Raw genomic sequence first — 144,179 nt, forward strand, 5'->3', positions numbered from 1 at the left:
TGACAGCAAAGGAGTTACACTGGGGTGTACACTGAGTTACATTTGGCCCAATGACTTTACCGAGCCACTACCTTGCCACTCTTTGGTCAGGTGCAGCCATTAAGTTTCCCTCTTCACTGGGATGTGGGTTTAGTTTAACCCCTGGCCCAAACCAACAAAAACTCTCCCCTTCTGGTGGAAACAAAGGGGAGTGAAACAAAGTTCAACAAAAGCAAAAAGCAAAAATCAAAACAAAACACCACTACCCTTTCACCCCTTTGGTGCAGGGCTCACCCCTCTTGGTCCAAGGCTTCCAAGCAATCTTTTACCAAAGAAACCCCACCTGTCCTCTGTCTTTTCTCCAATCTGCTTCTTGGCCTCTTCCCTGGTCACTTCAGACTGCTTTCCACGGTCCTTTCAGGCCCCATCTCCAGATCCTACTGCCAGTCTTGTCTATTCCTGGTCTGCCAGTTGCTCGCAGAAGTGACACATGAGAACACTCACAACCAAACTTGAGTTGGACAGAGTGGCATGCCACTTTGAAGCCTATCAGTAGGTCTTCAGTTTTCACTTTACATCTTCAAAGTCAATACCAGATGATAGAACACCTCTTACTCTGCAGGAATTCAACAACGTTGACTACTCAGCATTGGTTTTGCCTCAAAGCAAAGGTATTTGGGACTAAGTCACTAAGTGCTGCACTAAAGTAATAGAACAACAAATCAAACTGTCCACCCGACTTGCTCCCTTAGGGATCAATACAAATGTAAGCTAGGGAAAAAAAAAACAATCAAACCTATTGTTTATAACATCTAATGCTGACTGTTAGAAATGCCAATGCAGCAGAATGGTGAAGCCCCAATACACCATCACTAGGAAAACAGATTGCAAATTTTCAGGAACTCTTCACTGTGAAAAAAATGGCTAACTCAAAGATGAAAATCTTGTAGTGGTGATCTAAGCATGTAACTACTTTTCATTAATTACACCCCCAAGAAATCAATGCTTAAGAGGCCGACATGTCTTTACACCGGGGTGGGCAAACTTTTTGGTCCGAGGGCCACACTAGGGTTGCGAAACTGTATGGAGGGCCAGGTAGGGAAGGCTGTGCCTCCCCAAACAGCCTGGCCCTCGCCCCCTATCCGCCCCTGCCCACATCCCGCCCCCTGACTGACCCCCTCAGAACTCCCAACCCATCCACCCCACCCCCTCTCCTTGTCCCCTGACCGCCCCACACTCTATCCACACCCCCACCCCCTGACAGACCCCCTGGGACTCCCATGCCTATCCAACCCCCCCTGCTCCCTGACCCCTGACCACCCCCTCCAGAACCTGTGCCCCTGCTCTCTGCCCCTGACTGCCCCCCAGGACCTCCTGCCCCTTATCCAACACCCCCCCCCAGCTCCCTTACCATGCCGCTCAGAGCAGCAGGAGCTCACAGCCCCCTGCGCCCGGCCAGAGCTAGACACACTGCCGCACTGCCGGGCAGGAGCGGCAGGCCAAAGTGCTGGAGGCACAGGGAGCTGAGGCTGCGGGGGAGGGGGACAGTAGGGGAGGGGGCTAGCCTCCGTGGCCGGGAACTCAATGGCTGGGCAGGATGGTCCCGCGGGCCGGATGTGGCCTGTGGGCCATAGTTTGCCACCTGTGCTCAACACCCTTACTTTCCTACTAATAATTTTTGGTGTATTAACAAAGCATCATTAAAGTTCACAACTAATCAGTAAGGGATCCATGTAATAATGTCTTCTCTAATCACAATCTCTTTTTAACCTTCCATCCAATTGTTCCTCTACTCTTCCTGTTTTTTTCTGCAAAAATATATTGAGAGCAACAATAAATTTATCATTAAAAAATATAAGTAAATGCCTTGCTCAAGAGGTCACACAGTCTCAGAGTGAGGAATTCAGGAATCCTGATGCCCAGTCTCCAGATCTAACTACTAGATTGAACTCTTTCAATTTGACATAATATGAGAGTTCCCTCCCAGGGCTGTTAAACTGAGCCTGTCACTCAATTAGCTTTGTTTATATATTTTAAAAAGACCATTAGTGCATGATCCTCAACTACTGAAATCAATGGGAGCTTTACAGGCCCTACCTAGAGGCATACGTCTTCAGAGTGGACACCAGGGATGAAATCCTGGCCCTACTGAGTTCAATAGCAAAACTCCCATTGTCTTCAGTGGGGCTATGATTTCACCCGTAATGTTCACACTTTTCCAGGAAGATTTCATGTTACACCCCAAAATGCAAACACAAAAGCTTCCATCTCTGTTTCCCAGGACGCTGATCTATTTGGTCAGACATATAGGTCAAAATATGCAGTCCTGAAGACAGAACACATACCCACTGGGTACACTGCCTCTGTATAGTTAAAAGATCCACTTAAATGAGCCTGTCAAAAGGTTGTCCCCTCCTGTGGAACTTGCAGTCTTCTACTGAACCTTTTGGCAACTTGTCCACGAGAAGATGGGGTAGCTGGCAAAGCACAGTCATGAGACAAACTGTCAGATGAGGTGCAGTGTAAAGAAATTAAAGGACCAACATCTGTTTTTGCCACAAATATTTTATGACCCTTTTTATTACACAACAAATAAATCATAAAAGCAACTTTCAGAGACTTTTAATCAATATGTGAATAATTAATAGTAACTTGGCATTTATGTAGCACCTTCTATCTGAAGACCTCAAAGCAATTTAAAGATTAAGACAACAAGTCCCAACATGAGAGCTGGTTGGGAATTTTTTCTAAAAAATGGGTGGTCTGAAAATGACAAATCAAATTGATAATCAAAACTGCTAGAGGCTGACCTCTGTTAAACCTAATGACCCAGTTTCTGCATGCCATTTCCTATCCAAACATAGAAAGTGAAAGCATTTTGAGATACCCAGCATTAATATTGCATGCATATTATTTCTCATGCTTTGTAGAAGCCAGATTTCACACAGCATCAGAGCTGAAAAGCAAGGGATCTAAACAGAATGTATGTAACCCACTCACTGTCTGTATTTAACTCACCCACAATCTGTATCTCCCACGCATGGGAACATTATCAGCCATTAAGTCTTAACAACAAGTTAGTCAACCAAGTAGCACAGACATGAGTTTTGGTCACAAATGAGATGAATTTATTCTCCTTTATCAAGTGCCCATGGGGCATTTATCCAAATCACCACGCAATTGGGTATTAACACCACCCTGTATTTTAGAGAAGCATAGCACTGGAATAACAGGAGGTACTGGACATAAGGACCAAGGTACATTGGCAAAAGCTCTGGACAGACCAAGGACTCAAACAACTGACGGTGCTGCAGATCAGGATTGAGCTGTACAAGCACACTTGCAAGAGAAAACTTGACCAACTCTTGTTGTCATTAAGCTTAATTACCAAGGTTTTATTTTGTGTGCACTAACATTCATCAACTGAAAAATAAAGTCAAAAGCTAGCTGTGATCACTGTAGCTATGCATTTTGCCAGCTGCATTCCTGTATCTAGGTAATTCCTCGTGTTGAGGGCTGCCACAATGCTACCTTGAATGAGACTGACCTGTTACTGGGGATTGCAGTGCTGTTCCATCTACCTGCTATTACTATTTGTTTTTTTATTTGTGATCTCCACAGCAATATCATGAAAACCTTTTAATATTATTTAGAAATGGATATAAATGAAATCACTGTAACCGGCACAGGCCAAAAGTGTTGCTATGATAGGTTATTAAATATAGCCCGGAGAAACCGCCACCTATAAAGGTCACACTTGTGTAAATATGCTAGTGTAGAAATAACCCAGCCACTTGGAAACTAAACTAATTTGGGGCATTTTATATGCCCTGTATATGGCATAACCCAGCATCGTTTATCTCAATATAGAGTAAATATTAGCATTGGTAGAATAATGGGAGGAAAAAGCACATTCTCCAACATATTTGCAAATTACATAAATTTGATTTGCTACTATTCTTGGGGACATAATACTGATTACTTGAGAATATTGGAACAAGCTCTAGAACTCACAAAAGTGTTTGTGAAGCTCAAAAGTTCTATGTATATGTAGTGGAAGACGTGCATTTTAGGGAGCAGGAGAAAGAAATACCATGCAACCAACCAAATGCCATGATTAGTAAATTATCATTTTGCAAACAACCTATAATTTGAAAATTATTTGCCCACTCCATTATGTATTCAAAGCCTACATTTACACTAAATTTACTTGGCCCTGCCTCAGCACAGGGGGCTAGACTTGATGACTCCTCAAGGTTCCTTCCAGCCCTACATTTGCATAATTCTATGATTAGCAGAAGTTAGGAATGATTCATAGATGAATCATGAGCCAAAAAAATGCCTGCATTTGCTAAATTTTTGCTTCAACAAATAACATTACCATCATTAATAAAAATGCCCTCAAACTAGTTCCATGGAAGTTATTTCATGGGATAATTTCCATTCAAAAGTCTGACTGGTGCTAGGAAGAGGGGAAGTGCAAAGTATTTCCTGATCCAGTCATATGGTCACATTCTAGCTTTTGGAAAAAAACAAAATGAAAAAAAACATAGCAGGCTTAGTACAAATAAGACTCTGCTAACAAGATTAAACAAGGGGAAGCAACCAGAAAGGGAGGGTCTTAGGACAAATTAAAAGCAAAATAATCAGAAAGAGTCAACATGTGAACATTCAACTTTAGTGTGAAACTGACATTAACGTGGGGACATGGGGGCAGTGGAATGGACAGTGTAAAGATTTTGCCCTCTGGACAGACAGACAGACATATGCACACATACATATATATGAGAAATTTCAAATACTTCGGGCATCAGGCAACTTAGGGTTGAAAAAATTAGAAATGCAGAATTTCCATGTGTGTCCATGTGTGTGAGTACATTGTGTGTGTGTGTGTAAGTATAATGTATACACACACATGGAAATTCTGTATTTCTAATTTTATCAACTTTAAGTTGCCTGATGCCTGAAGTATTTAAAATATCCTGTAGTAACATCAGTAGCAATCTTACTGACAGGAAATCATTAAAATACATTTCTCTGGAATTACCTAAGGAACCCCTCCCCCCCGCAACAATTGCATAGAGTAGCTGAGAAGGAGGTGGATGGGAGCAACTTCCACATATCGTTATAAGTGACTCATTAACCCTTCCCTCCACACTGTACAATAAACCCCTGGTGTTTATACAAAAGAGATAACATACTCTATATTACTGTAAGATAAGAGCTCAATTGGTAGCTCAAGGGTTGCTAGCTTGCATGTGAATAACAATCATCCTGTATAGGTACCAAAAGGGTATAAGAGGTTGAGGAATGGTTAAAAAGAGTATAGCTAGGAGTGATGGCATGAAATTGAGCCAGGGAAATTTAGGCTGGATATAGGGAAAAAACTTAGGTCTATTAGACTGTGAGGAGTCTCCAAGGGAAGCTGTGGCAGCCCTGTCATTTGAGTCACACACAATGAATGAAACGCTGGAGGGAGCAGTCTTGCCCTGGACTCAGGAGGATGACTGGATGATTTTAAAAGATCTCTCTCATCTTTAATTTCTAGGATTCCTTTACATGTCTCCACTCCAACATGACTGTAAATCTGATCCCTGCTCTCTCCCCCGCCTCTTGCCCATCAAGCGACTTTAAAAGAATGAGGTGTAATATCTGCTCTTTGTTTAGGGGGGAGAAGTCTCCACCCTTTTTACATTTTTTCCCCATAGAGTCAAGCGTATTCCCTGGACAATTTGCTAGGCTAGGACAACATGCAGTGCATTCTATACTAAAATATATTAACAAACGCACCTTGCTAGGCTATAAAAATGATCCGTGTGTGTGTGTGTGCGTGTGTGTATTGTAAAGAGCTACTGTGTGTGTATTGGAAAGAGCTATTCTGTGTGTGTGTGTGTGTGTGTGTGTGTGTTGTAAAGGCTTGCTCTGTGTGTGTGTGTGTGTGTGTGTGTGTTGTAAAGGCTTGCTCTGTGTGTGTGTGTGTGTGTGTGTGTGTGTGTTGTAAAGGCTGCTCTGTGTGTGTGTGTGTGTGTGTGTGTGTTGTAAAGGCTGCTGTGTGTGTGTGTTGTAAAGGCTGCTGTGTGTGTGTGTGTGTGTGTGTGTGTGTGTTGTAAAGGCTTGCTCTGTGTGTGTGTGTGTGTGTGTGTTGTAAAGGCTTGCTCTGTGTGTGTGTGTGTGTGTGTGTGGTAAAGGCTGCTCTGTGTGTGTGTGTGTGTGTGTTGTAAAGGCTGCTGTGTGTGTGTGTGTGTGTGTGTGTTGTAAAGGCTGCTCTGTGTGTGTGTGTGGTAAATGATACCCTTCCGAGAATGCTAGGAGGTCAGTAGTGAACAGTGGTTTCGGAGGAGGGCTCGGAGGAGTAGCGACTGTCCAGGGAGACGCCTTTCCACTCACCCCCTTCCCAGTCTCCACCTGCCCCGCCTGCTCTAGGACACTTTCTGTGAATAAAGCCAGAGACACACTAGGGGGAGGAGAGGTCACATTACCTTGGAAACCTCCTAGAGAGTCCTCAGCCACCGCAAACAGAGCAAGGGAATGGGCGAATCAAAGCGCCAGCAGCAGCAGCAGCGGGAGGAAAGTTGAGCATCAGGCTCTCAGGTCAGCAGCAGCAAGAACCCAGAGAGGGAGGCACAGAACCGCGGCCCCTGAGCGGTCCCCTAGTGAGGACTCCAGCTCTCCCCTCCCCTTTAGAGGAAGGGAGCTTTGCAAGAGCACAGCCTGATTGGGCAGCATCCTGAGCCTGAGAAGGAGAGGCAGGAAAAATGGGGATTGGTTGGAGGGGGGAGGTCAGAGGGGGGGTGTCCCCTCCCCTCTCTCACCCAGCACTGTGGTGCTGCTGGGCAGGCTCTAGTGCCCAGGTTCTCATCTCTGGGGTTCGCTGCTCCTCCCCTTACAGTCGGTGAGCTCCTGGATTTGCACTGAGCAGGTCTCAGATCTCACTCTGTTTATCAAGTTTCTTCTAATGCAGGCATGGAATGTACAGGCCCTTACCTGGAGAAGTCCGGGTGGGGGGAGAAGGGGAACAGGTAGTAAATTCACAGGTAAATGGCAAAGCCTTTCTATAGATTGTAAAATAATATCATAGCATTTAAACCAAGTCCAGATTCCTTGTTCACATCCCTCCCCCATCACTATTTGAGTTTTCAATATAAAAAGAAGTTACATGTGTTAGTAAAATATTGTAGCTAAAAATATCACTTAACATTATGGTTGGGACACAAACAGGTGGTTAAAAGCGAGTGAGTCAGTGTTTAAATGACACTGTCAAGAGATCTGGAATCAGATTTTTACTCCCTTGCTCATAATATTATTAACCTGGGTTGTTTTTTTTTTTTTTTTTTAAACCCTACACATTGGATTCAAAAGCTGTTTTCCTACAAACCCTCACCATATGGGCTCAGATTCACTCACATACACACTGATTACTGCAAGATTGCTCCTGAATGTTTGATTGTCTGGCCCAGTGGTGTGCAACCAATGGCCCATCAGGGTAATCTGACTGCAGACTGCGAGACATTTTGCTGACATTGACCATCTGCAGGCACAGCCCCCGCAGCTTCCAGTGGTCGTGGTTCGCCATTCCTGGCCAATGGGAGCTGCAGGAAGCAGTGGGACCACTGGTCTGGCCTATTGCACTTAAAGGTCCAATTCTACACCATGGAAATCAATGGGACTTTTAATATTAACTTCAATGAGAGCAGGATCAGACTCATAAAGCCATCTTCCAACAGATGATCCCATAGAACTTTATGACTACGCAACCTTCTCGATGTAAGCTTTTTGGGGCAAGGGCTGTGCCTCCTTTTGCATTTGTACAGTGCCTTGTACTATCATAAACAAGTAATCAGAACAACCAAATGCCTGGGATGGAAGCAATATTCTCATATTTTATAGCTGGGAAACTGAGGCACAAAGGTTACATGACTTACCCAAGACCATGCAAAGCAGTGGCAGAGCCAGGAAGAGAACCCAGAAGCACTGAGTCCTGGTGCTGTCCTGTATCCATGAGTCCATCTCTATCTCAGAAGAGATATAAAACATGAGAGCAAAAGGAGACATTGATGGAACAGTGCGATTGTGTATGTTTGGATCATTTGCTAATGCCACAGCTGATCTCTGATCTCTTTCCTGAATCTCACCAATTCTTTGTCCCTTTCCAAATATGGTCCCAAACCAACATCAGCTATATTTCCTTTTGGCCTGTCCCCTCACATTCACTCATGCTGTTTCTTCCTAATAGTGACCTTTCACTCTTCTTATCAGATTTTCTCACCAAATCTCAACTCTTCTAACATTTCCCTCACTATCATGCAAATGAAAAGCACAACATAAGTGTACCATTATTATTACTAAAGCCAGGTGAGACAACTTCAGTACTTCTGGCTTCTCCTGCCTTGCCTCTGTGTCCTTCACAGAGATTGTCAAAGCTGCTTGGGGCTTTCTGTGTCTACACTATTGACAGATACTACCATTCCCCACTAATTACATATATATAAAAAATGTCCTTTGCATGAAAAAATGGCACATGGGTGCCAACTAGTGGCAATGAGGTGTTGTTACACTGCTCAGTTGCATAACTCAGTTTAAGGGTGTGTGAGGGCTCCAGCAATATACATCTGTGCTTTCGGAGAGGAAGAGGAATACTAGTTGACAAAACTAATGTCAGGTTTATACATTGCCCAAAGGTCATGAAAGATGTAGGGTACTAGTTTAACACTATAGATGGATATAAGGTCTTCTTTGCAGACATTCCTACAGCATTTATTGATCATTCAGTTTGACAGCTGGGATCACATTTCCAGAGGAGCCTCCTAAATTTGTGCCTGCAAAATCTGTGCAAACACTTAAGCACAGTTACTTATTCTGCATGTGTAAATGCTTATTTTCAAATGCAGAATTAGGGTCCAAACCGACAAGGTGCGGTGAACCTCTTACAAGGTGCTGAATTCCCTCAATTCCCATTGGCTTCCCAAGGAGATGTGTGCTCAGCACGGTGCATGATCAGGCACTTAGGAGACCCACTCCTTTCATTTATACATGACACGCGAGAGTCAGATTTTCCATGTAAGCTTAATTTTCAGCATCCTTGCCCCTTTCAGCATCCTTGTCATAAGACGTAGCCCTCTTGCTCTTGTTGGGCAATCCAGCTCAGGTCACAGAACAGCAAATAACTGATGAATCTTAAATGTTTATCCACACATGAACAGCAATTCCCATGTGTGTTCCAATCAGCACAAGATCTGCAAGAATAAAACAAGGGACTCCAATTGTAGAGTGACATTTAAAAAATTGAGAGGACAAGGCCTGAATCAATGAAGGGACTTAGGTATTGCAACACTGAGCATTGCAGTACTTAACTTTTAGGCCCCTTGAAAAATCATTGGAATCCACAAGTCTGGGTTAGGCATGTAGGTTCCCTGTACAATGCATGGGGAGAGAAACACACCCAAGAATGGGATCTACAAAAGCCAGCAAGGAGCCTCCTAAATTAGACAACAGGAGATACTGATGAGAGGGAGGTGTCATAATCCCCGCTCCCTCAGAGAAGTAGGCACCTCAGTCTGAGTTGAAGGAAAGTATCTACCTCTGCTTGCAAGCCACAGCTGGGAACCCCTCTCCTGAACTCAGGTGCAGATGGGGTGTAAGCTGTCTCTTGCAAGAATGGTTTAGGCACTTGCCTAACTCCACACAGTGTGGTAGGGGGGAGGACAATGGGAGAGAGCCAGAGGGAGAGACTGACTCCCTTACAACCTTTAGCCCAATGGTTAGGGTACTCATCCAGGGTGTGGAGACCCCAGGGAGAAAGAATTTGAACAGGAATCTCCCTGCTGTCAGTTCCCTAACCACTGCACTATACTGTCACTCTCTCTCTCTGGCACGATTAACATTTAATTATTTTATACAAAGTGGAATGTCTTGAACAAGAGAGATTGAGGGAGCCCCACATCAGACTATCCCATAGTCCAGTTGTTATAGAGCACTCACTTAAGAGATGGAAAACTCCTGTTCAAATCCCTTCCCATCAGGCAGTGAGGGAATTAAATCAGGGTCTCTGACATTCCAGGCGAGTATCCTAACTACCAGGCTAAAGGTTATAAGGGAGTCAGTCTCTCCCTCTGGCTGTTTTGTGTGCAGTTAGGCATGTTCTGGACACAGCTGCTGGATCAGGCCCCATCTGTGAGCTGGCCAGGGCAACACCCATCTTCAGCTGGTTTGAGGATTGTGTGGGGGCTTAGACATCAGATACATGTCCAGACTCCTAGAGCGAGGCATGGTGCAAGTGCAGAGGCAGAAATTTAGGTGCCTAGAAAACTTGTACATAGAAAGTTTAGGTGCCTACAGGGTTAGGCAGCAGCTGAGTGGGGTTTTGTGGATCATGATAGTACCTAAATCTAGGACATAAGCACCTAAATCTGGGGTCTAGGTGCCTAAATGCTTTTGTGGATTTGGACCCAAACGTTTTTGTTTTTATTCAGACTACAGCTTGATTCCTTGATTCCTCAGTCTTGCCTGTACCTTATGTGGCACTCCATTGAGCAGTGCATGAAGCATTTCTTTGATCTCAGCGTGTGCACATCATCCCATAATTAAGGAAACCCAATTACCACACCACTTCCAGATTGGAATAAAATTCAAAATCCTGGGTAACTCCCCCACATAGCACCCCATATTCCAATACTTAACTAGTACATTCATTTCTAGCTACAAATACACAGACATCTTAAAGGCTGGGTGCCAGATCCTTAGGTGGTGCATATGCTCCTAACTCCATTGAAATCAGTAAGCTACAATGATTTACACCAGGTGAGCATCCAGCCCTGGGTTTCTCAATGGCTTAGAATAAATTAATCACCTTGCAGGCAATGCTCAATGATCTCCTTCTCACCTTTAAAACAAAAATTCTAGGGAAAAGAATAACTCATTTTATGTTCCTTCAGCTCTAACTCTTTGGGTAAAGGGTGGCCCCAGTGATGTCAATGATAGCATTGTCATTGATTTCAATGTGGGCTGTATTTCACTCTTTCTCTGTAAGACTAAGGGCTTGCCTTCACTGCAAAGTTATAACTTCAGTGCTGCACCTCACTGGGGTACCATTCACACACAAAACCTTTTAATTTAAGCCTGTGGTGCTTTTAACCTGAATTGGCTGGCCCATCAGAGGGTATTGGCTAAGCTTAAATTAGAAACATAGAATCATAGAATATTAGAGTTGGAAGAGACCTCAGGAGGTCATCTAGTCCAACCCCCTGCTCAAAGCAGGACAAACCACAACTAAATCATCTCAGCCAGGGCTTTGTCAAGCTGGGCCTTAAAAACCTCTAAGGATGGAGATTCCACCACCTCCCTAGGTAACCCATTCCAGTGCTTCACCACCCTCCCAGTAAAATAGTGTTTCCTAATAGCCAACCTAGACCTCTCCCACTACAAGTTGAGACCATTGCTTCTTATTCTGTCATCAGCCACTACTGAGAATAGCTGAGCTTGATCCTCTTTGGAGCCCCCCTTCAGGTAGTTGAAGGGTGCTATCAAATCCCCCCTCACTTTTCTCTTCTGCAGACTAAATAAGACCAGTTCCCTCAGCCTCTCCTCATAAGTCATGTACCCCAGCCCCCTGATCATTTTCATTGCTCTCCACATCCCTTCTGTAGTGGGGGGTCCAAAACTGGACACAATACTCCAGGTGTGGCCTCACCAGTGCCGAATAAAGGGAATAATCACTTCCGTCGATCTGCTGGCAATGCTTCTACTAATACAGCCCAATGCCGTTGGCCTTCTTGTCAACAAGGGCACACTGCTGACTCTCATCCAGCTTCTCGTCTACTGTAATCCCCAGGTCCTTTTCTGCAGAACTGCTGCTTAGCCAGTTGGTCCCCAGCCTGTAGCAGTGAATGGAATTCTTCCTTCCTAAGTGCAGGCTCTGCGCTTTTCCTTGTTGAACCTCATCAGATTTCTTTCGGCCCAATATTCCCATTTGTCTAGGTCGCTCTGGACCCTATCACTACCCTCCATTGTATTTACCTCTCCCCCCAGCTTAGTGTCATCTGCGAACTTGCTGAGGGTGCAATCCATCCCATCATCCAGAACATTAATGAAGATGTTGAACAAAACCAGCCCCGGGACCAACCCCTGGGGCACTCCGCTTGATGCTGGCTGCCAACTAGACATTGAGCCGTTGATCACTACCCGTTGAGCCCAACAATCTAGTCAGATTTCTATCCATCTTATAGTCCATTAATCCAATCCATACTTCTTTAACTTGCTGGCAAGAATACTGTGGGAGACCATATCAAAAGCTTTGCTAAAGTCAAGATATATCACATCCACCACTTTCCCCATATCCACAGAGCCACTTATGTCATCATAGAAGGCAATCAGGTTCGTCAGGCATGAGTTGCCCTTGGTGAATCCATGTTGACTGTTCCAGATCACCTTCCTCTCCTCCAAGTGCTTCAAAATGGTTTCCCTGAGGACCTGCTCCATGATTTTGCCGGGGACTGAAGTGAGGCTGACTGGTCTGTAGTTCCTCAGATCCTCCTTCCTTTTTTAAAGATGAACACTATATTTGCCTTTTTCCAATTCTCCGGGACTGCCCCTGATGGCCACGAATTTTCAAAGATAATGGCCAATGGCTCTGCAATCACATCAGCCAACTCCTTCAGCACCCTTGGATGCATTAGATCTGGACCCATGGACTTGTGCATGTCCAGCTTTTCTAAATAGCTTGCATTAGCACAACTCACCAGCTGCTCACACAACTACTCTGCAGTGTGGAAGCAGGCTAGCTCCACTTGAGTGCTTATTAGTTCTCAAATGCCTTCCCACAGTTCCCGCTGTGCGCGCAAGTGAGACAGACAAGTTCTCCCCCCATGCACTGGGAAAGAATTCAGAATGGCTCAGCTGACTGCCTCACAAATAATCCCCCCGGAAGTCTTGGTTCTGCACCCTAGGGAATGCAGTACCAGCATGGCGTCATTTCGCAGTGTGGCCATTCTTACTCAAGCTAGGCTAACTCAAGAGAGGTGACACTCGAGTGTCACTAATGCCAGTTTACTCTGCAGTGGAGACATGCCCAAGTAGGATTCCCTTCCATCCTTCCAAGCCACAGATATTGGGGGGTGGGAAAAGTCATGCTGACTAGAAAATCCAGAGAATTCAGTTTCAAAATTGTTTCTTCTTGTGTGCAACACTAGATGAAGAGGTACGTCAAGTTGTCAGAGGCACTGAAAAGGGGTTTAGGAAACTAAAATCTGAAGGAAATTATACCAACAATGTCAAGATACATAAATCTGCCACCTGCAATAAATATGTACAAATGGGATACTTTAATGACACTTAGACTTTCCTATTTGTGGCTAACTGGGAACATAATTTGGTTAGAACTAATCTTTGTAGTGCCCCTACTACCACACACCAAAAGAGATCCTTTTTCATTGTCTATCAGACTACTTCACTATTGGAAAGTTGTGTTCCCAACTACTATTCTCCTGTTCAGACTTAAGAGATACTCAGACTATTTATTCCTGCTCTTGTCCTGCTGGGTTGTGACAATGGCTGGAATGGCATATAGCTAACTTTTTAGAAAGGATAAAAATTAGCAGTCAACCTTAGGATTTTTAAACCCATCTTTTCACAGAGAACTTGTATCCAAAATTACCTTAAATTACTGAAAAAAGAAAAGGAGGACTTGTGGCACCTTAGAGACTAACAAAGTTATTTATTTAAAGTCTCTAAGGTGCCACAAGCCCTCCTTTTCTTTTTGCAGATACAGACTGACACGGCTGCTACTCTGAAACCTTAAATTACTGAAACATTCAATAAAATTCTGACTGAGGAAAGTGTAAAAGTGAAGCTTAAAGTTAACCACGTGTTTAAATGTTGGCCTGAATAGGACTAACTTCAGTATGTGGGAATGAGCGTCCCTGAACTAAGGACTAAGTAAATAAACTAATTATGGTATATGAAATATGGTTTCCCCACTCTGAATATTTGTGATTGAAGAATAAAGATGATTTTCACCCTGCTATTTTCTGAACTAGGACAACAAAGAAGCGTGCGAGCTAACATTGCATTCTGACCATGGCACATTGTTCTGTTCCTGTGATATTTCCAATTGATGTGCATTCTAAGTTTTATTTAATACATGATTAGAGTATCTCAGCTGATTCTGTGAGTGGGTATTGGCTGCACTATTCAACAAGACCAAAAGATCTAAATATCTCCTTCTGTAATCTAGTCTGAAAATACATAAACACTGCTTTTGTTCATCTAATTTGTTTGTTTAAATTGATTATGTTTTTTTATATGAAATCTTCATTACAAAGGTTTTACTAATAATTCAAGCTATTTTGGGAGGCCCTGAGACTTCCTGTTTCATTCCAATCTCAAATGTGGGTGGCTCTCAAACAAATCCCATTGTATGCTTAATTGAATTAGATTAGTTAGCACAGTGGAATGTTTCACCATACTGAACAAAGTAAGGTGTTGTGGTGGCAGTGGGGTGTCTGCCTCCCAGGAGAATGATAATTTAACCCTTTGGAGACTACACATTAAGGTTGTGATTCAGCAAAGCACATGCATAACTTTAAGTGTGTGAGCAGTCCCATGGAAGTGAATGTGCTTAAGTACCTTGCTGAATTGGGGCCAGAATTATCTATACCAGGGATCGGCAACCTTTGGCAAGTGGCCTGCCAGGGTAAGCCTCCTGGTGGGCCGGGCTGGTTTGTTTACCTGTCGCATCTGCAGGTTTGGCCGATTGCAGCTCCCATGGGCCACGGTTCGCCGCTCCATATGGAGCTCACAGAACTACATACTCCATGGCATTTTCACACCCCCACCCCCAATAGAGAGGGCTGTCCCAAGGCTCTCAGCACCATTTAAGACCTACAGAGAGACCATGGAAGAGGAGTCTGGTTGCTTAGAAGCTATATTGGGGTGCCTGCTCATCCTATATGCGTGGGGGAATGGTCTCTGCTCCAGTGCATGCAGGCTAGTATGGAAGACCACTCAGTCTCTCTCGGTACTTGTGTGTCCCCCAATACTAAATTATCCAAATGCCTAACACTCATTACTTGGGGACAGGCCAGATATGGTCTAGGGAAAGCCACTGAGTTGTGTTTACGTGCATCCAGTGGTCTTGGTACAGCGCACAGCCATCTCTGGGTTTGTCGACAAGGCAATCACAGGCTGCAACTACAGCTTGCATAGACATACCCCACCTAGCTTTGGTCTAACTAGCTCGGATACTAAAGCAGTGAAACTGTGGCAGAACAGGTTTCCGCATAATAAATACCCTGAGTTCTAGGCTGGCTTGTACAGCCCATACTTAACTGCGCTGCTGCAACTTCACTGCTCGGGTATGTACATGTGAGCTACAGTCACACCCTGAGACTGCCGTGTAGATATACTCTTTAAGGGGTCGCAGCGACTATTTCAGCCCGTAGACTGGAATGGCAGAGGGAGGGAGGGCGGGGTGTGGGTTGGAATTCACATTCCCAGCCACCCTGCATCATACCCACCTGGAATCCAGTTACTCAGGTTTTATGCAGCAGAGGAAATTTCACCTCTAGTGTGCAGTGCCCAGCACCCATTACTTCAGTGGGAATTGAGGACATCAACAAGTCGTAGGCTTGAGCCATTAGTTATCTGCCAGTTTGTACAATGCCAGTGTTGCAAGTGTTAATTTCATTGAAAAAGGGAGGGAGACTTAAAGGCTTGGCAAATATGCTTGACTATATCATTGGAAATCCATCTCTTCTACAGCTGCCAGAAATACAATATTCACTTGTACTGTTTTCTGCATTGAAACATGGAACAAGAACATTTCAAAGGAGCAAGAAAGACTGATGTAGAACCCAAGTATTTATCTAGCACCTTTCACAGTTCCTGTGTGCCAAGGGGCTTTATAGAAGAGCTAAGATACTGGAAGTGTAATGAGTAGAACTGTTATGAAGGGAACTCTGTTTTCTGTTTGTGAAATAATCATGTTTTCTCCAACTGTATTCATTATTCAGCAGTATTTGCTGAATGGTTTGTTTGTACAATTTTCACCAAATGGATAATTTACAAAATGTTTGCTTTGACTATAAAACTATAAGGCAGTCACAGTCCATGGGGATGAGCATAAATACACAGATAGATCAAATTTATCTTTAAATACTTGCTACTCATGGTGTGTGGTGGGTCACCTAAATTACACATGTGATCTGTGATGGGATTATAGTAACTTTTGGAGCAGAAAAATTGTGAAATGACAATTAGTGAACAACAAATAGGAAGCTTCTGCTACAAGTGTCTAAGTGAATCACTGAATTTTTAGGGTCCCAACTCTAGCACAACAAATAATAATAAAACAGAGAGAATTCACCGTGTTTATCTGAAAAACAATGTAACTGCTTTTTGTGTCACTGCACCCGCTCTTGCACTGAATGTGTAAGGCAAACACAGCTGGCAGTAGTAGTTTACACACAGACTGAGCCAGCAGAATCTGTTTTTAATTGAGAGAAGGGTGATTGACCAAGACACTGGAATTTATCTCATGTTTTTTTGTTTTTTTTTTTAAAGTTCCATGAGTTCTTTAAACTTCCACCCGGATGCACTCCTCCACCACCCTGAATTTGACAGACAATTAGGCAGCCCATAGGAACCCCACCACGCCTGCCTGGTCAGCAGAGTGGCAGAAAAATCCAACACAGCTGTATATAGTGAGATCACATTTATGTCACTATTTGGATTCTCCCTTTTTAGCCACCTCCCTCCTGCGCAACCTTTCCCCTAACTATCAGAGTTAAAGGGACAAAAATCAGTTTCGGCCCAAAAATTATTTTAAGAAACTTTGAAAGAAAAGGGACCAAAAACCCACCCGACTATGGACAAATGATTTTTCGAAATTCACTACCAGTGGCCACTGGAACACTTTTTACAGTGGGGGTGCTGAAAGCCAGGGGTCCCCAAACTTTTTACTTCATACCCCCCTTACCCGTGTCCATGCCCCCTCTCCCCAGAGCTGTGGCCAGGACCGTGCTGTGACTCCGGGGGTAGGGGGGAACGCAGACAGAGCTAAGGGGGCTGAGGCTGGAATCACAGTGGGGCCAGGAGCAGAGTCCCAGGCGTGGCTCCTGCAGCCAGGACCCTGGGCGTGGGTCTGGGTGCCAGTGGTGGCTGGGACCCTGGGCGTGGGGCTGGGAGCAGAGCCCTGGGCACAGGGCCGGCAACACTGGGACCCTGGGCGTGGGGCTGGGAGCAGAGCCCTGGGCACAGGGCCGGCAACACTGGGACCCTGGGCGTGGGGCTGGGAGCAGAGCCCTGGGCACAGGGCCGGCAGCACTGGGACCCTGGGTGTGGGGTTGGTGGCCGGGACCCCGCACAAAACCTGGGGGTGCTGCAGCACCCCCTGCACTCCTAGCTCCCGCATTTATGTTCACTACAAAATAGTGTTTTTGTGGATGTAATCCTTCCCATGCAGTGTTGGGAGCTTCGGTCTAACAGACTTGGCTGATGAGATCCAAAGTGAGAACCAGAGAATGAAACTAAAGTACAAACTGAAAATGAACCTAACCAAACTAATCTCAATGGCCTGCTCTGAGGGCAAAGGAAAAAAGTAAACAAACAGCATCAATAGTGAGGGTAATTAACTATTGGAACCATTTACCCAGGATTATTGTGGATTTTCCGTGGCTTGAAATCTTTAAATCAAGTTTGTATGTCTTTCCCAGAATATGCTTTCACTTAACCAGAAGCTACGGGCTTGAAGCAAGAATCATTTGGTGAAATCCTCTGGCCTGATTTATACAGGAGGTCAGATTAGATGATGGTAATAATCCCATATAATCTTAAAATCTAGGACTATGAAATGTTAATTAGTTTTTTTAAATGTTAAGTTTCAGAGTAACAGCCGTGTTAGTCTGTATTCGCAAATAGAAAAGGAGTACTTGTGGCACCTTAGAGACTAACCAATTTATTTGAGCATAAGCTTTCGTGAGCTACAGTTTAGAGTTTCCACAGTATGCATCCGATGAAGTGAGCTGTAGCTCACGAAGGCTTATGCTCAAATAAATTGGTTAGTCTCTAAGGTGCCACAAGTACTCCTTTTTTTTAAATGTTAATTTTCAATAATCTAAAGGTGCTTTTAGCAATATGGGTAAGATTTTTATTTAAAATAGATTGACAGAGACTCTGGGGGTTTTCGACCTTCCTCTGCAGTGTGGAGCATGGGTCACATGCTAGTTTGAACTAAAGTAAATGGTGGATTCTCTGTAACTTTAAGTCTTTAACTCAAGATTTGAGGACTTCAGTAACTCAGACACCACTTACAGGCCTACCACAGTACTGGGTGGGTGAGGTTCTGTGGTCTGCAATGTATAGGAGGTCAGACTAGATCAGTGATTCTCAACCTGTTTACCATTGCAGGCCACATATGCAGCTCTCTATGTGTTATGTGGGCTGCATACTCACAATATATATATACTACCTGTATGGCCCTGAGGATGTCACATGGACCATGGCTGTGTGCTGATTGGGTATCAGGTTGAGAACCACTAGTCTAGGTGATCACAATGGTCACTTCTGGTCTTACAGTCCATGAGTCTATATGTGATTTTAATCTTAAAAGGATCCTTTCAAAACCAGAGTGGTAAAGACATACTTAAAAAAACCCACCTAGAATGCATAATTAACTTATGGAATTTATTACCAGTAGATAGCAAGGCTAAGAGCAAAGCAGGCTTCAAACCAGGATTGGGCAATTATGTGAAGTGAGAACACCTGTAGTATGAGGGTTTATACACCAACTCAAATGTAACTATGTTCTCATTGTCTGTATAACTGAGTGATTTTTTTCTGAATCCCCATTCTAGTTTAATGAGTCTGACAAGAGGCATTTTGTGGCATTTTGACCTATTTTAATGAGAAGCAGCATCCACACTCAGAAAATTTGTACTGAGGTAGGAATTGCCACACAGGATCAGGCCAGTGGTCCATCTAGTCCATGATCCTGTCTCTGACAATGGCTAGTGTCAAATACTCCAAAGGCAGGTGCAAGAAACCCAGTAGTGGACAGTTATGGAAAAATCTGTAGGAAAAGCGGCTTCCTAGCACTAATCAGTTAGAGTCCAGTATAAGATTTTCAGGTTTCAGAGTAGCAGCCGTGTTAGTCTGTATTCGCAAAAAGAAAAGGAGTACTAGTGGCACCTTAGAGACTAACCAATTTATCTGAGCATAAGCTTTCATGAGCTACAGCTCACTTCATCGGGTGCTCCACTGAATGCATCCGATGAAGTGAGCTGTAGCTCACAAAGGCTTATGCTCAAATAAATTTGTTAGTCTCTAAGGTGCCACAAGTACTCCTTTTCTTTATAAGATTTTCAGTAACCCATTATTATCCTCTTAGCTGCAGGTCCTCTACTTCACCGGCTGTGTTTCCCATAGGTCTGACATTCCACTGAAGTCAATGAGAAAACAGTGTTGCAACAGCCTTCTGATTGGAGTATTTAGCAGGATGTAGAGATGTTTTACCTGAAATGTTTGGGAGCGTGGCAGGGGCATTATGTGTGGATGTTGAAACAGCTGTGAGAACAGAGAGGTTGCAAGAACACAGTGAAGGAGCATTTCACTGTAGACACCAATATTGAGAGAGGCAGAGAAAAGAGACAAAGAGTGAAGATCAGTTTAGGCAGAGGCAGGGTTCATTAGAAAGGATGGAAGAGGAAGCACAGGGTCTGCAGGAAGTAAACAAAGCTTATTTCAGGGCATAAAAAGGGAAGGGGTTTTAAATGATTGTTTGAATTAAATTTGGTTAAAGGGACATCCTCAACTTGAAAACTACTTATTTTCAAATATAGGTTAACAATAGCATCAGGTACTGTGTCTGTCCTGGAGTCCCCTGCCCCTTTTTGTAAATTTATAATCATTTAAAGAAACTCTCCCACAGTTGTGTGTGAAAGATCCCCACACAGACAAACAAGGGACAGTCTTCAGAGTAGCAGCTGTGTTAGTCTATATTCGCAAAAAGAAAAGGAGTACTAGTGGCACCTTAGAGACTAACCAATTTATTTGAGCATAAACTTTCGTGAGCTACAGCTCACTTCATCGGATGCATTCAGTGGAAAATACAGAGAGGAGATTTATATACACACAGAGCATGAAAAAATGGGTTTATCATACACACTGTAAGGAGAGTGATCACTTAAGATGAGCTATTACCAGCAGGAGAGCGGGGGAGGGGGGGAGAAAACCTTTTGTAGTGATAATCAAGGTGGGCCATTTCCAGGAGTTAACAGGAACCTCCGAGGAGCAGTGGGGGGGGGGGGGGGGGAATAAACATGGGGAAATAGTTTTACTTTTTGTAATGACACATCCACTCCCAGTCTCTACTCAAGCCTAAGTTAATTGTATCCAGTTTGCAAATTAATTCCAATTCAGCAGTCTCTCGTTGGAGTCTGTTTTTGAAGTCTCTTTGTTTTAATATTGCGACCTTTAGGTCTGAAATCGAGTGACTAGAGAGATTGAAGTGTTCTCCGACTGGTTTATGAATGTTATAATTCTTGACATCTGATTTGTGTCCATTTATTCTTTTACGTAGAGACTGTCCAGTTTGACCAAAGTACATGGCAGAGGGGCATTGCTGGCACATGATGGCATATATCACATTGGAGCCTCTGATAGGGTGGCTAATGTGATTAGGCTCTATGATGGTGTCCCTGAATAGATATGTGGACACAGTTGGCAATGGGCTTTGTTGCAAGGATAGGTTCCTGGGTAGTGGTTCTGTTGTGTGGTTGCTGGTGAGTATTTGCTTCAGGTTGGGGGCCTGTCTGTAAGCAAGGACTGGCCTGTCTCCCAAGATTTGTGAGAGTGATGGGTCGTCCTTCAGGATAGGTTGTAGATCCTTGATGATGCGTTGGAGAGGTTTTAGTTGGGGGCTGAAGGTGATGGGTAGTGGCGTTCTGTTATTATCTTTGTTGGGCCTGTCCTGTAGTAGGTGACTTCTGGGTACTCTTCTGGCTCTGTCAATTCATTTCTTCACTTCAGCAGGTGGGTACTGTAGTTGTAAGAATGCTTGATAGAGATCTTGTAGGTGTTTGTCTCTGTCTGAGGGGTTGGAGCAAATGTGGTTGTATCGTAGAGCTTGGCTATAGATGATAGATCCTGTGGTGTGGTCTGGGTGAAAGCTGGAGGCATGTAGGTAGGAATAGCGGTCAGTAGGTTTCTGGTATAGGGTGGTGTTTATGTGACCATCACTATTAGCACCGTAGTGTCCAGGAAGTGGATCTGTTGTGTGGACTGGTCCAGGCTGAGGTTGATGGTGGGATGGAAATTGTTGAAATCATGGTGGAATTCCTCAAGGGCTTCTTTTCCATGGGTCCAAATGATGATGATGTCATCAATGTAGTGCAAGTAGAGTAGGGGCATTAGGGGACGAGAGCTGAGGAAGCGTTGTTCTAAGTCAGCCATAAAAATGTTGGCATACTGTGGGGCCATGCGGGTACCCATAGCAGTGCCGCTGATTTGACGGTATACGTTGTCCCCAAATGTGAAATAGTTATGGGTGAGGACAAAGTCACAAAGTTCAGCCACCAGGTTTCCTGTGACATCATCGGGGAAACTGTTCCTGACGGCTTGTAGTCCATCTTTGTGTGGAATGTTGGTGTAGAGGGCTTCTACATCCATAGTGGCCAGGATGGTATTTTCAGGAAGATCACCGATGGACTGTAGTTTCCTCAGGAAGTCAGTGGTGTCTTGAAGATAGCTGGGAGTGCTGGTAGCATAGGGCCTGAGGAGGGAGTCTACATAGCCAGACAATCCTGCTGTCAGGGTGCCAATGCCTGAGATGATGGGGCGTCCAGGATTTCCAGGTTTATGGATTTTGGGTAGCAGATAGAATGCCCCAGATCGGGGTTCCAGGGGTGTGTCTGTGCGGATTTGTTCTTGTGCTTTTTCAGGGAGTTTCAAAAGAAATCTGATGAGGTTCAATAAGGATAAGTGCAGGGTCCTGCACTTAGGACGGAAGAACCCAATGCACAGCTACAGACTAGGGACCGAATGGCTAGGCAGCAGTTCTGCGGAAAAGGACCTAGGGGTGACAGTGGACGAGAAGCTGGATATGAGTCAGCAGTGTGCCCTTGTTGCCAAGAAGGCCAATGGCATTTTGGGATGTATAAGTAGGGGCATAGCGAGCAGATCAAGGGACGTGATCGTCCCCCTCTATTCGACATTGGTGAGGCCTCATCTGGAGTACTCTGTCCAGTTTTGGGCCCCACACTACAAGAAGGATGTGGATAAATTGGAGAGAGTCCAGCGAAGGGCAACAAAAATGATTAGGGGTCTGGAACACATGACTTATGAGGAGAGGCTGAGGGAACTGGGATTGTTTAGTCTGCGGAAGAGAAGAATGAGGGGGGATTTGATAGCTGCTTTCAACTACCTGAGAGGTAGTTCCAGAGAGGATGATTCTAGACTATTCTCAGTGGTGGAAGAGGACAGGACAAGGAGTAATGGTCTCAAGTTGCAGTGGGGGAGGTTTAGGTTGGATATTAGGAAAAACTTTTTCACTAGGAGGGTGGTGAAACACTGGAATGCGTTGCCTAGGGAGGTGGTGGAATCTCCTTCCTTAGAAGTTTTTAAGGTCAGGCTTGACAAAGCCCTGGCTGGGATGATTTAATTGGGGTTGGGTCCTGCTTTTGAGCAGGGGATTGGACTAGATGACCTCCTGAGGTCCCTTCCAACCCTGATATTCTATGATCCTATGATTCTTGAGCAAATGCTGTAGTTTCTTTTGGCAACCCTCGGTGGGATCAGAGGGTAATGGCTTGTAGAAAGTGATGTTGGAGAGCTGCCTAGCAGCCTCTTGTTCATATTCCGACCTATTCATGATGACGACAGCACCTCCTTTGTCAGCCTTTTTGATTATGATGTCAGAGCTGTTTCTGAGGCTGTGGATGGCATTGTGTTCTGCACAGCTGAGGTTATGGGGCAAGTGATGTTGCTTTTCCACAATTTCAGCCCGTGCACGTCGGCAGAAGCACTATATATAGAAGCCCAGTCTGTTGTTTCAACCTTCAGGAGGAATCCACCTAGAATTCTTCTTTTTGTAGTGTTGGTAGGAAGGTCTCTGTAGGTTAGTATGTTGTTCAGAAGTGTGTTGGAAATATTCCTTGAGTCGGAGACGTCGAAAATAGGATTCTAGGTCACCACAGAACTGTATCATGTTCGTGGGCGTGCAGGGGCAGAAGGAGAGGCCCCGAGATAGGACTGATTCTTTTGCTGGGCTAAGAGCATAGTTGGATAGATTGACAATATTGCTGGTGGGTTAAGGGAACCATTGCTGTGGCCTCTTGTGGCACGTAGTAGTTTAGATAGTTTAGTGTCCTTTTTCTTTTGTGGAGAAGCAAAGTGTGTGTTGTAAATGGCTTGTCTAGTTTTTGTAAAGGGACGGTCTGTTTATTTATAGCTTGTGTATAGATACTTTCACTCTCTCTCTTAGTGCTATGAAATGCACAAATTAAACCAATTGAAAAAGAGGGAAAATCTATCATGCAGATTTTCTTAAAAACTATGTGGGCTCAAGTCTTTTGAGCCTCACTAACAGACCTAAAATATGTCTTAAAGTTAGGTATCTCGGGCCCTCTACTGGTTGAATACACAAGCAAATCTTGGATACATCCCACTTTCATAGCCAGAGGCATTAAAAGTTACAAGAGCTGGGGAAAATGGATGCACACCTTGCTCCTGCCCCAGCATCTGACTCCAATATAAGACTGCTATAAACACACAATATTTTCTGAGAATTTTCAGAAAATGAAGCTAGTGCAGAACGCACCCAGCTACTTATTAAGTGATGTGTCACACAGTCAACCCATGACATATAGTTTGGGATCTGTCAGTGACTGCCCATAAGTCTCTAGCTGGAGTTCAAGATGTTGGTTTTAATTAACCTATAAAGCACTAAGCAGCTGGAGGCCTAATTACAGAACTACCACTCACTGCCCAAAGAATACTGTTTATGTGCAGAAAATAGACTTCATGCATAGAAATGCTATGTCTGGTTCTGTATGCAATGAAAACAATTTAGTATAGGCATATACAAGTTTAATATGCTTAAATGCTGGGCACTGAAATGATTGCCATGGATTCCTGATAGGCTTGCAAGGTCAGCATAAAATGCCCATGAAAGCTTAAAAATTCCTTTTGGGCTCCTGAAGAACTTAAAGTTAATTTACATGCATTTCAGCACATGAAATGTTGTGCAGGAGGCTCCTGGTCCTCCTTTCCCCTGATAAAACTAAATAAAACTAAGTTTGGGGTCTCTGAAGAAGCTGGAAGCTCCCACGGGGATGGAGTTTGGAAAACTAAACAAACCTAGGCCAGAGGAGGATATTTCAAACGGCAGAATTTGTTAAATAGACACAAATTGGCAAGGGGAAGGACTGCAGCTATTCAACTCAAAATCTTTTTCTTAAGTATATTTCTATGTATAAATCTTTGTCTTTTGGTCACCAAGTATTGATGGGCATAAACTTGTATTTTCAACATCTGATTTACGTACATGACAGTGAATGTTATGAAAGACATCTGCGTCTAGTAAGCTGTGTGCCAAGAACATCCTAAAAGTCTCTGTCCTCCAGATTTCACAGCCCTTCCCTAAGTGTACATCACTCTTGAGTTACTGTAGCACTAACTGAAAAGTTCATTAGTTTTATTCTGCCTCCTCAGATGGTGGAACCATCCTTCTCAGAGCTTGGGTGCCTTTTAGGCTAAAATTGTTTTCTCTGAAGATCCCTTCCAAAGCCCATTTGAGGCTCCTAATCAAGTTTGAGATTCAAAATTCCCATAAGGGTTTGAATTCCAGAAGTACTGCCGTTCTCTTCCCTGACAATGGCCCAGGTGCTGGAAAAATGGTTTAATATTAAGAAGCCAGCCTTAGCCAAATAAGAGGGCAGGCAGCTGGCTGCCACAGACTTCTCTGAGCGCTACTCCACAAATAGCCAGTTGCAATGACCTCCCCAAAGCAGCCTTCCACTCCCACAAAGGTGCACATGATTGCTTTTAAAAAAGTGGTTATGTCTGTGTCAGCTGCTAATGCCATTCTCTCCCACTCAGGCTGGCCTAAAATGTGAGCTGAGTCACTTGGGGAACTACTGGTTCCTCTGTTCCGCTTGAGGGTAAGGAGCAACTCCAGGAAATGGTAGTCAGGGAAAAGCTCCTGTAACTTCTACCAAGAGGCTCTCCTAAGTTAAATTTCCCTTCCAGAGTCTTGTAATTCCTCCAAGAAAAATCCTCTGGATTCTAACGGCCCTCATGGTTTCTTGGTTTTTGGGAGGCGGGGGAGGGGGGGGTGTTTCAAGGAGAAAATAAAATCAGATCACTTTCTTAGGAAGGAAATAAAAAGGGGAAGATTGGAAACTGGTTGATAACTGGGCAAATTGTCAAGATCAGTAAATCTCTTGAGCAAGTGATACATTCAAGTCTCCTTCAAACCTGCTGCTATGCTGAAGGCATTATCAGTCTCCACCAGTAATAAACCCTACAGTTCCTTATGGGCTGTTAGGATATATATATTCAGACCTGTCTGTAAAGGCCTATACTCTAAGAATTTAGGTGTATTCTTATCACTTACCTAGTTATAGAGGTATAAAAGAGAGAATCAAAATCACTGTCTGCCGGTGTAAGGTCCTTCTCTTACTGTGACAGTCTGAGGCCCTGTGCTTAGGCTAAGACCTTTGGCTAAGAAGCAGAGGCAGCCATAAGCTGGGAAGGGAACGGTCACATCCTCACATTCCAAACTAGTCACATTGAAAGAAGGTGCTATTGGGCTGTTAGGAATACAATCCTGTCCTGATAATGCCTATCGCCTCCAGAGAAAGGGAAGTGCCTAGAAAATATAAAAGGAAACTTAGTTTGATAGCATCCTGTCTGGCAAGAACCCACTTATCAATAGCTGGGATGTGAAATCCTCATTTCTTTGTTGTTCTATCCCTGTAGTCCCCATTTCCCTATTGTTTGTCTGTATAATCTCTGTCTGGTTCTGTGATTGTTTCTGTCTGCTGCATAATTAATTTTGCTGGGTGTAAACTAATTAAGGTGGTGGGATATAATTGGTTAAATAATCACGTTACAATATGTTAGGATTGGTGAGTTAAATTTCAGTAAAATGATTGGTTAAGGTATAGCTAAGCAGAACTCAAGTTTTACTATATAGTCTGCAGTCAATCACGAAGTGAGGGGGGGAAATGGGAACAGGGAATGGTGCTGGAGAAATTGAAATCATGTTTAGCTAAGGGCAGGAATGGGAATAGGGACACAGGTAAGGCTCTGTGGTGTCACAGCTGGGAAGGGGGACGCTAAGGAAGGAAACTGGCATCATGCTTGCTGGAAGTTCACCCCAATAAACATCGAATTGTTTGCACCTTTGGACTTTGGGTTTTGTTGCTCTCTGTTCATGCGAGAAGGACCAGGGAAGTAAGTGAGTGAAGGAATAAGCCCCCTAACATGGGCCTTAACTAACTAGGAGGGACATGGGTTAGATGCAAAGCTGATAGCTCAAAATACTAACACCTTGGTGAGCAACACAGGATGAAACTCAAGCAGAAAAGGCCTGTGTTTGTCTGTCTTCCCTCCCCTCCCCTCACCCCTCAGAACGTTGCTGTGCTTCTACAGAGCTGGAGAATTCAGCCCGCATCCGACCAGTAATAGGAAGGATTTTAATTGGCAAGTATGCCCAGAACCCAAGACAAACCAGTTGACTAAGATTTTCCAGATATTATGGTGGAGGCTTGGCCTCTTGTGTAACCATGGCATAGCACGGAAAGAGATCCTTGTGGAACAATTGATCAGATTTACCCTGAGACATCCAGCAGTAGCTCTTTAGCTAACTTTCCACTTGGTTTGTTTAGCACAGATCTATACACCACGGTGGCCTGTGAACATGAAGCCATAGAAGATGACACCTATCTATATGCCAAAAATATCCCACAGCAGTGAGTCTCAGAGCCTGGGTCTACAGACTAAGGTTTGTGCTACAATGCGAAAACTAAGTGTGTAGATGTTCAGGCTCACGCTCTGAAACCCACACTCTTCCCTGGGCTTCAGAGCCTGAGTATGAACATCTATGCTACTATTTTTAGCACCATAGCGCAAGCCTGAGTCTGTAGACCTGGGCTCTGAGACTCTCTGCTGCATTTTTTTATTTTTACGTTTTTTGCTGTGTAGACCTATCCCTAGGGGCCAAAACATCAATGGTAGAGAACAAGACTGCTCTAGAGTCCAGTTTTCAGGGAGATTATGAACAGTCACAGCTCCAGCTACATTCAGCTGAAGTTGCAAGTGCTTGCACTTCTGAAAGTCAGGCCCATGCAGTCTAAGGGTATGTCTACACTACCCGCGGGATTGGTGAGCAGCGATCGATCCAGCAGGGATCGATTTATCGCGTCTAGTCTAGATGCGATAAATCAACCCCCGAGCACTCTCCCGTTGACTCCTGTACTCCACTGCCGCGAGAGGCACAGGCAGAGTCAACAGGGGAGCAGCAGCAGTCGACTCACTGTAGCGAAGACACTGTGGTGAGTAGGTCTAAGTACGTCAACTTCAGCTATGTTATTCACATAGCTGAAGTTGCGTAACTTAGATCGATCCGCCCCCCCCGTGTAGACCTGGGCCTAGTAAGTGACTATCAGAGTGAAATGCTGAAGGAACAAGACCACACCAGAGATCTGTCCCAGCCTCCCAATAGCTGTTTCCATTGCTCAGGAGTGGGTAGCTCCAGGGGACTCCACTCCTGCTTTTCCCCAACCTGTATCTGCTCCTGCTTCCAGGAGGTGAGGGTAGGATCTGATCTTGATTATCTTAGTGGGGAGGTCTCATGAATTCATGCTTAAGTCCAGGGTGCTTCATTTTTTATATATGGGGAGGGGGAAACATTCTGTTTTCTGCTAAAGTCCATCTGGGAGAGGTTTACTTCAAGGTACATTTCACTATGGAGCCCAAATTACAGCCGTGAAAGTAATGCCATTCTTCTTTTCTATCCACAGGGGGAAAAAACCCCACTTGTGATTATTTCAGTTGGGTCACTCTTTGGTTCTTGTTTCACCCACATAATAGGACAGAAACCCCTTCCTTGACACGCCCCCCCCCAAAAAAATTTCCAAGCAAAAACCTTCAGAAGATTAAGAATTATGGATTTGATTTTCAGGTTTTTTCCTTCTCCATCATTAATCTCATTGCTAATGCTCCAATACCCTTGATTAAGTCCTTAGCAGGGCTGGTGTTAGACTCGCTGGGGCCCAGGGCAGAAACTAAGGCATGGGCCCCCACCTTGCCTCCCAAGACTGAACCCTGAGCTCTGGGGGCAGAAGCCTGAGCCACCTGGCATCACCTCTTGCCCCCCACAAATGTTCCTCCAAACCCCCATAGGCATACCTTACAGTTTGAAAACTGCTGCTTTAGTGTGATTTATTTCCACTTTTAGAGATTAAATTACTGTAATGGTCATGTTACATTTACCGACAGTGACGCTATATATATGATGCAGTGCCCTGCTTGCTACCCCCCTAAAGACCGCTCTGATCCTTAGTAAATATTATTTCCACGATTTTTGTTCTCTGGGGTTACATCTGTTCCCTATGTTATAAATATATTAAGTATTCTTTATTCAAATTCATGATTAAATATCACCTTCTGAATATTTATGGCCATTTTATACCCCTGACTTGTATTAAAGCTATTGGGTTGGAGGTGGACAGAAATTATGAAAGGAACTTGCGGTCACTTGATATAAAGAATACTTAATTTCCTATTGCTTTAGAGATCCGACAGAGGATGTGCACGTTTCAGTCTGTTGTGAATTTGAAGCTTATGTTTTCAAACAGAACTCTGGTCTCATACTAAAGTAGTTAAAGCAACTGACAACAAGGGAGGATGGTAGGATTAAGAGCCAAGGGACAGCATCAGTGACACTTGCCTTTCACCAGCAAGGTTTAGTAGTCATTTTATAGCATTGTAATCTGCATACTTGAGGCTCTCTTCTCCCATGACAGAATATGATAACTTCCCCCTTGATCACAATGTGAGCAATTCAATAGCCTGTGTGCACAAACAATGGAAAAAGCAAGGAACCAGTTTGATCATGCATCTGTTCTACAGCAAGATGTTCCCTTACTTGTTAGTCAAAACCAGAGGAGATTGGAATTTAAAAGAGAGTTTGCATTTTTGGCAAATCCAAAACTATATGATTCATTCACTGACCCAACAGGTCTGTATGAGGGATACTCCACTGTGGGTGGTTTTGTTTTCAAAGGAACATAAAGGATATAGTTTACTGCACTAGAAATTAGTACTAATATCTTTTGAGAGTAGTGCTGTAGCATTTTGTACACTTTAGATTGCACTTTACACTGGTTTAATCAATTTGATTAAGAAATGTTTCATTTTTGTTTTAGTCTGGATAGAAATACTACAGAAAATATGTGGCCCAATTCATCTTGTATCAGCTATTTAAAAGTAGCATTTGACTTGAGAACATCTGTTTCAGTTTCCATTTTACTTACAAAATGTCTATTTAAGAAAGACCAACAATTTAATACCAGAGGGTGAAATGTAGTCCTACCATAACAAACGCAGAGCATGAACAGTGCTTTTCAGAGACATCTCAGGGCTCTTAGAAAGGTAGGTAAGCTTTGCCACAGTTCCTGGGCTCTCTGCCCCTGTGATTGCTCCTGGTCTTCTCTATGCCCCACTCAAATCTCAGGCCTTGATCAGTCACCGGGGCAAGGTGAAATGTTATGATTTTCCTACTTTGACTGGGCCTCAGGCTGCAGTCCCCAGGTACTAACCACAATTACCTCAGCAGACCATGTTACATTCAGTACCTACAGTTCTGATCCCTCCAGGAGCTATGACAAGAGGTAATCCAGTCACTGTGCTTTACCAAGGTTACCTGATGGTTTATTTAGAATCAAAATATTTTAGAGAAAAAAAGATCTTAAAAACTACTGTCTACATGCATGCCTATCTTTCCCTAAGACTTTCCATTTTCTGGAAGCTGGGGAAGGCCCCAACTGTGTCAAACACTCTCATAGGACCTGTGTCTATCTTCCAAGTTAGTCCATTTTCCACACAGAGAGCTCTTCCCCTTCTCCCTTCCTTAATAGCATAGTGTCTCCAGGCTCTCAGCCTTGACAAAACACCTGTGTAATTTTGGGATGGAGCCTGGAAGTCACCTTCACCAGTAACCATAGGTGACACGTGTGTGTGGAGCATACAGGGTCAAGTGCTCCCCCAAATCGGCTTGCTGGGGGGGCAGGGGAGGGGTGGCTCTGTCCTCCTGCTGTGCCTCCCCCCCACGCCCCCGGCCGGCATGCTTGGCCCCTGTTCCTGGCAGCTGGGCCTGGGAGGGGAATGGAGGGGGTAGGACCAGCTGCTTCTCACACTAGCCACTCTGGGTCGCTGTTTCATGCACTGTGGTGGCTGCATATGAGATCCAGGCTGGGGAGACAGCAGAGGTGAGCCGACCCCTGCTGGGGCCCAGCTGCCAGGGACAGGGGCCAAGTGAGCCAGAACCCTGCCTCCCCTGAAGCATGTTTCCTGCTTGCTCAGACCCTGTCTCCAGCAGCCAGGCTTGGAGGGCGGATGGCCCACTGCCGCCGTCTCCCCAGCCTGGCTCTTGCAGGCAGCCGCTGCATGAGAAGTGGCTCTGTCCTGCTCCCCACCTGGGCCCAGCTGCTAGGGAGAGCAGCCGAACATGGCCAGGGGGCAGGTACAGCAGGAGAAAGAGAGAGCCTCCTCCCCCACACAGGTAACAGGGCTGAGCATGGGGTTGGGGGGTCGCTGGGTAAAGGAGACCTGTGAGGGGGGTCACATGTCCTCCCCTTTAGATTGCCTCCCCCCACCCTCAGTATGGGGAGGCACAAGTCATCTATGCTGGTAACAGCTTGGCCATTGTCTTAACTGTCTCCTGACCCCCAAGTGCTTGTTAGAGGCTGCTTATCTATGACCATGGTGTGGGTTTACTTGCTTGTTTTTCCAACAGCCCCTACTAAGCTAGCCCAATACATTCATACAGTAATAATAGAATCATAGCAGTGTAGGACTGAAAGGTATGTCAATAGGTCATCTAGTCCAGTCCCCTACACTCCAAGCAGGACTATATAATAACTAGACCATTCTTGACGGGATCCGTCTAACCTGTTCTTAAAAACCTCCAATGATGGAGATTCCACAACCTCCACAGATAATTTGTTCCAATGCTTAACCACCCTGATCATTAGGAAGTTGTTCCTAACGTCTAACCTGAACTTCCCTTGCTGCAATTTAAGCCCATTGCTTCTTGTCCTATCCACTGAGGTTAACGAGAACAATTCTTCTCCCTCCTCCTTGTAACACCCTTTTATGTACTTGCAAACTATCACGTCCCCCCTCAGTCTTTTCTTCTCCACACTAAACAAACCAACTTCTTTTTCATTCTTTCCAAATAGGTCATGTTTTCTAGACCTTTAATCATTTTTGTTCCTCTAATAACCCAAAATAGCTATAAAGTAAGAAACAGTGACTGTATCTGTGGTTCTTCGAGATGTGATTAGGGTTGCCGGATTACCGAACACCCTTGCCCTGCCCCTTCTCCGAGGCCCCGCCCCTGCCCCATCCTTTCTAAACCCCCCTCCCTCCATCCCTCCTCCCTCCATTGCTCACTCTTCCCCCACCCCTTGCTCATTTTCACCAGGCAGGGGCAAGGGGTTGGGGTGCAGGAGGGGATGAGGGCTCTGGCTGGGGGTGCAGGCTCTGGTGTGGGGCCAGGGATGAAGGGTTTGGGGTGCAGGAGGGGGTTCAGGGTGCAGGCTCCCGGTGGTGCTTACCTCAGGTGGCTCCTGGAAGCAGCCAGTATTTCCCTCCAGCTCCTAGGTGGAGGCGCAGCCAGGCAGGTCTGTGCACTGCCCATCTGCAGGCGCTGCCCCAGCAGTTCCAATTAGCCGCGGCACTCAGGGCCTCACCTCCACCTAGGAGCTGGAGGGAAACGCTGGGTGCTTCCAGGAGCCACGCCAAGACAGGGAACGTGCCTTGGCCCCACTGCGCCGCTGACTGGACTTTTAACAGCCTGGTCAGTGGTGCTGACAGGAGCCGCAAGGATCCCTTTTCAGCTGGGTTTTCTGGTCAAAAAATGGATGCCTGGCAACCCTAGATGTGATGCAGATGTGTATTCCACTTAGGTCTGTGTGCACCCAGTACACTGGCATGGAAGCATTTACCTAGCAGTACCTGTAGAGGGGTGATGCTTGCACTTCGTGGCCATATACCCAGGGGAGGGGCTATGAGGTGGTGCTACCCCAACCCCTCTTGGTTCCTTTGCACCAAAAGCCCGGAGATGAGACTCTGATGCAAAGAGACAGAGGGTGGGTCATGGAACACTCGTCTTCATCTCAAAGAACCAGTTACAGTAACTAACCGTTTCTTCCTCTTCAAGCAGATGCAGCCATGTATTCCACTTAGATGACTCACAAGCAATACTCCTCCCAGGAGGCAGGGCTCAGAGTCTGCCTAAACGAGGCCTGCAGCATCACCCTTCCCAAGATTGTATCCACCCAGGAAGATGCAGTAATGGCATAATTGTTCATAAACGCATGCATGGAAGACCACGTAGCAGCCCTGCAAACATCCCAGATGGAAACGTCATCGAGGAATGCTATTGACATTACTTGTATTCTCATTGAATGAGTTCACACCCTCTGAGGGGTAGTAACCAAAGCTATTTCATCCACAGTCTTGATACAGTGCAGGTAAGCCCATGTTAAGGTCCCACAGAGAAACCAGCTCTCGGACTGGAGAATGTAGACGAAGAAGCCCTTTTAAAAATCTTGATACTCTAGGATTGGAGAAGATTGCTCTACCCTGAATGAGGGGCAGAAATGTCAATATCGCTGAAGATGCACTTGCAATAAATTAAATTCAAGTCCCAATGACTGAAAGTGCAGCAGGTACTCCAAGATCTCTTGGATGGACAGCAGCAGTGGTTGACTTCTGCAGGTCAATGACCAAATGGAAAACAATATCCATTTTGCTGAATAGGCCATCCGGGTAGAGGGTTTTCTACTGTTGAGTGGAACCTGCTGAATAGCTGCCAAACACTACTCTTCCTCTTCAGTCAGCCATGCAGCAGCCAGGCCATGAGATACAGGGAGCTGAGCACAGGGTACAAGGTGCAGCCATGATGGAGAGGAAGCAATATGGGAGACTGAATTGACAGTACAAGAAGGTTGGAGAACCAGCACTGCCTTGGCCATGCCAACTGTGGGATGATTGGGATTGGGGGAAAGGCATAGAAGAGAGCCATTTGCCACCTGAGATGGAAAGTGTTGGACAGGGAGTTTGGACTGAGCCCCCTTGAGAGCAGAACAGATGACATTTCCTGTTATCCCTGTGGCACAGAGGTCAATTGTCAGAATGCCTCAAATTGTGAAGATAGTTTGAAGGATGCTTTTCTTCATGGAAACCACTTGTGACTCAGTGAAAAATTCCTGCTGAGATGGTCCGCAAGGTGGTTCTGAATCCTGGGCAAGTGGTTGGCTATCAGAGTGATACTTTCCTTGATGTGAAACTGCCACAACCTGACTGCCTCTTAGCAAAGGATTCTGGAATGTGCTTCTCCTTGCTTGTTCACATAGTACATTGCCGTGGTATTGCTGGTAGATATGTGAATCACTGAGTCCCTGATACAGATCTGAAAAGCGTGACACATTGTAAATGGCCCAAAGTTCCAGCACTTTAATATGCAGAGAGGACTTTGACTACAGACCCTGGACTTTCAGCAACCCCAGATGTGCTCCCCAGCCCATCAAGGTGTTGGTGACAACAATCCTGGTTGGTAAGGGCTAGACGAAAGGAACACACTGACAAACATTCTTGAGAAGAGGCCACCACTGTAAGGAGTCCAGGACTACTGGAGAAAGACAGACCAATCTGTCCAGGGAGTGAAGAGGCAGACAGTAATTTGTCCTGAGCTACACTTGGATGGGGCAAAGATGCAGCCTTGTAAACTGGACCACCCGAGTGCAAGCAGACAGATGGCCCAAGAGCCTCAGGCACATCCGAACTCTTGCAGAAGGTTGGGATTGCAGACTGAGGCAGAGGTGGCAAATTGCTTGAAAATGGTCGGTCAGTAGAAATGCTTTGAACTCATAGAGTCTATTAGGGCCTCAATTAACTCTATTTTCCAAGTGAGAATCAAAGTTGACTTCCTAGTGTGTAGGATGAGAACCAGATTGTCAAGCAAGCACAGTGTAGTGTTGACATCAGAATGGACTTCCTCTCTGCATCTGCTTCTCAGTAACCAGTTGTCCAGATACAGGAAAATGGGGTTCCGTGTCTATTTGAGATATGCTGTGACAACAGCCATACATTTTGTAAAAACTCAAGGGGCAGAAGAGAGGCCAAAGTGAAGCACCCCACACTGGAAAGGGTGCTCTACTATGATGAATCAAAGGAATTTTCTGTGGCTCGGTAAAATCACCACATGAAAGTACGCCTCCTGAAGGTCTAGGGCAGCAAACCAGTCATTCTGAGACAATGCAGGGAGGATAATTGACAGTGACCATTTGGAACCTCATGTACCAGATATATTTGTTGAGGCTGCGAAGGTCAAGAATGGGTCTTAGCCCTCCCTTGGATTTGGGCACCAGAATGTACTGGGAATAGAAACCCGGACCCTGGTGATTTGGTGGAACCTCTTTCACCGCCCCCTACACAAACAGAGAGTGAACCTACTCAAGGAGCAGTAACTCATGAAAAGGGTTGCTGATGAGGGATGGGGAGGTAGGGAGAATAGGAAGGATGGAGAGGAACTGGATGGCATAGCCTGACCTGACAGAGCTTAGGACCCAGCTGTCAGTGGTGATTACGCCCCAAGCATTATGAAAGTGTTCCAGCCTGTCCGCAAATGGAGGGGATACGGCAGGGGGGAATGTAAGAATGGCCATACTGGATCAGATCAATGGTCCATCTAGCCCAGTATCCTGCCTTCAAACAATGGCCAATGCCATGTGCTTCAGAGCGAATGAACAGAACAGGCAATCATCGAGTGATCCATCCCCTGTTGTCCACTCCCAGCTTCTGGCAGAGGCTAGGGATACTCCGATCATGGTGTTGCAACCCTGCCCACTCTGGCTAATAGTCATTGATGGACCTATCCTCCACAAAGTTACCTAGTTGGTTTTTTTGTGAACCCTGTTATAGTTTTGACCTTCACAATATTCCCTTGCAGAGTTTTACAGATTGACCATACATTGTGTGAAGAAGTATTTCCTTTTGTTTGAAACCTGCTGCCTATTAATTTCATTGGGTGACCCTTAGTTCTCGTGTTATGTCAAGAAGTAAATAACATTTCCTTATTCACATTCTCCATACCAGTCTAGATTTTATAGACCATTTCCCCTCATATGGAAGCTGTTCAAGACCCCTAATCAGTTTTGTTGCCCTTCTCTGTACCTTTTCCAGTTCCAATGTATCTTTTATGTGATGGGGCAACCAGATCTGCATGTAGTATTCAAGATGTGGGCATACTATGGATTTCTATTAAGGCATTATGATATTTTCTGTCTTATTATCTATCCCTTTCCTAATGGTTCCTAACATTGTTAGCTTTTTTTTTTTATTGCTGCTGCACATTGAGCAGTAGTTTTCAGAGAACTATCAACAATGAGACCGAGGTCTCTTTCTTGAGTGGTAACAGCTAATTTAGACCCCATAATTTTGTATGTATAGTTGGGATTATGTTTTGCAACATGCATTACTTTGCATATATCAGCATTGAATTACATCTGCCATTTTGTTGCCCAGTCACCCAGTTTTGAGAGATCCTTTTGTAATATTTTGTAGCCTGCTTTGGACTTAACGGTCTTGAGTAATTTTGTATCATCTGCAAATTTTGCCAGTTCACTGTTTATCCCTTTTTCCAGACCATTTATGAATATGTTTAAACAGCACTGGTCCCAGTACAGGCCCCTGGGGGATAGCACTGTTTACCTGTCTCCATTGTGAAAACTAACCATTTATTCTTATCCTTTGTTTCCTATCTTTTAACCAGTTACTGATCCATGAGAGGACATTCCCTCTTATTCCATGACTGCTTGCTTTGCTTAAGAGCCTATAGTGAGGGATCTTGTCAAAGGCTTTGGAAAGTCTAAGTACACTATATCAACTGGATCATCCTTATCCACATATTTGTTGACCTCCTCAAAGAATTCTAATAGTTTGGTGAGGCATGATTTCTCTTAACAAAAGCCATGTTGACTCTTCCCCAACAAATAGTGTTCATCTATGTGTCTGATAATTCTATTCTTTACTATAGTTTCAACCAGTTTGCCTGGTACTGAAGTTAGGCTTACCAGCTTGTAATTGCCAGGATCACCTCTGGAGTCTTAAAAAAATTGGCACCCCATTAGCTATATTCCAATCATCTGGTAAGGAAGCCAATTTAAATGACCGGTTACATACCACAGTTAGTAGTTCTGCAATTTCATACCTGAGTTCCTTCAGAACTCTTGTGTAAATACCATCTGGTCCTGGTGACTCACTACTGTTTATCACTTTGTTCCAAAACCTTCTCTAATGACACCTCAGTCTGGGGCATTTCCTCAGATTTGTCATTACAAAGAATGGCTCAGGGGTGGAAATCTTCCTCACGTGCTCTGCAGTGAAGACTGATGCAAAGAATTCATTTAGTTTCTCCACAATGGCCTTATCTTCCTTGAGTGAGGACTGGAACACTGCTCTGGATGAAAGAGTCGAAACTGATGTTTGAGTTGCTGGAAGAGGGTGCATGGCCTGCCTGAACCCCGAACCCATCTGTTTCTTTCTGTAGGATCTGTGCCCCTTTCTGTGGTAGTACCGCTGTTTTGGGGAAGAGAAAGGCTGCCCAAACGTGCACTACAGACGCTACTGCAGTTGTTGCTGTTGAATGTCATACTGGTGCATCTGCAGTGCCAGTGTTTACACCCCCAAAGGACCTAACAGTAGCCCTAGTGTCCTTTAAGGAGTGCAGTCTTCTCTGTTTTATCTGAGAAAAGTGGCTGGCAAATCCTCAGTGGCCTGCTGGCACTGGGAGCGATGCTCAAGTTCTGCACAGAAAGACCTCCTCATGGTCACCGCAGAGGCCATCACTCTGGCTGAAGTATCCGTGACATCCAGCATGGACTGCCAAGAAGTCTAAGTCTCCAAGCTGCTCTTGGTGACAAATGTTTGAAATTTCTTCCTCAGGGAATTCGCTGGTCTACAAATTTAGATATAGCTGTCCAGTTGACAGTCACATTTGGACAGGAGGGCCTGCTGATTAGCAATTTGCATCTGCAAGGAAGAAGAGGTGTAAATCCTTCTGCCCATCAGGTCCATTCACTTAGTCCTTGTCCTTGGGAGTGGACTTAATAGTGCTCTGTTGGGCTCTATCGTTCACCATAGTTACTACCAAGGAATTTGGGGCCAGATAGGAATAAACCCCCTCAAATCCCTATGTGGGAACGAAGTAGCACTTTTCCATGCGCTTAGCTGCGGGCAGAACCAAACCTGGTGTGCTCCAGAGGACTTTAGCGGCGCAAGGAGCACATTGTTAATAGGGAGGGCAACTCTCCAAGGGGCTGATGGCTGCAGGATATCCACTAACTTGTGAGTGTTCTCCTGCTGGGACTCCGCTTGAATACCTAAGAAAGTGGCCTTGCCCAGCAACTGGTCCTGGTATGCCTTGAAATCCTCTGGTACTGAAGGGGAGGTAGAGCCCTGCATCACAGAATTGTCCAGGGATGGGGATGAAGCAGTTAACTGTGCAGTGCTGGATCCTGCTCCAGGGCTGACAGGCCTGATTTTTGGATGATTTTGGAGGCTTCAAGGGGAAATTTCACCGGTACCTGGACCTGTGGTGGATCAACTGTTACCACCACAGACCTGGTTGGTGACCTCAGCTTCGAGTGGGACAAGAAGTGGGACCTCTGTGATCCAGGAGTGCCCCACAGAATCCACAGAGGCCAGTGGTATGGATAGGGCATTGGTGGCCAGTAGGCATTGGCCAGGGGACCCAGTCCTAAGCACAAGATGAGCATCAATCCTGGTACCCTTGACGCTCCATGCATGGCCCTCACTCAGGCAATGGAGAGCAGGAGCAGTAAGATCCTGACTTAGACACCGAGGAGTCCCCAGGCTTTGTGATATAGCGATGGGATGAGGGTGCAGCCCGTCTGACTTATCCATAGCCCAGAATGAGGAGGGGGCTGGTGCTCACAGTGGAAATGGTACTGCTGGCACCAAGTATGCTTCCATTATTTCCAGTGCTGAGAGTGGTGTTGGTCCCAAAGTAAGGATCGGTACCAAAAGTAAGTAATGGTGCTGAAGCGGAGACTGGTGACTGCTGCCACGGCAACACTGGGGGCGCCAGTCATGGGGGTACCGGAGAAGTTCCTAGTACCAAGGAAGTCCTCTGTGCCGACTCTGGTACTGGCCCCATTTCCACTGAGTATGGGGTGGAGTGCTGACAGACCCATAGGTTCAGCCAAAGGGGCTATAAAAGATACAGCCCTGGCAAAGTCCTGGACCGAGGGAGAGGTTGGGACAGAAAGGCAGTGGAGGTCTGCTGCTGCATGATACACCACTGGGGTGGTAGCAGTTGGTGCTGGCATTGGTCTTGTCGGTACCAGACTCAATGGATACCCCCAGGCTGGAACCGATGTCAACAGCACAGCTCCCTGCGTGGTGGGAAGAGGTTGACGGGACCTCTGGCATTCACGCGGTGCTAATCTACTCTCCCCTTCTGGAGGAGAGAGACGAGTCCCCAGAGGACCTGGAGTGGCCTCGGTTGGCCTTATGTGAAATTTTCCTCAGAGCACTCGATGGGGAATGACTCCTCCATCTCTTCAGAGAGGTGCCAACTCCAGGACGCAAAGCGGGAGCACTCTTCGAACCCAAGGGCTACCTACTAAGGCCTCAATGCTGAAGTAGGCTGCATGGCCTGTTTGAGCAGGTACTGCTTCAGACAAAGATTTCTAGCCACTTGAGTCTGTTTAGTGAACGATCTACAAATTGAACACTGCTCTTGACATGGGCTTTGCCTAGTTACACCACGCACCGCATGTGGGGATCGTTACTGGTAATCCACCCCCCGCCCCGTCCCCGACAACGTTTTAACTACAACTAACACAAAGTCTAACACACACTATACTGGGGTACTAATGAACTATATACAACTAGAAAAAAAAAAGTCACTGAATAGAGGATTGTGAAGTTGAAAACTACAGAGTTCCGACTCCAGCTATGGGCAATAAGAAGGAACTGAGAGATGCTGGGGTTGCATATAGTCAGGGGTGGGGCTACAGCCATGAAATAGGAGCGTCCCCCTCCCCCTGCCCCGGTACTGCTAGGCACATTCTCTGACTCCAGCATGCACATACCTAAGTGGAATACATGGCTGCATCCACTCAAAGAAGAATCTAATTCACTGACCAGGTCAAACACAGTTACATACTATTACAGATCAGTGTTACATAGCAGCTCCATGTCTGCAACAAGCATTATTGCCATTTTAAATATTGGAAAATGGAGGTACAGAAATTAAGCAATATGCCATAGACTTGGTATATGGTACTTGTGCAGATCTGGCATTACAACCCTGGTTTCCCAATTCCCAGTGCCTTACCAACTCTGCCTCCCTGAATTAGCAGATGCAATGCTTTTGTGTGTTCAGGACAGCATTTGGAATTAAAATAAAAAGAAGCAGGACTTTATATATAGTTTTAGCCTATGGTTAGAACAGTTTGTTATCAGAACCAAAGTATCTTACAGCATACAGAGGTGGTAACTTTATTTCACAGGATTAAAGACACAGTACAAAATGAATCTGTACATCTTTCTATTAACATAATTTGTTTACACAATTATATTACACTTTACCAGCCTTTATACTGCGTTTCCTTAAATACAAAATAAATTTTAAAAATCCCTACAATACCCTCTTAACAGCTGCAGCTGATAAAGACAAAAAGGACTTTTGCCAGTAGCCCTTGCCTGCCCTTATGCACTTGTAGTAATTCTCAAGTCATACTAAGCCTTTTCCTTGTTGTATATTTGTGAATATTTTCTGGAACCCAAACATAAATATCATCTTATGGTTGCTTATTTAAAAAGGAAAGAGTTGGTAAAGTTGAGCTTTCCCCTGTAATAACAATGTGCCAAACTTAATTGGTATATTGATGGCAACAGGATCGGTACATAATATTTTTGAACACTATAAATGCTCTGACAATACATTTAACCTTCTTGAAAAGTCACACGGAAAGACAGGTTGATGAGTTTTACTTCAGCAAGTTTATCACAACAACCAAAGTCTCATGGAAAAATTTTCACTTTTATGTTTTGAAAAAATGATTAAGGACATTTGTATTAACACAAGCTCCTTTCTTCCGCTACTTATTCCTCATTTGAAATTATTAGTCATAGGGTGAAATATTTCCAAACAAATGAATAATGACAACTGATGTAAGCAGACCCTTGGACAAACATCACCAAGGAAAAGGTACATGACAGAATCCTAAATTCTCAACTTGGCAGTTAAATCAACTATTTAAGAGTTTTGTTTTCAAATTACAAGCAACATTTTTAAGTTGATAGGTACATAAGGTTAGTGATTTGAGGTCACTGGAATAAAATTGTCTCCTCAGATCTTCATCTTCCTAATTTCTTTCCACATGTAGAACTCCCACTGATGGCATTTGGGTACTCTACTGTTCAGTACAGTAAGCACTGGGAAGATTACATAGGTAAAGTTTGCACTTAAAACACTGCCGGGTGTGTGTGTGTGTGTGGGGGGGCTATAAAATTATTTAACCCTCAAAACACACTATGGTTCACATTCAGAAACCCTGTTCTCATTCAAGCTTCCAGAATAAAGAATGAGAGAAAAGAAATATAGGGGAAAATAAACCAAGCAGAATTTAGGGTCAGTAGATTTTTAACCAAGTACAATCTCAAATTATCACTTATTTCTGACTGAAGTTATCTAACTTCCCAGTGGTGAAGTAGTCAGAACTTGCATATTAGCCTTCAGAGTTAGGCAGGTGCATACGCAACTTTAGCAACATAACTTCACTGAATTAGAAACAGAATTTGAATGAACTGTCACACCAAGTGATTAACTGAATTTTATTTTAAACCCAATCCCCCTTCAAATTGCTCTTGCACACAACTAGAAAGACAAGGTGTGCCACTAAAAATGAAAAGATGCTCTATAAAAACAAATACCAGCAAGATAATTAAAAACCCACTCCTACTTACTTAGGAAATTGAAAGAACTGATTGATAAACTGTGTGCACAACCTGAAATAATTCAATATTACTAAGTCTTATTTTTGTAAGAAGCAAAAATAGGCTGCAAAGTTTGGAGCAGAACAGTAAGGGATTGTCAGAAAAACTGAACCACCTTGTAGGCAGCAGACTTACAAAATTTACTCATATTTCTTTAATCCCTGAGTTAGTTTGATGTTATTCATATTAACTAGTTTCTGCTATCATCACTTTATTCAAATGGATGCCATTTGACAAGATTAAGCAATGGTCAACAGTAGGGGAAAACTTCCTTATTGCTTATGTTGTACTCCTCAAAAGGCAATTCTATAAAATGAAAAAATGTTTTGATGATATATTTCCTTCTGTTGATTTCTTTAATGTAAAATGTGTCAGCTATGTGCAAAGCCAGCTACGAAAGACTGCTGTTATAAACCACATAGCTAGGATTAAGCCATTAGAATTTAGCTCTATTAGATTATGGATACACAATGCATTCAGTGGTGGTGAATTGGAAAATGTTTTCCATCCAGCCTTTAACTAGCTCATGCTGAGCTAGAGAGATCTACAAAATCAAGGGAAGAGATAAAATACTGCAGAGGGAAAAGGTCTGGAAGTTCACTGAATTTTTTTTTTTAAATAATGCAGGTACTGGACTGCTATACATTTTAATCAGATCATGTAGAAATTCAATACTGTTCCCTCTCAAACAGAATTGAAACATCCTCCTGCCCCAGAATGCAACTTCCATGAAGACCTAGTGAGATTGTGACTCCACGCTCTTGGAGTATCTAAAAGTTTTTTCTGCATTCATAATACTGCAGTCAGCCACAAAACATTAGCTTCCAGAAACGAATATTTAGCCCTTCTCCCAAAATGCAACGAGTTAACTGCAAAGAGACCTTGCCCATTCAACTCTTTATAATACATTATGTACAAAACGATCTCACAGTTTCGAAGCCTTTTCATACAGGTTGGTTCTTTCTTAAATGCTGATCTACTGAACAAAAGCCTTTAAAAAGGAAGCAGTTAACTCTTTAAATGCACAATGTACGATCTAGAGGAAGCATCAGAGTCTTGAATATTGAAATTTCATTTTGCTTTAAAATAGTGTATCCACAGGGTATAGCGTTAATATGGAAACAAATATCCATATCTGCTACTGAGAAAAAGGAGTACAGATTTCTGCCTTCTTCCCCCCGAAAGCTATTCTCCTATATTTACTTCGTGCATTTAGCTTCCAAATGGTTATGATCAGTTAAAACAACTATCAAGAATTTTACAAAACAAGAACCTTGAGTTTATAGGTCAGATTCTCTACCCCAGGGTGGAACCTTTCCACTGCTCTGGTGACATGAAGGAGCCATAATCCATTAGAACCACCTCCACTCTAGATGCTCCTGTGTTCCAGTGAGGGGTTGTTACCAGCTAGCACATTTCCGAGCAGTTCTTAGGCTGCTCTGAAGTGCAGCAATGCTGATGAAAATCCAGCTCCAATAGTAGGGAGCTGGAATTCACCCCTTTGTACCCCCTTCATTTAGATGTGCTCAGCAGATAGAGGCAGATTCTCTGCTGCACCCACTATGTATGTAGCAAGATATGTAGATTTTAGCTGCATAAAGACCTTGTGATACAGGTCATTTCCATTGTAATTACTGACTGGATTGCTGAAGTTGTAAGACTAGCTCGAGAAACATGAGAGTCCCACCTTTTAATAAAAGAAACACTAGAAAAATAGTCTACCTATAACTGAGCTGAGAAGGCTTCTGGCTATGTCCACCCCATCAGAGTCTTTTCTTAACACTAATTCTTGCTGCATTCTATGGTTAACCACTCTCTCCTTACTAGAGAGACAAGAATAAAAAAATAAAGCAGGAAGACTAACAAATTGCCTTTTTGCTCTTGTGCTAAGAAATCCCACAAGTTGCACAGAGGCTACAAGAAAATATTCACCACTTTTCCAAATGTTTGTGGAGGACATTCTGTGGAGGATTTTTTAAATCATTCTTTTATTTTACAAATGCAATCTATCCCTATTTGCCTTCTGGAATAGAGATTGGCCATTAGCAAAATGTATGCTGCAAGGAAAAAACAAAACCCCGAAAGTGCAAATCACAAAGAACAAGAAATTTGCTCACTAGTTACAGATTTTGCTTTTGTTTTTGCTTCTTCTGAATGGAAACATTCAGGTCAAAACATCAAAGGCAAATAATGAGACTACGTGAACGGTGAATAATTAAAATAATTAAAGAATAATTAAAATAAGGTCTGTAGGAATACTTGGGATGCAGACAAGAAAAAAAATTCTCACAGTTCTAGAGGATCTCTTTTTTACTCAGAAAAGCAGAGTTCAGGTTTTCAGCCTTTCAACATTTTTTTCTTTCTACATGGGTCAGCTCATGTTAGCCAATGTTTTCCACACACTTTAAGAGATGATGAAAAAGGACTTTGAATAAAGAGAAATTGGATATAGCAGGCATCACTTTTGTAGTAGCACATTTGTGTTTCACGAAAAAAGCCATTGTGTTATTCCATTGGCACTGAAATAACATTCAAATCAGTCTAGAAAAAGTTACTTATCCCTGAAAAAAGGCATCATTTTAAGCAGCTTTCAGAATTTTATGCTTCTTTGAGCCTCTTTTGAAGGGAAAGGACCACTGATCTGTTCTAAATCACAATGAAAATAGTTTCTGCTGGAGAATACAGTTCTTTTCATTGAGATTCCGGTTGCTGCTATTGTGGAGGCTGATGTTCTGGTGGAGGTTCTTGTTGCTGCACAGCTGGCCGCAGCCCTGCCGGTCTGGGGATAGCTTGATGTTGCCTCTGTCTGTAAGCTATAACTGTTCCTAGGAGCAAAGCGATGATCGTCATAAGGTAAAGGTCCCACTCAGGTCCCAACAGCTGGTCCATGTCAAGATGTGACAATATCTCTCTGACCTAAAAACCAAAACAAACAACTCACCATTATGTTCTTCTGGCTGCATGAGTCAGAAATGTCATAGTAGTTTCAGACATCTTTAATTCTGGGGAAAGCCACCTGCATGTTTTATTTTTAGCAGTTTTCTTTTAATACACCAGTACTAATATTTGTCATTGCAGATTAACCAAAATCAAGCTCCCGTTTCAACAGCTACAACAGGAAATGCTATGCACTATAAAATGAACACCTGCAACTTCTTATGTGGTTACATATCTTTCATGTGCGCGAAGCCTTTAACCCACCAGTCTTAAGCCTGAGGCAAGAATAACCCATGCTGCCACATTAACAAGTAGAAACTGTTCTGCTCCTCCTTCAGACTGAAGTTTTTTTTCTATCGCATTTTCTTCCTTGGAGCTCAAGACTTAACATCTGCATGAAAACTACAGGAAAAGAATTTTGCAGTAGTTCAGGTATCATTTGCTTATTTTCTGATGAATGCTGAAGTTTTATTATTTTTTTTCTTTTCATTTGCTGGAGCCTGCCAAATGTCCTGAACAAAAGTGCAGAAGTAGAAACCAGAAGTGGAGAAACAGAGAGAAGGGATGATGGTCTTATGCTTATGGCACTGAACCAGGTCTAAGGGAACTGAATCTAGGCCTCCTACTCTGCCCAGACTTCCTGTTTGACCATCAGCAAATCAATTAATCTCTCTGTGCCTCAGCTCCCTTTCTGCAAAATGGGTATTATCATTGCTCTCACTCTTTGAGTGTCCTGACCTTAGGGGTGTTGAGGGAATACATTAAATTAATGAACATCTGAGGCAGTCAGATAATATGGTGATGGGGGCCATATAAGTACCCAAACAAACATTTCTTTAATGCCCATCACTAAGCACTATGTGGAGACCCTGTTGAGAGAACAGCACCATAATCGTGTTGATAATAGTTTCTGACTGGGGTGGGGTGGAATTGTTATGGTTGCATATAAGGGAGTGCAAATACAGTATGATCAAGCCACAAGGAAGGAAAGCAAATAAACACTGGCATGCTGTTCCTGGGATGGTAAGCTTAATTCTGGGGAAACCTGCCCACATAAGTTACCAAGTTTTGGGTGAGGAAAGTTCTCTTGAAGGGAGTATTAGCACAGCGTCTAGAACACTGATTGGGGGATTAATTATTAGGATAAAATGAGTATATCCCACACAATTTCCTGCAACTGCAGAGGTAGGAAAGGCATTGTTTTCCATTTTTTTGGAGACATAGAAGAAAACAAGACAGTGCAGAAAAGCTTATCCTAAAAGGTACGGAGTTTGGGGTGGAGATGTGATGCTTTGCTTCCACTTCTAAGGAGGTTCCAGAGTTAGGAATAAAGATTCCTTGCCATCACTCTTAAGTGTCTGCATTACTTACATTGGTTTCTCGTACATACTGCAAGGAGTAGACAATCCCGAGTTTACAGAGTGCTAGGAAGACAGGAACTTGAGCATCTGGGCTGGCTTCAGCTGCCATGTCATAGAAGCGTTTTGCAAGGTGAATATCCTGTAATTAATACATAATACACTGAAATCTATTTCCAAAGAAATCCAAACAAAATTAAGGTATTTAAGCTGGCAGTTACTTCAGGGCCAAGAGCTTCCGATACCGAAAGGAATTTTTATACTTTGCCTGTTTGCCAGATAAGAGCCAATAATGCCCATTCATTTAAAAAAAAAAAAAAAAAAAAAAAAGCCTTTTCAAAGGAAGAATTGTTTTGTGGCCAACTTTATTTCATTAAGATCTGTTCTACCCCACCTCCTTCTGTTTCAGGCCATGTATTTGCATCCACATCCATACTCACATGCTGTGTGAGTAAAACTGTCGAAATTGATGTAAGAGTGGCTGTTCAATCAATATATTTTAATACACACACAGAACTTTGCAAAGCAGTAGGGGAGCCTTCATCCTAAAACACCCTTCCGCAGATACTCCTTATAGCAGACTGGCCACATACATTAGAGAATATCAACCAACCAAGCACCAGTATTTTAGGCTTCATTGAATGCATTTTAGAATGCAACCCTAACTATGCAGATGATACCAAGTGACTCCGTAATCTTTCTGCTTGCTGCTACATGACAAAGCCTTAATTTATATTGGAATTTTAAGAAATACAGAAAACCATCTTATATACACCTTGTGCTGATGGGTTATATTAGCTATATTACTGTTGGTTGTTTTATTTCAATAAAAGATAGAAAGGTTGAGAGAATTCCTTAGAAATCTCCCCTAGCAAGCTTTTTGTTCAAGCTGATAGAGAACACTGCCCTTTTCACACTTGTGCTATACTAGCAGTAATAAGGGAAATGAAGCTAGCCATAAAGTTTGTTAGTGCTTTTAGTTAGAATCATAGCTGTTGTGTTCAGTTTATACACTATTTTATACACACTTTGTATTTCCATTTCTTTCTGCTATTTTATGAAGGAGAATGTTTAGTGAGTTTGTTCCTTACACAAAATATTTGCTATAAATTTGTTAAGTGCAAACTCAATTTTGAACATTAACGATACCCAGTACTTGTTAAAAGCAGCCCCCCCCCCCATCAAGAGTCTTTTTTAGAAAGAAGCTAATACAACATGGTAAACTCATTTTTCTCAAATATTAAACCAATGCAATAAAAATAGTTCTTCTCAATCCATTCTCCATCCCTTGAAAAACTTCTGTTTTTAAATCCATAATCAAGCATCTCATTTGGGACAAATTCTAGAAATATTGATGTTAACACCATTTATTTATTTATTTTTACAAACACTTCAAAAATTGAGAACTATTGAAGTCTGGAAGCACTTGTTTAAATTAAAAAGCATGAGTTGACTAACTAGTGAAAGTGAAAACAGGGTATGTTCATATCCTTACTTACTGTAAACACAAACTTGGGCTTTCCTTTAAACTTTGTAAATTGCTGTGTTTTCTTAATTGAAAGAGTCTTATTTCTAATTTCCTATTATAATTCTTTAATGTGAGTAACGATCTGTATTTTCTTTAATACTTAAGAAGCTGCCTGAAATTCCCTCTCCCCCCACACACACTCTCCTCCTCCTGCCCCCCCAGGGGCAAATAAAGATTGTTAAAAGAACACTAAGGTTGCAAAGCCAAGCAATCAAATTTTAGGTAATGCCAGAATTAAGGCTGCCTATGCAATTTTTGGAAATTTAGATGGTAAAATTTAATAACTCTACAGAGCACATAGTAATGATTTTTGAAAGGCTTATAATATTGCCAAATTTGAATAGATTTTCATGGAGATGGCAAAAGGTACATTTCTAATTTCAAGTCCCTGTTCCAAAGCATGGGGACATGAAAGCTTTTCAAAGAAAAAAGGTTGTGTGATTTTTTTAAATGAGCAAAAACATTTTTCTAGACTCATTCTTGCTGACCCATTTGGCTGAAATCTTCCACAAAGTATTCAGCCTGAGGTAGACACCCAGCATGCAAAATTTTTTCCCAAACAGTTACAGTTTAGCAAAAAGTTACAAGCAACTGAAAACAGGGTCTTCTAATGGGAAATGTTGGGCCACTTTCAGAAGAGTGTTGCTACCTGCTCTGCCTATTATTATTATAACATACACCCTCCACACACATTAAGAGAATATTAACGTTTCAAACACAAATACTCTAAAATTATGAAGTGAGAGATTTACGGTTGCCTACTGCAACCATAATTCTGCCTCCTTGTGAAACCAACCTATGCAATGAATAAGGAAGAGGTTCTGTGGAAAATCAGTATATTACTGTGCAATTAAAGATACATAATACATACACATAAGGTGGCAAAATGAAGATAGCATAGCAATCGCAAATCTGGCATTTCGTAACTTTCAGTGGCTTGACTTGCCAAGCTAAATAAGTTTTTTACATGCAATTTCCTGGCTTTTTGTGTGTACGTTAAGGAAAGATAAAAATTTTTTGTATATCTGGAACAATCTGCACTCCACCCCCTCTCCCATCATCACAATTTGAACCCCGAATCTTCGGCATTGCATCAAAGACTTCTATTGTTTGAGTTATAGGACTAATCACACTAGCTCACAACAGGAGAAAGCTGCCATCAAAGGGGGGGGGAGATTTTTTGGAGAGAGGGTTACGGGGTCTATGGAGCCATGTGCTAGTTCCAAGAAGTGGATGAGGGGGAGCTCTGGCTTGGCTCCTTTCTTTCCCCCCTACCCCATGTAATGTTCCCACAGTGGGAGACAGGACTGTTAAGGACATGTGCTGGGTCCATGGCCTGGCTCCTTGCCATCCAGGTGTTCTGCTGCTGTTTTGGCAACAGCAGGGGTCCAGCATTTTCATGATGAATTATCTTGGCATGCTGCCAAAAGTTTTCTGAGGAACCCAAGAGAAGAGAAGAGAAATAGAGATTTTTTTTTTAAAAAGTTTTCTTCCTGAGAAAATTTGAATGAATTTAATTGGGGGTACAAAACAAAAGAAAACCAAAAAACCAAAGCACATTTGCCTGCGTGTATGCTGGATTTCAAAGACCTGCTGCAAAGGAGGTGAGAGATAAATAAATAAATAAAATAAAAGATCTCAAGAATCCTTTCTAGATGGAAAGTAATAGGCAACACAGAGACAGGTTGCTACTAAATGTCCCTATAATAATGTATGAGAGTTCTGAGCAGTTCTTATATGTACATATATTCTTCTTTGGAAACGTTAGCCCAGGAGATTTGGGTTCAATTCCTGTCTCTGCCACAGACATCTTGCAACTTTGGGGAAAGTCACTCTTCTCTGTGCCTCAGTTCCCCCAACTCCAAAACAGAGATGATAATATTTCCTGCTGTCCACCCTTTGTCAGTCTATTTACATCCTATTCAGGTTGTATATAGTGCCTACCACAGCAGGGACCAATCTCAGTTGGGGCTTCTAGGGATTACTACAATACAAATATATTTATTAATAAATAATACTTTGAATAAAACTAATAACTTATATCAAGCTGTGCTCACCTGTTTGATGCCCAGTCCTTTCTCATGCATGTATCCCAGGTTAAACATGGCTTGGGCACTATGCTGTTGCTCTGATGCCAATCGGTAGTGAATAAATGCAGTTTCATAATCAACATCGGTACCAAAGCCATAGAAATGGTAATCTCCAAGCTTAATTCTAGCAACAGTGTAACCTAATTAGAGGAAAGGCAGTATAAGAGACGAGTGAGATGTGCAAGGTGTTCTTCTAATTTCATTTTAAGATGCACTGATGATTTCTAGAAAAGCATTTTGTTTCAATATGTCTTGTACATCGTATCATTTGCTTTATTTTTCTTCTTGCACAGTGAAAACAGAATCTTATTCCCAAGGTGTTCATAAGAGCATCACCAGCTGAGCTGTCCTGCTTTCATGTAAGTGTTCAAAGTAATAAAATAATGAAGGGTTCCATATTCACAGCAGTATTAGCAAAATAACTGCAGTTTAAGATTGACTGAAGCCTCTGGGAAATCTATAAAATATGTTTGGGCGTCCTGCATAATGGTTTGGCTACTATTTTATTTGCTAATTTTTTACCTTACAATGTCCTTATATTGGCTAATTTAAAAATATACTCCCACCCCCACCGGCTCAGAAAAGAGACACTTACAGTTTTAGCTTTTTCAAAAAATACTTGTCAAATGGGTTGGTGTGTTAGTCCTTTTCATACATCAATTTTTCCATGTTTCCAATGTTTTGTTGGAGCCAACACTGCAGATCTGTGCCACATGCCCAAAGACTTTTGGTATGTCTACAATATAAACGCTATGGCAGCACAGGTGCAGCTACACTGCTGTACCACTGTAGCGTAGACACTTCCTACAGCAACACAAGGGCTTTTTCCATTGCTGCAACAAATGCACCTCTCCCAGAGCTGCTACCCAAGTCAATGGAATTCTTTCATCAACCTAGCTGCATCTACTGTGGCCTAGATGCCTTGTGCACTGCAAACTAAGATATCACCATCTGCAGTGTAATTGTAGCTGTGTCAGTCCCAGGATATTGGAGAGACACAGTGGGTGAGGTAATATCTTTTACTGGAGATCGAAAGCTGGTCTCTCTCACCAACAGCAGTCGGTTCAATAAAAGATATTTACCTCACCCACCTTGTCTCTCTGATACCACTGAAATATACCTATCTCTGGGTTGAAGGGCACCAGGTAAGCACTACAGAGCATACCTGATGTGGTGAGGAAAGTTTCCTAACCACACACAGGTAAACCTCTACTTTTATGAAAGGAGCCATGGGACATTCAGTGGCTACAGTGTGCAGAGCCTCAGTTTATAAGGACCCATTCCAGAGATCATCATCACAGTTAACTGCATGGCACTCTAGCTTAGAAGGATGAAAGGCTGAATCAAGCCTGAAGGGATTTAAATCTGGAATTCCAGCGAGCCTACGTAGTTCAGTGTCAGCGCTTAGATCATTAAATTATGTCTTTCAAGGATCAGTTCAGAGATAGTTAAACCAACATATGCTTGGAAGGATGTGCCATCTGAAAGAATCTTAAATATCTGACTTTTTCCTTCTTACCCAGTCTCTTTGTAAACAGCACCAGGACTTACTTTAATCTTGGCCAGTGGCCAGCAAAACAGCTTTCTGAAAAACAGATCTGTTCTTTGAGTCATAGGAAAACACGACCCCCAAGAGATGTGCTCCAAACCAGTGAGCTATTGTTTGCACTCACATCAAGGACTATCAAACAGATTTGAGACAGACTACAAAAACTGTCTGATTATTGTCGTAGTAATTATAAATCCTTCAAAGTAGTGATTTAGAAGGGAAATCACTAGGAGCAGTAGCCATGCTAGTAGGAAAGCCTATAAGGTAGGCAGCAAGTGTAAGATTGCAGAGCTGAAAGTCACTGAATCTTGTCTAATCCCCAGAAGACTCAAGTAGTATGTGAGCCAATTCTCATATTGAAAACTGGATAAAGAGTAAGTCCTAGACAGACAGCAGAATATTTCAGTCAAGGAATGACCCAGAAAGTAACGGTCTGTCGATACTACACTTGTTTTATTTGAAAGGAGAGAGTAACCTACTTAGTAAAGTTAATATCCTGTAGATAAGAAACTAGACCAGGTGCTCAAAGTGAAATTGTCATCATTGAACTGTGACTTACCTTGGGAGGCTGCTCTATTCCAATGCAGCAAGGCTTGGGGATAAGTCTCATTCTCTCCTACTATGCTGGCCTCTTCTGCAGGAAAAAAAGGAAGTAATTAAGTCAAGCAGGAACAGGGCACAGAACCTCCATACTGTCTTCCTGATTATGTGCACGTCAGTGTCCATGTTCACCATTTACAAAAACCTTTGCTGAGCTGGATTAAACGGCTGTGCCTCAGAGATCATGGGTCAGATTCTGACCTTTGGTTCTTTATTCTCTGTGCTCCACTTATGGTGCAAAGGGGACAGAATTTTGGGTGGTGTAAAGCTGGTGTAGCTACCTTTATGCCTCCCACTCTATACCCTTTTCTAGGTTCCCAAGTGGACCAAAAGTACAAAGGGGCAATCCACATATGGCACAACATTACTCCAGCTAGAGAAATCTAGGGAATTTAGAGCAGCCTGCTCTAAGTTACACGCATGGCCAGTTCAGTCCTTGGGGAACTTGGGCAGCGGCTAGCACATCCCTCAGCCCGCGCCGCTTCCCGCAGCCTCCATTGGCCTGGAACGGCAAACCGCAGCCAGGGGGAGCTGCAATCAGCCAAACCTGTGGACGCGGCAGGTAAACAAACAGGCCCGGCCCGCCAGAGGGTTTATTCTGGCGGGCCGTGTGCTAAAGGTTGCCGATCCCTGCAATAGTAGCACTATACCATTCCTTTGCAGAATGGATTACAAGTTAGAAAACATATACGACATGGTACAATATAAAGTTTATTTCTCTTGTAGACAATTTGTGCTGCAGATAACAGCTACTGTTACTCTAACGGGAGCTGGAATAGTTTGTGATACAGCCCAAAATTTTTAGTAGCCAGATTTTCCAGCGTACTTAACACCTTTAATGAGGCCAGATTATCACAATTTTAGCTCCCATGTAGGCATCTAATACAGTGAACAGGTTTTCCCCCCCCCAAGAGCTCAGCACTCGACAACTCCCACTGTTTTCAATGAAAGCTGGGCAGATTTGAAAATCCGGCCTTAAAAAGCACAGTTTTTGAACACAGGAGTTGAACAATTTTAGTTATTTTAACTCTGAATACAAGTTTCAAAAGCGTGTAACCTCCAAGCATGGTTGAAGGGATAGGATCTAAGTAGTTAAGAAAAATTACCCACTGTGTGCAGTGCTAGAATCCATTTCAGAAACGTGTGGAAGTTTTAGGCTTTTATTGACACAGTGTCACACATAAAGGGATGGCTGTGGAAGTGCCGCATGGGTCAAGAGATTAATATTCCATTTAAAATTCTTTCAATTCTAAAGTATTGGTTTCAAATTTGAAATATTATATGGCAGCAATTGATACCCTATGTAAAATGCATTTGTGTCAGTCTAGTCCCCAATGGACATATGATCACTTCTTAAGAGTGACACCACAAATGGCAGTCTCAGAGTCCATGGAAACTTGTCCTCTTACTCTTATAGGTGATGTCTTCAGGATCAAGACTGAGACATACTGACAGAACAAGCTTCCAAAATACCCTGCCACTGTTGTATCCCTTTTGGCTATCGAAGCCATCACGGTGCTCAGCGTGGCACCTTTTAGCATCATTCAAAACAAAACTATGAAATCTACTAGCAGTCAATAGGTTGACTTGGTAAGGTAATCACACAAAGCTCATAGCAGTTGTATTTTTGAGATCCGCACAAAACTTTGTGCAGGAACCCAGCATTTTTCTGATAAATGTCCAGATTTTTTTTTAAAAACCATGTATCACTCTACTTCTAGTATGTTCTGATAACTCTGCTGTATTGCCACAGACTTTACTTTGGTCACCCATTTTTAGTGAAGCTTGATTTAATTACTAAACAGTTCTTTCAAGTCTAACGAAAGAGCTCACCTGCCCAGCTAACTATTTGTCATGCTTTCTAGTCAAGAATAAGAGGGTAATAACTCTTCACTAAGAAGTAAAGCTCTAGGCCTCACTCTCCCAACCTCTCCTTCTGTAACACAGGTATGTCCGACTTCAAAATGTTCATTAACACTCAGACCAGAAAAATATCCTTACAGGGCAAGAGAAACAGAATCAATAACTTCTGAATATAGGAGGCAGTCAGGATGGGGGAGAATTCTTGCTGTCCAAGAAACCTTATTAGTTCAGACCAGCTATTTAATCCTAGGTATGCCTTGCTTGATGATGCATTGCATGTTAAATGTACAGTTACTACTAATCCACAGTGACCTACTTTTTGACACAAGCTAGCATAGCCTCTTACTCTGATCAAGTATGAAGGCAGCATTGCTCTGTGCCACTTCGTAGCCTTGTTCTGCCAACAGGAGATATTGAACTACAGCAGCATTTGAATCACCATCTTTATAGCTATTGTAGGCAGTCATGAGTCTCTCAGACCAGCGCCCTCGTTCACATACATTCTTAAATAACTGTAGGAAAAAAAAGAACACACAGTTATCAGAAGCTTCTTCAAAAGTTTACTGTTTAAAGGATACAAAGAGGTACGTCTTAGATAGCCTTTGAAACAGTTTATTTAAATGGACAATAAGGGTTCTGGAAACAGGAAGAAACACAAGCCACTTAAGTGGCTTAATAGTCTAATAGAACATCCTTAACAATGGAAGTACAGCAGGAATACAACAGCCTCAAAACAAACCACTAAAACACTAGGTTTCTTCGAGTATAACTCTAGATCCAAAGGGCAGTCTCTGTTGTAGGAGGTCCATACCTCAGCCAGTGTGAAGAATAAGTGGCTAACCCAAGAAAAGTGAATACGTATCCCAGACAAGACAGCACAAGGAAAAATGAGGTTACCAGTTTTCTTGTTTCTTTTATGAAAGAGCTGTTTAGTATTCAAAATTGTCTGTATTGCATATGTTTGTGCACAAGGCCCACACATTCCACAAAATCTGTGGCAGAATCCACATTACTTCAGAACCTCAGCTTAAAAAAAAAAAAGTTTCTAGCTCTCCATTACAAAGATAATATTGAAGCCCTCCCCAGCTGGAGAACTCAAGTTTCAAAATAAATAGGGACTACCGTCTTGGTTGTATCGTTTGCCTTCATATTAAAAATCCTCCCCCCTGCTTTTTTTTTTTTTTTTTCTTTCTTTCTAATTTAAGTGAAGCTATTGCAACACTTCCAGATGCCACTGCAGAGTGCCACAGAATCTAGGAACCTTGCCATGGAATATATAGGTGCTTGTTCATTTATCAAGTTATACTGTGAAACAGGGTCTAAACTCAACAGGAAATATTCAACACCAGTGGGGACTGGGGGAAGTGTACAATTCCACTGATTTCAACTGAGTTGCAGCCTACTTACATAGTCAGTAACTTTCACTCAATTTCACAAATTAGTAGAACTGGATGGGAAACCCTTTTCCTGTCCCAAGAACATTTAAGAATTTGAAAATTTTCCTGTCCTGTATGGGGACAAAGTCAAAATCTTGAAGATTTTCACAAACGGTCTGGAAAAAAAAAATTGGTTGGAATCAATTGAAACATTGTTTCAATTTTGACCAATTTTTTAATTATCTTAAAATTTCAAAACAAAACAAAAAAACCCTGGAATTTTTATTTCAGAAGCATCAAGACGTTTTCAATTTTTTTTCAGAACAAAACCGACTGTTTCTTATGAACTGTTTTGTTTTGACAAATCAGCATTTTCCACAAAAGTAATCTATCAAAAACTCCTGACCAGCTCTACAAATTAGCCTGGGTTGTAAATTTATGAAGAGAGGGCCTCACCTCAACAGCAGTATGACAGGAGCGCATCACCCCGGTGCCAGTGGCATGCATCTGTGCCAGGTTATAGAAAGCCAGAATATGACCACCCTGGGAGGCCAAATTAAAATATTTCAAAGCCTGTTTATAGTCTCTCTTCACTCCAATGCCATCTACAAAGAAAGAAGCCATGCCTGAGGTCAACACTATTCAGAGATTGCAAATGAATACCCACAAAGGCAGAACGGCAACCAAAATGAAGGATATAGTAGTTGTGTTTTTGATTTAAAACAATTAAGAAACAGTAGCTGAAGACAATTTGTTAAGAAAAATGCCATCAGGTAAGGTCTAAGTATTCAGACTGAAGGAACATGAAGACTATTTTACTATATTTTGTGCTAGGTGGTCTAAATTCCTCTGATGAATATACAGTACTGACTCATATGTTAAACACACTCCTACTGTCCCAGTGCCATCTAGTGAATACGTAATGCAACAACATTCTGAAGCCACTTACTGTAATACATGGAGCCCAGCTGAAGCTGTCCATCTACCCAGCCTTGTTCTGCAGCCTTCTGGAAATACTTTAATGCCAGTTCATAATTCTGCAGTAAGACAGCTTGAGTCATTATAGAGCCTAGCAAGGTGGCACACTAAGGAGATATAGCCTCATCAAAATGAGGATGGACTTGTATGCATGTATCTGTGCATCAAGAATGGATTATATGCCCATAAATGTCTATATGTTTTTGCTGACAACAGGAGAATAAATAAATTAATGCTTCTTCTCCAGCTATGTAGAAGAGTTACATATAAAACACAAAGAAGAGTTCTGTTGAGTAAGACAACAATGTGATGCAGCTGTGAAAAAAGCTATCATCATTCTTGGGGGGTGTATTAACAAGAGTGTTATATGTAAGAGACGGGAGGTAACTGTCCTGCTCTACCTGGCACTGGTGAGGCTTCAGCTGGAGCATGTGGCCAGTTCTGGGAGCCATATTTTAGGAAAGATGTGGACAAACTGGACAGAGTTCAGAGAGCTACAAAAAGGTTCAGAAAACCTGACCTATGAGGAAAAAAGTTAACACAACTGGGCATGTTTAGTCCTGAGAAAAGAAGAGTGAGGGGGAACTTGATAATGGTCTTCAAATTGTTAACGGCTGTTACGGAGAAGATGGGGATCAACTGTTCTCTAGGTCAACTGAAGGCAGGACAAGAAGTATTCCGCTTAATCTAAATCTCCCTTGCTGCAGAGTAAGTATTAGGAAAAACTTTATAACTATTAGCGTAGTTAAGTTCTGGACTAGGCTTCCAAGGGAGTTTTGGAATTCCTGTCACTGGAGGTTTCTAAGAACAGGCTAGATAGACAAACACCTGTTGGGGTGGACTAGGTATACTACAGTCCTCTGCACTGAGGCACGACCCAACTAGATGACCCTGATAGTCCATTCCAGCCCTACGTTTCTATGATTTTTATGTACTCTTCAGAGTAGACTATTCCCTAGCACTTGTCTGCAAGTGTAGAAAATGGGGCTATTAACTCAGTATTTTAGGACACCCAAGAAATCACTAAATATTTTACAGGCTCTCCAACAAACCTCTGCTTCAAAAACCTATGCCAGTAGCTATAGGACGGGTATCCATAAAGCTTTGATACTACAATGGCTGATTGCAGTGCTGTGCATAGACATAATTAGTTTGTTTAGCTACATGGAATGGACACATTGTACTGTTTCAGGAGAAAACAGCTCTAGAACCTCTTAGCTGCACTATTTAGCTTTGAAATAGTTCAGCTCAACTACAGACACCTTGAATTTATCTGTTTGCAGAGCTGAATACCTGGAGCTCCAGGAAGGTATATCTTGCACATGGAATCACTAGCAAGGCAAGTGATATAAGCATTTGTCCCTGCAGATTTCCATAAAAATCTATGTATAGACTTGCGTGTCCTTGAACCAAGAAATGAACAGGAATAGTTCAGAGCTACGTCTAATTGCAAGACAAAATAAAGCTGGATTTTCGAAGTATTTTATAGTAGGTTTTGTATTTTAAGAATTATTTCAGTCCTGTGACTAGTAACATCTTTAATGGGCACTGGCTGTTCAAGCTATTTGAAAATATCAGGGTATTATATTTCTCAGTACTGGAGTTTTACTTTCACGACTTATATCCATAGGATTTGAGCAACTAAAAATTGATTACCTATGAAGGAAAAAATCAGCAAATAAGATTATTATACCTCTCTTCTACCAACCAGGTATTTTAGAAATTGACTGGTTTTTCCACAAGGTGATCAGGACTGAAAAGATACTATTCAGACTTACCACTGGAACTCCTCTTCCATACAGATAAGCCATTCCTAGCCCACTCTGTCCAACTGGATTACCCTGACAACAAAGGAAAAAACACTTAAGGAGGAAAAAAAAAAAAAAGGCGGTGGGGAGGGAGGGAAGACCTGGCTACAAGTTTTACCAAAGTCTTTAATATGTCCTTTAATATCCTCTAGGATAACTACTGTTGAAGATTAACAGATTTTCATAAACTCTTTAAAATGCCACGGTCCCTATTTAAGGCCTATGGTGCTAGCCTCTCCTTGGCGCCTATTGTGCTACCCTTATTCTGTTACCACTCCATTGATTTCAGTAGAAAACTAGGATGTACCCAACTCCTGAAGTAAGAACCTATGCTGTGACTCTCAGAGAGACAGCACAGAACTTGCAGTCCCCAAGGGGAGGTGGCACTAAGATAGCTTTCAGCCACCTGTGTGCTCCTGAGTCTGGGCTGTTCCGAGCGCTGGAGGGACCTGTGGTGTAGCAAATAGCCTTGGGGCCCTAAATTATGACAACCTCTCTGGAATGGTCAATTTATGGCCTGCCGCACTGCCTAGAATCTCTACCGCACTGCATGCTATGGCTCTGCCCCGACATCCACCTCCATACACCAGGACTTGTGAGTGTTCCTCTGAAGGCAGCTTTACACAGCTGTCTTTCACAGTGCATGCACTGGGGGGGAATCTCCCCCTACCAGGGCTGTTAGGATCCTGTTACGCTGGGTAAAAAGTGCTGGAGTGGTATAAAAGGTCTGGAAAGGGGGTGAGAATCTCACCCCAGGTATCTAGACAAATTCAAGCAGTAATCAAGTTGCTAATCTTAGTTGTTATCTTGCAGGGCATGGAAGAGTAAGAAAAGTACTAGCACTTTATCCCAAAACCCAAAGAACTTCACTCTCACCACATTTTATACATGCACTGTATTTCTTTCCCAGAAGGCTACTTCTGCCTCAAGCTAATCTTCCCATAAAATAAAAATTTTAAATGCTCAAGCTTCTTTCGTATTTAAAACTCAGTAAAATAATCTGAGCATATTATCAAAATAAATGAAAGCATATGATGCATGGACAAGAGAAAAACTGCAGCCCGTGGTAGAACACAGTGTCAGTTTAATTTATAGCTTTGCTATACAACCATTTAGGAGAGTAAGTGAAGACCACACACACACAGCAGGGGAAATTTAGAGACGGGATTTAAACATCTAAACCAGAAGCAATAGTTGCAGGTCATAAAAAAATTGTTGCACCTGTTGCATTGAGCAAACTCCATGAAGCACTGTGGTCAGGAACTTAATTTTAGGTCTTATGAAATAGTCTATGTTTGTAAAGTACTTTACATATGAATTTTTAGCTATTTAAGTTACAAAAAATGAAGTCAAAGGGAGACTTTTGTGAATAATCACGATCTACCTTTCAGCAGATATGGCCTTTTTTTTTTTTTTTTTAAAACTCAATTAAAAAAATATAACAAAACAAACAAAAAAAACCCATACCACCAAAAACATACCATATCAGCCGCTTTCTTGAAATACTGAAGAGCAGTCTCATTGCTCTGGGGTATGATATCACTTCCTTCCGAATACATCTAGGAGACAAAAGCAGAACTAACAGTTAAGTAAGGGGCAAAGTTTAGTTTTAAGTGGGAGAAGTGAAGAACCTCGACTAACTTTCCATGTGGAATTCATGTCCATTTCTTTTATTGGCTGTCATTGAAAATATACAAACAATTTCTATTTAGTGCAAATTTCAACAACATGTATAGATAAGAAAAGATGTGGTTTTAGACTAAGGCTAAATAGTGGTCTTCTAAAAATACAAGAAAAACACATCTATCAAAAGAAATTGTTCTTTAACCAATTAGATGATGTTGATTAGGAGGCTTTGTTATTGGAAACTTTTGTATTTCATCAAAAGGCATTCTGGAAAAAGTTGAGCTACCATATTGCTCCATTAACAGTAGTGTATACCATACACACATAGACCGAATATGCTGGAAAGGCTTAGGAGTGAATAACGGAGAGCTGGAACTCTTGTATTACTAAAACAATGATTACTGTGAAGTTTCTTACACCTTCCTCTAAAGCATTAGGACTTGAAGAAGAGCTCTGTGTAGCTCAAAAGTGTCTCTCTTTCACCAACAGAAGTTGGTCCAATAAGAGATTACCTCACTCTCCTTGTCTTTCTAAAGAGGCTTTGTTTTAAAGTGAATGCCTAATTGAGGAGCTTAAGTCTTTAATTAGACAACTAAATAATCATACTGATTTTCAAAAAAAGGAGAATACCCAGCAACCCTCAATGAAACAGTCATCCACATTTGCATGCTCTGGAAATACTAGTGTCTTACCTTTCCTAGAAAGGCCATGGCGTGCGAGTTACCAGCATTAGCTGCTTGGTTGAAGTATTCAAATGCTCTCTGTAAGAAAGAGTCCAAAAGTATTGTAGTCAATAAAATAATTTCCTCTCCATAAACAAACAGTGTTTGTAGATTCTATATTACACTCCACTGGTAACAGGTATATTACCAAATATTGCTTGTGATGTACAGTAAAGGTTCCAACATGAAGATGAACATCCCTTGGCATGCCATGAGTTAGCACGAGGGGTCAGAAATAATGCCATTAATTTCAATTTGCAAAGCAGCTTCATATTAACCTGTTTCAGAAGATGAATTCTCTAGGCATTTGCATAAGGTAAATCCACTCTAAAATTACAGCTCTTTTTCCATAATCCATTTTGAGAGCACTGCCTCCAGGTGCATCTTTTTCCCCCCGCCATAGAAAAAGCTACACACAGTGTCTGAGGATAACCTGCCATTCATGAAACCTTTCTGGTCTTCCTCTATCTCCAGTATGGCTCTCTCTTTTTAAGCACAGAATGGCCAAAATTCTGACCAAGATTTTAACACTAAGTTGAGTGTCACTATTGGGAAACAGGAGCTGTTTAATTAGACAGTTTGCCCAAGTCCACTGAATGATTAAATATATGTAATAGGAGGTTCCCCCCACATAATTTGCATACCTAGACCAGCAGGCACCCTGGGCCTGGCATTCCCCCAAAATTCAGGGAGGCGATGCCTCATTTTTCCAGTTGTGAGCAGTCTAAGCAGCTGAGCCCTACTAGCCTAGCCTAACTCATCCCAAAAAACTTAATTGTAGGGACATGTGTGTCCGTAGGACATTCTCCAGTCTCGGTAGATATTTAGATCTGATTTTGTACTATTCTGAGCTGAATACCCAGGATTGTTTGATGTCACTAGGGAAAGCTCATTTAATCAGCTAAATTTAAAGTTCAGTTTGACCAGAACTAGCTGCTGGCTCTAAGAGGCCTCCTTGGTTATAAATTCTTGATTGATACTTGAGGGGCGAGTGGGAACACTATCACTCTGGCAGTTACAAAACTCCATGTTAGGTATTTCAAATTGCCTTCATCTTCAGTGCAGACTCTGTGGCTGTGCCCAGTCTGAACGATACATATGGATCAAAAACAAAGCTGAACAAAGGATGTTTTTGTTTGTTTTCAGTTGATTTAAAGCCAACTGCAGAGTTCACTCACTCTCTTATTGGGAATTAGTCTGGAATAATCATCTTCATGACATGCCCACTCTGAGTCTTATGGGTTACACATAAGATCTTCATTTACCATCACATAAGCTTTTTAAAAATTCTGCCTGCCTTTGCAGCAAGTCAATTTCTTCCTATTGCATAAGCCAACCCAGCAATGAGCTGGGAATTGTGAACACCTGGCAGTACTGAAAGCCACACATCCATTTGCTGCTTATTCAACCATGAAAGAGTATATTTATTGTATAGCAACAATTCTTGTAAACAACAAGGGCCAGATTCTAATTTCAAATCTATGCATCAGCACACCACGAAAAACCTCTTATGCATGCAAAAGCTCAGTCACTGAGATATGCAATGAAGTGTGTTGTCTCTTCTGTACAGGAATCTTGCACCATGTATTTTGACTTCATCTCCAATGTCTTCAACTAATGTGTAAACAGGGAGAGAATCTGGTCCTTCTACCAATCAGAATAGTGCATACAACTAGCTAAGAAAGCCAGTCACAATTGCTGTATCAACCCAACATTTAGACAACCGTTTTAGTTTTTCAGGAGGACTAGACAATTTACTCTCTTGTAAATCATTATATTTATCACTAAAGGCCAGCAATGATGTAAAATGGATACCTGGTGATTTTGCTCCACTCCTCTTCCTCCATGTAAATGTAACTGCCCAAGGCCAACCTGAAAAACAAAAACAAAAACTAAACGCATTGTGTGTCCCTGTATACAGAAGCTTTATATACAAGCAATACAATTACAAATTGAATAAATTAATCACATGCTCAGCAAACAGCATACCAAATTGTTTATCAGAGATAAAGATGAAAGGAAATAAGCTTGAAAACAAAATTATTCTGCTTTAGTAGCCACCACAGTTTGAGGCAAAAGGCTAAAGCAAATGGAGTTAGCTTCTCCAGGTTTAAGATCCTTGTTACGATATAAAAAAAAAGATCGAACATCTTTGAATTTGTTACCTTAGTTTTAAAAAATCATATCTTCTCAATCCTTCTACTTAACTGTGTCACTGCTGCCATACATGGTTGGTATGTTGTTAGTCCAAAGGCCACTCCAGTGTGTCATGTTTATTCCTTAGGGTGAACATTTCTAATGTAACATTAGTGCTACGTAGAATTCTGTTGGGTTCTACTGAACAGAGGCAGAAAACAGCAACAAAGGGGGATGGAGAACATTGATGGTTGCACATGACAGTTCTTCTAGTTAAATCTAGCCACCTTACAACCACAGACAAGATACCTAACTATGGTCATATTGGTCTCTCCAAGGGCCTCAGCAGTCCTCTGCTCCTCTGTCCTGAAGGCCCTGCACTGTGACAGTCCTTCTGGCCAAGGCTCCCTCCAGAACAGCCAATTCTGCTCTTAAACTGGCCAGAGGAGTTGGAGTGTTGCAAAGCTCTCTCCTCCTCAGGTTGTGAGGAAAGCAACCATTAGAATGTTGATCAAAAAAGGAATTTTATTTTCCAAGCACACCCCAAAAAAAAAAAAAATTGTGTTCGTCAGTTTTTATTGGTGGAGTTTTTAAGTTTGAAAACCAAGAACGTTTTGGTTTCTCAACAAATACCTGAAAATTTTAACAGAACAAAAACATAATCAGAAAGCTATTTTCCATCAAAAGACGTTTCAGTGAAAAATTTCTGATCAGCTCTAGTAACCATGTTGGTCTGGGAGCAAGAGAAGAAACTGGATTCTTGAGAGCTTCACACATTTGCAACTGCTCCAACAGCCTCTGGAAGAGTCCCACCCCACTGTGTCACACTGATCATACCTGTGCTTGTACATCTCCTTTCTCTGCTAGAAACTGGTAATATTGAATCAAATCTTCCTCCAGCATCCCACTGGCCATTCCTGGATTTTCCACTTCATCTGCCAAGCGAATTCTCTGCACAACTGTGCCTCCTGTCAGAGATATATCGCTAGCCACTGGTGACAAGAAGATGAGAAGAACAAGTTAACATACAAAGACATATAAAGTAAGCTATTTGCAGACAACTTTCAACTGAGAGCTACATTTTTGGCACACCACCAGAAAGACTGGTTTTATCGAAATCAAACATTCACTCAGATCCCATAAACTGGGCATAGGGGCCGGTATATTAGAGTAAGTACTTCTCAAGAACAAACTAGTTATGCTATGATTTTGTGTATTGTAGGCACATGATAAAGGGGAATAGACAGTTTTGGTTGTGACTCTGCCGTACATGGATGGTGCACAGTGCAAGACAGGTTAGGTTCCACAACCAACCTTAACTCTGAATTTCCAGAATTCAAAGGATGTTTTTGAAATAAATACAAAAACCTATTACGTTTTTCTAGAAAAATCAGTTAATTTATAAGATTAATTCTGCCTGGGAATATCAATTTGAAGTACTTTGGTATCCTTCAGAATTAAAACTTTAAATTTAAAGGTTATACATGGAATAAGTTATCATAAATTGGTCTACAATATCTGTAAGAGCTAACCTACCAGTGTGTTCAACTAATGGAAGTATAAGAAAATAAAATTCTAAATATTTTGAAGTATGCCCAGACAAATATTGTAGGTAATTCTAGATTTGCTCCTTCGTTAATATGAATTTTTTTTTTTTACCATGATTAGCCACAAGTCGATAGTGAGTGAGAGCAGATTCACAACTCTGAAGGACTCCTATCCCACCCCAGTACCGGTAACCCTGCAAAGATACAAAAACAAGGAACCATCAGTTATACAGCCACTTATTGGACATTTACGCAGTTAAATAGCCGGATGCACTCATGTGACTTTCATCAACTTTTCACAGCAGAAGAAATGCTTAAGATTAGACGTACTGTTAAATACAAGGTCAGAAGGATTTTTGGGATGTCAGCCAGTTAGTCCTAACACAAATAAATAGGGCCCTACCAAATTCATGGTCCATTTTGGTCAATTTCATGGTCATAGGATTTTAAAAATCGTAAACTTCATGATTTCACCTATTTAAATCTGATGCTGTAATTGTAAGGGTCCTGACCCAAAAAGGAGTTTTGGGGTGGGGGGGGCGGTGTCACAAGGTTATTGTAGGGGGGTTGCGGTACTGCCTTCAGCACTGGGAAGCTGGAGAGAAGCGGTTGCTGGCCGGGAGCCTAGCTCTGAAGGCAGAGCCGCCTCCAGCAGCAGAACAGAAGAAAGGATGGCATGATATGATATTGCCACCCTTACTTCTGCATTCCTGCCTGCAGAGCTGGGTCATCAGTCAGCAGCTGCCACTCTCTAGCACCCTAGCTCTGAAGGCAGCGCAGAAGTAAGGGTGGCAATACCACAACCCCCCTAAAACAACCTTGTGACCCATCTGCAACTCCCTTTTGGTCAGGGCCCCCAATTTGAGAAACGCTGGTCTCCCCCATGAAATCTGTATAGTACAAGGTAAAAAACAAACACACAGAAGACAAGTTTTCATGGGGGGAGACCAGATTTCACAGTCCATGATGCATTTTTCATGGCTGTGAATTTGGTAGGGCCCTACAAATGAATGCAAGTGTAGCCAATGAGCTTTGTGTTTTAAATCACACAAAACAACTAAACAGATTTTCATGCCTCAAGAGCAACAATTTAACACATTCTTTTTAAAGGCTTTGCATCTTATATATCATATTCTATTTGTGCATTTTATACGTGCAGTTGGAGAAAAACAAGATCTTGCTTTGGTTTTTAAGGGCTTGAGTCTCCTCTCATGTATACCAGTGTAACTCTGGAGTAACTCCATTGAAATCCCTGGAGATAAATAAGGGCAAAACAGTTGTGAAAGGAGACTCTAGTCCTAAGCATTAGCTTCCACCTTTTGTGGAAGGTTTCTGTATTAAAAAGTAATGGAATGCATAGGCAAGAAAAGGCACTTTAAACACTAGAGCATGTGTATACAAACTAAGCACCTACACTTTTAGGTGTTTAGAATATAAAACATTCATGATCTTAATAATCGAGATATAAAATTAGATAAAAAAAGGAGCATTTCTATTAACTTTAGTTCTGTGAATTAGCTATGAAATCTCACTTACTAAAAACATGTGCGCTATCAGATTTCCTCCGAGAGCTCCAAAAGTGTAATAAACCAGGGCCTAAAATAAGAATAGAAGATATTTAATCATTTGCATCTGAAGTGAAATAAAAGCAAAAGCGAAGAATTGACAGAGTTACCTTAGCTTGACTGGAATTGACACCAAGGCCAGATGCATAGAGAAATCCAAGAGCCTGAAATTAAAAATACAAGCCAATGAATGTTTGGAAGTTTTAGGATTAGGTTTGTAGACTAGGAACAAAAAAAGGTAAATATGTTTAAAATGTCAAGAAAAAGGACTTGTCACAGTTTAGAAACCTATACTGCTATGAAGTTGCAGTGACCTGGGAAACACAACAGGTACTTGAGTGCATATAAGCAGACCAAAAAATCCACTTTATTTGGGTAACACCCATGTCTAATTCAGTTGCAACAGGTTTTATTTTTAAATATAAAGTACATGATTTCTCCAAGGTCAAGTAGGCTACCATGCATTTCTCTTATGTTCTAGAAGAGGCAGTGCTGTGTAGTATCCCCTGGAGCGTAGAGCTGCAAGCCAAAGACTCAAGAGATCTAATAATGACTGACATACTTGCTGAGTTGCCTTAGGCAAGCACCTTAACCTATGCCTCAGTTTCCTCATTAGTAAAACAGAAATAATTTCTCTCTCACATGGACTGTTTTGTGAGGACTACTTAAATTTTCAATGCTCTATACAAAAAATTAAGTTCTATACAGAGAAGGAGCTGCTGGCAGGGTGTTCTCCAAGAGGGCTCTGGGACTGTGGAACTTTCTCCCCACCTTGGTTCAAAATAGCCCAGAGCTGATGGATTTTCAGATATGCTGCAAAACCTATTTGACATAAATCTGGCCGGGCAGCGTTTGAGTGTATATCCCGGGGGTAGGTGTGTTGCTTTAATTTACTGGCTGGCTAAGCTAATTCATTATTTGTATATGATGGACGCAACAAGAGAAATTAAGGGAGAGAAGTGTGTGTGTGGGGGGGAAAACCATCTCAGACTAAAGTGTCAGGATGAGGCTTTCCTTCACAATCAGATATTGGTACCTTGCATAAAGTGTATGTGTAAATATTTAATGAAAATTCTGTGTTGATACCTACAGCCTTTGAAACCAAAAGTCCACAATTCTAGAAAATTTAAAACATGTATGTTTGTGACTAAAAGGGCAATTATGTTTCATCCAACAGTTGTTAAATTCCCAGTGGAACCTACATAACCTTGAAAGAGCTTAACTATCAGCAATTATCTTTATGTAAATCCCATAGCCAAAAACAAACAGCACTGGGCCATTGACTCAGAAGTTTAAAAGATATTTGGTTGGCTAGAGTCTTCAAATTGTATCTGCCTGTATTTTCCTGACCTACACCCAAGCTGGTAGTTAGTTTAAGTAGCGAGTTCTGGTCTGCTCATCGCTTTCACACAGATTTAAAAAAAGATTTCCTTCTAAATGTCATTAAGTCAAAACATCAGTTCTAGATGTCAGATTTATTTATTTAAGAGCAAAAAAGATGCTAGGATTGCAGCCCAAGAGACTTAAGTCCTGTTTATCCACAGAACATTTATAGCCCAAGGAAAAGCAGAGCTAGCTTCCCCTATCAACGTTTCTCATCCCATTCTAGAGGTGAGAGGGGAGGTCAGTCTCCATGGCCCATCCAGCCCTTGGCCATTGCTGAAGCTGACAACATGAATGCTAAACAAAACTCCCTTTAGACCAGTGCCTCCCTACTGTAATCTGCCCATGTCCCCTCGTGAGCAGAGCCATGGCTGGGAGCCACGACTGGGGCCAGGAGCCGGCAGCTAAGGCTGGAAGTGGAGCCGCGACTGGATCGGGCTGAGCGGCGCTCCCTCTCTGACCCCCCTGGGGACTGGCCAAGGCCCTGCTGCATCCCCCCCCAAACATTCTTCTGCACCCCCCTAGACAGGCATTTCCCACAGTTTGGGGACTACTGCTTTAGAGCATACATACCGTTTGCCCTTTAGGAGATCCCTCCTCAGTCAGTTTCTCAAACAGCTCTTTAGCAGACTGGATGTTTTGCTTCAGGTAATCCCCAAACAATAGAGCATAAGACACTTTTTCCATTGCCTTGGTATGGTTCATGTCAGCCGCTTTCAGAAGATACTGATATGCTCTTAAAGAAGAATGTAATTATAGGTTTAGTTACCTTTAAACAAACAAAACAAGTTCTATCAGTAAAGCTAAAAGGTACAGAGAAAACTTTTCACTGCCTCACTCTGTCCTAATTATCATTCTATATCCATCACTACCTAATTTGCAGGCATTTTCCTTTTTAAACACAGTGTGAGGGGTTGGATCACAGAAACCCCCTTGGGGCTGCCAACTGATGTGCCAAGACTACTTCTGCCCCTTCTTTCCCTGCCAGCTTGAGACTCCAGCACCTCGTTTTGTTGAGCCAGACATGCCAGTTTGCTCCAACACAGACCCAGGGTCTCGAGTCCCAAGCTGGCAGGGAAAGCGGGGGCAGAAGTAGTCTTGGCTCTTCAGTTGGCAGCCCCAAGGGGATTTCTGTGATCCAAACCATCACAGTGGCATAGTCGAGCAGGATCTGTGCACAGCTGATTGCTTTGAGATACTGGTAGTGTTTTTAAATGAGTTTTAAGTGTGGTGGCTAGAGAACAGACAGACAAAGTGGTTACTGGTTTGTTATTTTCTGTTTGCTTATTTTGGGTAAGGGAAGTAGGGACAGAAAAAGAAGCAAAATAAATAAAAGTGACGATCAGAACAAGCTAGAACTGCACAGGTTGCAAATTGCCCAAAAAAGCTGAACACTGGACGCTGCGAACAGGGCCAGCTCCAGGTTTTTTGCCACCCCAAGCAAAAACATTTTTGGCTGCCCTCCACCCCAGCTCTGGGCTCCCTCCTTTCTCCCTGGCTGTCCCAGCCCTGGGCTCTCCCCCCAACCCCACCCGCACCCCCTGCCGCCCTAGCTCTGGGTTCCCCCCTTTAGCCCCCACCAGTGCCCTCCCCCCCACCCGCACCCCCCTGCTGCCCCAGCCCTGGGCTCGCACCCCCACCCCCCCTGCCACCCGAGCCCTGGGGCACTGGTAACTCGCACCCAGGGCGGGTTATCAGCATTCCGCTCATGACAGTAGCGGGGCCGGAGGCTGCATCCACCTGACTCCTTCCCGGCCCCAGGACTCCCCCTGCGCTGCTGCTGGACCCCAGACCCAGGGCCAGATTTGGCCACCCACTGCGGCTCTTCCACCTGGACTTCAGCATCAGCTTGGGGGTCGGGACAGCATCTACCTGGTTGAGCACCTGTAGGGCCGTCCCGCAAGCAAAAAAAGGATAGTTCCAATGCTGCCCCTGCAAATGTGCCACCCCAAGCACCTGCTTGTTTTGCTGGTGCCTAGAGCCAGCCCTGGCTGCGAAAGTCCCTGTCTCTAAGAAGCCCCTGAGCTGAGTACATCCCAGTTTCAGTAAACTGCAGAAGGGGTGTGGCACAGCACCAGAAAGCAGAAAAATGACTTCCAGTGAAGCAGCTACTAAACTAGAGCTAGCTAGACTGGAAGCAAAAGAGAAAGAAAAACAAACAAAAGAGACCGATGGAATTAAGACAATTAGACATTAATGTAGAGGAGGCTGCCCACAAGAGAGCTGTGGAGGCCCAGAAGCATGAACTGGTTGTTATGGAGTTGGAGAGAAAACCCTCCAGCTGCTGGTTCCACTGCCCCAAAAATCCACAAATGAGAGCGACTATGTCTACAGTTTTCAGAGTAACAGCCGTGTTAGTCTGTATTCGCAAAAAGAAAAGGAGTACTTGTGGCACCTTAGAGACTAACCAATTTATTTGAGCATGAGCTTTCGTGAGCTGTAGCTCACGAAAGCTCATGCTCAAATAAATTCGTTAGTCTCTAAGGTGCCACAAGTACTCCTTTTCTTTTTATGTCTACAGTATGATGAATCCAGCGATATTGCCGAATATTTCATCACCTTTGAGAGACTGTGCACCCTCCATGAGATCCCTGAACATCAAAAGATGATCACATTGATAGCAAAATTGACTGGCAGAACTCTGGACATATTCATTACGATACCTATTGATGATGCTTCAAACTATGGTAAATTTAAGGAACTGGTTTTGAAACAGTTTCAAGTTACACCTGAAACCTACAGGGTTAAATTCAGGAGTCTTGAGAAGGGATCTGGATTAAGTAATGTGGCTTATCTAAATGAAATGAGAAATTTGGTAGATAAATGGGTGAGGGGGAAAGGCATTACAAGCTTGGAAGAAATGTGTGATTTGGTTACTCAGGAACAATTCCTGAATATGTGCAGTGACGATGTAAAACAGTATTTGTGGGACAAAAAAGTGACTGCAGTGGTTGAATTAGCTGGGTATGCGGACTCTTATGAGCAAGCAAGCTGCAATTAAACAAACCACTGGCAGAGGGGTACAAGGTTGGGGGAAAGTAGAATCACCATTTTACCCTGGGAAAAAGGAGGGTGGGCGTTCACCTCCCCATTCCCTGTTACTCGTCCCAAATTTCCTGTAAAAGCAGAGGGGTCCAAGAGGTGCAATCATTGTAAGTCCACTGAGCACCTGAGGAATAAGTGTCCCTTGCTGAGTGGAAACAGGCAGCTGGAAATGGCCCACCTTGATTAACACTACAAAAGGTTCCACCCCCCCCCCCAATAGCTCACCTTAAGTGATCACTCTCTTGTTACAGTGTGTACGGTAACACCCATTGTTTCCTGTTCTCTATGTATATAAATCTCCCCACTGTATTTTCCACTGAATGTATCCGACGAAGTGAGCTGTAGCTCACGAAAGCTTATGCTCAAATAAATTTGTTAGTCTCTAAGGCGCCACAAGTCCTCCTTTTCTTTTTGTGGATACAGACTAACATGGCTGCTACTCTGAAACAACACATTCTGCACTGTTTCTACTAGGGAATGATTTCTTTGATGTGGCAGAATCTGTCCCAGGGTTGGTTAGCAGTGAGAAGGAATCTTATGCTTAGGAGGAGGTCACGTGGACTGCTGGGGGAATAGGAGGGTGTCTCTTAGATTTCTCCATAGCAGTAAAGAATGCAGCTCTGGGGGCAGGGATGGTTGTGGCCAGTTCCTGTAGCCCCGAGGCTCAAGGCAAGTTCCAGAGGGAGGGGCTGGAAGAAGCCAGCTCCTGTCCCATAATCATCTCCCTGGAGAAGGGGAATGTACCACCTTGTGGCGGGGGGCCACCCCAGCTGCTGACTGCCAGGAAGTTGCAGGTCAGCAGGGGGCAGGGCCTGCCGTGGGCTGCACAGAGACATGTGTCCCGAAGGTGGAATTTGGGGTCCTGGTGACCACTGCGGTGGGAACAGACCCCAAGGACTCTGTAGCTGGAAGCAAGCCCAACCTGAGTGAAGGGGGGGGGGCAGAGGGGGGGGGAATTTTGCTGGCCTGTGAAGGGTCTGTCATAGCTGGTAGCTGTGAGCCCACAGACGGACTAGGGTCACCTTCCCTTTTTAGAGACACAGGAGTGTCTGACCCAGATGGGAGCCCAGAGTGGGAAGCCCAGACAGAAGGTGAGGGGGGACTGGAGAATCCATCCACCTTTTGTAGGGAGGATCTCTCCCAGGAGGAGGGTGAAGAATCTGCATTTAAAATGCCAGACCCCTGTCCTGTGGATCAGGGTTTAAGGGAAGACTGGGGGTCTGATCTCCTGCAAGGGGACACCCACCCCTCCAGCTAGCCTTTTGGGAATTGAAAGTGGGGTGTCCAAAAGGGGTCTTACCAGTCCAAGGCACCCCACTGAAAGATGTTGTACTTGCTACGCTTGTAAGAAATAAAACCGTCTCTTCAAGGCAGGAGGGAAAAAAAATCTCTGCATGGGTGAAACTTCACAAGGGAGTGGGGTCCAGCCCAGAGAAATTTGGGGGTGGGGGGGCGCCAAGGGCAGGCATGGGTGCTGTATACCCTTTCCTTGCCAAAGCCTCAAACACAGGGCTGAATTAAAAGCCTTCTCCAAGGAGGCAGAAGACTCTGCATCAGAGTGCCTACCAGGGGGCACAAAGAAATGGGAAAATGCATCAAACAAGCTAAATCGTGTGAACAAAGCCTGTCCACCGTAGATTTGCTGTTAATCTGGTGTCTTTTGCTAATTCATCTATGGCTTAAAACAAAGGAGTTAATACTAGTGGTAAAGATGTGGGACAGACCTGATTTGTGGAAGAAACTGTTGTACATGCTAGGGATGGTGACAAGACAGTCCCATAAGCATGTTACTTTTCAGTCTATATCTGTAAACAGGCTGGAAGCTTGGCACAGCAGCAAAAGCATAATAGGCCCATGCTGTGTGTAGAAGGGGAAACCGAGGCACACCGCCTCATGGCATTGGTGGCTAAATGCCAAGACACTTACACTTTAACAGATATTGCTGTCTGCATTCTGTTAGCAACACTACACCCCAACCTATTCTCAGGCATCTGGGGACCAGGAACCCCAAAACTTGCTAGAACACTTATGAATGACATCATATGGTTTAAAGGTACTGAAAGGGAGCGTGACCAAAGACAAACAAGGATTTTACATGTACTGCCTCCACCGTGGACAGTGTCCAAGTCTCTGGCAGTAAGTTCAGGAGGACGGTGTGCCGGTGCATCCTATAAGGCTTTATGGAACTATGCTTGTGAATGTATATATGACATAACTGGAATATGTTTTATGCTACATATGCCATGTAACATATCTCTGTAAAGGTTATGATCTACTGAATATATTCATCCTGTTTGTATGCATGTGTCATGGTTGTATTCAAAGTTATGAATATTGGCTATATACTTGTTTGATTTTAAATAATCTTAGTAAGGCATTTGGTCAGCTTCTTTAGAAAGGAATTTGCAAGTTAAGTGCTCAATCAAGAAGCACTTAACGCACAATGGATCTTGGAAGGCTCCAATCCACATAAGAAGTCTACATGAGGACATTCAAGGTAGCATATGAACCATGGCTGCTACCTGTAAGTTCTGAGTCATGCATGGACATGTGACTTGCTCATGTGACTCCAAAACTCCATTTTGTAGCTGGATTCTACACAGGGGGAGGGAGGGGTGTCCACCCACAAGAGAAAGACTATTTAAACCCCTGGGAGACCACTCCATTTTGTCTTCAGATGGCTAAAGAGAGCCTCTCCACTCCCAAGGATATCTGAAAGAAACTGGAACAAAGGACAGTAACTACAGGGGGTGTGAGTGATTGCTGGATCCAGATTAGAAAGAGAGTAGTCTGTAAAAGGAATCTTACTGGAATTCCTCTAAGGGTGATGTTTTTATCTGTATTCAGTTTTCTTAGACATAAGACTTGCATGTTCTATTTTATTTTGCTTGGTAATTCACTTTGTTCTGTCTGTTATTACTTGGAGCCACTTAAATCCTACTTTCTGTATTTAATAAAAATCACTTTTTACTTATTAATTAACCCAGAGTATGTATTAATACCGGGGGGGAGAACAGCTGTGCATATCTCTCTATCAGTGTTATAGAGGGCGAACAATTTATGAGTTTACCCTGTATAAGTTTTTTACAGGGTAAAATGGATTTATTTGGGGTTTGGACCCCATTGGGAGTTGGGCATCTGAGTGTTAGAGACAGGAACACTTCTTAAGTTGCTTTCAGTTAAATCTGCAGCTTTGGGGCACGTGGTTCAGACCCTGGGTCCGGGTTGAAACAGACTGGCGTGTCTGGCTCCACAAGACAGGGTGCTGGAGTCCCAAGCTGGCAGGGAAAGCAGGGTCAGAAGTAGTCTTGGCACCCCTAAGAGGTTTCTGTGATCCAACCTGTCACTCACAGTAGAATATTCAAAACCTCACATGATTAAACCACCACAAATTAAGAGAATATCCATGGGTTCACAGTCCTCCACATACATTGTTAGCATATAATGTAATATTATTCATGAGCCTTTTTAACAGTTCCCAGAGTCAGACACTACACTACAGAGGATTTTTTTCTGTTGTTGTTGTTGTTCTGGTAATGGAAGACACCAGACACAGGATCTAGTGACAAAGTGAACTTACCATCACCAGTGCTTTATAGTGGTTTCATAGGTCACATGAAAAAAACAGAGGGCATCAACTCGACTATCTTGATTCACTTCAATATTAAATCAATTTAAACTAAAAGCACCAATGGATTCCATACAAATACTGGGCTAAAATGATTATGTAGTTGTTACTGTTGTTGTAATGAAGTAGCCAGATTAACCATGAGAAGTTTTTGGGAAAAGGCCTTTTTGCTAAATTAGTTTTGTAGATTTTGCAAGATCCATGGTTGAAATACACACAAAAGGTCTCTTCACTGTGATCCCCAAAAAGTACTATTTAAACAGGTTAATGTATAAAAACAAAATTGTTTTGTATACTTTAATCTGTGTAAGATATTAAACTACCTTGAATGGTTTAAAGGAAATTGTCTCACTTCTTCCTTTTTCCCTTTTGTTTGCTTTCCAATTTCCCTCCTATTCTCTGCACTTCTTCCTTTCTCCCCTGTAAATAAGTCTTTATGCTTCATGCTCCATGTTGGTTTCTTTCGCACCACTCTCTTGTAGTCTTATGTTTAATATCCTTAGAAAGATGAGTACAGCGACTTGAAACTGAAAGACCACCGCTACTAATTCCTATAATATTTAAAGCACAGAAGGAAGGATGATCTTGCAGCTAAGGTACTGGAATGGAACCAGATTTTCAGAGTCCAATTCCTGGCTTTGTCAAAGATGTCCTGCCTGACCTTGGATAAATCACTTAGCCTCTTGTGCCTCAGTTCCCGTGTGTAATGTGGAATAATGCTGCCTTTCGCATACTCTGTCTTGCCCACACTAAACTTTTGGAGGTCTTTGTATCTTACGGTGTCTATGTAGAGTGCTTTAGAACAAGAGGTCCTGATCTCAAATGTGGCCTCTAGATGCTACTGTAATACACATGATTTATAGTATTTACAGTAAGTCGGAACTACCTGACGTTGCTGCTGAAGGAGAAATTGTCATGAGCAGATCTGAAGTGGTAACTGGATTTACTAGATGGATAGAGCATAAAGAAACCAGACTGAGCAGAATGAGAGTTTCATGTCACCCTTGTTCTTCCTTGGTTTCCTCTTTTGCATGTATCCATTTATGTTATACAAAATTAAATTGTAGTAACTGAGTTAATTAGCTAGAACAGAGAATAGAATCAATACTTAGCAGTTATATATAGTGCTTTCATGGTAATCAAGCAACCGTAGAGAAGGTCATACTGAATCTTTTTAATCTAATCTTTGAAGAAGTCAGTGAGATCCTGAGTTGAAAGGAAAAAGATCCGAGGAGAGTCAAAGGTGCCAAACAGGCACTGGATATGTCAAATGTCAGTGAATCTAGATATGGCGTTTTTAGAGTTCATATCAGGGCAGCTGTTACATCCTGCAGGGGCGGTTTTAAGATATTCCTCTCTGCTGCTGAAGTAGGTACCACATGTTATAACAAAAACAATTTCTACAATTCATGCTCTCAGCATAGGTTAGGTATAGAGAGGGCCAGGAATTTTTTGACAAAGTCTTTTTTTGATTTTTAACTGAGAAAATGCTGATTTAGCAAAAACTTTTCATGTAAACATATTAGCTTCAATGAAACCAGAGACAAGTGGTTAAGGACTCACCAGGCAAAGCATGGACTTGGACCTGGGTCTCCCACATCTCATGTGAGCACCCTAACCACTGGGCTATTGGCTACTCAGGTTGTTGGGGGGTGAGTCTCGCTTTTCGTTGAAGATTTCAAAAGGTTTTAGGTTTGTCCTGCTTTAGGATGGATTTTTTTTTTTTTTTTTTTTTTTTTAAATCTTGGAAATTGTGTATGTGGGGAAAAAAAAAAAAAAAAAAAAGATTCCTCCTGCCTAGCTCTTGTTACATGGCTAAAGAAAAACAATGGTTGTTGTGCTGAAGTAGAGAATTGCACTGCTTAGCAGCACAATGAACATTGTTAGAATTATCTGCACACATGCCATGCTGGAAAAAGTCTGGCTACTTTTTGTGGATCTACTCAAAGAAAGCTGTCATGAGTTTCTGCTCCTGTGAATGTTCTCCAGTTACCATTTATTCTCAACGCCACATGACTGACTTATATGAAATTCAATCTATATAACTTCTAGTATCACTCAAGTCTAAAACCCAGTGTCTCATTAAGCTTTGTCCTGGTTACAAGACATCATACTAAACCAAGTCATCCATTTTTCCCAAGAAAGATCTATGTTAATGTTTAAGCAGGGACTTACTCTTTTTTCTGTGCCTTTTTACTGCTCTCATTAAGGATTTTCATCCCAGTCTGGTAAACATCCTCTGCTTCCTGCATCTGTCTTCTCTTATTAGACTGCTCTTCAGCTAAAAAAGAAAAGAGATAAGTGGTTTAAATCAAATACAAGAGGCTGGTCTCTTAAATGTCTGTTTTTGCCAGTATTCATGGCAGATTCTTCCTTGGCCACATGATTAGGGCGCTACCAAATTCACAGCCATGAAAAACGTGTCACGGACTGTAAAATCTGGTGTCCTCCCATGAAATCTGGTCTTCTGTGTGCTTTTATTCTCTACTATACAGATTTCACAGGGGAGACCAGCATTTCTCAAATTGGAGGTCCTGACCCAAAAGGGAGTTTCAGGGTGGTTGCAAGGTTATTTTAAGGGGGTCGTGGTACTTCCATCCTTACTTCTGCGCTGCCTTCAGAGCTGGGTGGCCGAAGAGTGGCAGCTGTTGGCTGGGCACCCAGCTCTGAAGGCAGCACCCCATCAGCCGCAGCACAAAAGTAAGTGTGGCAGTACCATACCATGCCCTCCTTACTTCTGTGCTGCTGCTGGCGGCAGCTTGGACTTTAGAGCTAGGCTCCCAGCCAGCAACTGCCACTCTCCAGCTGCCCAGCTCTGAAGGCAGTGCGGTCACCAGCAGCAGCGCAGAAGTAAGGGTAGCAGTACCACAACCCCCACTACAATAACCTCCGCAACTCATTATTTGGGTCAGGACCCCTACAAATAACAACATGGTGAAATTTCAGATTTAAAATCGGTGAAATCATGAAATTTACAATTTTTTGAATCCTATGACCGTAAAATTGACCAAAATGGACCGTGAATTTGGTAGGGCCCTACACATGATCTTGTTATTGCAAGACAAGATACAGAGGTTGTGCTGGCAATGAGGGAGAAAGTTGTCTCAATGGGCTGTTGGGTTTTTATAGCCACCCTTTTTTGTGCATTTGCCTAGTCTTTCATTTATTTTGCTATCACCAGGCTGCTCAAATCATCCTCCTGGAAGGTGGGGGATAAAGGAGAGAAAATATCCTCAAACACACACATTTTGTCTTCCTTTCTGCAAGAGATAAAAGGGTCATATTCGTGCAGCAAGCCACCAACTTCAATGGGAAGTATACAGTGAATTCCCCATGTAACTCTCAAATTTTATGCATTAAGGTCACTTTCAGTTTCCATGAGCCCAGGAAGTGGGAGTACCACATGATAATGTAGGAATAGGCATCTATGTCACTAGGATGGCTCTCCCTTTCCCATTACTTCTACTGTGGAAACCTTATGTTTATGGGGACAAGGGATAAGCAGACCATTAAGCTCAGTAAATATTCTTTGATGAAAGAAATGTATCTGGCTACTCACTTTCACAGAAGCCCCACTTTTGATCTCTCTTGTAATCATAGGTTGTTGCACACCAAAGCCTGCCATCTTCCCTCCCATCAGCAGTACATTCTACATACTCCTTCTCCAGGAACAGGAAGGGGAAGTGGCAGGGCTCACTGTCTGCAGTGCCTCCGATGGCTGTCAAAACTGAAAAAAATACAAAAACAAAAACCCAGGAATGAGATCTGTCTCTCTCACAATGTAGCAAACAAACTGTTCACCACCACAGGGGACTGTTCTTTGTATGCCAGGTTTCTAAGTTTTACTAAGACAAACTCATTAAGCTGCAGTTTCATTATTCATGCAACACTATAAAAAGGGAAATAAAGACGGGACATTTTAATGTTATCTGTACTATATTATTAGCCATTTTAGATTATTAGAAGTCTTAAGATATCAAAGCTAGAATTTAATTTAGCTTCCAGTGCCCATATTCTACTTGCTCCTGTATTGCTCTTCACTCAGCTAGGGCAATGAAAAAGAATGATTAGACTGACATTTGGTTGTAGGAAGTTTGACTTGTCAGTTCTCATGTATTAACTTGTGCAATACTGCAGTTTGAGTCTCTTAACATCATAGAGAAATATCTAGATCTAAATCTCACTGAATTTTTATGGATTTTTTTAAAAGTGGAGGAAATTTCTACTAGTTTTCATGAAAGCTTCTCATTTTATAAGCACTGCCAACTCTCACAATTTAATCATGAGTCTCACAATTTGGTATTTTCATTAAAGCCCTGGCTCCTGGAGTCATGTGAATAAAAGATACTCTCAACTTTAAACAGAAATGTAGGTTTCTAGTCCTCAGGGTTAGAAAGAAAAGTTTGAAAACACGACTCCCTGAAGGCTCAGAAACTAGAAAGCCATAAAACACTTTACATTTTGGTTTTTTTTAAGTGAGCCAAACTTATGATTTTTGAACGCTGGGTGGTATCAATAATATTTTAAAGATACATTATTATATAGGTTTTGTTTAAGTCTCCTCTATAAAAAAGAAGAGCTGTTTATATACAAGCCTTCTTCTAGAATTACTAGGAACACTGCTATGTTGGACAATTCCAAAGATTTCATTTTTGGGAAGACAATGACGTGTGAGCAAGTTAGTTGCTTGACCAACGGTACACACTAACTAGTGACAGAATGATTTTTCTCCAGAATATGCACACAGTTATTGGCCAGCCCCAGCAACTATGGCACAGGGGCTTAGCACAACAGTCACAAATAACTGCCAATCCTGGAGTAGTCTGCAGAATTAAACTGACTACATGTATATTCTATTGTCACCTGCTCAAGTACTGAACTAAAAGATGTCCACAATCAGTGACCAACCAACTCAGCACCTTGGCGTCAGCCCTGTTGAGAACTTGGATTTTGTCTGTATTGCAGTTATTGTTTTGGAAGGCCTGACAATTTTTTCCATGTCAAGGGGAAGTTTTAAAAGTTACTTTTTTGGTGTTTCCTCCTTTTAACCATGTTAATCAAAAAGCTATGGAAGAATATCCATTCACTTTTTATAAGAATCCTAAATTTACTTAGCATTATCCCCCTAAGCTGGTTTCACATAACACTATGCTAAAGTCTATGAAGTTAGAAAGGTCTTTAAGTACTGGTGACATGGCATAGTAATGAAGGGGAAAAAAATTAAGTCAGCTTAGGTTGCACCTGCTTGGTCAGTGTAGTGTAAAACTGAAACTATGATAAAGAACCTCTCTCTCTCAAAGTTGCATAAATAGACAAAAGATGGTTTCATATGAACCAATAGCAATGAACATTTCCCCCTCTTCCACTCACTAGTTCACCTTCTTGGCACTCAACAGCTTTTTACAGGCCAAGACTAAAGTTCAATGAATATAGAATTTACCATGCCAGATCAAACTACTGGATTCATCAAGTCTAGTTCCTGGCCTGTAGCAGTGGAAAATACTGGATGTTTCAGAGGAAGGCAAATAAATACATAAAATGCACCAAGCAAACCATGTAGCACTTTAGATGGTGGCATTAGTTTACAACTGCCTCTCACACCTTATTGCATAGCTATGATATTAGTAGTCAAACATTCAGCTAGCCATATCCTATTTCCTTACCCGCACCACCTTCTTGTTTTTATTTTAAATCTGGGCACAGTATTTGTTTCTCCCACAAACAGGTGTTTTTACTAACACCTAAAACAATGCAAGATGCTACAGTCCACACACTGTGATAGTGCTGTTACAGGAGAAAAATGGAACCATGAACTTTGTATGAGAGGCAAGTATAAGAGGAAGTTATTTATAAACTTATAAATATTAAGATATCAAGTACGGGCTAGTAAGCATATTTATTTAAGTGGCTGTACACAGTCTAGTCTGGGATTCAGCTATCTTGCTATAGTAGGGAATGTTCCAGGCAACCAGCTGAGGTATTTTTACAGATCAGATTTGAACAATGTGAAAACAAAGCACTTTCATGGCATTATGATGGGAAGATACAAAGTATCTTAATGAAATTTCACCTTCAATTAAGAAGCCTGGCTGACTAAACATGATGCTTGAATCTGAAGGCTAGCAACAATTGCTCATACTACTAAAAAGTCTTTTTACTCACTTTTCCCACTTCATTAATATCTTTCATCTCTGTACGATGTCATACTCATCTACAGCAACATCTACAAGTGCTCAAGAAAAGCGTAGAGCATTTTGTATTAGCAAGAGGCTACAGATGTTTTATAGAATGTCACTTTTTTTTAAGTGTATGGTGCTGGTAGAGGTTAGCAGATGTTATTAGAGGCAGTTCTGCACAATTACTGCTTCCTTTCACCACACTAATCTGCATTTGTGAAAAGGCATATGAAAAGAACTGCTAGAGACAAAGTGTTGAGTTAAACATTAAGTTACCATACAATCACCATTTTCCATAAGGTTAGAGTAAAAGTTAATTTACTCTGGGCACATTAAAAAAGTTGTTTCCTTTTTATGTACATCAGCCTACGTCAGGGATACCCAAATGCCAGCTGCAAGGCAAGGATATTAACCAGATGAACTCTAACTTTTCATTATGAGTTAAAAAGCTATTCCTACTCAGCTTCCCTGGAAGATCTGACAACAACTAGGCATGGTTTTTATTTGAAAAGTTACCCTAGTTTATATGAAATAAGGTACTGCCCTATGGCTCCTAAGAAGTTGTCAATGCACAAAGTTGCCTCAATGTCAAAGTTTGCTTCCATTCTCCTCAATTTTACTCAAACCTAAATACAATCAACTACCAGAACAAGACGACCACTTATAGTGTTTCCCCTCTTCCCCATATGACAAAGCTATAATCAGGCCAAAAAAGTGACTATTTCTGGGGAGAGAAAAGCTTTAGATCATAATCTATACTTCAAAGTAAGAAGATATGAGTCATGTTCATGTTAGAACTTCAGGATTTGGATTGTTCTCTCTATTCACAAGTTGTTTAAAAAAAAAAAAAGGAGCAAGGCACTCTAACTTGAGCGAATTTTCTTGTGCTGTGCAATCAACAGAAACTATGGAAAACATTTTAAAGTGCATCTGAAGTAAATGATATAGGTATTAGCCAACATTACGGTAGGGAAAATTAAGGCTGTAATGACCATTGCATTCTGAAACCCCCTATTCAGTTAGACAATTGAGACAAATGAAGATTATTTCTGGATCCCACTAATCTCCCAAATTTTTCCAGATTGATTTTGCTTCTTGCCGTTGGTTCATGAAGCCTGCAAAATTCAAGCATAGTTACCTGGTTTCTGCCTTGCTACATCTTCCAAGTTCTTATTTAATAGGTTTGACATTTCAAGAGAGTTAAGCTCCTCCAACATGCTCTCTTTCTCCTCTTCTTGGCTCCTATAGTGCTCTTCATCTTCAGTGGGAGAGTCTGATTCCTCTGACTCAAGGAAGATCTGACCTGCGACAACACGGGTTCCTGTGGAGCGGTCCCCGACCTGTTCTTCTGAAGGCAAGGAAGTCTAGAGAAGAAGAGAGCAGAATTTAGGAGACTAGTCCTCTCACTGACTATTGCTATTCAATGTCTACCCCTTTTTGGTTTCTGAAGCCTACTAGGAAACTGAACTTAATATGTTACTTCTCTCTCTTGAAGTTAAGATAAATGTGTTGAATTGTTCCTTTCAGCCCCTATTCCCCACTTCCCCTTTAATTCTTAAAGAAACCAAAACCAGCAACTCTTTTCACAATGGAGATGTCCAAAACTCTCACACAAAATTGGTTGCTCTTCATTCATGCAGATTTGTGTGCACATCACTTCAGCTTATATGAAAAATGGAGCTTCATTTGTGCTGATTTGGAATGACCTGTTTAAAGCTAAGGCACTCAACGACAGTACTGGAAGTATAGCAGAAGGGGAGACTAGTTCCCTTTGTACTTAAGGGAAAAAACTATCACAAGTCACAGGAAAGTCAAATTTGGACACACGGACCCAAGTATTTAGTGGAGAGCTGACTGTATAAGGCTCTCTAAAGGGGAATCCTTTGTCCTAATGTCAAACAGCTAAGTAGACTGAAATTTCTCCTTCCAAGGGTAAACTTTTCCTGTACTATCTTGTATTCCACCACCAGTTCTTGACTTCATGTTTGAGATATTCCATCTGAATTGTAACAGGCTTTTCTATTACACTTAGTTGAAAGCTAACTAAGGGACTTCACTTGCCCTATCAGTTTTGTAATATTAGTGCTTGTAATATTAGTTTCAAGTCTATCACCCTCTGACCACAATTCTTTGTTTCCTCTCTCCTAAAATCTCCCATTTATATTCTAATATTAGTGAAAAATTAGAAGGCAAGTTGTCTATTATTTAGAGCAAAGAACTAGAATTAAAGATTGATGGGTTTTAGCTTTAATACAGCCAAATAAGGAGGGAGAAAGAAGTGGGGAAAAAACCACCACACCTAGTCTCTTTGCCTTAGTTTCCTGACCTGTAAGACAGGTATATCACCTACCTCACAGATATACTGTAAGGCTAAATTTGTGTTTTTTAAAGCACGTTGATATGCTTTGATGAAAGGAGCGACAAGAGGGAAAATGACCTTACTTCTGCAGTAAATCAACTCTCCTTATGCTTAAGGTTGTGAGTGTATCATGGATTCTGTGACTTTCTAGGACCTCCATGACTTCTGCAGCGACTGGTGCGGCTGGCCCAGGGGCCGCTGCTGGGGCAGTCTCAGGCAATCGCCCTCCTCCCCAGCAGCAGGAGTTGGGGTGCATGTGGGAGTGGGCTCAGGCACGGGAGGGGGTGAGGGCTCTGGGCGGCGCTTACCATGGGGGGCTCCCCCGAAGTGGCGATGTCCCTCCCTCAGCTCCTAGCTCCACATGCTGCCTCACCGCCCCCACAGCTCCCATTAGCTGTGGTTCCCGGCCAATGGGAGCTGCGAAGTCAGTGCACGGAGCTAGGAGCTGAGGGAGAGCCATGTCGCTGCTTCTGGGGAACCCAAGGGGGCAGGTAGGGAGCCTGACAGCCCCCACCCCATCACCAGCAGGGGTCCCAGGCCATGCGCCCCTCCTTCCCCACCAGATTTAGGAAGGGGTATATAGTACATCATGGGTGGGTCACGGGCCACGAATTTTTGTTTACTGTCCGTGATCCATCCATGACTTTTACTAAAAATACCCATGACTAAAACGTAGCCTTACACATGCTACATTTTTAATGACTAATACTTCCATAGGTCTTTATTGGTATTACTTAACGAAACCCTCAATGAGGTAACAAATATTCTTTTTTCAAAGAGGTGAGCTGAAGCTCCGAGATGTTAAGTGACTTGGCCAACGTCATACAGCAAGTTAGTGGCAGGTTCTAAATAGACTCCATTGAGTTCTGATTTTCAGATCCTTGCTCTAGTCCAGTGGCTCTCAAAGTTTTGCATTAGTGACCACTTTCACCATAGCGAGCCTCTGAGTGCGCCCCCCCACTTATAAATTAAAAACACTTTTTTATATAAAAGTGTTTAATTATAAATGCTGGAGGCAAAGCAGGGTTTGGGGTGGAGGCTGACAGCTTGCCACCCCCCATGTAATAACCTTGTGACCCCCTGAGGGGTCCCGACCCCCAGTTTGAGAACTCCTGCTCTAGTAGTCCCACAAAGAGGGAGAAGAAAATGGAACGCATCATTCGGTGAGACTTATTGCTTACCTTTGATTCTAATGACTCATCTTGACCGCCTTCTTCATCTGTAAAGAATTTTAAAAATTAGTTCAGAAGCTATTTTAACATGTGTTATTGCCTAAATAAAAGCAATAAATTTAGCTAGAACAAAATAATATTGCTCAGCATTACTCTTTTGAGATATACTAGAGCTCTTGAGTTCACTAATACATCTAAAAGAAGGACAAGGAACTCTAGAACACACAGGTCAGTTGCACAGTCTTGCTTGTTTTTGTGATTTCAGGTAAGAGGGAAATAGAACTGTACCATAGATCTATTTTTAGCAGCTTCAAATGTGTTTTGTAGATTCCTGTATTTCTCATTTTGATTTGCCCTAGGTCCTGCATAGTTGATGCATTCACTCTATTGTAAACAACTTTTCTTATTTTTTGTTTCCACTAGTCTCCTTGACCAAGAGTCTCAAGTTGTCACACATGATGTGGGACCTTCCCAAGTATGAGAGGAGACCTAATCATAAAATACAACTTGGACAAGCAAAAATACAAGATAACTCCGCAAAATACAGCAGTATCTTAAAACATTGACTATTTCACTTAAACCAAGAGTCAGGACAAATAGGGTTAAAGCTACTGGTCTGTCCTTAACTCACCTTACTATGTTCAGATTATGCATTGCAGGGCCTTAGAAAAGGAAATCTAATGTACTGCAGAAGACTTGGAACAGGCTGAGTTCAGAGAGACAAACCTTACTTTCACCAATCTAGGTATGCTTTATATAAAATAATAGCTATTCAATACCTTGAACACAAAATTCTATTTGAAGTGCTAAGTACTATATTAGCCAATTAAGGACTGCTATATGTATATAGCATGTAGAATAAAACATTTCTGCTATTAACTTACACACACTGCCTTTGAAGCAAAGACGTGCTGATGGAAAACCAACAGAAGGCCATCACATTCTGCTGCAGCAAAGGGGCTGAATACTTGCAGATTTTCTATCCCTAATAGCTCTGAAACAAGTGATGGAAACTGTGATGAACATGACATTTAATTGACTTCACAACTCTGATGATTCTACTGACACCATCTGGGAACCACTACAGCAGGGGTCGGCAACCTTTCAGAAGTGGTGTGCCGAGACTTCATTTATTCACTTTAATATAAGGTTTTGCGTGCCAGTAATACATTTTAATGTTTTTTTAGAAGGTCTCTCTCTCTAAGTCTATATATTATATAACTAAACTATTGTCGTATGTAAAGTAAACAAGGTTTTCAAGATGTTTAAAAAGCGTCATTTAAAAATAAATTAAAATGCTGATCTCATGCTGTCGGCCTGCTCAGACCACCGCCAGCCTGGGGTTCCATTCACCTAGACGGCAGTAGGCTGAGTGGAGCCTGCGGCCAGGACCCCGGCTGGCAAGAGGTCGGCAGCTAAAAACCCAGACCAGCAGTGGGCTGAGCGGGGCCGGCGGCCGGGACCCCAGACCGGCAGTGGGCTGAACAGCTCAGCGCGGTGCCACTCAGCCTGCTGCCGGTCTGGGGTTTCGTCCGCCGGCTCCTGCCGGCCCCAATCAGCCCGCTGACGGCCTGGGATCCCAGCCCTGCCCACACAGAGTGGGTACCTACTTTCTCCCTGGTTCTAGCCCATTCTTTTCCTCTCTCTCTGCACTGAGCTGAGGGTGGGAGTGCACTGAGCACAGGGCTGGGGGTTGAGGTGTAGGATCTGGCCAGGAGCTAGAATGAGGGAGGGGGCCCAGGGTTGGGGAAGGAGGTTTAGGTGTGGAGTGCTTACCTGGGCAGCTCGCATTTGGTGTGAGGGGTGCAGGTAGGAATGTGGGGGGGGGGTGAGAATGTGTGGGGCTGCAGGAGTCAGGGCAGAGGGCTGGGGGAGTGTGAGGAGGGTGCAGCAGTCAGGGCGTGGGGGGCTGGGTATGGGGGGTGCTGGAGTCAGGGCTGGGGTTGTGGGGGGGTGCAGGGGTCAGGGCAGGGGGCTGGGATGTGAGGGGGAGCAGGGCAGAGGGCTGGGGGTGTGTGAGGGGGGTGCAGGGGTCAGGGCAGAGGGCTGGGGGTGTGGGCTAGGATCGTGGGGTGGTCCCAGCCCCCTGCCCAGAGTGGCTCACGGCAGGGGGCTGGAGGGGATATGCCCTGATTCCACCCCCATTCCCCAAGGCCCTGTCCCCACCTCTTCTCCACTTTCTCCCCGGAGCTGCGAGCTCACTGTGGCTCCACTTCTCCCCCTCCCTTGCAAGGGCCATCAGCTGATCAGTGGCAGGGATGGAGAGGAGATGGGGCAGGAACCCAGCATGTCGGGGGAAGGGAGAGCTTGCCTGCCCTGCAGCAGCATCCGGCAGGACCAAGCTTCTTCACCCTGCCCCACGGGAAGGGTGGGAGGGGGGCAGAGAAGAGTGCGCCGGGATGGGCAGGATTTTTAATGGCACGCTGCTGCCTGCCGGGGTCCAAGCCTGAGTTCGGCAGCAGGCTGAGTGGGGCCGGTGGCTGGGACTCCGCAGGCAGCAGTGTGCCGTTAAAAATCAGCTCACGTGCCATCTTTGGCAAGCGTGCCATAGGTTGCCGACCCCTGCACTACAGTTTACTGCCATGCAATAGCCAGTGTTAGAAGTCAACTACTAGACGTTGCTGCCCTTGCCCTTTTTCACTTAGTCTGACTTCCTGTCATGAAAGATAAGTACCATGGTTCATTCCTGACGCACTCAGGCCTTGCCCTGGCAGATTCAATAATGGCAGTAGGAAATTATAAAACTACCATAAACGTTTAATAAAGGAGCAATGCTAGCTGTATTTTCCATTTTGAAGCAAACTATAATGCTTTTCAACTCAGAATCTCACACACTGCAATTACTTCTCCCACTACTGGAGTGCAGCACTTTCATGGTGACATGCAACAGATGTTTAGAAGCACATAGTAAATCTGCACATCAGTTTAGGTAAGAAAGTGAAGAATCCAATATCTGTTTTGAAAATGTAGGGGAAATTAGGAAGCAGAATGTAATCAGTTGGAATTTAGGTATGACACTCAGATTAACATCTTTACTTTCGAAAATGATATAGTTTAGGTCATGTCTACACTAGTGAGCTGACAGCAGAGCAACTGTACTGAAGCAGCTGAGATGCTGTAAGAATGCTCGTGTAGCCACTCTATGTCAACGGGAGAGAGCTCTCCCGTTGACATAATAAAATTACCTCCACAAACAGCAGTTGCTATGTCAGTGGGAGAAGCTCTCCCGCCAACATAGCGCTGTGCACACTACCACTTATGCCAGCAAAATTTATGTCGCTCAGAGATGTGTTTTTACACACCCCTGAGCAACAACAGATTTTGAAGACATAAGTGGTAGTGACTGTAGACATGGCCCTAGTGTTCTAAATACAGACTTGCAGACTAGCCATCAGGAATCCTATCCCATCTTGCATTTTAATCCTGACTATGACAACCTCTATGGCCTTGAGCAAATCACTTATCCCCATTTTACAGATGTGGAAGAAACTGAAATAGGAAGGTCAAGTTACAATACAATGGGATTAACTGCTTGCAAAGCACTCTGAAGATGTCAACAATACTATTTAATGCTTTACAAGTACAAGGATATTTTTTAATGACCACAACTGTTTAGGACATCAGCTTTAGGTGTCATCTGCAGATTCATTGTAATCAACAAATATCAGCTAATACGTTCCCAAAAGAAAGATTTTAAAATAGCATTGCTAATTGGCATTGTATATTTTAGCAATATATTTATTCATGGATTCCAAAGTGAAAAGTTACCATTGTGGTCATATAGTCCGACCTCCTGTACAACACAGGCCATAGAACCTCCCTAAAACAATTTCTAGAATTCTATCTTGATTGAAAAATTGTCAGTGATGGAGAATCCACCACAATCCTTGGCAAGCTGTTTCAATGGTTAATTACCCTCATTGTCAAAAATGTACACCTTATTTCCAGTCTGAAACTGTCTAGCTTCAACTTTCAGCTTTCATATTATACCTTTCTCTGCAAGAACGAAGAGCCCATTACTAAATATTTGTTCCCCATGTAGGTACTTGTAGATTGTAATCAAGTCACTCCTTAACCTTTTTTTCTTAGTTAAGCTAAATAGATGGAGCTCCTTGGGTCTATCCCTATAAGGCATGTTTTCTAATCCTTTAACTATTCTCGTGGCTCTTCTCCGAACCCTCTCCAATTTATCAACATCTTTCTTGAATTGTGGGCACCAGAACCGGACACAGTATTGGAATAGCAGTTGCATCAGTGACAAATACAGAAGTAAACTAACCTCTCCACTCCTACAAGATTCCCCTGTTCATGTATCTGAGGATTGCATTAGCTCTTTTGGCCATATCATCATATTGGTAGTTCATGTTCAGGTGATCATCCACCACGCCCCTCAAATATTTTTCAGAGTCACTACTTCCCAGGGTAGTTTCCATCCTGTAAGTATGGCCTACATTCTTTGTTCCAAGAAGTATACACTTAACTATATTAAAACACACTGTTTGCTTGCACCTAATTTACCACGCTAACCAGACTGCTCTGAATCAGTGTCCTTGTCCTCTTCATTATTTACCACTCCCCAAATTTGTGTGTCATCTGCAAACTTGATCAGTGATGTTTTTATGTTTTCTTCCAAGTCACTAATAAAAACTTTAAATAGCAGAGGGCCAAGAACTGATCTTTGTGGGATCCAACGGGAAGCTGATGACGATTCCTCCTTTACAACTACATTTTGGGACCTATCAGCCAATTTTTAATCCATTAATACGTGCCATGTTAATTTTATACTGTTCTCGTTTTTTAATTAAAACATTATGTAGTAACAAGTCAGACAGCTTACAGAAGTCAACATTATTACTTTTATCAACCAAACTCATAATCTCAAAAAATATCAAGTTAATTTTTCATAAATCTATGTTGATTAACTACATTATCCTCCTTTAGTTTTTTGATTAATCCAAGGACTTTATTAATTGTATGGCAAAGTCATACAAAACAAAATACCAACAGTCTAATAGGGTGTATTCCCTCCATACACATATGAAACTGCCCATTCACAACAATTACATGTGTATAGGGACAGAAATGCAAAATTGAGGTGGGATGGGTGAGGGGAATTAGCAGTACAAACCAGGACTAAATTTGTTTTGTTTTTGTCTCAAAAGCAAAACAATGGAACTGTTTCATTACAGTTGCATCATGTAGCTTCTCTCAGAAGAAACCAGCTCTAAATTAACAGGCTGCAGGTATAACATAGTTAACAGGCTGTTACACAGATGTTCTTTCCAAACCAGACTGCTAAAAAAGGCAAAAACAATTTTAATTTACTTAGCTGTACTGGGCTCTTAAATGATTTTCCAGTTAAATTAGGCAGACTAACTTGCAGTGATACTGGATAATGCAAACAGCAAAGGGATCATTTACAGACCTCCAATTCTTGACACAGAACTGCTGAACAGAACATGGACATTACAGTTATAATTAAAAGCACGCCTACTTTGAGAGAGAATTAAAAAGGATCTTTTGGAGGTGTTAATGAGGGGCTAGTGGTAGGTCACTGTTTGAAATAAGAGGGAATTATTAACCAATGTTTGTCCAGTGAATAGAATCAAAGATTATAATGTTTATGCACTTGCCAAACAGTGATTAGAGCTAATTGTTCATTTGTTTTTCTAAATGCAAATCCAAGCTCAGAAAAAGTGGGTCACTTACCATTTGCTGGATCTGTTTGAAGGGTTGCCTAGTGCTATAGATGCTAGTTCTGAAAAGGCTGATTGGAAATTAATCCTACCATTTTTTAAGCAAATGGAGGGATAGTGAAGATTACTAAAAGGTAAAAAGCCGACAATACAAGACAAAAAGAACATTTTAGTTAGAAATTTAATGCAAAATTTCTTCATCAGCCCTGAACCGTCTTGTGCCCCAAAAGTACTGTAGGTAGAATTTCATAAGTATGAGGCATTTCATGTGGATTAATTACTTGTTTTGCCACTTCTTTTAAGCACTCACAAGCTCAAGTCAACCCAACCTATTAATGATGAAGAAAGAGGACTGATAGTACACACTATCCACATTAGAAGTACTTCTAGGAACAAGGGCTGGGTAAGACATTTTTTGTATTTTGTGGGAGGAACCAGAAATTAGGAAAAAAGTTGTGCAATGTGGGCCATCTGAGGGTAGACCACCACCAGAGGTCAGACAGGTTTAGCCCAGACTCCAGGAGAAAAAAAAAAAGTGGACAACTCAGGTGTCAATGTGCAACACTGTGGGGCAGTCAGCAACAGTAGAGAAATTCTGATAGGTTTAGTCTAGAAAAGTGTTAAAATTACAGGCTAAGATGGCTATTTATCCTTTGGAAATAGCCAGAGATCTAGTAGTGCCATAAGGAATCTCCCAAAAGCCTCATGAATGGCCCAACTTATCTCTGAGAATTAAGTTTTTCCACTCAGATTTTTGTAAATGCTCCAAATTCTGAACAATACCACACAACCCAACCAATACCCAAGATATTTTAGTAATGGACCATCAATACAGGGCTGTGTGTGTTTTTATTAACTAGGGACCATTTCTTTCATTTTGAGAGGGACAATTGATTGTTTATACTTTGGAATAGAATTTGGCCTTTACTTATTTAAGGGGAAAAAAAAAAGATAAACAAACATGAAACATTAAAAAAAGGACTTTCCTCACATGGATAAATTCTTCTGACTATGCCAAATTTTGACCCAAAACCCACTTCAGGTAAGAGACTCCTGAACCAAATTTGTACACAATGCCACGCTTATTACAGCCAATCACCAGGAATGTGGTGATTGAGTAACCGTCACTTCAAGCTGTTGCCTCAGCAAGGTTAGTTTCAAATTGTCCTACTCAGTTATTTGTCCCACCACTATTCCATTAGTGCACTGCAAAGACGGTAGCCAGTCAGTATTAGTCCTCTTATGGCAACATTCAAGGTTCGTTCAAACTCCTTTCCAACTACTGGCTGAACTTTTCCAAAGCTACCTCTACAGCAATCCTCTTCTACAAATTACAATCTGGGGTTTAGACTACAAGGGAACTTTGAGGGAATATTTATTTTTGTATGATCAGACTTCAGCATACTACTTCCCACTCAAGTCAGCCAGGATGAGCACAGCATAACAACAGCAGTCAAGAATGCCTCCTCTATCAGACAGGATGGAAAATACCTCCGGGGGTAGGGGGAAAAAAAAGAGAGAGAAAAATCCGTGCAAGACAAAGCCTCAAATCGGACCAGCAATAGTTATATGCAACAACAAAAGAATAAAGGATAAAATTTTAGGCTACAGTAATTTGGTTTTGAGATTTTAGTGAAAAGGAATGAATCAGGAAAAAAAACATTATTCTGATGGCTCAGAAGTACCAGAACACCTTGAAGTACAAATGAAATATTTCCAATATGTAACAATAGCAAATGATGTGAAACCTGAACTTGTGTGTGTACAAACAGAAACAGAAAAAAAAAAACACACACACACACACACTCTTCTCATAAGTCCATGATTATATTAAACCTTCATAATTAAGAAACAGATTTCTTTTATCCCTACTTAACCCATCTAAATGTTCTCACTGGAGGACTGTCTATGTATTACATAGAAAGAATGTGATTAAAAACGAATGGCAGCACTTTTGAACAGCATTAGCAAGTACAATACTGTGACTGAGGTGGTGGGTAAAAAAACAACAACCAGAACTGTACATGAGGGTCTGCAGAAACACATCTCTAGACTCAGCAATTTCAGCATTTGTATTTTACACAGACTTTTTTGGAAGCCACTTATAAAGCCAAAATAATGAAATATCAGGCCTTCTCTTAGTACTTCCACAATTCGGGAACTGATTTGTTACAGGAAGATCAGTAATACCAGGTCATGATTTATTTCTGACTCTTTAAGACATGAAATAAACCAACACATCAGCACAAGTAAGTATCATACTCCATAAACATACCTAGAAGAAACCAAAGAAGTCCATGAAAGAGGGAAAGATTTGGAACAGTCTTTTTCAGGACCCCACTAAATAACTGTTTAGATATCTCCATACCCAATGCAGATTAAACAAAAACAAGCCTATCATCCAATAACAGGGGGGAGTCCGACACCACCCGAGACTGCAAAGTCTACTGACAAGTGGTGCATACAGAACCTCAACCAAAACGGTAGATGTAATCCTTGCCATGTCTTCCAGTTGCTTCCCCCAATTTACCAGTATCTTATCAATTTTATCTGGATTGAGCTACATCAAGAGAGTCCTCATCTAAATCACACTCTCTTTCAAACATATTTACATCTTATTCTATAAACAGATGGCGAGGCGCATTCATTTGAGGCCCAACACTTTTCTTGGCTTAACAGCAAGCATGAAGTCTCCAATAAATTACTGATTTGAGCAAAGTTTAAGGTTTTCATTAAATTAAGATTTCAAACTAGGATTGTGAGTCTTGGTTACAAGGCCAAAAACAGTATTTGATAAGCTATGTACCGAAATAGAAACCTTATCAAAAACTTTTGAATCCAGACAATTAAATTGCAGGTTCAAGAATTTGAGTTTGAGGTTGCTCAGAAATAATTTTTCCACATCCCAGATGATTTAGGATTAGCCTCCAGAAGTTATGGGTGAGTATTTAGGAATTCAAATATCCACTTGGGAGGCCTGCTCCAAGTGTAAAACAACTGAGTTTTAGCATTCAACATCAAGCCTCTAGGCTTGTACCAGACCCGTCAAAGAATGTTTCAAGTTACCAATAGGCCTATTGTTGCAGGATATCAGAGAATCCAATGAAAACAGTCACAAGCCAGAACCAGTTCACAAAATAACCTCCTAAAGCAAATGTTAGTTAAGAAATGCCTTTCCAGGATCACAGTGGCTGCCAAAAATCATTTTGATACATTCAAAGTTATATCTGGATCTTGACATGATGACCATTCCAATTTTTAGCCATAGCAACCCCTTAGCAACACCTAACACACCAAATACATATTACCTATGTATTTTATTATAGATGTTTGTACCTAACTTAAGCATCTGAAAATTAAAATCTGGTGACAGAATCGAACTCTGCAATACATAATACACAGGTGAATATGTGTTCCAAGCCCCTCTCTGTGCTGATCCACAGAGGATGTGAGTTGTTACAGCCCTCAGCTACAGAGCCTTGGCTCTTTAGCTGTTCATGCTCTTAGCTCTGGAGGTCCCCAGATCAATCCCCCGTATTTCAGCCAAGAGGGCAGCCAACATGCATACATAGTGCCATGTGTTTTAAACATACCCTATTGTTGAGGATATTCATCATACCATCAATTACTCACGATTTAATTTTGTATAAAAAAAACCAAAACCTTGAGTACTAGGTTCAAAGTTCAACTACCAGGATATCACACTCCAGAGAACACAGCCCTGTCAAAAAAATTACATGCTGCATACCAGCCATGCCAATCACATGCACTTAAATATCCTGCATGTACAACTGATTGATTCATATGTGGTGGGATGAGACCAGTTTTCATTTTTAATTTCTTTATAAGCACTCTGAGAAGTGGTAGATAGCAAGTGTATTGGGTAAGTGAGGTTATGTTATCTTTTTGACTTCAGAAAGCTAGATGCTTCTGTACTACACTTTGGGAAACACACAGATGGCCAGTTATGTTATCTACAAAAGCTGTGACAACGGTATTTGAGATCCAGTACTTGAACAAGGCAACCTACAATTTTTAACCCTCTAGCTGGTAGCATACGCAAAAGATAAAAAGTCTAGGACTTGTTTACCAAAAACTTATCAGGCTGACTATGAGGTCATCTTCTTAAGTGACACCTCCCAATATCACAAATCTTCCAAAAAGCCCATTTGGGAGGCATCTTTTCCCCAAAAAGTTCAGGGTGAAGCTGTCTCTGCCTATGTCTACACTACAGACACGACAGTGGCACAGCTGTACTGCTACAATTGTGCCAGTGTCAGGTCTCCCACGTAGCTGTTCTATGCCAGCATAACTAAACCACCCCTAACAAGTGCTGGTAGCTATGTCATTAGGAGACGATCTCCTGCCGACATAGCGCTGTCCACACCGGTGCTTTTGTTGGTTGGGGTGTGTTTTTTTACTCCCCTGACCAACAAAAGTTTTACTGACAAAAATGTTATCGTACACATAGCCTCTGTAGCCAGATAACATCCTTTCAAGCATCTGTCTGTAAAAACATGGGAAGGTTGTGTGAACTGGAGGCTGAGAGAATGTGAAAGAGAGATAAATTAAACAATGTAATTAACAAGTATTTGGAATAACATAACGAAGCACTGTCGATGTATTATGCACACTTACAACACTAAAGACATTTTATTAACAGAAGAAACTCCAGCACTGCTTACTTAGTAAGGACATGTCTAAATTAGAGAAAAGGGTATTTTTATAAACACACATTTTGGTTACAAGGTGTTTAAAAACATTGGCATCCAGTGCACACAATTCTTAACACCTTCCAGGATCCCCCTTAACGGCACTTTGCTAACAGGCTTAAAAAATAAAATCACCTTTTTTTCTACTCTACATAAGAGCCAACAGATTTGGGGCAGTTGATGTGTTAACTCAAGCATGATGTTTTTCAGTCCTTCCCTAAAACAGTTTATCAAAACAGACAAGTCCATCACCAGCAACAATCTAAAGTAGAAGGTTAGAAGCTGTTGACATGTGTTCCCATCTGACCCCACACTACAAGTTAGGTCAGCCACCTGTTACCCATTCCCCTTCCCCTCATCATCTGAGCACCCCATACATCCTGCTGTCACTTATACCCCAACATCCCAACACCACCTCCCTACCTTACCCCGACCAGGGGTTGGCAACCTTTGAGAAGTGGCTCAGCACGCTGCCAGTCTGGGGTTCCATCTGCTGCCCATGCTGCCTGTCTGGGGTCCCGGCTGCCGGCCCCGCTCATCCTGCTGCCGGCCTGGATGGACGGAACTATGGGCTGGCAGCAGGCTGAGTGGGGCTGGCAGCTAGAACCCCGGTTGGCAGAGGCTGGTGGCTGGAACCCCAGACCAGCAGTGGGCTGAGCGGGGCCAGCGGCCGGGACCCTGGCTGGCAGGGCCTGGCGGACAGAACCCCAGATCGGCAGCACACATGGCAGATGGAACCCCAGACCGGCAGCACGCTGCGCCACTCAGCCCGCTGCCAGCCAGGGTCCCAGCTGCCGGCCCCTGCCAGCCGGGGTCCCGTCCCGGGGTTCCATCCATCCAGGCCAGCAGCGGGCTGAATGGGGCCCGCAGCCGGAACCCTGACTGGCAGCTGAGGGCCACTAAAAATCAGCCCGCAGGCAGCCAACCCCTGCCCCAGACCACAACCATCGCTGGGTCAGCCACCCAGCTGTCCCCCATCCTCCCACCACCCCAACACACTCTCCCCACCTGACTCTACACCACCCCGCTGTCACTCATCCCCCACCATCCTGACATGCCCTCCCCAACTGACCCCACACTGCCCCATCCACCCCACTACCACCCGTGCCCCCAAATCCCACCATCCCATCCTCACTTAACCCCACACCGCACCTATCCCTGGATCAGCCACCCCACTGTCTCCAGTCCCCACCACTATCCCGACGCTTCTCTCCCCGCGCCCGTGTCGCTGAGCCACGAGTCTCTCGAAGCCCCAGTGCCCCCATCCCCGCGCCACCCCCAGCTCTCCCCCAAGGCCGGCACCCCGCGCTACCGTCCTGGAGGGGCGGCTACCCCACGGGCAGGGAGGCGGTAGAGAGGCGAGCCCCTTGCCCCGCCCGGGAGAGGGACGTGGGGGTTACGCCCTCGGGGCCCTAAATACTGACCCGCAGTGGCTAGGCCACAGCTCAACAGCGCCGCGGCGCAGAGTAGCCACGCCAGCCGCTTCCGCAGATCCATCGCAGGGCTCCTGTGAGACGACAACGCCGCCGCGGAGCCCCAAGTCCGGCTTCCCCACCCCGCCCACCTGCCTCGAGGGGGCCAATCACGCCACACCAGCTCTACGACAACAACCAAACACTGTGGGCCATTCACAGCGCGGGCGGCCCATTGGACGATAGCTTCTCCGACATGGCCCAGTCGGATTGGCTGAGCACATTATATACTGACGGATACCTTCGCCCGGCCAACCGAATCTCAAGAAGGGAATCGCAACCCTGGCAGCGCTGGCCCAGGGAGATCAAACGTCCGGACTACAATACCCAGAATGCATCACGGGCCCAGCACCACAATACCTACAAGGCACGGCGAAGAGCGCGCGGTACAGCAGCTGAGGCGGGCCGTGTGAGTCGGTTGTTGGGAGTCCAGCTATAATTCACCCTTGACCGTGGGATGGAACAGATTTGTGCTCCCTCAGCTGGGGTGGGGCGCAAATAAGAGCTGGTGGGTTCCCAATAGCCCTGTATTATAAGTAGGGTGACCAGATGTCCCAATTTTATAGGGACTGTCCTGATATTTGGGGCTTTTTCTTAGAGAGGCACCTGTTACCCTCCACCTCCTGTCCCGATTTTTCACACTTGCCATCTAGTCAACCTAATTATAAGCAACGTCCGGTGTTTAAACAGAAAATTGCCTGTCCCCTACTAAATCTCACCTCTGGACGCCTTTTATCCCGCGTTTCAACAGCAGGGGGCCGGTACTCACAGGTGCCTCATCTTTCAACTCCTCTCTCCTCCCCTCTGACCCTGGCCCTTCAGTGCTGCAGAGGGGAAGCTGTCGGCTGCCAATTTTGGTTCCCCATATTTGGGAGGTTGCATCACATGACAATCTTTAATTAAAGATTAATCTTTAATAGCTGGAGACTCCAGGACAATCCTGGAGGTTTGGCAACCTGAGCAGATGAGGCGGTGCTCAAGGGCCAGGGTTGGGAGGGGAGTGGAAAGATGCACCTTGTGAGTTCTGTGCCATTGCTGGACAGGGTCCCTGCTGACTCCAACCCTTAAGCGCAGCAATCCCATCTGCTTTCCCTGTGCAGGCTCTGTCAGGCAGAGCAAGTGTACAGATTGTGTGCCAGGGATCGGCAACCTTTGGCACGCGGCCCGCCAGCGTAAGCCCCCAGGCGGGTTGGGCTGATTGCAGCTCCCACTGGCTGCGGTTTGCCGTTCCAGGCCAATGGGCACTGCAGGAATTGGTGGCCAGCACATCCTGCAGCCCGCGCCGCTTCCCACAGCCCACACTGGCCTGGAGCGGTGAACTGCGGCCAGTGGGAGCTGTGATCAGCTGAACCTGCAGATGTGGCAGGTAAATAAACCAGCCTGGCCTGCCGGGAGCTTACCCTGGTGGGCCATGGGCCAAAGATTGCTGATCCTTGCTGTTTGCCCTTGAGCTACACTGAAGGGTGGAGTCAGGAAGGAGCTCTGTCTGGCGGGGGTGGGGGTATGTGTGTCAATACTCCCGGGGTATAGCCTCCTGGCTCCCAGAATCTCTACCAATGTCCCCAGCCGGATGCACAGTGCTGCAGCAGTCAAAGATCAGCAACTGCAGTCTCCAGCTTGGCTCCCAGCACCTGTGCCAAACCTGAACAGGAGTTGCAGCGGCTCTGGCCCAGCAACTGAGGCCCTGAGTTCTCTGCTACATCCAGAGCTGGAGAGAGAGAAACCCTTGGAAGAATGGGGGTGGGGAAAGGGACTTGCCTTCATAGGTTCAAGTCAAATTTGGGGTCCTCTGAGGTCTGGCCCGTGTTTTTTAAATATAATGTTGGCAACCCTACTGGGAAAGACCCTCAAAGGGCAACACCACAGCTAATGCTAACCTACAGCCTCTCTACCCCAAGTTCCTGAGGAGTGGAGAGCAACCACCAAGCTCCCCTGCAGAGCTGATCAGGAAAAGCTTTGTAGAAAATTCTTCCCATTTTATTTAAATCTCCAGATTTGGTTAGAATTACAACATTTGAAAACTCCCACCCAGACATAAAACTGAATAGAAAACATGGCACTGGTAGTGAATTGTGAACCTTTTGTCAAAATGTCCCTCACTTACTTTCTTCCAGAAATTTTGAAATTTAATCAGAAATTGAAAAGTGTTGACCACTTCTACTGCTAGCAAACTTAACAGGAAATAGTATTGCTGAGACTCATACTTTGTGCTATCATATCTATGCAGAGGGGGCAAACAGCAGCCCCTCATCTCCTGAAAAGTGGAAGGGCTATTTCAATTCAGCTGTGAAACAGAATGTGCTGATGCAAGAAAGCTTATTCTTGGAAGATTTGGACAGGAGCCAATGAGTAGGGAGGGACTAAGTTGCAAAGGACCTTATGGAAAAGACCAGAAAATTGAATTTGATATGGTGAAGAAGAGGGAGCTAGTCCAGAGACTCAGAGTGTGGAGGGTGACATAGTCAGGAGGGGCGCTATTTCAGATTTTGGTAGGTGGGGCAATTTTAACCATGATTTCAGGGGTTACATAGGTACATGAAAACTCTAGGTTTTTTGCAGATAACTTAGACAGTAGCTGACAGGAGCATTGTATCTAATTCTTATATAAAGAAAGAAAAATATATAGAAACACCAAAGCCATATTTTAAGTTGATATGTAAATTTAGAACAATCAGGAGATAATTCAGCAAAATATTCCCAATCCCAAACCTTGAGGCATCATAAGAACGACCATACTGGGTCAGACCTATGGTCCATCTAACCTAGTATCCTGTCTTCAAACAGTGGCCAATGCCAGGGGCTTCAGAGGGAATGAACAGAGCAGGCAATCAAGTGATCCATCCCCTTTTGTCCACTGCCAACTTCTGGCAAACAGAGGCTAGGGATACTCAAGAGCATGGTGTTGTAACCCAGCCCATCCTGGCTAATCGTCATTGATGGACCCATCCTACATGAATTTATCTAGTTCTTTTTTTAACCCTGTGATAGTTTTGACCTTCACAACAACGCCTGGCAAAGATTTTTACGGGCTGACTGTGTGTTATGTGAAGAAGTACTTCCCTTTGTTTGTTTTAAACCTGCCGCTTATTAATTTCATTGAGTGACCTCTAGTTCATGTGTTATGTGAAAGAGTAAATAACATTTCCTTATTTACTTTCCCCATGCCAGTCAAGATTTTATAGACCTTTGTCATATCCTCCCCGAGTCGTCTCTTTTCCAAGCTGAAAAGTCCCAGTCTTTTTAATCTCTCCTTACATGGAAGCTGTTCCATACCAGTAATCATTTTTATTGCCCTTCTCTGTACCTTTTCCAGTTCCAGTATATCTTTTTTGAGATGTGGTGACCAGGTCCGCACACAGTGTTCAAGATGGGGGCGTACCATGGATTTATATAAAGGCATTATGATATTTTTTACCTTGTTATTTATCCCTTTCCTAATGGTTCCTAACACTCTGTTAGCTTTTTTGACTACTTCTGCACATTGAGCAGATGTTTTATGAGAACTATCTACAATGACTCCCACTTCTCTTTCTTGAGTGGTAACATCTAATTTAGACCCAATCATTTTGTATGTATATTTGGGATTATGTTTTTCAGTGTGCATTATTTTGCATTTAGTTTCCTGTATCAGTAAATCGGAGCCTTAATACAAGAACTAATAACTTTAACAGGTAAATAAAATCCATGCAGAATATTTGCTCAATATCATTGTCCTTACAACGTCACACCAATCACTCCCAAACACCCACATACTTTATTTTCATTTATTTTACCTTCTGGAAGAAAACATATGCACTCTTAATTTGTATATCTCATTTTTCATTTAAAAGTTATGAAATCTAAAGTAGTTGAGTTTCCCCTCAAACATTCTTCTAAAACATGGAATAACTTACAAATTAGAAAACAATTTTTTCCCCACACTGTCTTAAAAAACAGGAAAGACAAAAAGCTTATAAAGTGATAATTAGAAAAAAAAATTACAATAGATTGGCTGATATGGGTTTCCTATCAACTCTAAGGCACCTGAAAGTGTATTTCCAGTAGATAAAAATGTTATCCCCTTTTCCAATGGCAGTGTGTTTTCTTTTCATATTAAGTTACTCAGTAATTAGAAATAAAGTCTTAAACATTGTAATCTGTTTATACAATGCATTAGATATTTCTCCAGCACAAATGAAAATACACTTCAATTCAAGGTAGAAAAGGTGTAAAGATTCAAAACATGAAAATGAATTTAAAAATTTAACCTGCATTTAAAAATGACTGATCTGAAAGCCTGTTTTAGCCTCTGGAAACTGTTCAGTTCTATAATGTAATATAGAAATCCTGAATATGTATCTGCAGTGTCCCAAATGGATGATTCTTAAGTACGCCTTTATGAAAATATAATATGACACTATATGTCTTAAATGTTAAGAAAATTTGCCCTCTAAACAATGTTATTTCAAGGGCATACTCGTATATTAATGAAGCTAGTAAAGAGACCTATTCCAAGGCTGTTACAACCTAGAAGGATTAAGAGCCCTCCAGGGGTACATAGACAAATTCAAAAATGAAAACTCTGACACTGAGCCATAAAACTAGCAGGCTAAATGACCCAAATTCTACCTTTAAAGACATATTAGAAAAGTATGTAAATGGTAATTAGGGCCATTCCTTATAAATAGCTAGCAAAGCCATGTTAGATGGTTTGCATTTCAAAGCTCTAGTCTATTGTTTAAGTAGAGGTAAATACTAAAAGGTATTTTGTATGTGTTTACTTATATCTTGTTAGAAATTAACGATGTAACCAGATGGTTCCTGTCTGTTACTATATTCTATTGATTCAGAGATCAGATGGGAATATTAACATTTAGATGGAACTTTGGTATGATATCATCGGCTATATTTCTCTTTGAAGTTTGTAGTAAACTGTCTATGAACTGCTTAATGGATAATTACCTGTGTATACATAGGAAATAGGAGGTTTTATTTCAAAGCCACAGTGCTTCACCCAAGTAATACCTGCATCAAGAGGCTATCAAGGGCCTGCCAGAGATCTGTAAAAGAACTTTAGGGACCTGATCCTGTTATCTCAGAGCTGCTTAAGCTTGGTCAGGGGAAGCTTGAATCACAAGACTGAGGTCTCCAGCTCCTGTCTGGATTATCCTGCTAATTCTCATGGAAGAATTTGAACAAACTCTGTATATGGACTGCCTTTTTGGACTATAATCTGATGAACTGATTCCGGAAAGAACTTTTTGCAGTTCAGCTACTCACCATCTTTATTATAAAACTGACCTAAGAAATTTATTCATATATTTATGTATAATGACCTATTAACCACAATGCTCTTTTTTCATAAATCTTAGTTTAGTTAATAAGAATTGTTTTTAAGTGTGGATTTGGATGAGATCTGAAATATTAATTGACCTGGCAGGTAATGTGTCCGATCCCTTGGGATTGGTAGAACTTTATGTATGATGAACAAGATTTTCAGTAATCCTTATCATATTTGACTTGGCTGTCTGGGTGGGAGCCCAAGGATGGATTGCTTTAAGGGAGCTGTGTTTTTGGCTTGTGGATAACCAGCAAGGTATTGTAGAAGCTGTTTTGTTGCTGGCTTGGTGAATCTAATTAGAATAACTACCAGTTTGGGGGATTGTCTGCCCCATTCTTCGCAGTTTGCCCTGATTGAGCATTCTCAATGTGCCCCCCCACCCCAAGTAAACAACTGGTCACAAAAACATTTTTATTTTCTGATTGAGAAGTTATAGGTATGTATAATAACTTCCTCTAATTTCCACTAGCAGCAACTGAAATGTATAAGGGAAACATGGGCTGTTACACTGAAAATTAAACTGGTCAGCTTTGTGGTAGAGAGAGAGAGAAAGAGAGACTTAAGGAGATCAGCACTCAACAGGTCTCTTCTCTTGGCCACAGCTATCCAGAAACTGCTCTCTCCTGTGTTTCATCCTACCAGCTGGGTAACAAGGAGCTATTTACCCACATGAAGTGCTTTGAGTGCCCTTCTGGTCCCAGGGCTGCTACCACTGTTGCTGGCGATGTAGGCTGTCAGGGGGGTCAGCTCTTGCACTTCCAGGCATGAAGCAGCGGACAGAGCCAGGGAAATATTTCCCGGGACCAGGGAGAGCTGCCAGTCCAGCTGCTTGGAAGCAACTTCTCAGACCACAGCAAAGGGCTTCTGATTCCTCTGGTGAGAGCATGGAGCAGTAGTTCATTTTCCTGTTTCCACTCCACTGTGGTCCGAAACTTGGTGGTGGGGGGGGCAAGTACCTCCCCCCACTTTCCCTAAATGGTGCCCCGATAGTCAGAATGACTACCCTGGAAGATGATTGTAACAGCAGTGTTCTGAATAGAAGCGGGTGTCAGGAAGGCCAGAGAGGAGACTGTTGCAGTAGTTGGAGACAATGAGTTGCTGCACAAGAGGCTTAGTGGTATGGACAGAAAGAAAAGGCCAGATATTCAGGGTGATATGGAGGAATTTTTGGATATTGTTTAGAAAGAGGAAGTAGTCTCTGAAGTTCAACAAGTGCAGAGTCCTGCACTTAGGATGGAAGAATCCCATGCACTGCTACAGGCTGGGGACCGACTGGCTAAGCAGCAGTTCTGCAGAAAAGTACCTAGGGATTACAGTGGATGAGAAACTGGAGATGAGTCAGTGTGCCCTTGTTGCCAAGAAGGCTAACGGCATATTGGGTTGCATTAGTCAGAGCATTGCCAGCAGATCAAGGGAAGTAATTATTCCCCTCTATTTGACATTGGTGAGTTCACATCTGGAGTACTGCATCCAATTTTGGGCCCCCCCACTACAGAAAGGATGGACAAATTGAAGAGAGTCCAGTGGAGGGCAATGAAAATTATTTGGGGGCAGGAGGGCTGAGGGAACTGGGCTTAGTCTGCAGCAGGGAAGAGTGAGCGGGGATTTGATAGCAGCCTTTAACTACCTGAAGGGGGCTCCAAACAGGATGAAGCTAAGCTGTTCTCAGTGGTGGCAGATGACAGAACAAGGAGCAATGGTCTCAAGTTGCAGTGGAGGAGGTGTACATTGGATATTAGGAAAAACTCTCACTAGGAGGGTGAAGCAGCACTGAAATGGGTTACCTAGGGAGGTGGTGGAATCTCCATCATTGAGATTTTTAAGGCCCGGCTTGACAAAGCCCTGGCTCGGATGATTTAGTTGTGGTTGGTCCTGCTTTGAGCAAGGGGTTGGACTAGATGACCTCCTGAGGTCTCCTCCAACCCTAATCTTCTATGATTCTGAGTCAAAGAGGATACTCAGGTTATGGGCCTGAGTATCAGAAAGAAAGGTGGTGTTTTACACAGGAGTGGTGTGGTTAGGGTTTATAGTACACAAATACCATGGTGATGGGTGTCCTTATTAAAATAAAACAAACCTCTTGCTAGGTAGGGAAGAAGGAGTTAAGTTGTGGTCATTAAATTTAAGCTGACTGTGAGACATACTGGAAGGAAATGTCAGACCAGTTGAAATGTGACACTGGATGGATGGAGATGGGTCAGGATTGGGGAGGTAGATTTTTGAATCATTGTGTAGGATTGAGGGCTAAAGCCATACAAGCACACCTATAAACCTACAAGATGCTGTGTAAGTAGATAATAATTGTACTAGGAGAAAGATTAGCTTTGTCAAGCTCCCTGGAGCGGCTCATGAGCATGATCACCAACATCAGGGAAAACTGTGAAAAAGGGGACAAACTTCAAACAGGGTGTGAGTTAGATTTCATCAACCAAATATCAAGTGTAAACTGCTCAAGCACTATGACAGCCTTAACATGGAGTCACAGACAATCCCCTTGGTTACTCTGATCTATCTTGCCACCCAGGTAATCTTTCCTTCATGATAAGATGGTCCCTTAATCAAAAATCACAATAATATTCAGGTTATTCCCATTCCCAAAGGGCTGGTCACTTATCCCAGGTCAATTTGCACCTCAGAACTCAAACCAAGGACAACACTCGTAGTCAATCCTATGATAAACTAAAGATTAACTAAGAAAAAGAAATGTGAGTTATGTACAAGGTTAAAGCAGGTAAACATACAAACACAAATGAATTAGTCTTAAGTTCTGTAGGGGCCAGCTTGCAGAAGATTGGTGAGGAGTTAAGTGGTGGACTGAGTATGTGACTGGAGGTAAGCTGAGGATGCAGGCAGTTTCAATGAACTTTGTCCGGACAGACCCTGCCAAAAGATATTGTAGCATAGCTCAGCATATTTTTGCCTGTAAACAAGTCAGTTTGTATAATAAGCATAAATTGTACATATAAGAATGTAGCCAGCTGTGACCCCATGTAACCCCGAGATAAGTGTGAAAAATATAGCGCTGCAGAGGACTCCCTGCCCGGTCAACTGTCCCGAACAGCCAGAGTCCCCTGCAGCCCCTCTGCGTGTCCTAGGGGCTCCCCGTGCAGATTGGAGTGCAAGTTCTTCCTTCCTTCAGTAAAGGATAGTTTACTGTTCTTAGGGCCAAGTGTCCTCCTTTCACTAGTATCTCCCCCACCCCAGCCCTTGTGGGCACAAGTTCAAAAAGGTAATAGAAGCTGCTGTAATGTGAAAGCTGGGGAACCCATGCTAAGCAGCTGCGGATCTTTGGCTTATGCTTAGTAATCTTTACCCCACAGAGTCTAAGCAGCATGAAGACACAGTTCCTTCTTGTCAGGGAATTTTATTCCTTTCCCTTAGAGTTCAAACTGATGGGATAAGTTCACCTACACGTCACCTCATCCTGGGTATAAGGGGAGCAATCAACAAAGTCTTTTGTTTACTGATCCACAGTGGTCTGGTGTATATGGGACTTCTTTTGTTGGAGAGGAGATAACACCTCTTGTAACGAACTAGTATTTCACACTTGGTAATGCTTCTCTTCTGACTGAAGAGTTACAGTTTTAGAGTTAGCACATGTATAGTCACAGTGCAAACACTTAACTATTACCTTATATAAACTTCCGCCAGGTGGAATCAGCAACAACAAGAACAGGATTCAGTATCTAGGAATTCCTCCTACCACTACAAAATGGAACCAAGCATTAATTTTGGAAACCACCACCACGATTCAAAAGCATATGACCAAAAACCAAACAGTTTATTGGGCAGTGTTCTTTGCCCAGTTTCTCACCTTGCTGTGTGAAAGTCAAACAATAAGTGCTCCTTTAACACATCATTCCCCTCTTCCTCCACTGCACCCCACGCACAGTTGCTGTCCTTGATCAGTGACGATCCAGAGTTCAGATGTGCATTCATGTGAGTTTGCCAATTTGTTTACCTGCCGTGTCTGCAGGTTTGGCCAACTGCGGCACCCACTGGCCGTGGTTCACTGCTCCAGGCCGATAGGGGCTGCGGGAAGTGGCGCAGGCCAAGGGTTAGCACTCTGGTAGCTCAGTTTGCTGTGTAGCGGCACCTGCTGTCATGTTGGGTGATAACAGAGCCTGGAGAGGCTGGCTGAATCACCAGCCAAGCAGTAAAAAGAAAAAGGAGTACTTGTGGCACCTTAGAGACTAACCAATTTATTTGAGCATGAGCTTTCGTGAGCTACAGCTCACTTCATCGGATGCATACCGTGGAAACTGCAGCAGACTTTATATATACACGGGGGGGGGTGGCGGGTGAGAAAACCTGGATTTGTGCTGGAAATGGCCTAACCTGATGATCACTTTAGATAAGCTATTACCAGCAGGACAGTGGGGTGGGAGGAGGTATTGTTTCATATTCTCTGTATATATATAAAGTCTGCTGCAGTTTCCACGGTATGCATCCAATGAAGTGAGCTGTAGCTCACGAAAGCTCATGCTCAAATAAATTGGTTAGTCTCTAAGGTGCCACAAGTACTCGTTTTCTTTTTGCGAATACAGACTAACACAGCTGTTACTCTGAAACCAGCAAAGCAGTATGAGAGAGGCCTGCCCAGCTGGGGGGTTAGGAGGCACAGCGGTTCCCATGGCTCCTAGAGTGCATGCCAGGGGTGACAACCCATCACACATGGTTTAACTGGATTTTTGCAAGCCTCTGACTTTTATACATGGCACAGAAGTTATGCCTGTGCTGCAGGGCTGGTTGTGGCATGAGTGAGTGCAGTGGGGCAGGTGTAGTGGCTGAGACAGGGAGGCAGAGATCGCCTGCACTGAAAGCCAGCGATCCATGGGTTGTCTCCTTCAAATCCTGACCTCTAACAGATCCTGCCTTCTCCCAGATGAGCACTGCTCCAGGAAGGCAGAGCTACACAGAGCCTTAGATCTGTCATCTACTTCTCTGTATTTGAAAGTGCAAAGTAGAGGATTTGGCTCATTTAAATTACATTTTTATTTGAATATATTATGTTTACTGTTATTCCTGGAGTATATGCTATTCATTTGGTTTAATATTTCCATTTTCACCTTGTTGCTAACCCAAAAGCTATGAAGTTTGTGATTTTAATTTGTCTTTGAAGGAAAAAGGAAGTCCCTTGAGTCATTCTTCTGTTTTGTGCCCCATCTAAAAATCTCAAGGCCAGTAATACTTTCAGAAACAATTTTAGATGATTCAACAAGTTTTCTTTATTAGATGCCAGGTTACAAGTGGTTGATTAAATAGCTACCCAAAAAAGCAGATCTGAAATGAGAAACTCACAGAGGAGCCAATTAGCCTAGCTTTATCTTCATGAAAATGTCAGTTCCAAGAGCAATCCAGGAGCTGATTAGTATGGAGCATCACTCTCAGCTTTCATTAGCTTCACTGGTTTCTGCAGATCAACTCTCTAATATTAAAAGAGCAACAACAACAAAAGGGAAGGAAAAGTGTTCAATAGCCTCAGACACTGATGGATTTAAGACCCAACTGCACAGTAAATCTTAATATGTCACAGGAGCATACTATAACACAGTAATGCCTTCCTTGCATTATGTGGTCTGATCTTCCTTGCATACACAGTGCCAAGCTATGTATTACAGCCCTGGTCTTTACAGTTCTTGTGTAACAGAATTGTGGCCACATGTGTGGGATTTTCAAGAGCACTCACAAAAGTAGCTTAACTCTTTTTTCCCCCACTGACATCATAAGAGCACGTCCAAGATATCAAGAACTTTGTTTATGGTGCTGGCAGCGATCGAGCTTAATTCCACCCATTCCAAAGCAAAAATCCATACCTCTTGAGCTAACAGACTCCCAATAAGCCAGTATCCATATAAGTCTTTGACACTGTTGAGCCACTGCTTCCTACTGGATGGTAACACCATCCAGTTTTCCAGATCTGTACCACAGTTCAACAACAGTTATAACAAGTTCTTACCCATCCAAAACAACAGGACCAAACCGTATTACAACATAGTTGCAGCACTACTGTCTTATGATGAAAATCCCCACAGCATACTAACATTTACTGGGTGTTTGGAGAGTGTCTTAAGCATTTTCCAAACTATGCTAGGAAAAACTATGTTTAAACATGATTGCATCCACCTGTAGGATTTGAAAGCAACTAGAAAGCCAAATAATCGTTTGTCTGAAATGCTTGGTGGATGGAGAGAGAGGTACTCATTAGAGAGTTAGGGGCAAGATGAAAAGTTGAGATGTAGATCCAAACCTTCCCAAGTTCTGGGTTGCTTGGATCCAGGGGTTTGGGGCTTATTTTTGAACTGGTTAATTCATTCTGTGTCAGTAATCCATTCAAGTCTTCAGCGTGTGTTAGTTCCAATTAATTCAGTATATACTGTCCTGTATAATCTTGGTAGATTGAGAGGCAGCAATAAAATTATCACTTATTTTAATCAATTTTATTCTGTAAAATTTTTACTAGATATTTTGGCATAGACAAAATGGAAAAAGCACTGAAAAGTAGTATGCACTTCACTTATGCAGACATGACCTAGGGGCTTCCATAGAATCTTTTCTGCAGGCATTAGACTGAGAAATGCAGGTCATGATCAGTGCCCCTTTTTTCAAATGAACTGACAAATAGTAACTACTCAAAGTTTAAATAATACTTTGTGCTTTTAAGATACATTTAATCTGAGGAACTCAAAACATTATGGGTCTTGTCTAAAGTCCATGGAAGTCAGTGATAACACTCCCACTAACTTCAATAGGCTTTGGGTCAGACCCTGTACAAAAATTAGACTCTCAGCTTCTATGTACCCTAAAGTGTTGTTATTCCCATTTCACAGATGGGAATGAGAAAGAACAAAGGACCAGAGAAGTTTAGGGCTAGATCCACAGATAGATTTAGGTGCCTAAGTCAAAAATTTAGATCCTTAAAACACCTGATCAGCTGCTACCTAACCCCATAGGTGCCTAAGTTTCTTCCAATAAAGTTCCCTAAATTTCTGCTGCTGGACACATGCACAATTGCCTAAGTCCTGATGCCCAGTGCCTACATCATGCTGAAAGTCTGCTGGGGCTTGATCTAGTGAGTATGTTCAGAGCATGCCTAGTAGCTCAGGCAGGCCCAGCACAAAACAAAGCCAGAGGAGGTGCTGCTTCCCTTATACCCCTAAGTTAGAGCACTCACTGAGTATGGAAGAGATGCAGATTCAAATCCCTGCTCTGCCTGACTTTAAGCAAGACTCTGTACTCTGGTCTCTTATCTCACAGGTGAGTGCCCTAACCATTGGTCTTTGGCCCTCTTGATGCTTTGTATGAAATATTTTACTATTAATGGGAGTGAGGATTGGAACCCCACTTTTCTACATCCTGGGAGTGTGCCCTAATTGCTAAGCTATAGGGTCACTAATTCTCTGTCCCACTGAATGAATTATGGAATAATTTGTCCAAAGGGAATTGTTGCTATTGGTTGGTTTATGCCCTGCTGCACAAGGACTTTACACTGGGTAAAAATTGAATCTGGGCTAAAGTTACTGTGGTGTTATTATGCATATAAATGTGTAATCCTTTTTTAAAAAAAAATCTAATTAAGCTGTTGGACTTAATGATAAACTGTGGAACTTGCTGCCACAAGCTAAGTTTATTGTTGAAAAGCAGAGATAACAGGAAAAGGACTGCCCCTCCTCTGACTTAGGTGCCACGGATACTGCAGGACATACCTCATTATGTGCAATAGCCAGTGTAACTATTTTGGATGTCATAATGGATAATGATCACTGGACTAGAATTAGGTAGTTGCCTATGGGCTAGTGAACAGGATATGGTTACATTTAGTATGGACAAACAGGAGAGTCCCAACCAGTAGTATCTATTTGGTGCTTCAAAAAAGGCTAAAAGTTTCCCTAAATTGAGGAAAAATGTGAATGTAAAATTGTGAGTTAAGGAGAATTTATTAGATGACCAAAAGTCCACAATCAAGAAAGGACAACTTTGAGTAAAAACCCATTTAGCTAGGAGAAGTGAAGGCATCAATGAAAAATAAAAATAGAAAAAAGGGGACTCAGACAGCAAACAATATAAATAAGAAGTTATTAAGTGTAGATAATTGATAAGGGAAGCTAAAGATAAAGGAAAAATCCATGGCTGGTGAAATTAAGGACAGCGAGTTTAAATATATTAGGAAGAATGAACAGCAAACAATGGTACTGGTCCATTACTAGAGAGATGGAATGGTTAATGATACAGAAAAAAGGCAAAAGTGTTCAATAAATATTTCTAGTTAAAAATGTCTGTTCCTGATATATGCAGTTTAAAGTCAGTAGACTGAATTTTAACCCAAAAGTTCTAGACAAGTTGGCAAAGGAGATCACTGGGCTAATCCCAGAAGACTGGAAAAATGCTACTGTCTCATGAGAAAATATTTTGTTTGAATTTATTTAAATTCATGTTACTGCATACACATGTAAAATCACCACATTTGAAGTTAGTAGGGCTTGCCAGTGCTGCTCCCCCAGGCAACATACTAACCTCTTGTTCTAACTATACTAATCTGTTGATCTTGCAAACGACCCTGGAGAAAGGAAAATAGGTTTTCCATGTTCTTGAGGCTCAACAGTGAGCTGAGTTGATGCTTAAGGACCAATTGGCTCTGAAAAATATTCCATCCAATCCCCTATGGCCAGAAGGATGTTACCTGTGACATGGAACCTTCAGGAGGCCTGAGATACAGAGGACTCCATAGATGCAATAAAAGTAGATAAAGACTAGAATAGTGACTTACTTAGAAATGCTGGAGCAATATTAAATTGCTGCTAAAAATCTCAAAGATTTATTCATTGATTTAAAAAAATGGCCAAAGCTCCAAAACAGCAACAAGGTCAAGCAAGGCCTCAAGAAATTCATCATTCCTACCGACAACTGGAAAAATCCTACCCACAATTGTTCAAGTCTGGAGAAGAGGGTTAAGACTGGTGCAAACACCCCAGAGAGCCCAGAATGAGGCCTGCAGGTGAGCTAGGAAGCAGTGTATGAATTAACTTCCTTCTGGTTAATAGACCTGTAGCCACTATGGGAAGGTCTTCTGCCTGTACATCTAGCTCTTTTCCCATACCCACTGCTAAGCGCCGCTGCTGGACCGACTTTGTTGTGCCTCCTTTCATCTGTCAAGATGTTGGATAGCCATATACATCAACATAAGTTACCTGTGCAGCTTTCATTGTCACTGACAGAGACTAGAGAGAGACAATACTAATGAGAAGGTGGCCAGAGTTGCTGCACTGCATTATTAATACCTGCTCCCAAACCCACTGAAGTCAATAGAAAGACTCCTATTGACTTTAATGGGAGTTGGATTAGGTCCTTATCTGGTAACTGCTGTACTTCTCCTAATCCAGAAGTGACATGCTTTGTTGCCCATCCACTTCCTTCCTGCAATGATTATGTGGAGACACGTGCTGGAAATAAGGGTGCTGCCTCATCCCCTTGCTTGAAGTGGTTTCATCATATACAGGGTGTCAAGGTTCCTTCCCCACTCTGAACTCTAGGGTAGAGATGTGGGGACCTGCATGAAAGACCCCCTAAGCTTATTCTTAATTGTTTAGACTAAAAACTTTCCCAAGGTACAAACTTTGTCTTGTCCTTGAACTGTATGCTGCCACCCACCAAGCGTTTTAAACAAAGAACAGGGAAAGAGCCCACTTGGAAATGTCTTCCCCCAAAATATCCTCCCCCCCCCCCCCCCCGCAGCCCTACACCCCCTTTCCTGGGGAAGGATTAATAAGAATCCTTACCAATTTGTACAGGTGAACAGACCCAAACCCTTGGATCTTAAGGAGAATGAAAAAAGCAATCAGGTTCTTAAAAGAAATTTAATTAAAGAAAAGGTAAAAGAATCACCTCTAAAATCAGGACAGTAAATACCTTACAGGGTAATCAGATTCAAAATAGAGAATCCCTCTAGGCAAAACCTTAAGTTATAAAAAGACACAAACACAGGAATATACATTCCATCCAGCACAGCCTATCTTACCAGCCATTAAACAAAAGGAAATCTAATGCATTTCTAGCTAGCTCACTTACTAAGTTTACAGGAGTTGTAAGGCTGCCTTCCTGATCTGTTCCCAGCAAAAGCATCACACAGACAGACTAACCCTTTGTTCCCCCACCCTGCCCCCTCCAGACTTGAAAGTACCTTGTCCCCTCATTGGAGATTTTGGGTCAGGTGCCAGCAAGGTTATCTTAGCTTCTTAACCCTTTACAGGTGAAAGGGTTTTGCCTAGAGGGATTAGGTTTGGCCAGGAGGGATTTTATAGCACTGTATACAGAAAGGTGGTTACCCTTCCCTTTATGGCACATGGTTTACAGTTTGGTTCAATGGCTCTCAGCATCCCTGAGACACTAAGATTTGAAATGCCAATTATGTTACCTACAATAGCACTTTCAGTTCCCTTAAAAAGGGTAACTAGGTTGTAGTCTGCCCTAGAAGAATTGTCAGTATTACCAGGGTGCTTGTCTCTGACCTGCGGAGGGCTCCTGTAGCGAGCGTGACTCACCAGCACAGCGCCTCCTGTCAGTCATCCTGGGAATTAGCTCTGCTGCTTCCAGAGCACCCTCTGCAGGCCACTGTACCACTGTCTCAGGCCCCTGTGTCCCTCCCAGACCCCGGTGCCCCTTTATCATGGGTGCTTCCCCCTGGCAGTACACCTTCTCTCTGGGTCTCCCCACCCAGGGGAACCCCCAACCCTGTATCCCCACCTCACCTCAGCCTGTGGTGACTCCCAGTCACCATCTAGCCCCAACTCACTAGAGCAGACTGCAGTACAAGCCATTCATCATTGGCAAAGTGGGGTTTGGACCTGCTGCCTTTGCCTACCCTCTGGGCTGCAGCCTCTGCAACCCCAGTACCTGGTTTGGCCTTACACAGGGCCTGCAGCCTGAGGAGTTGCCAGGTGGGAGTTCCCCAGGTCCTCTTGCCTTTCCTCAGCCCTGCTCTGTTACCTAGCTGCCAGGCAGCTAGATCCTTCTCCCTCTGAAGCTGGAGGAAGACTGACTAGCTCCTGGCTCATAGCCCTTTTATCAGGGCCAGCTGTGGCCTGATTGGGGAAGTAGACACAGCTGGGCCACGCCCCAATCAGCATGGGCTTGCTGCTTAGGAGCAGGGTAACTGCCCCTCTACAGCTCCCCAGAGCAAGCTAGTCTTGCTAACTCCTGAAAGGACAGGGATGCAGCTTTCCAATCAAGAACAGACACATAAAGCAGTAATTCTTAAAAAAAAAAAAACAAACAAAGCACAAGAATTATTTATTTGAAGAAATCAATGGTTACAGTGTTTAGACAGGCAAGAGAGACTATATATCAGAGTCAAATGCAATGGAAATACAATTGAAAGAATTAAAATGGCACAGTAAAATAAAAAGGCACAGATTACATAGGACATTTAACATATACAGGAAATACTGTAGTTTCAATGTAACAAGCATATGGAGATCCTGTATATCCAGAGACTCTTGATCCTAATGTTACAATTTAATTAATAGTAATTGTAAATGTGGCATGAATGGCCTCTACACACACACACACAAAATAATTGTAGCATTAGAGATGAGACATTTACTTAGTACTTAACATTAAATATTTAAATTTAACAGTAACATTTAATACTTAATATTATTCTTAATATTTACATTAACATCCTATGAGGATTGGCCGAGCTGTCAGAGAACACGTAGGGGAGATCTCACTTAAACACAAACATCCAGGTTTATTGACAGGCAAAATCCACACATTCCTTACATAATAGGTAGGAAGATCAAACTTACATGGATACCAAAATCCCTATGACTCATCAGAATGGGCCTTCTGCTCTGTCACAGCAAGCTGCTGTGAAGAATTTGTCCAGAAGATTGTGCCTTCTGCGACTGCTTCCCACCAACTCTGGAGGCAGTTAATGGCAGGTTCTCTGTTGTAGAGAAGGTGGCTTGCTAGAAGGCAGTTGCTCATTGCCACAGCAACCCTTTAGAATTCTGTGGTTGCTGCTTCTTTTCTAGGCAGCTACTTTTCAGGTAGCTTCTTCTTTGCAGGTGTCTTACAGCTTCTGCTCTTCTTTAAGCCCCAAACCCACTACAAGTTCAGCCTGCTTGCTATTGACCTTATATACTGGATGCTCTCTCAAGGTCTGCTCCTCTAAGCCAATCATCATTTTGACTTTTATGTTGTTATGTTATAATTAAATGTTTTGATAGGTCATTTGTTTGCAAAATAAAATATTTCAGAATTTTAGTTTTGTGATAAATTCCAAAATTGTTTTTTTTTGTTCCAGTTTGGGACAAAAGAAAATTTTGAAATGTCAGAATTTCCTGCAGAAGAGATATTTCATCCCCTGACTTGACCAGCTCCAGTTTTGAGTAAAGCTGGCTGGAAAATATACATGAAAATAGTGTCAACAAAAACAGAAACAAAACTTTGCAGATATCACCAATACCCACCACCTCTGCCCATCTTTTTTGTGTCTAGCGCTAGACAACCTCACAGGAGTGTTAGGATGTATAAAGCACCTTTCTCCCTTGGAATTTAAATGTTTCATAAAGTTATTTAGAGCTGTCCGCTCCCCTCAGTCAAACCAATCTTCTAGGGGTAGTTCAGGAAAACTTGATTAACATGTCCTTTCATCCTGTTACTCATGGGCGGCGGGTGAACCACGGGCTTCAGGAGGCAGCCCCCAGCTGGCCTGCCCCTTATGCCCAGGGCCCCATCTCTCCTGCCCTTCTGCCCTGATGGAGCCCAGAAGCTCCCCCCACAAGTGCCGAGCTACCCAAGTGCCGCCCCACCCAGCCCTGGAGTATTTGGCAGGTGGGCGGGCAGGCAGCATGGCCCCCAGGCTGAGCCCTGGAGCAGCTGAGCATGGCCCCCAGCATGGTGGGTGGGTGGGCAGTGCGGCCCTCCCCACCCCGGGGCGCCAGGTGGGCAGGCAGCATGGCCCCCGGCCCCGGGTGGAGGGGTGGTGCGAGCACTGGCTCCAGCCGCCTGGAGTTCCTGGCTGTAGGCTGGCCCCCACTAGCTCCAGCTCGGGGCAAGGGCACCGGAGCCCTCCCAAAAATGGGGGGGGGGAGCAGGGGCCCTGCCCAAGGTGGAGATGAAAGCAGCCTCCTGCCCTTGTCCTAGGCCCCCCGCCCAGGGCAGGTGGAGGGACCCTGGCTCCCCAGAGCTGCCCATGCAGCTCTCCCCAACCCTGCTCCGGCTGGAGCGGAGGCCTTGGAGCCATAGTCAGGCTGTGATAAGAGCCAGGTGGGCAGCTGTGGGGCCACTCTCAGCCCTCCCGCACCCAGGGCAGGTGGAGGGTCCACTGCGGGTCCCCACAGCTGCATGTGCTCCCCGTCCGGGCTCCATGCTGGCTGGGCTGGGCGTAGGGCTTGGTGGGAAGGGGACGGGGTCTGCCCCGGGCAAAAAGTGGATGGGCTGCAAAACGGTGTAGGCTGCAAAACAGATTTATGGAGGCATAGTTAAAGTGACCTAATAGAGTATATGTGGGAGTCATAAAGAGGCCATCTGCTGACACTAACATGAAGCTTGTGTGCATGAATATACTGAATTGACAGGTATGTGAGAGAAAGAGATAGAGCCTACCTATTTTATAGCCCTGTGCCTCTCTTTTCAGCAGATATCAATGTGTCCTGCCTAAGGTGCGGCAGACCCCTGATACAGCACAACATTCTTTATCATTTTATTTTATACATTGTATTTGTCTCCCTTCCTCCTCCTGCAGAGCTGCAGAAAGGAGCTGGTTTGACAGTTCTGGTTACTGAGGTGATCTAATTATCATCAGCTTTTCAAATGTATAAGTAGGAGAAGAAGGGAGGTGTTATTACTTTTCTATATGATATTAGTGAGATGATTGCTGGAATACTGTGTCCAGTCCCGAGGTCCACACTTCAAAAAGGATGCTGAAAAATTGGAAAGGGTTTTGAAAAGAGTAATCAGAATGATTTGATGTCTGGAAACCCCGACCTCCAGTTACCGACTTAAGAAGCTCAATCCATTTAGCTTATCCAAAGGAAGGTTAAGGGGTGACTTGATTGAGATCCATAAGTACCTTGTGAGGTTCCCCTCTGGTGTTATCTGGACTGGTGATCCGCTAGGTCACTCCAATCCTCGACTCTGGGAGCCAGCCTTACCCTGCTCTTCTCTGAGACCTCCCACTCCTGGGCTGTTCACACACAAACTCTAGCATCTAAGCTGCTTGGATTGTGCAACCAAATGACACTAGCCAATATCTCCGGTCCCAGAACAGCCCTAGGAACCTCCGTCTTATAGTGTCCAGTTATGCCCGCTGGACACTGCAAGCTTATATGAGTTCATCAATTTAACAAAGAAATTGATATGTACCAGGCTTGTTATCCCAAGGGGAGTCTCTGACATGCTTCAAACCAAATGCACTGCTTCAGGTAGAATAAACAAACACATTTATTAACTACAAAGATAGATTTTAAATGATTATAAGTCAAAGTACAACAAGTCAGATTTGGTCAAATAAAATAAAAGCAAAACACATTCTAAGCTGATCTTAACACTTTCAGTACCCTTACAAACTTAGCTGTTTCTCACCATAGACTGGCTGATTGCCCTTCAGCCAGGCTTTCTCGTTTGATCAGAGCTTCAGTCGTTTGGTGGTGGTGGTGTCTGTAGATGTAGGTGGGAGAGAGTGAGGGCATGGCAAATGTCTCTCCCTTTTATCATGTTCTTTCTTTCCTCTTTTTTGCCCCTCCACCTCTTCAGAGTTAGGTGAGCATTACCTCATCGTAGTCCCAAACTGACCAAAGGAAGGGAGGTGACTCACTCAAGAGTCCAACAAATCCTTTGTTGCTGCCTAGGCCAGTGTCCTTTGTTCCTGTGAGGCTGGGCTGGGTTTGTCCTATACATGCCCTCATGAGGTGTGAACCTCCCCTCTGCTCTTGGAGAGTTTTTGTCTGGGCTTGTTTTAAGCCATGAAGACACATTTGCAGCCTCGTAATTATATACATGAAATTACAACCCATAACAGTACTATAACAACAATGCTCAGTGCATCATGAGCCTTCCGAAGACACCTGACATGACAAACTTTGCATTAGACATTCATATTATAAGGATGAACATGGGGGTGCTGGGTGTTCCCCCAAGGTACAGAATGTCCCATACCTACATGAAGAGGAGATTTCTAATAGTAGAGGGCTTCTTAATTCATCAGCCAAAGGCATGATAAGATTCAATGGCTGGAAATTCAAGCCAGACAAATTTAGATTAGAAATAAGGTGGACATTTTAACCATGAGCGTGATTAGCCATCACATTCACCTAGGGATGTGGTAGATTATCCACCACTTAAAATTTGTTAAAAGAAAATTGAATGTCTTTCTAAAAAGATATGCTCTAGCTCAACCAGAAGTTATGGGATTGATGCAAGAATTACTGGGTGAAATTCTATGGCCTGTGTTATAAAGGAAATCAGACTAGATTATCATAATAGTCCCTTCTGCCTTAAAGTCTATGATCAGGTATCTAGCACAGATGTTAGCAGCAGTGTAAGCTTCTTTGACACTTCCTTGCTTCATGTACCTCAAACTTGACCTGAAAGCACCACTTCAGGGCCAGAGGGTAGTCGGGTCTCTATTACCAAGTCATTTCTTGGCCTTTTTGCTGACATTACCAACCTGTGACTGAATTATGGTGGTGTTTTTGTGGACATCTGTCTTCTGCAATGGATGGAGACCTCTCCAACTCACTTCACACAGGTGACTGAACAGCCAGCAGATGGTAATAACTTTTGGTTACTACCCTCTTTGACCAAATTAGAATGTGTGACCTTGAGGTAAAAGGCTCTGGAGCCTAGCTGTAATCCCCTAAACCCACTCTTGGAGTTCCCTCTCTTTGACACTGTTTTGTTTTTCTTCTACCTTTTGAAGTATTTCTATCACTCATTTTTATTCTTAAGTTTATCATGGAATAGAGCCAGTTAGCTTTGGTGAGGTTTCCTGCAGAAAATAATGAAATCTATATACTGCACATTTGTCATAGCTGTTACATTGTGGCCATCAGGAAAAAAGGTTTCTTAATGCTGTTTGGTTGGTTGTGCTCACTTGCCTGCAATCTGCCTTGTCTCTGAGTTGTTTGAGAAGCATGAGCTATGCCTATTTGGCAAATGTCCTCTTCAGGAAAATATACAACAAAAGCAAAAGAAAGCTTTGTTCAGCAACAGTCAAGAATTAACACAAAGATGGTTTGTTTTAGCTGGCAACAGGGAACATTCATGTGCTGTCCACCAATTCAAGCCTCCTGAAACTCCAGGATTAGTATGAGGAAGCATGGGGAAGCAATAGTGCTAGAAGAGATCTGCTGCAGGTGATGGCATACAGCAAAATAGTTGAGTGTGCTGTTCAAAATGTCTTGACATGCATCCCAAAATCACAACGGTGCTTAGTACAGAGGCATCACAAAAGTTGAGAGATAAGTCATTCTATATACAAATCTGGTGAGACTGCTTCTGGAACATTGTGCAATTCCAGTAATCTCAGTACCAGAAAAATGTTGATTAAATAGAAAGAAGTCAGGGAAGATCAACCCAAAACATTAAGCGGCTGGAAGGGATGGATTTATGGGGAAAGAATAAAATGAAAAAAAAAATCTATTTTTTAATTACAAGCAGCATGCCCTCGTAGTTAAAGCTCTGGAACAGAAACTCAGAAGCCTTGCTTTTCTAGTCACAAGTCTGCCTCAGTCTGAGTCTATAAAAAAAGGTAGATTTTGTACCTCAGTTTCCTGAAAAATTGTGCCCAAGAGGTTTCAATGTAGGATCACTAGGAAAGGAACAAATTCCCCTGTCTTTTGTGCCTTAAGGAAAAGACCTTGCTGCTTTTTGCTTCATTAATTTAACAAGCAAACTTCCATCCTCCTGGAGCTGCTGGCACAGTGGATAAAACTAAATGTCCTCTCCTTTTAGACTACAGGGACCAATTTCTACAGTCCAGCTAATACATTAAAATCTAATCAGATCTTATCACAGCCCCCTAATGGACACAGACTATATCACTGAGTGACCACATTAGCTCGCAGGCACAGAGCAAACTACAGTCTCCACTGTTAATGACTCCCTTCCCCCTCTAGCAACATTTCTCAACTTTTATTGAGATTGCAATTTTATTCCAAAACAAATTTACCGTTGCAAAACTTGCAAAATGTAGTTGTGGTGATGAATATAGTGATACAACTTGTGTAAATAGAAACAAGCAAATCAGCTCCTTGTAATTCCTCTGTCCTTGGTGGACAAATTACTCCAGGAATGAATTGAACTCCTGTAGTGCAGGCTAGTTTAAGCAAATCTCGGTTGTATTCCAAAGATGTTTGATTAGGGGCTCTCTGGATGCAGATTCAGTAAGTGGCCTTCTCCACATTTCCCTGGTGTGCAAGCTGGGCACCAGAGGAAGAGCTAATCCCCTCTGAGGAGAGAGGCAACAGAAAATGTATCAAAAACTGGCAGGTATGTTTCAGTACAGGGAATAGGACAGAAGTTTCCTGCTAAACAAAGTCAGAGGGAACCTGAGAAGTGCCTCATTCTTAGCCGTGATAAAAATGGAGACACCTTGATTCCTGTGAAGGTGTAAGTTGTTATCACTCCTGAGCTTTCAGTTAGCAATCAACAGGAAGCACCACATAGCACTGGAGAACGCATAACACACATCACTCTAGCCCTTTCTCTTGTCTCTGGTGGAGTGCAGCCCCTAGCCCTTGTAACTGTAGGTCTGGTAGACCAGTGACTCTCAACCTTTCCAGACTACTGAACCTCTTTCAGGAGTCTGATTTGTCTTGCGTATCCACAAGTTTCACCTCACTTAAAAACTACTTGCTTACAAAATCAGACACTTTTATTTTTGTCACAGCACACTATTACTGAAAAATTGCTTATTTTTCTCATTTTTACCGTATAATTATAAAATAAATCAATTGGAATATAAATATTATACTTACATTTCGGTGTATAGAGCAGTATAAACAAGTAATCATCTGTATGAAATTTTAGTTTGTACTGACTTCGCTAGTGCTTTTTTTGTTACCTGTTGTAAAACTAGGCAGCTATCTAGATGAGTTGATGTGTGCCCTTGAAGACCTCTGCGTACCCCTAGGGATACACATACCCCTGGTTGAGAACCACTGTGGTAGTCTATTTGAATTTGTCCTGCCTGTTACCTACAACCCTGGTACAAACTGGCTTTACCTGCTTTTGTGGATGTCACTAGGCATCAACTGTATCAATACAGTGTTTCCAAGGTAACGTACACAACTTTAAGTGAGGAAAAGCTCAGAGAGATGAAAAGAGGACCAAAGCAAATTAAATTAGACAAGTAAGTAACACATGGGGATGGCTTCAAGGTTAAATGGGACCTGGACTCAACAATGCTTTCCTTCTGCCTAACTTAAGGGCTCCATAGACTCTTCCTCCTAATACTCAGCACAGAATCCATCCTGGAGCAAGGGCCCAGAACTGGGCTAGCATGGGGGCCACTATAGGTCAGGAGCAAGGTGGATAGGTACAGCTGTGTGAGGGAGACCCAGGACTGGAATAGCAATGGGTATTGATGTTCAGGATTGAGGAACATCAGCAGAGCTGTGATGCTGCAGAGGAAGTGCAATTGATTGAATAAAGAGAACAGATGTTTGAAAACATGCTTATGAAAGTATACTTGCAGTACAGCTGTGTTCCTGCCCCTTTTGTTAGTGTTCTGTGAACATGTGTGTGTGTGGTTTCTATTTACAGGAGAATTGTTGGTGCCATTATTTATCTAAATATTCGTATTTAAGACCAATGAAGAACTCCAATCCCTCAGACAGAGACAAACACCTACAAGATCTCTATCAAGCGTTCTTACAACTACAATACCCACTTGCTGAAGTGAAGAAACAGATTGACAGAGCCAGAAGAGTACCCAGAAGTTACCTACGACAGGACAGGCCCAACAAAGAAAATAACAGAACGCCACTAGCCATCACCTTCAGCCCCCAACTAAAACCTCTCTAGCGCATCATCAAGGATCTACAACCTATCCTGAAGGATGACCCATCACTCTCATAGATCTTGGGAGACGGGCCAGTCCTTGCTTACAGACAGCCCCCCAACCTGAAGCAAATACTCACCAGCAACCACACACAACACACAATAAAAACACTAACCCAGGAACCTATCCTTGCAACAAAGCCCGTTGCCAACTCTGTCCACATATCTATTCAGGGGACACCATCATAGGGCCTAATCACATCAGCCACACTATCAGAGGCTCGTTCACCAGCACAATTACCAATGTGATATATGCCATCATGTGTCAGCAATGCCCCTCTGCCATGTACATTGGCCAAACCGGACAGTCTCTACATAAAAGAATAAATGGACACAAATCAAATGTCAAGAATTATAACATTCAAAAACCAATCGGAGAACACTTCAATCTCTCTGGTCACTTGATTACAGACCTAAAAGTCACAATATTACAACAAAAACACTTCAAAAACAGACTCCAACGAGCGATTGCTGAATTGGAATTAATTTGCAAACCGGACACCATTAAATTAGGCTTGAATAAAGACTGGGAGTGGATGCGTCATTACACAAAGTAAAACTATTTCCCCATATTTATTTTTTCCCCCTACTGTTCCTCACACGTTCTTGTCAACTGCTGGAAATGGTCCACCTTGATTATCACTACAATAGGATTTTTTTCTCTCCTGCTGGTAATAGGTCACCTTACCTGATCACTCTCGTTACAGTGTGTATGCTTATGCTCAAATAAATTTGTTAGTCTCTAAGGTGCCACAAGTACTCAATTTATTATTTGACATCCATTGTTCTCATGTTTGGAAAATGTCAGTCATCTGGGCAGAGCAAAGAGAAAATATCACGTGACTTAGGCAATCACACAACAACCAATCACAGCGCTCATTTTATGCATGGTTCATAGGATGTAATTTGTTCAGACATATGATTCAACCATTATAAATAATGAACAATGTTGGGAAAGTAACCACTTGTTGAATAATTTTGAATAGGAAATAAGATCAAATAATTTTTTTACAAATAGTTCACCTGTGTCTCATAGGGGTCCAGGCCTGGAATTGTAGGATTGAGGAATGGGAAAGCTGGGGGTCAGACCTAAGGTGTAGTGGTAGATAAGTGTTGGAGTCAGCCCAGGATGAGAATAGTGGAGATGCATTGCAGGTCAGGCTCAAGGTGCACCTGCAGGGATCTGTTTAGGGGCCCAGAACTGGAACTGCAGGGGACGCAGCAGGCCAGTATTGATGTGCATCAGCTGGTATGTGGGGACACAAGAGTGCAGTAAGCGTGAATTGCAGGCCATAATTAGAAGGCGCTGGTAGGGATGGTTGGAAGGAACTTTGCCATTACAATCTTGGCTCCATGGAGTCCATGATTCCATCACTACATTTTCCTTGCAGTTGTTTCCCCTGTGTTTTCTCTTGTAGTCAGTCCCTTTTGTAGGTCCACGAAGGCCCACACAAATTGGCCAGATAGGTACAGGATTCAAGAAGGAAAAGCCAAAACCAACCAACCAAAAAATAAAAAAATGCCACCTTTAAGAAGGCCTACAACAGGGATCGGCAACCTTTGACACACGGTCCACCAGGGAAAGCAACTGGCGGGCTGGAATGGTTTGTTTACCTGCAGTATTTACAGGTTTGGCCTATCGCAGCTCCCACTGGCCGGGTTTGCCATGCCAGGCCAATGGGGGCTATGGGAAGCGGCACGGGCCACGGGATGTGGTGGCCCCAAACTGGCAGAGTTCATAATTCTCTTATTGTTCTAAGATGCAGGCAGGCATGCTGGCTGGCCGGCCTTAGGTGCCAGGTCAGGGGAGGAGCCACTTAAGCCAGTTCACAAGGCCCTTAGTTCAGAGCTTTGTGTTAGTGCAGCCAAACTTCTAATCAGAAAAACAAAATGCACAGGACCCACGTCAGGCTAGTGACCGATGGCCTGCAACCTGTAGCAGAACAGCAATGGCTTCTTTGTGGTTGCTTGATCCCTCTTGCTTAGCTTCCTTTTCATAGAATCATAGAATATCAGGATTGGAAAGGACCTCAGGAAGTCATCTAGTCCAACCCCCTGCTCAAAGCAGGACCAATCCCCACTAAATCATCCCAGCCAGGGCTTTGTCAAGCCTGACCTTAAAAACTTCTAAGGAAGGTGATTCCACAACCTTCCTAGGTAACGCATTCCAGTGTTTCACCACCCTCCTAGTGAAAAAGTTTTTCCTAATATCCAACCTAAACCTCCCCCATTTGTCACGTTTATATAGCCCAGCCCCAAAGGCAGGAAAAGGTGTTCCTTGATTGCACCCAGGCCATCTTGGTTGTAAACTCCAGACTGCCCCTTAAAGGGGTAGTGCACCCTACTACACCCTACTTATGCCATTCAACCCTCTCCACAAACAAACCCTTTCACTGTATTGAAAGAGATCACACTAGGCCAGTGGTTCTTAACTGATTACACACTGGGGGCCGCATATGCATATGTTACCTGGTCCGCAGGAGCCAGGTGGTAGGGCAGCAGCAGCCCCAACTCCAATCCTCACTGTGTGGGGCTGCCTCCCCGGGGGGCCAGAAGGCTGCCCTAATCCCTGCCACGCAGGGAGTGCCAGGCCAGCTGCCCCAGACCCTGGAGCTTGCGGGGCTGGGCAGCTGCCCTGGACCGCTAGGGGCTGGCCAGGAGCCCCAGGCCCCCAAACCCATTGAGGCAGCCTAGGTGGACTGCTCAGCGCCGGGCAGTGGGGAACCCGGCAGACCCCAAGCACGCGGGCCAGCCTTTAGCACACAGCTGAGCTGGGCTGCAGCTACGTGCTAATTGGGCCACATGCGGAGAATCGAGGTGCATCTGCAGGGATCTGTTTGGGGGAATTAGGCAGTGTAGGCTTTGCTGGTTTTGGGGAAACTGGTCCACTGATCAGGAGCCAAGCAAAAGGAAAATGGAATTGTTCATCACACTTGTTTTAATAGTATTTACCTCAGTGAAGAGACTGAAAACAAGATCAGCTTAACCCTCAGGGAAACCAGTGAACACAGATTATCTGCAACCCTCTGTGTTAAAAGCAGAAGCGGTAGTTGGTAGCACTACAAAGGATTTTTAGGCCATTTATAGCACTTCACTTTGCAGCATATGAATCGACTGTGTCTGAGTATGCACCAGATTCATGGCATTTACACCACCTAGTGCAGGAGTAGACTACAATCCGCCCCTCCCCCCACTACAGATCAGTCATGTGCTGGAGAAAGAGACAGCTCTCCTTGACACTTTTGTCGTGCGTTTGAGGAAAGGCCAAGGGAGAGAGAACAGAATGGTACTGGGATGAAAAGATCACAAAGAAAAAGAATTAGGCCAAGAAAGGAGAAGAAATGAACAAAGAGCCGGAGAAATGAGACATGAATAAAAGAAAGAAAGTGATTGGGAAAGATAAGGAAAAGGGGTCAAGGAATGGTTTGTGTTGAGAGTGAGGAGGTACAATTTGGCTGGGGCAGGGTTGAGAGAGATTGGTCAAGTATTCTATAAACAACCTACGTTGGATTCCTTTTAAAATAAATAGCTTCTCTGACCCCTTTGTTTGTGACACCCATCAGTTACATCTTGTCTTTTAGAATGTAAGCTGTTTGGGGCAGGGACTTGTAATTTATAATACATTATTACATCTGCTAGCAAAATGTGGCTCCAGCCTGATTTGAGGCCTCTAAGCACTACTGCAGTAAAAACAGACAATGATCCCTGAGTAAGGGGATGAGAGTTTTGTTCTTCCTCCTTGAGGGAACTGATGGTGCCCAGATACTATAAGACTAGATACTTTAAACAGATCATGTGGAAGCCAGGACAAAACTCTGTTTTCAATATAACCTGTGGCAGCCATGAAAAACCAAGATGCATGTAACTCTTCTCAAAAGAAGAGAGAAGTGAGAGAGAGAGAGATGGGGCAGGAATTGCAGAGAAGAAGCAATCATAGAAATGTAGGGCTAGAAGGGACCTTGAGAGATCATCAAGTCCAGCCCTCTGCACTGTGGCAGGACCAAGTAAATCTAGACCACCCCTGACAGTTGTTTATCCACCCTGTTTTTAAAACTTCCAATGATAGGAATTCCTCAACCACCTTGGAAGCCTATTCCAGAGCTTAACTATCCTTATAGTTAGAAGGTTTTTCCTAATATCTAACGTAAATCTCCCTTGCTGCAGATTAAGCACATTACTATTTGTCCTATCTTCGTTGGACAAGGAGAACAATTGAGCCCCATCCTCTTTATAGCAGCCCTTAACATATTTGAAGACTGTTATCTGGTCCCCCCCTTGTTAGTCTTCCTTTTCAGGACTAAACATGCCAAAGTTTTTTAACCTTTCCTTATAGATCAGATTTTCTAAACCTTTTGACATTTTTGTTGCTCTCCTCTAGACTCCCTCCAATTTGTCCACATATTTCCTAAAGTGAGGCACCCAGAATTGAACACAGTACTCCAGCTAAAGCTTCACCAGTGCTGACTAAAGTGGGACAATTACCTCCCGTGTCTTACATACAACACTTCTGCTAACACGCCCATGAATATTAGCCTTTTTTGTAACTGCATTACATTGTTGACTCATATTCATATTCATTAGCCAACTATTCCCCATTCTGTAGTTGTGTGTTTGATTTTTCCTTCATAAGTAAAGTACTTTGCACTTGTCTTTATTGAATTTCATCTTGTTGAATTCAGACAAATTCTCCTATTGTCAAGGTCATTCTGAATCATAATCCTGTCTTCCAAAGTGCTTGAAATTCCTCCCAGCTAGGTGTCACCTGCAAATTTAATAAGCATACTCTCCACTCCATTAGCCAAGTCATTAATGAAAATATTGAATAGTACCAGACCCAGCACGGACCCCACTGTGGGACCCCACTAGACACTCCCTCCCAGTTTGATGGTGAACCATTGATAACTGCTCTTTGACTAAAATATTTCAATCAATTGTGCATCCACCTTATAGTAATTTCCTCTGGACCACATTTCCCTAGTTTGCTTATGAGAATGTCGCGTGGGACTGTGTCAAAAACTTTACAAAAATTGAGGTATAACATATCTACTGCGTTCCCTCCACCCATTAGGCCAGTAACTCTGTCAGTGAATAATTATTGGAAAATACCATCCTCTTCCCTAGCCATTATTATTAAAAAAGGGAAATGTAAAAGGAGAGTCACCCTGCTTTCAGAGGCTCTTTTCCTCTAAGGATTCTTTATTGATGTGAAAAGAAAAGGAGTACTTGTAGCACCTTAGAGACTAACCAATTTATGTGAGCATAAGCTTTCGTGAGTTACAGCTCACTTCATCGGATGCTCAAATAAATTGGTTAGTCTCTAAGGTGCCACAAGTACTCCTTTTCTTTTTGCGTATACAGACTAACATGGCTGCTACTCTGAAACCTGTCTTTACTGATGTGGTAGTCTGCCTTCTTCCCCTCCATCTCCTCTTATTCTAGCTTTCGTTGTTCCAGGATCTCCACTCATTTGTTTTATTTTCCAATCATCTTTTATCTTTTTCCTTTCATCTCTTACTCTGTTTTCCCCTATCCCCCCTTTTCTTTCTCCTTTCCTCCTACATCATCCTCACTGAACTAACCCAGAAGGGGATGTTGGAAAAGCCCCATGTGATTTCCCTTCTCTCCCCCTCATGACTCATCAGTGTACTATGCACACACAAGTGCTGAGGAGCAGCCCCTAATAGTGGTTAGCCAGGAGAAGCACAGAGGTGGTGAGCATCACTTCCTCAGTAGGAGAGGGTGGAAGGTATGGATGGTGTCACCTGCTTTCTTGCTCTTATCTGATCACAGTCACCCTGTTTCCATACCCAGAGAGCCCCCTCAGGCAAAAAGACATTCAGACACTACAGGGATGAGAGTGGTATAAGTATTCAGAGAAACAAACAAGCAAGGCCAACACAGATAGCAATAAAAGGTGATTTACTGGATCAAAGGCCTTTAAGTCAAATCTATCAAGGATAAGATGATGGAGTACTAACCTTTAAATTACCATGGTTTCCCAGGTTTCAGAGTAGCGGCCATGTTAGTCTGTATCCGCAAAAAGAACAGGAGTACTTGTGGCACCTTAGATACTAACAAATTTATTTGAGCATAAGCTTTCGTGGGCTACAGTCCACTTCATTGGATGCATAGAATGGAACATATAGTAAGAAGATATATATATATATATATATATATATATATATTTACATATAGAGAAGGTGGAAGTTGCCATACAAACTGTAAGAGGCTAATTAGTTAAGATGAGCTATTATCAGCAGGAGAAAAAAACTTTTGTAGCGATAATCAAGATGGCCCATTTAGACAGTTGACAAGAAGGTGTGAGGATACTTAACTTAGGGAAATAGATTCAATATGTATAATGACCCAGCCACTCCCAGTCTCTATTCAAACCCAAGTTAATGGTACCTAGTTTACATATTAATTCAAGCTCAGCAGTTTCTCGCTGGAGTCTGTTTTTGAAGCTTTTCTGTTGCAAAATTGCCACCCTTAAATCTTTTACTGAGTGGCCAGAAAGGCTGAAGTGTTCTCCTACCGGTTTTTGAATGTTATGATTCCTGATGTCAGATTTGTGTCCATTTATTCTTTTGCATAGAGACTGTCTACAATGTACATGGCAGAGGGGCATTGCTGGCACATGGCATCTGAGTAAAATAAGAGCCTGAGAACAGGTCAGGAAGCTCTCTCAAGAGCAGAAGCAGGGTGCACGCTCTTTTTTCAAGTGTATTATCAAAGAGAACTAGGCCTCTAATGATTTCAGCTGGCTGCATAGCCCCTCTGTGCAGTCCATTAAATAGGGCTCCTCTATGCAAGGAGTCTTTAGGACAGCAGCGAGATTAAGCATAGCAGCAGCAGGGTGATAAATAATTGGGGCAGTAATTGAAAGGGATCCTGAGTCCTGATAGTCAAGGGTTTTTTTATGCTTTTAGTTATGCCACACAGCTTTTTTGATTTCAGTGAATTTATGGTTTAATTAAGAGCTGAAATTGGCACTGTTTATTTTCATGCATTCCTTCACCACCACTGAAACACAGCTACCTCTTGGGGTGAACTCTGGCAGCTGTGTAACTGCGGAATAACTCTACACAGCTGTGTCAGACAGGAAAAGAAGAAGCAGCATATATTTCCCACTGAAACAGCAGGAGAATTTTCAGGGGGCAGAAAGTAGCCACTAGAGATGTGCAAATTCTGAAAAGAAATCCATTTCAGTGTTCATCACAATCAAAGTTACCAGCTACCTAAGGTTGATGAACATTTCAATGATCCCTGGACTATTTGAATGTATGGTCAGGTAGCAGCTAATATTGGCTATCATCCTCCTATAGGGAGTAAGCACATTACAGTTCCTGTGTCTTCATAACATAGAACCCAGATCTACAAGTTACTCAGGGAATTGATAACTACTGTCTTGTCGCTACCTCTATAATGAGCTGAACCAAAAACCTGGATCTGAACCTCCCCTGAAACTTTGGTGATGGAGAGGCTAGAAATTCAGAGCCAAATTTCTGAAGCTTGGGACCGTGTCTATTATTTTTATTTATATTTCTTAGCAGCAAATTTAGTGGAAGGTGGCAGATTGACAGTCCCGGAGAATGACATCTTGTATTTACCTACAGAGGATGTAAAAGATCGTAACTGACGGAGTGCATTAAAGGGAAGGAAGGGAGTTCACCTTCCTCTGAATTATCTGTTCTTAGCCACGGCTGGAGGGAGGATATAAGACTTAGTAGACCTAATGGTCTGATCATGTACACCAGCAACTCCTGTTTCTTGTCTCCCCACCTCCCAAATCTGTACGAATTTTTGTTTCTGTTTTCTATTACACTCCACCCTCTTCTTACATCTTAATACGAGAAAATATTACACACAGGAAGGATCATGCTAATGTATGTATTAGCTTATTAAAGCTGTTACCCCAAGTTTTATAGAAAACTCACAAAATCCTTTCAAGCTTCATTGTAAGAGTCAGAGTAGCAGCCATTTTAATGTATATCCGCAAAAAGAACAGGAGTACTTGTGGCACCTTAGAGACTAATACATTTATTTGAGCATAAGCTTTCGTGAGCTACAGCCCACTTCATCTGATGCATACAGTGGAAAATAAAGTAGGACGATTTTATATACAGAGAGAACATGAAATAATGAGTGTTACCATACACACTCCAACGAGAGTGATTAAGTAAGGTGAGCTATTACCAACAGGAGAGAAAAAAAACCTTTTGTAGTGATAATTAAGATGGGCCATTTCCAGCAGCTGACAAGAACATGTGAGGAACAGTAGGAGTCCAGCATCTTTTGGTTAGTGACAGCTACAAAGAAAGAATGTCCATCTAATCTTAATGTTTTAAGGACCTCAGCATGCATCTCAGAGAGCCAAATAATTAGACCCCTTGGCATACTGGAAATTCAGTCTTATCCCTACAGAACATCCCTTCAAATGAACAGAACCATGAGGATGAGACACGAGTCCACATTAACTGGACCTAGTTTCTGGTACAATGATCAACACAGCAGCAAAAGTGCAATGTTCTGAGCAAATGTCATTGACCCACCATGTTGGAAAGTCACCTTGTGGCCTGACATGGTATTTCTGCTGAACTCTACCTCATTCTCCTCCACAGGACTTCAGTGGTCTGATAACTGTAATGAGTTGCTTTTCCTGCAACGTCACACTATAGTTCTAGCCCTTCCAGGGTATCAGTGTCCCCAACACTGAATGTCCAACAAAATAATGGCAATCAACACAATATCATCCACTCCTCTTGGGTTCCTTTTCAGTCTCAGTCTTCTTCCAGGGGAATGGCTCACAGGGCTGCCCCTGGGAGTCCCTCAGTAAAACTCAAAATCTTGACAAAACTACACACTAAGCAACTTGCACCTAGTGTACCGGGCTACCTCCCTGGAGCCTTGCCCCTTTTTCAAGACCCACTATAGGAGTTCGCAAAAAGAAAAGGAGTACTTGTGGCACCTTAGAGACTAACCAATTTATTTGAGCATGAGCTTTCGTGAGCTACAGCTCACTTCATCGGATGTAGCTCACGCTCAAATAAATTGGTTAGTCTCTAAGGTGCCACAAGTACTCCTTTTCTTTTTGCGAATACAGACTAACACGGCTGTTACTCTGAAAACTATAGGAGTTAACTCCACTACAGTGTCTTTTTCCACAGTTCATGGTGTTTTTTTCTCTCTGTGGTTCCTCTCAGGTCCTTCCTATATAGAGAACACTCCAAACCATGGCCCTCCCACACTGTGTTAAACTCCTTCCTTTTAACTCCTCCCTGAGCCTGATACAACCGCCAGGTGTATCAAGATGGGGCTAATACAGCTCTCAGTGTATAGTTAACCCCTTCATGGCCAGAGTGGCGTTTATACACCACATCACATCAAGGCTTTGGCAAACCCAAACAAGAGACTTCTTCCAGAGAATCCAGCCTTGGTTTATATTCAACCCAGTGCATTCTGGGCCAAGACTTTGGCACTTCAGCATGTATACAGTGATGCGGACATGATCAGTACTTCTTATAGTTCTGTACCTAATCATCAAATCTTGGGGCCTTGATTTAAAGAACTTCCAGTCAGTGCAACCACCACAAATAGTTCCACAATCATGACACTTACGTGATTAGACCTAGCCTTGAAAGTTACCTTTCCATTAAGACGAATTAAATAAATATGCTCCTCTCTTGGTTCTGTGGTTTCAGTATCTCTACAGAGTCAACCAGACAACAATGTATCACTTTATGCAGTGAAAGGTAATCTTCACAAATGGAAGGGTTACAGGTTGCATTTTTATGAAAAGGGAGTATTCTGCAGACATCAAGAAAAACAAATCTAATTTGCTGTGGGAATTCTTAAATGTTTGGCATTTGAGATCTTTTCCCCCACTAGAGTTAAAGCTCTCTCACAACAGTAGCATTTGCACAGGTGGATTGCTACTGGTTTGATGTAGTCCTTTTGTTGTTGTTACCATCTGGTCACTGTCCAGTGGCCCACAATATATGAAAAGAATTTGGTGGGGAGCTCAGAACAGGTGTCAACATAACCCCCTCACCCCATCATTACAATTGTTGGCAGGCTCAGCAAGGATGCCACAGACTGAAATGGTCCTGGAGGCTTAGCTGCTCTCTTGTCTCCAAAGGGGGCCTTGCAAGTCAGGGTTGAGGGGTGTTGCCACTGGGAGAAGAATGGCAGCTTAGCAGGAAGCTTGCACTAGTGGTGCTTGTGTTGCGCATACACAGAGGATATCCATTTCCAGGGCTGTTAATAAGGCACCTTTCACTATCAATGCATGATTTAAATAGTGAAATAACCAAGTAAACTTTGCAGAAGACAAAATTTCTGTGAAAGAGACAACTCACTTGGGGGGGGCGGGGCAGAGTGAATTTGATTTGCATTTGCTATTTGGTAGTTGACCCTTGCTGTTTCCAATACTCCCTTCTAGGTTGTATGTTGGATCTCAGGCCAAGGTATGCGTGAACCAAACCTCAGGATCTGGACATCTCAAACTTTGGGGAAAATTCAGATCAGGATCTGAACTTTATGGCTCAGGCCCTTCCCAAATAGACTAGATGTGATAAATTGATCCCCTCTGGATCAATCACTGCCCGCTGATCTGGCGGGTAGTGTAGACATACCCTGGGTGGAAATGGTTTTAGAGGGAATCCCAACGTTAGGATAAATCTTATTCCTATGAATTAATCTGACCCACCACAAGGTAACAGTGGAAATGCTCTTTGTCCACTAGATGGCACTGTGGTATCAACATTGAACTTTCTGTGACTTGAAAGTGTCTGGTACAACATAGCTGAGAATGTTTTGGAGACTACATTTTACAGGCATTTTAGATACAATAAAATCTAATAGAGGAGGGTGGTTACTAGAGAGAGAAGGATAGCCTTGTGGTAAAAGCACTGAACCAGGACTCTGAAGAGTTAGGTTCAGCTCCTGGATCTCCACAGACTTTCCTGGCTGATTCTAGGAAACTTGCTCAGAGAAAATTTTCAAAAAGTGGCTATTGATTTTGGGTGCTCAGCTTCAGATACCTTGGACTTGACTCATTTCATGGATGCTGAGCACCTTTGATTTCAATGTGAGCTGCAAGTATTCAGTACCTCTGAAAATAATGACCAAGTTGGGCACCCAAAATCAGTGGCTAGTTTTGAAAATATTGGCCTTAACCGTTCTGGCTTCAGTTTCCCATTTGTGAAATGGAGTCTGTAATAATTGTCTACCTCACTGGGGTACCCTGATAATAAAATCACAATGACTGGAAGGTGCTCAGATATTATACCAATAGGGCTATTTAAGTGTCTAGACAAATAAATACAGGAGACTGAGAGACGGGAGACAGGGTAAGATTAATTTCTTCGGTAGAAAGAACAATATGTCCTATAATGTAGGTTTCATGATGCAGCATCCTTGTGAATAATTTGCAACATGAGGCAGTGAAATAACAGCTGTTTTCTATGGGGTGCAGATAAATTTGTGTATTTAATGGTTGGGGCATCTCGTGATGAGGGTATATTTTTGGAAAACTGATTTGGGCCTAGAGATGGTATTAGGGAATAGAGTTAGCATGGTTTGTCCTCATCTGTGAGGAGGGGCTTAGTGTAGTTGTGGCCTTTTTAGAAAGGTGTATCCTTAGTTGGCTGGTTCAGTTGAGTTATCCTACAGCACTCCTTTGCCACAGGCAGAACTTTTACCAGGACTGGGTAGGTAATGGTGATTTGGTTTCTTAGTAGTTTTTCACAAACCCTTAACATTTTTTTTTTTTAAATCCATGGGATCTTTGTGTTGACTTCTGAATTCCAAGAAATCCAAAATGTCAAAGCAAAGCTCAGCCCAAGTCTCCACATTCTCCTGATTTGGGGTTGAAAACATTGGACCACTGAGTTTTGTGTGTTTTCTATCCAAAGCCATAACACAGTTCTGACACTATTGGAGGCCTAAAACAACTGTCCTGATTTTCAGAGATGCTGAGTACTCACAGCTGCCAGTAAAGTTAAAGGGAATTACAGGGGCTCAGCCCCTCTGAAAATGATGACATTTATTTCTGTGTCTAAATATGGGGTTAGATGTCTAACTGTAGGCCATACAAATTTGAAAAATTTCACTGTAATCTCCTGATGGCTCAGTTTCCCCACCTGTAAAATGGAGATAATAGTACTCATTGAGATAAGATTAATTTGTAAAGGGCTTTGAGATCCTTTGATGAAAAGTGATATGTACATGGGAAGTATTAATTAATGCTTTTATAAAATCTCATACCCATTTAAAAGCATTTCCTAACATATAGCTACAATAATATGTGAAAGGTTTCAGTGGTAGCTATGTTAGTCTGTATCAGCAAAAACAAAGCAAAACGAGGAGTCCTTGTGGCACCTTAGAGACTAACAAATTTATTTGGGCATAAGCTTTCGTGGGCGAGAACCCACTTCATCAGATGTATGAAGTAAAAGATACAGGAGCAGGTATGTGTGGCACTATAGAACAGCTAAACTTTCTCCCTACTCCAGGTTGGCATTAACCCATTTGTACTCTTACAAACAGGGCAAAGTATAATTTTTAAAAAACTGTCCTTAACAAACACAATTTCATGTTTTTTATGTGTATTACAAGTAACAGATGCCTCTCCTGGTGTCTTTTAAAGCTGCTAAAAATAGTCTCAAAGTCTGAGCTGAAATTAATGAGACAAAATTTTCCATGGTGGAAAATATCAGGGTAGGAGGCATTGCAACAATTAGCATTGTGCCAACAAAGTCATTTGCCTTGGGGGAATTGGTAATGGGATACACTAGTGCCTTTAATTATGGGTCACTGGTTTGAATTCAGCTCTGGGTTTTAGGGATCTGAAATTGGTATCATGTGATGGTTGTTTAGAGGCCTACGTGAAACGAGTTATGGTCTCAGGCCAGTATGACTGCATTGTTAATTATCTATAAGCATTGCTTCTGTTGTGCTGTTTAATTGGGTTTGTATGAACAGCAACCATTTCCTTTTTCTCCTTTCTGTGAATATAAAATAAAATAATCATTTGAAAAAATCTACGTCCACAGTTGGTACCTCATTATCAGTCTTAGCAGAAAGGAGAAGCGCTGAATGGGTGATGGAGACTGCATTGCCTTCTGACTCAGTAAGTAGATACCACACAGCACAGAATTAAGATTTAGGATTTGATCCTGCAGGGTGCTGAGTATTCTGCCCTCAATCCAGCAAAGTACTTAAGCGTCAGCTTAACTTTGAATACAAGTAGTCTCATTGAGGCCAGTGGGATTACTCTTGTGCTTAAAGTGAAGCACATGCTTCACTGGGTTGGGTTGGAGTGCCCAGCACCTTCAAGGAACAAGCCCATTATGAGGGTAACCTTGCACTATCGCTGCCTGGGCTGTATCTTTTCTGAGGATGTTAAAATTCTTCAGCCTTGTGACCCAAGACAGGATTTCCATAATTAACAAAGATCTCATTTCTTTTTTAGCACCAATATGCCAGCACAGTACAGTTTACAAATAGAAAGATATCACTGCCCCAAAGACCTGTACACCATAAAATCTAGACACACACAGGAGACAAGATACATTGGGACATCCAGGGATAAGAAAGTCTTTTGCCTTTTTGTTCTTCTTCCTCAAAGTTACAGCACACTCACTTCTTTTGGGCATTGTAGAACAAGTGGGTTTTGAGGAAGAATTTGAATGAGGATTAGTTGGCGAACTGGGACTAGGAAATCACGGAAGGTAAAAAGCTAATGTATTATCCCACAGCACCATCTAGTTTCCAGTGGCCTCTGTTCACTATAACATCTGAAAGTGACTTCCAAGAATCGATGACTGAAGACTTACTAGACACCCCAGTGACAGACAGATCATTATCCTTATTTTACAGGGGGAAACTGAGGTATGGATAAGTTAGGTGTCTTGCTCAAGGTCACATAGTAAATCAGTGTCAGTGGTGGGAATAGAACTCAGGTCTCTAAATAGAACTCAAGTCCAGAGCTTTAGCTACCAGACCATGATTTTAAAAATAGCATTTCCACCATCTTTCTTTGTCAAAGGCACAATATTACATAGAATGAACTTCGGAATACAAGCATTTGGCACCATGATGTCTAATGTAAGATATCCATAGAGTTACTGCACCAGGGATCTCTGAGGTGGAGAGGGTGGTAATGCCCAGCTTCGCCACATCAGAGGTAGCTGAATTCCTCTTGATCTCTCCCAAATGTCTTGTTTTCCTTCTACCATATCAGGTGTCATTTTATTACTGCAACTTTCATTCAGCAGTCAATTTGAGTAAATTCAGAATAACAGTATTTAGCATTATTAATATGAAAAATTTCCCCATCTTTTGTTTTACCACCTAGGGTCTGAATAATATTCAGAAACACCACTAGTCGGAGCTCTTAATTTCATTGAGGATTGACTACCTTTTTTGTTTTACAAAAGGTAGAAGAACATCAAAACAACAAGCAGTTCTTCATGATTTGCCATTTATCCCTAGCTTTGCTGAGTATGTGTGATATATTCTGCTGCATTACATTCATTCATTACATTCATACATATTCAGCAGAGTCCCTCAACTTGACTGGGATCAACTTTCAGCAGACCTCCTTTAAGGACCTGATCCCAAACCCACTGAAGTTGGTGGGAGTCTTTCCATTGGAGTTTTTGGATCACGCCCCAAATGTGCTTGCATGTTCTTGGGTTTGTACGTATAAATCCTGCAAAAAATGACATGTGCACATTCAGTGACCTATTCTGGGTGTGCAAATGTGCTCAGACATTTTACAGGTGCAGCTAAGGATGCCCACTGGAACGGTGATCTTCATTTCTAAACATGAATTTCTGTGGAAAAGTATTGGAATAGCTCTGATCTAGAAACATTGCTGAGCCAGATCCGATTCTCTTACCAGTTCTAACTTGAATCTGTTAGTGGATTGGGGAGTGCTATGAATTATTACTTTCTAGCCAGTCTCACATGTTGATTTGATTCATCTCTCATTAGCAGCTTTCCATCAGATCACATCAGAGTCATTTTGTATTAGGGTTCTTTTAGTTAATGGGATATGAAAAATAAGGAAAATTTATATCAGCAGCTGACATAATCTACTGGTAAATGTGAATGCTACATGACATTAAGCTCTCAAAATCTATCAGCACAAACACAGTTCTCCCTCTCTCTTTCTGCCTCTTTTTTGCTGTATTAACAATCTGATGTGGAAAAACTCCATTGCCAGAAAGTGGGCAAAAAGCCCCATTTTCACAGCTACAGTAGGATGCAATAAGAGAGCTATATATTTTCAGCTGTCAGGTCGTCTTCTTGTTGTGACCTCATATTGCTTCCCATCACATCCTAGCACATACGATTGCCAGATCATTGCACTCTGCTTGGTCACTGGAAGAGTACTCATGCTCAAGCAGCTGGCATGGCAGTTTACTTCATCTTTTGAGGCTCTCTCCCACCATCACAGGTATTGGGGCCAGTGATGTAGTCCCACTTGATCAACTCATCTCCAGAGTGGCCAACTCCAGTGCGGAGTCAATTCAGGCAGTGCCATGAAGTCCAGGTTTGATCTGCATCTGGCGTGGGTCCCAGAGTGCACAGGCTACAAGGTTATTCTCATGTTCGCCATGACTGAGCCCTTGTCTGTTTTGGGGGACAATGTTAGGAATTTAACCATGGCAAGAAAACTTTGTTGTAACCTCAGCCAACTCAGCATCAGTGTTATATCATATCGCGGATGTCTTGGATCTATGCATTGCCTTGTGTGCTCTACTCTATTAGCAACTTCCCAGCATACATTAGGAGGAGCAATGCCTGTTAGGTTACAACCAGGGAGATTAGAAAATCACAAGCACAATAAAATTACAGATTTAGGAATGTTTAAGGGCCTTTTCACGAATTTTGCTGTTTTCTGCTGAATCCTGACATTCTTTTATTAAAAAGAAAGTCTGGAGCCCTTTGCATCACTCATGCGCTGCTTCTCCTTAACTTCTCAGCCAGGGAGAAAAGTGCCTTAAACCATGATAGCAGCAGGAGTGTGAACTCTCCTGTTTGTCTTAATGAGGACAAAAACTGCTTGGGACCATTTAACTGCCAGTGTTATTAAATCACAGTGGTCAGGGCAATTTAATCTCTGGCAGAACTCCACCGCTTTCTCTTGTTCCTGCTGATCAGTACAGTTGGGGGGAAAATGGCAGTAAATCTCTGTTTAAAGCAAATTTCTGTTGTGTTTTTTGCAATTTTCTACAGTACATGGTCTGATGCTTCATTCCTTACTGAGGCAAAACTTTCAGTGAAGACTGGGAGATTTGCTTAAATAAGGAGTAGAGAATCCAACTCATGTCATTTGGTAAGATTTCTGAAATAAGTTATGCGAGAATTTATTAGAAAGATAGTTATACACTTTCAGCCTGGTCTAGTGAAGTTGCAGCACAACTATCGATAGGTGGTGAACTCTCTCCACTTCTGTTATTTTCAGTGGGAATTGATGCTCAGCCCATTGTAGGAATGGGTACTGTGGAAAAGGAGAATCCCTCTCAGGTTCCTCCATTTCTTTCCCACCATGTCCCTGGGTGTGTATCTTGAAATCAAAGTAAGTTAAAAAAAATGTCATGCAATCTTATCCCTGGGGTCCTATATGTCACAAACAGAATCTTCCAGGGGGCTAGGGCAGAGAGATATTTTGTATCTGGCTTAATAAAAACTAGGTTTGTTGTGGAAAATCACATGAGATAGAGATGGGAGTCAGAGGGTGCTAAGAAGCGATGAGCAGATGTGACAAAATTAGTTTTGTCTGTCCAACACTGGAGAGTACATGCAAAATTTTTCTACCACTGTCTTCTTTGCTTGAAAATACGGTTGGGCAAATGGCTTAAAAAAACAATCCAGAAACATTTCAGTGACTCCTAAGTCAAATTTTGGTTTGGTATATTCACTTTCATGAATGTGAGAGGGAGCACAGGGTTTTTGGAGTTTTTTTGTACTAATATTTGGGGAGAGGGAATTTCAGGCCTGTAGCTGAGGTTGTTTAATCAAGAAACAAGGAGCAGTAGCAGTAGTATAGAAAGCTTAGATTATCCAGTCAGGTAATGGAAACTACAGCATGTGACTTAGTTGACCAGTCACACAGCTCTGATTGGGCTTCTCAAATATGCTGAGTCAGAACGCCAGACGCTCACACTTATTTGAACAAAATGTTTGGTCAGACAACTGCAAGTAGCCAACAAATCTGTAATAATCATACTTTGTTTGTGGATAGTATGTGAGTAGGAAAAGAGCTACAATTGGGGATTAAATTGTTCATTGTGAATTGCTCACCCAGCTCTTCTGGAAAGTGATCTCCTATATTAGTGTTTGGTGCCTTCTGAGATCAATCAAAACAGTCTTGCTGTGTGCCATTGCGTTGCTTCTAGTCACATTCTATTAAGCTAACCACAAGCATGCACCTTCTTGTCCATGGCAACACAGGATTATTTTATTATGTTCTCTCTCTTTCCTCAGATTCTGAATCAGGTTAACCACCATTGTAATACAGTGGCTGTACATTTTTAGTATAATTAAAAATGTAAATTTCTACCTTTCTTTCTAATAGTTAGACTGAGGAAATTATTTTTCATAACCCTCCCAGTTTTCCTGTAGTAATCCTCTATTCCAGGAGCCTCTTTTTGTTCTTGGCTTCACGTCTGATGGGGAAATTTCACAAGGTAATCATTCCTGAGAGCATGGCTGGCGGCAAAATAGAAGTAATTAACTACCATTGCACAGCCAGGATTTTGTGCCCACTAGCATTATTATTATTTCTACTGCAGTTGTGGGTAGAAGCTCAAATCAGGATTGGGCCTGTTATGCCAGGTACTGTACAAAAATACAGGCAGATGTGGCCCCTGCCCCAAAGAGCTTCCAGCCTAAGAAAAGTGCCATATGCAGGGTGGAGGAGAAAGGTAAAATAAAATATAGACAATTTGATATAGCTATAGTCATATGTAATTAAAATATTATAAATACATAAAATATGTGCCAGCTATCCCCTCCTGCCTTCAGTCTAGCCATCATTCATTGGCAGGTTTCTTACAGGGGTAGGGCAGATGGGGATTGTTAGGGGGCTTATTCCTTCACTCACTTACTTCCCTGGTCCTTCTCATGGGGGAGGGATAGCTCAGTGGTTTGAGCATTGGCCTGCTAAACCAAGGGTTGTGAGCTCTATCCTTGAGAGGGCCATTTAGGGATCTGGGGCAAAAATTGGGGATTGGTCCTGCTTTGAGCAGGGGGTTGGACTAGATGACCTCCTGAGGTCCCTTCTAACCCTGATAATCTATGATGATGACATGAACAGAGGGCAACATTGTCCAAAGGTGCAAACAATTTGTATTTATTGGGGTGAACTTCCAGCAAGCGTGATTCTAGTTTTCTTCCTTAGCGTCCCCCTTCCCAGCTCTGACACCACAGAGCCTTAACTGTGTCCCTGTTCCCATTTCCCCAGCCCCATTCCCCCCCCTTACTTGCTGATTGACTAGACTATATAGTAAAACTTGAGTTCTGCTTAGCTATACCTTAAGCAATCATTTTACTGAAATTTAACTCACCAATCCTAACATATTGTAACATGATTATTTAACCAATTATATCCCACCACCTTAGTTAGTTTACACCCAGCAAAATTAATTATACAGCAGACAGAAACAATCACAGAACCAGACAGAGATTATACAGACAAACAGTAGGGAAATGGGGACTACAATGACAGAACAAACACAGAAATGAGGATTTCACATCTCAGCTATTGATAAGTGAGTTCTTGCCAGACAGGATGCTATCAGACTAAGTTTCCTTTTACATTTTATAGGCACCTCCCTTTCTCTGGAAGTGATAGGCATTATCAGGACAGGATTGGATTCCTAACAGCCCAGTAGCACCTTCTTTCAATGTGACTAGTTTGGAATGTGAGGATGTGACCGTTTGCTTCCCAGCTTATGGCTGCCTCTGCTGCTTAGCCAAAGGCCTTAGCCTAAGCACAGGGCCACAGACTGTCACAGTAAGAGAAGGACCTTACTCCAGCAGACAGTGATTTTGATTCTTTCTTTTATACCTCTAGAACTAGCTAAGTGATAAGAATACATCTAAATTCTTAGACTATAGTCCTTTACAGACAGGCCTGAATATCTATATCCTAACAGGGATCAAGCCATTTGGGCTGTGCTAGGTCAAAGAGTCCATTAACTCTAATAAGATTATTTGTTCATGTAGCATGAATGAAGATCTGAAGAACAATGTACTTCAGTGGGACTTAAGCATGTACTTAAAGAGAAGCACATGCTTAAACCCTTTGCTGCATATGAGGTTGTTTCTAAGGATTATGCAGCATGTGAAGAAAATAAAACTAGGGCTCCTCTATTAATGATTTGAAACTCTTTTTATTCATTTTTCTGGGCTTGCGATTTATACTCCTCCATCCTATTGCTGAACATTCATGCAGCAGAAAAACGTCACTGAGATAAATTCAGTGATTCACTTTTGAGAAAAAGAGACAAGAATATTAGTTGAAAATACATTGGAGATTAATTTGTCTGGGGAGTTAGATACACTTCTCCCTCACTCTGCACTACATTTTTACTCCACAGAGCATTAGATTCCAGATGGATGGTTAAATCTATTAGCCTATGGAATAGTCTCCCAAGGGAAAGAATGGAAGTCTCAACTTCTGGGATATTTAGAACTAGATTGGATAAAGACCTGAAGAATTAATGTTAGTTCAGTTTTTAAAAAATGTACCATTCCAGAGAATAGACTCTCAGGAACAATGCGATGCTGGGCAGAGGGAAGGAAGATAAAGAGATAAATTACTTAGGTCTTTTCTACCTTTAATTGACATGATCCAAAGGAAATTCATTAGGATTAATGCTGAATGTCCTGAGCTTTCTTTTGGGGAGGGTTGGCCTAGAGAAGGTGGGGCGTCCTAGCACATTTACCTTTAGCCTTTCACTTTCTGAATAGGATTTAGTCTCCTGACTACACTGCACTCAGAATCATTCCAATAAGATTCTTGCTAAAGGATGAGGGTGAGGTGGAATTAGAAGTCTTATGGGAGGGTCTGAGTATCCCATGAGGACTCCCGACCTTATCCAAAAAGCTGCTTCCTTGTAACTTCTCTCTTCAAAGCCCCCTCTCTCCCCCTCTTCCCCACCGTAAGCAGTACTTGGGGGAATGATGTCCCACAAAGCCTCTCACTCTAAAATTCAATGTTTGAAGGCATACTACTGACCTCTGGGCTAAAGGATGTACGGGAGACAGGGCTGTAGCACCAACTTTATGGGATAAGCAATGACCCAGGTAAAAACATCCCACCTGCCTTATCCAGGGGAGAGTCTATATTCAAGTGCATTTTACATCCTTTCCAGTATTGTTATTCATGAAGCAAGCATAATGCAGACAAACAATTCTGGTCACCTTCCACTTTTCTGCCAGGGTGAGGTTCAGTTGTCATCTGAAGGAAATCACAGTATTTAATGAGGAGAGATGATTAGTAATGGAGCAGAAGACAGAACAGACTCCTTAAGGAACAGTCTTTTTGTTCTGTGTTTGTACAGCCCCTGACACAAAGAGGTACTGGTTTCCATCTAGGGCTTCAAGGCTCTATGATAATACTACTAAATAATAATTAATAATAGTCAATGAAGTCCAAAAGGTGTGATTTTGATGAACCGCTAAGGTATGTGTTGTTGTCCAGCTGTTTTGAGGTCTTCTCTTTTTTTCCCTGTAGCCATCTCTGCAATCCATCCATAACATAACTAGATAGTAATCCAAATTAGAGAAGAGAATTTACTCACTCTCCTAAAATGGTAGGACAAGAAGCAACAGCCTGAAACCAAGGAATGGAAAATTTTATTCAGACAACAAGAAAAAATTCTGAATGGCAAGTGCAATTGAGACAGTAGAACAGGCTCCCCAGTGGAGGTGGTTGAGGTACCATCAGTGCAGAGAATAGATTAAAAAAGAAATTAGAAAACTTCTAACAGGAATGACATAGGGAATAGTCCTGCAAAATTTAGCCTCTGATTGGACATGTGTTTGTGCATATTGTTAAAAACCCACAGCACAATACACTGTTTGTCTGTCCATTATCTAGAGATGGTCAGATATTGAAAAAACTGATTCATAAATATTTTTGCCAATCTGAGAGCTAGGTTTGTGCATGCTAAAGATTGAACAAAACAGAGACATCAATATCTCAGCAAATAAAAATGCTGAGTTGCTAGGATTCCTTATTTTCAAGTATTTAGCTGGCCACCAAACATTTGTGAAGCTGTTTGCAAATCCTGAAAGGTTCACAAATCTTAGCACAAAAGAATATTCTCCTGCAAATTCTTTGTTATTCTCAGACACATAGGAAAATGGGAATTGCCCCATTAATCAGATCAGTGGTGCATCTGGTCTCCAGTGTCTGAGAGTGGCTATACCAGATACTTCAAACGAAGATGCAATAAACCCCATACTGGATAAATAAGAAATAAACACTCTTAAGGGAAACGGTCAATTCTAAAAAAGCTGCCACAAAACAGAGCAATTTCTCAGCACAAGATAAAACAGTTCTAGAGATTAATTCTGTGTTGTTGTTTTCTAGTTTAAAAGGAGTTATTCAATCAGGGAGCAGAAACAATACCATGTGACTTAGGTGACCATCACACACCATGAATTGTGGTTAAGAGTGGCAAATATTAAAATCGAACAGTTCACAAACAGTCCTTAAGGCTGAAAATTGTTCATCATCCAAGCTATTTGGTGAATAATTATAAATAATAGATTCAGTTGCAGGAATCAGGATTAGTTTTCAGACAGTTCACAAATGAGAAAAGGTGACATTCACAAGGAATATTATTTACAATTAATAAATAATTTCCCTTGATCTCTAGCCTTCCTGTAATGTGTATAAACTTCTTCCTCTACTGAATGGAATGCCAGGCCTGATTAAGTGGGTTAACATAACTCTCAAGGGACTCAAAGTAATAGTATACAAGTGACAGTATTTCCTCCTCTAAAGTATGTATTTCATCCTGTTTCCCTCTAGTGACTGCTGAAGGTCTTAGTCCCAGTATTACCCACCCAGCATAACTGTTTCATGGGCGACACCAGCTAACACCTACTGTGTATCTGCCTTCCTGTATTCTGATTAATTTGGTACAATAATGAAAGAGCCTCCTACCTCTTGCTCCATCTGGTTAAAAGCTGCTTCAGTTTTACAAAGTTAGTTGGTGAGATTTTGTTTGTTGTTTAATAAAAGCAATTAGCCAGCCCAAAAAAGCTAATGGCTTTTTATGTCAAAATATGCTGGAGACATCTGCTAAGCGGGATGCTGGCAACGTGTATGCCGCCTGTCCCTGACATATGCACAGCCAGGCACAACAGCACAAAAAAACATGACAGGAGTAGTACACTTGTCCCCTTCTCATCCTGCAGTGAAACTGACTTTAGGAATGTTTCTTGCATGAAAAACCTTAGAAAAAATTCACAGATCCCTTTATTAGTCAGGGATCCAATCAGGCATTGGAATCTGAACGCCTCAGTATGCTGTCTGCTCTGGCCACTGTCCATGCAACCCAGCTGCAATGCTGACAACTAACCCAAAGAGCTAGGCTGGGGTGCTCCCCAAACCCTGTTTGGTTTTGGCGCCATCATGTTGGAAAAAGTCTCCAACTGCCATTTTCTCAATTTCCATCTGACCCATCAACAAATTTTTTTTGGAGAGGAAATGCTCTATCACCTATATACTATCCCATATGCTAGTGGATATTTCTGCACTGAAGGATCATTTCATTAATGCACAGGAAAGCTTAGGAAAATGCAATTCAACAGCAAGATTCTTGTGTCCATGGGTATGTCTACACTGGAACTGGAGGTGTCATTTCCAATGGAGGTGTAATTTCCAGCTAGTGCATGAAAAATAGCCAGGGTAGCTATGGCGGCACTAGCAGTGAGGTGGGCTAGCTGCCTCAAATACAATCCTATCTGAAACCTTGGTACGTACTTGGGTAGCTAGCGGCTCCTGCCGCTCTGGATACATGTCTAGTTTTAGCATGGGTGTATTCCCCTGAGCTGGAAATACCACCAGCTTCACTGTAGACATACCCTATGATTTTAATATGTAGCTTACATGGGTGCTTAAATTTTGCATTTGTGTCTGTTTCCCTTCTATACTTTGTGCTGGATAAAATATCACAAACCTGGTCAAGTTTCTATAACAGATCCTCATCGAGTGGCTGTGTCCTAAAAGGGAGATAAATTCAAACAAGAGAAAGATAAAGGAGAACAGGAGGGGGAATTAGGGAAAGTGAGAGATGGAATGCAGAGGAGAGAAATGGGATGATGAATCCTAAGGCATGAAAGGGAGGGAGGCAAGAAGAGGGAGAGATGAGGAAGACGGAGAAAAAAGGGAAAAGAGAGAAAGGATGATGTTGAACTACTGTACACCTGATGCCACAAACTTCACACTTTTCTCTAGTATTAACTTCTCCTTTCTTATATTATATACCTAACACATTTCATCACAAAGGATCATAACATTAATCATTACCAAGGGTTGTGGTGGATGCTCCATCACTGACAATTTTTAAAACGAGCCTGGGTGTTTTTCTAAAAATATGCTCTAGGAGTTACTTTGGGGATGTTCTATGGCCTGTGTTACACAGGGGGCCAGACTAGATGATCACAATGGTCCCTTCTGGCCTTCGGATCTATGAATTAGTTCATCCCCCACTGAAATGGTCTGTTGATCGTTTTTATAAGGTGCCTATCACTTTGGTATCGAAATGCCAAACAAAAGCATGAAGAAGCATCAGAGTCCAGAGCAAGTGGCATTTTCTCCTTCAATACCATTGGATTGCAGAGGGTGTATTATATGTGCCTGGATTTCTATACACTCTGGCTGCTGTGGTAATGTGTGTGTCCAGGAGCCAGCATGACCCCAAGGCTTTGCAGTGTGGTCAATACTGAGATCTGGGTAATGGCCAGTTGCTCCAAGTGTTTCCCCCATTCCCATGTATGCCTTGACCTGGCACTCCAACAGGAGAAGTAATCAGGGTGAAAGGAAGAATGAAGAAGTTAATACAAAAAAGAGTAAGTCATTAAGCAAATATGCCAGATTGCAGAGTGGCTCCACACTTTGCAGAGATGCCGCAAGTAACATCCTATCTTAACATTCTCCACAGACTGGCCATGTTTAAGGTTTTCCTGTCGTGAACTCACCAGCCAATTAAAATAATAATCAGTCAGCAGAGCAGAGCACCACAGACAAGCTTGAGATGGAGGTTTATTTACTTCCCTGGTGTATATTTTTTTTAAGGAGACATAAAAGGATCAGCCATTCCTTCTCAGCAGAAGAATGGTGCAGCCATGCATCCCTTGAAGGAGAATGGCTTGTCACTGTACAGACGCCGCTCAGAACTGAAAAGCTTTTCTTCTCACTTACAGAGTCTTTTAAACAAGAATCATAATAATCCTAATAAAATCCCAAGCAAGGGCTAAACCAACATCCATGTACATGACAGATTTTTGAAGCTGGGATGTAAGAGTAAAACCCTGAAGACAGCAACAGCATGTGAGAGAAAAGCAGTTTCCCTTCCATCGCACAGCCCTCCTCATCCAAAAAATCCTTTTGTGTGTGTGAAAGCAACAGAACTGAAGCTGGATTCCATGGAGGGACACAAAATGAGTGGGCTGGGCCTCCCGCTTGTCACGAGAACATGTGAACATCTCTGCAAATGATCTGTCAGGCCTGATCATTTGTCAAATCTGCACCTCTTGGAGTGGAACCACAGGAAGAAGTGGCAGCAACAGCAGGGCCTTGAATTGGGATCTCTCCAGGTGTCAATCTTAGTAGCAAAACCAAATTTCTTGCAGGCCTGGGATTTGCAGGCCACTGCTTCTCTCTGGCTGGAGGTTTCAACAACTTTATTTTACAAGTTCTCAGATTTAAAAAGAAAAGAAAAATGCAGCAACATTTGGTAGAGCTCTAAGCTTAGAAGCTTCCTCATTCTGTTCAAACAGAGTTCCAGGCCTTCTGAACTTGGAATAAGTGGTCCCATCCAGATGTGATTGGTTAAATCTTTGCTTCTGAATGAATTTGAGTGCCAATTAACAGGCTTGGAGGCTGAAAGTCTTTTCTTCATTCATAATCCAGCTACACCCTGAGTA

At 42.8% G+C, this 144,179-nt stretch overlaps 1 protein-coding gene across 5 annotated transcripts; it reads right to left on the minus strand.

Annotated features, from left to right (window-relative positions):
• Positions 1–39,762: 39,762 nt before the first annotated feature.
• Positions 39,763–94,682, minus strand: SEL1L (SEL1L adaptor subunit of SYVN1 ubiquitin ligase). 5 transcript variants are annotated; one of them, XM_077819224.1, is made up of 21 exons: positions 94,565–94,682; positions 82,742–82,779; positions 80,340–80,565; positions 76,585–76,752; positions 75,201–75,306; positions 66,926–67,088; positions 65,080–65,133; positions 64,941–65,000; positions 63,517–63,598; positions 62,695–62,849; positions 61,537–61,593; positions 59,692–59,760; positions 58,855–58,932; positions 57,344–57,406; positions 55,537–55,624; positions 55,044–55,192; positions 53,558–53,723; positions 51,308–51,382; positions 49,167–49,339; positions 45,595–45,723; positions 39,763–44,202 (listed from the first exon to the last, which is right to left on the minus strand). In XM_077819224.1, the coding sequence occupies exons 1-21, from the start codon at positions 94,635–94,637 to the stop codon at positions 43,999–44,001; spliced, it is 2,376 nt and encodes a 791-aa protein (XP_077675350.1). In that variant the 5' UTR covers positions 94,638–94,682; the 3' UTR covers positions 39,763–43,998. The 5 variants fall into 5 exon arrangements, 2 of the variants coding, with proteins under 2 accessions (XP_077675350.1, XP_077675352.1); XR_013346414.1 differs by lacking the exon at positions 49,167–49,339 and having other exon boundaries at positions 44,064–44,202; XR_013346416.1 differs by lacking the exons at positions 39,763–44,202; positions 49,167–49,339; positions 53,558–53,723 and having other exon boundaries at positions 45,603–45,723.
• Between the last annotated feature and the right edge of the window lie 49,497 nt (positions 94,683–144,179).

This window comes from Eretmochelys imbricata, chromosome 6, assembly GCF_965152235.1.
Source record: "Eretmochelys imbricata isolate rEreImb1 chromosome 6, rEreImb1.hap1, whole genome shotgun sequence".
Taxonomy (NCBI): Eukaryota; Metazoa; Chordata; order Testudines; family Cheloniidae; genus Eretmochelys; species Eretmochelys imbricata.

Bases quoted from the DNA above. Each gene is read 5' to 3' on its own strand.
- SEL1L (XM_077819224.1), bottom strand. From the start codon at position 94,637: ATGGATCTGCGGAAGCGGCTGGCGTGGCTACTCTGCGCCGCGGCGCTG. The intron at 57,407-58,854 runs GTATGTTTTTGG...CTTTGTTGTCAG, and splicing joins TCAAGAAAGCGGCTGATATG to GGTAATCCAGTTGGACAGAG. The intron at 49,340-51,307 runs GTAAGTCACAGT...TCCTCTAATTAG, and splicing joins GAATAGAGCAGCCTCCCAAG to GTTACACTGTTGCTAGAATT.